Here is a 120,747-nt window from a genome sequence, read left to right on the forward strand (position 1 = left end):
CAGCAAGATGTATTTACTTAGTTAAGGGTAAGCGTGTGACTTCATTTGGCTGCATAGTGTGGTCAAATGTGTGTGGCTAAATGTTTGGCATTAATAAAAACGCAGATGATTTAAAAAATATTGACGGATGACATTTATATATTTAGTCTAAGAATTGCCGAAAATCATGCTTCACCTTTGTGGTAATATGGGAAAGTTTATGTGATTATATAGTGTTTAATTATCATTTAGTCACATGTTTAAAAATGTTCAGAAATTTATTCAGAAGAATTTGACTGCAAATCTAAAGGTATAAAATTCAGTTCCTTTTTATCTTAATATTAACAATACGTTAATTAATTTATGTTAAATTTATTATAGATCGGCTAACTATTTAATAATACTCGTTATTGTTGTTATGGTTATGAAAATAAGAAACAAATAACACAAAGTCAAGGATTTTGACGTAGTTTCGAAATGTCATATTATTTTTAATATATTTTTTTAAGTATTAATCGGAATATATCTAAAAATTTTCGTAGTGATTTCATAGAAGGAATGGTATAAGTAATACAAAAATATAAAAATTTCACGTGATGGATGCAATCGTCAAAAATGAATTCCAGCTCTATGCCAGTCTAGCAAAACCTCTTATTTTGAATTTGCCGTGCCCTAAAGGTCTGTATGGCTCATTTTTACTTATATCAATATTGTTTAAAAATTTTGAAAATTAATAAAGATTTATAATTAGGTATCATAATTCCTCGACATCTTGAAAAATATTTTAAACTTAAAGTATTGGAAACAGTAGATCTAAGAAAACTAATTGCAATTTTAATTTAAATATTTGTACTTATCTTTAATTGGAATTTAATTAGCGAAATGTAAATTACAATTTTGTCACTTTTCTAGTAATTAAGTATTCAACATTACTTGTTATACCGATTATTGTTAATTATATTATCTACAAATAGCAATTGACATATATTAGCTGTTTTAAAGATTTTTAACCATATTTGTTTCATGCAATAAACTTGATCTTGAAGATATGGTCGATCGTATTCTGTAGCCTTGTGCCTTGTGACACATTTCCTTAACAATGTATTTTTCTGTCGGCTTAAATAATTGGAAACAGCCGTTGTTTCTCTTACACGTTTTGGTTGTATTTGCGCTGCATATTCCTGTAGTTTCCGTTTTTCTTTAGCACCACAAGTTTCAGGACTATCTTGGAATTTTATTCTCCACTGCTCAATTATATAATAGACTCAATGAGTTACGCCAACAAACATTAGCAATTCTTCTTGTAAATATTTTGTTATTAAATAAAGAATAGTCTTGAAACCGAAACCTTGAAATCTCCATGATTCTCATGATATCTTGACTGACATTGATATTGTACTTATTAATGTTTCCCCCTAAAAGTCAGGTTCATTGTCAGTTTAAATAATGAAACGGATTCTCCTTCGTCTCATATCGAAATATAAGAAGTTACAGCAGTTGTACTTTTGAGCTCCATGGCTCAAACTCTTTTTGAGTAATTTACTTTGAGGTTAAATATGCCTAATTTTTTCATTCTTCACAAGTGCGTTCTGAAATTCATCTAGAGTTCTTGATATATTTGATGATTTGCTATTTATTATAATACTCTTTGTTAATGATATTTAACACAAATAACATGATACTTATTATCAGATATAATAGATATAGTAGTAAAAATTATAAAATTCAAAAATATAATATTGTCCTTTGTCCCTTTGTTTATATAGAATATGTTTTTGATTGTTCAAGTTAAATATATATATATATATATATATATATATATATATATATATATATATATATATATATATATATATATATATATATATATATATATATATATATATATATACTTATGCTATATACATATATAATGAACAATTCTTTATATAGTTAAATTTGAGACATATTAATTGCAAACTAAATTCCCATTAAGATATTTTAGGTCTACAAAGACCTTATACGGAATTTAATGCAAGTTATTATAATAGATTGTAACCCATTTCTGTAACATATTAGTTTGTTAGTATATTTTATAGGTAATAATATATAATAATAATAAAAATATTTTATATATAATGACGGTAAGTAAAATTTCACATCTGTATGTTTCTTTACATATCTTTATATTTATTATACTTATTTATTTATTACAACCTATTTTTAGTCTAATATGTACAGCCTACAGAGGAAATATTGTAAATTCAATTAAAACGGTATCTAGTTTATAAAAACTACAAGAAAAAGTTGATCTATGAAAAATTATAGTGACTAGATCCAACCGGCATTATCATTTTCCATCTACCATTTTCCCATTCTACCAGACACCATTGATTTTAAATCCACTCCATATCTTGCTCGTGTGTTAGTGATTTCGGTTTTCGAAATAGAACAAATGTAACTTATACATTTCTCTATTTCAATATCCTTGATTATTTAAGGCTTTGTTTCATCCTTTAATATATATTTTTTTAATTTAACTTTATATCATTTTATATTTTATAATTACATTATATACTTATGGTGGATTACGTTATATTGACAATTATCACTATAAATATTTTACTAGCCTTGTTGCAGTTTTCTGTCGTCCCTTGTCTTCAAAATTTTATTCTAGTAGGTAACCTATATTAACTTCATATCCACAGTTCATTCAATTTCTGTTTTATTCCTGTCTGTTTTCCTTTTTCTACCAATTCTAAATATATATCAAATGTAGATCTTGTTTGAGTAGTGGACCTATAGGAAACATTTTCATATCACTGCTCATATAATTAATGTTGCTAATATTATTTCAATCTTACAGTTATATCTGGTCTACACAAGTTTTTACATTTTAGAAATAAAAATATACTTTTACAGCATTTAAAAATTGTATTTTAAGGGTGGGAAGTGGTGACTTGTTGGATTTAGTGAGACTCTAACTGCCGATCTATTTGTAATTTAATCCAATCTGAAGCTCATAATATTTGGGCACGTGCATGTATTCAGATAGTTTTATCATTTTGAAAAGATATTTAATGAGAAAAATTGATACCATTTATAGTAATAAACATATTTTCTGTAATTTTCTAAAACTTTCTCCCTCCTTCTCCTATATTGTATGTATGTAGCCATACCGCATCCAAAGAACGTTGTTGGTCTGGTAGCAATCCATTTGTCTCAGTTTTCTCTGTTATATTAAACAGAGCATACGTTTGTCAGTTAGTAATGACAACTAGTTCAAATATATTTGATTTAGAACGTCATATATATAAGATTATATTTTCAATCTATCTAAGATTTCTTTTATTTATCAAAAAGTAAATTATATAAAACGCAGTTAAACATTTCATTTATATGTAACATATTGAGTAAAAATGTAGATATAGTTAATTTTTTAACATAATATCTTCAAAACTTAACTTATATTTTGTAAGTATTTCCCTCATTACAGATTTTGCTGATTCATTGCGTTGCCTATAATAATAACTAATGGTTTCTCCAGCTTTAGCAGCAGATTTGACATGATTTTGACGCTCAAACCAGAGCAAAAGCATGTCATGGTCAATTTCTTCACGGTAATTTCCCTTAGATTTGGACAAAAACAGTAGCTCTGCTCTAGGGATAAAACCAACTCATAAATCATTATGAGATAAAACTCATCAAGTTTTGTAGGCTTTAGATTCTCATTATCGTCTTGCCAAATTGAAATAAATCCTCCTTCATTTTATAATATGCCTTTAAAAATTGCATTTATTTAAAAGCAATATTTGGACCTTCCATTAGACCTCTTTGTGGGTTATCTTTACACCATTTAAATTTTATATTTATTTTACTGTTATTTTGCATGGGGTGTACAAATAATTATAAGTAGTAAAATTAGATAAAAGAATTTATCATTTATTTATCAGACACTTATCGAATATCATGATATAATCAATAAAATATTATAAATATTTTTTACGCCGCCTTATTTGTTTTATTTTAAACAGATAGGATTTTGGCAGCCGCTTGGGTAAAGAAATGCGCAGATGAAAATGTTGGTGCAGAACCACTACGATTAATGTATCTCAAGATGTTGTTATTTTGTCTTCAGCGAAGAAAACTGGTTGGTCTATTCGCTGATCATCCAGACAAGTATGAGGCTCTCGAAGAACTACCTCTCGGTTGTGATGTATGGCTAGACTTTCAAAGCTCGACAAATGTTACGTGTTACTTATTTTAGCTGAATCAATTGGCTAGGAATTTGATTGAACAAGAACTGGATGAGAAGCGAGATCGGGTTCTAGGAGAATTAGTGGGTGATACGGAAATAACACCGGCTTTTATCACGGACTGTTCACCCGACTTGACAGAGTATGTTGCCGCTCAGGATATTCCTAATTTTGGAGTCCATGCCTATTACGCCATATCTAGCCAACCTATTAACAAGTGGAACAGTTCTGATAAAGCTATACTACCAAAAGGTTGGATTATTTATATTTAAATATATCTTAAAGTCAGCTTAACTCAATTTCGTAATAGTTATTATTTTTTATTATGTTATTATGATAGTTTTAGTACTATAGTGTACTATATTGTTCCTCTGGTTAACGAAACATATTCTGAGGGTAAACACTAATTAACTCATTAATACCATAGCAGTTCATATTCCTTAAAAAAGATTTGCCAACATAAAAATATCTGAAATTTATAGTACAATTTTATACGTTTTATTTATCGTTATAATGTGATACAAACATGTGTTACTTTTAAACAAGATTGAGCAACATATTCCACTAGAAACGATGCTCTTATATTTTTAGTGGAATGCTGTGGCTTATTGAGCTATTACATTGGATTTGAAAACAGTTTGATATTAGGAAATCATAGGTCTTCATTACTATTTTACCATCATCATCTTCAATATATGGCTTGTAACAGGGAGATTGTCTAGTTTTCAGACAATACGCTCCTATTAGTGACGGTTTGAAGGAATTAGTGGACTCTGAACATTCTTCAACAAATCTATCAATCACTATTCACAATTGACCGCAATATTTCTGACATCGGATAGTATTCTATTTTCAGATCGCTATTTATAATCTTAATCCATGCGTTTATTCATCCAAAAGGTATAACCAACAATTGTTTTAGATTTTTTTACATCTAACGCTTCAATGTAGCAACGTTCAGCTATTTAAATGCTTATCACACACATTTCACAGATATCTTTCTCGAAGCAAAATTCTAATACGAATTTTTAATAAGTTGTTCGAATAATTTTTTTGATTGATATTTAATTGGCTTGATTTTATTTAATTAGACGTTTTAAAGACGCGTGTCTTAAAGAATACAGCTTTAATTACTAGTAGTTTTTTTGGTGAAATAAAAGAAATTTTGTTAAAGGATTTTCTATAGACTGCCAAAATAATAAACTCAGTTTGTTATTAGTGTTTTTTGAACTTTCTGGTTATATGAATTCATGAGTCCTGTACAAAGTCCTTATTAATACAAGCAAAATAAACAAGTCCTTGTGAATTAAAGTATCCATTGCAGCAATATTCACCTTCTCCACTAGATTAGACTGCCTTTTTATAAGAAAAAATAGGTCTCGAGAACATTATTAATTTAACGAATATGGTACTTCATGGACGAAATGTTTCACCTAAAGGTCAGAAGCGACTTCAGTCTATGTGTTATGTGTATGTTAATGCTCTAATTTGTCTAACATGAATATAACCATGACTAAATTGAAAATATTTTATGAAAATATATACATTTTAATTTGTTTTGAAGGAACAAGAAGTGCAATTGAAACTAGTATAAAACAAGGGGTGACTGGGGCTAGTGTATCAGAACCATCCTGCGTCTGTCCCGCAAAACGTACTAAAGCACCCGAGGGCGCTGAACCATCACCAGAAGGTGAAGCGGAAGAAGATCTGCCAGAGTGTAAGAAAAAGAAGGAGAAAAAACCAGAAAGAGAGAGAAAGAAACGCAGACCTAAAAAACTCGGGCAAAGTCCGCCCACTCACCCTATCGGTGAAGTTCACCATGTGGAAGAGGAAAGAATTACTCCTACATGGGGTACTAATCTGTTAGATGTTCATGAACCTACTGATATTGGTAACATTGATGAGCCTACTCCTTTAGAAAAGGACTTGGAAGAACAAGCATCCCAACTTGTTACTGAAGGTACAATTCATATTTATTAAACAATATATTTAAATATTTTATATCTTTTCATCAATTAAAAATTTAACATATTAATATTTTTAAATAATTTACATATTATGGAAGAAAATATAGAAATAAATATATAACATTAGGCATTGATGAATGGTTATATATTTAGTTATGTATTGATATTAGGATAGTAATAGCCACGACATCATAAAAAACCTGTTATAAAGGAAGTGGATGCAGTTTTTATTTGATTTGACGCGGGGAATGGTAGGTATGTTATTTTAGTTTTTTTTAATATATATATAATATATGTTACTAAAGTGGGATACAATCTATCATTGGATTATCCAATCCAGTATATTTTTAAAAAACGTTATAATGCACTCCAAATCTAGCTTTATCATATAAAGAATATAGTATGTATTAGTTCATTCAATATAACAGTGAACTCACGTCATCTAAATTGATGTTGTCTCAATGCTATAAAATAAGAAACTATAAAATAAGAAAATAATATAAACAAAAAAGTGTTTGTATTATAAATATATACAAATGTAATTTATTTAACATTATAGTATATTTAATTCATATATTATCGAAGAACTTAAATTACAACTAATTATGTTCATAACAGCTATAACAGGTCAATTGAAAAGTCCGTGGCCTGACACATAGATGGCGCTACTATAACTACATCCATACGTTTCCTAGTTAGCCCTAACCTTCAAAAGATGCGTGTATAAATTTGACAGCTGTCGGATCATTAGTTTGTGAATTATATCATTTTGAGTGAAGCAACTTATGTTATTGTGAAAAAATGTATAAAAAGGAATTTCGCGTGTTGATAAAATATATGTTTTTTTGAAGGGAAAAAATACAGTTGAAGCAAAAACTTGGCTTGATGCCGAGTTTTCGGACACTACCCCAGGAAAATCAACCATGAAGGATTGGTATGCTTAGTTTAGACGTGGTGAAATGAGCGGAACGCCCAAAAGAGCTCGTTACCGACAAAAACACAAAATGATTTTGAATGACCATAAATTGAACTTGAATGAAATAGCAGACAGTCTAAAGATACTAACTGAATGTGTAAATCATATTATTCACGAATATTTGGGTATGAGAAAGCTCTGTGCAAAGTGGGTGCCGTGTGAGCTCACTTTTGACCAAACACAACGACGAGTTGATGATTCGGAGCAGTGTTTGAAGATGATCAAGCGTAATAAGTCCAAGTTTTTGCGTCGATATGTGATAATTGATGAAACATGGCTCCATTATTTCACTCCGAAGTCCAGTGGACAGTCATCCGAGTGGACTGCATACGATGAACCCGCTCCAAATCGTAGGAAAACGTAACAGTCGGCTGGAAATGTTATGGCGTCTGTGTTTTGTGATGCGCATGGAATAATTTTCATTGGCTACCTTGAAAATAGAAGGACCATCAATAGGGACTATTACGTAGCGTTATTGGACCGTTTGAAGGACAAATTGGCCAAAAACGACCGCATTTGAAGAAAAAGAAAGTGCTGCTTCACCGAAACAATACACCGTGTCACAAGTCCATTTCCTGTTCTCAGATCTCAAAAGAATGCTAGCTGGGAAGAAATTTTCGTCGAATGAAGAGGTGATCGCCGAAAATGAGGCTTATTTTGAAGCAAAGGGCAAATCGTACTACAAAAATAGTATCGAAATGTTGGGGGGTCGCTATAATTAGTGTATCACCCTTGAAGGGAATTATGTTGAATAAAAAATTTAATTTTGCCAATAAATGTCTTTTACTATGGTAGGTCGGGGACGTTTGAATTGATCTGTTATAGCGTGTTTTTTATATAGTGGTATTCCTTGGAGTGGGATCCACCTAATTAATCATTGTATATCCAAGTAATGTATTTTACTTGCATTAAAAATTATATTTACCCTTTATGTTTAGTTTTTGTTTCCTTCGGTGTAGTGTTTCTTTACAAAGTCAGTTCGATTAGATTGAATATGCAGTGATAGGGATTACGGCGTAATACTGGCCATATTATTCAACTGTCTGATCTGTATGTATTTTTCTTTCAGGAAGAACCATGTATCTTTTTTCAGTCTTATTTCTAAAAAAGTAAATTACATAAAAATGCAATACAGACCGACTAGGTTGACGCAGTGGTAAAGGCGACAGGACGGTCCTCCTGCTGTTGCTATAGTCGCGTGTTCGAATTCTGCTAGGGAATGGATGTACTTTATGTTTGTGATTGTAATTTTAAATATTTTTATAGGCAGTGTATGGAACAGTTAAAAATCCAACGAGTATTAACCATCCCAGTCACGCCACTAATCAGGCTGGGTTAGACCTGAGGATGTTTTCTGGGATGGTTTCTAAGTTGGTCACTGGCCAGTCGATAGGCATAATGCTGAGGACCGTTGTTCGGAACCATTAAACTGTAGATCCAGTCCAGATAAACTCTCTTTGGTAAAATGGAGACTTTGAAATATCAAAAACGACCAAACAACCCTATTTTTGAGACTTTTTCTATACTATATACAGTTTATCCATTAACAGAAACATTTTGGTGACCTAAAGGCAACTCTCATTCATTCGTCCTATCCCCCTTACCAATGTACCAACGAAGCTGGATTTTGGTTTTTTTAATTCAATGAATAATAGGATTACCATAAGTTTTATTTATAGCATTCAATGAATACTAATATAAATATTAGTCTGTTCCCACATTTTCTTGAGGTCAATGTGGACTAGAATTGATCTTATTATGTAACTGAATGCCACTGCCTTTATATCTAGAAAGTACTATAGATTTACATCAAAGGTGGTCTATTACAGCTTCATTGAATACGTTTTATTGGCGAATTACGACTCTAAAGTCATCTCTTAGGAGAAATTTAAATTTTATTTTCACCAACCTTATATTGAAACTAGGAAATAGACTAAATCACTGTTATCACTTCAACGTAAATGCTAATATTTGCAATCTGGATGGAGTCTCTACTTATCTTTGTCGTGTTTGTTAGCTAGTTCTTTTGCGTTTTAAAAGGTTTCTTTTCGTACTTGCGTACTGAAGCACCATTATATCTTTAGTGATGGTCATGATGATGGTAGAATTAATTAGTAAATGACATATAAATAATAAAAGCTGTTATTAGAGTAGTAAATTCTATTTCAGACCAGGAACAAGATGTAGAAGAGGAAGAAGATGTAAGAACTAAAGCCGATGAAATGTCACATACCATTTGCGAATTTAGACAACAAAAAATGGACAAGGCCAAGAAACCATCTCGTTTACAAAAGTTAGGGGATCGAAGTGGGCTTAAGAAACCAAAGAGTATTAAAGCTCCGAAAATTGAGGTCAAGGGCATGAAGAAGGGTAAAGGGAAATCTAAGGGGGTCGGAAAGAGACCAGCAAATTTGCCGGAAGAGTTTGCCGGTTGGACGGATAAGGAGTTGGAGGACGCTGGTCTAACTTGGGCAGATTTGATGCCGGTTTCTGAAGATATCGATGAAGAATTACAGAGAATTGAAGACGAAGTTTACGCCCAACCAGAACAACACGAGGAAGCAAAATTTGTAAGTTTTCATTATTATTAATATTCGGTAAACATTGATATTATCCATTGAAATATATCTTGTTTTATATTAACCCTATATATTAATTTTAAAGGACTTCCGACATGATGACGTTACTGTTTATTACATCCGGTATATTTGTAACCAACTTCTAAATGTGTGTGAACTATTTTTTTTCAATGCGCTGAAAATGTCTGTTCAGACGTTGAACAAATCTAAACATGTGAATACTGGTTTCGACACAGTTCGTTCTCTTCGAAGACAAAGAGCATTCTGGTCTGCTGAAGAAATATGAAGATAAAAATTTGAGTATGACTCGATGAATCTCTGCATGATAACGCTCGACTACATATTGTCAAGCTAGTGAAAACAAACTTAGAAACTTTAAAATGGGAAGTGCCACCCTACTTGTCATATTCTCCAAACCTTGATCCTTCTGATTACTTGTGTCGACATATAAATCGTGATCTGTTTGATCAGTGAGTCAATTCGTAGATAGCCCCAAAAGATACATCGTTTTTTCGTGATGGAACCCGTAAATTGTCTGAAAGATGGGAAAAGTAGCGGCTATAGATAGACAATACGTTCAATAAAATATGTTATACAAGATTTTCACAGTTTACTCTTTATTTTATTATTTTTATTTTATATCTTATGTGTTATTACTCTTAGTCGTTCACAATATGTCTGGGCGATAAGTATTTATGTTTATATTATTTATGCTTGGGCGATAAGTTATGTTTATATATTTTACACAGTTTATATATATTACAGTTTATATTATTTACACATGGCATGTAGAAAATCAGTTCAATAAGTGTCTATATACGCCCATTAATTAGATCAGATGGTGTTGGACGTTTTAGTCTACTGACTTCACTAACACTTCGCATATTTAGCTCGTAATCAGTACATTGTTCACACAAACACGTTGAATTACACTCGTTATTGGTTTTAGAAGAATATCACGTTGTATCATTTTATTTTAAACATGGTATGGAGTATCGACAATGGCACGCAACACTATTTTAGAAGCATTGTATGATGGATATATTATACTTGCTAGCGGTTCCTCATAGTTGGATATTATATGACCGAATAGGCTTGGAGATAGGTTTATACAATAATATCTTATTATCTAATGATAACTTGGACTGGTACTTCATAAGTCAATACATTTGGTAGAGTTTAAGTCTAAGTTGTTTTCGTTTGGCGAGTATGTGCTTTTTCCAAGTGAGTCGTCGATCTAGATACATACCAAGATATTTTGCATCTTCTGCTTGCAGGAGTTAACAATTATTTATATAGACTGGTGGACGTTCTCTTCTACAGACCGTAAAAGGAAAACGATTTTGTTTTGTTATTTATTATATGCTTTTCAGCAACATTTCTATTTGATTTAGGTGTGTTTGTAGGTTAATTGACGCTATGGCTGGATCTTCTTAAGAGGCTAAGACTGCTGTGTCGTTTGCGAATGTTGCGACGGGGGTTATTTTTGTTGTATGTATATTGCGTGTATACAGAAAATACTGTACTGGACTCAGTACACTACCTTGCGGAACTCCTGAATATATTGCATGTAATTCGGTATGTTCACCGCCTTGTGTTACAATAAAATGACGATCTGTGAGGTAAGATTTTAGTAGCTCATAATCCGGATGACGGAGACGTTTTTTAAATTTAACCTGAAATCCCGTATGCCATATTTTATTAAAGGCCTGAGATAAGTCTAGAACTGCTGCTGTACAATATATTTTGGCATTTAAGTCCATATTTATTTTGTTAACAAGTCTACGGACTTATTCTATTGTTCCAAGGTTATTGCGAAACCCAAATTGGTGTTATGGAATGACTTTTCTTTTCTTTATTATACAAGTGAGTCCCTTTATGGACAGTTTCTCAAAAGCTTTTGTGATTATCCGATAGGAGGTGACATCTTCTGGTGCTTTCTCTGGTTTGAGAATCATTATTATTCGAGCTACTTTCCAGATGCTTGGAAAATACTTAATTCGTAATATTGCATTGAACGTGAAGTTTTTTCCAATAGACCTTTAAATTAAGAATAACCTCTTAAAACCACTTTACGAGCTTAATAAATCAATAATTTAGTTTATGGTGAGGCTATTTCATTATATTTCAATTGTCGGTTTTGATATCAACGATTTAAAGGTTGTTATTTTGATGTCACAAAGAAAGATCTGGATGATTAAAATAGTTCCAAGAAGTCTTATTGGCCTTAAATGCTCAAACTGTCAAGCAGCTTTCTGATAGCTTAGCGATGGGAAACATCCAATGAGTTGCGGAGGGTAAAGCTGCCACACGACTTGAATGAAATTCGGAAAAGTCGTATATTCTGATTAAAGATAAGGGAATCTAATACAATAATCTTTACTGCAAAAAATCGTGGGTTGTTTTAAGAAAGATATCCACGTGGAAACCGAAGAGAAATGTTCATGGTCATAATATTTTGTTATCCATATGGCAGTATTAACAAAGTGTAGCGTACTATTAGATTCTAAAACTGAATGAAACTGTTACTGAATTTCGTTTAATTTTTTATATCTATTATACTTGCCTTATCAAGATATAAATGTATATCAATGTACAATAGAGGATTGAGACAAAAGGGTCTTTATGCTTTCTGTGAAAAATCTAATATTAAACTAGATATTATTTTAAAGGTGGTTAAGCCTCACTAGAAATCGAATTTCTGAGTCTCGTTGAGGTGTCTTTGTCGTTAGCTAGAAGCTTTTCTATTCTTCATAATAACATATATTTAAGAACATGTATACATTTAAAAAATAAAATGTTTTTAGAGTGAAAGCTACGAGCCAATGGATTTCGAGGCAATGTTAAGAGAAGCAGAGGCCGAAATGGCAGCATACAAGACAACGTATGATGTAGGTGTTGATGAGGATCAAGAAGTTGTTGATTTATACGATGAACAATTTGAAGGTAATTTACCATAGAGTAACGGATAGAAAAATAAATAGGTGTCTCTGGGGATAAGTTCGCAAACGCTAATATCCAGATGGTAATGTCATCGCCATTGAAGTAATTACTTAGTTTAAATATGCGTTATAGATACCTGTAAAGAAAATATTCTGATGTGGATGCATTTGATTGGTCGCTAAACAGATTTTATCACGCAGGTTTACCAAGTGGCCACATTTTAATAATAAATAAAGTTAAAATAAAAAAAAACTATATTTCTTTCAAAGTAAATTAACCCCTTAAAAATTGATGCTACTTCAATAATCATCTTTTTAAGCGAAAATATAATTTAAAATTATTGAAATGTTGGCGTCACCCGGTTACTTAGGAAGGAATATGAATTATTGAAAACGTTAAAAGCACTGTTCATTATTTCTGTACTCATAAAATAGCCCCAAAATAAAATAATTAGAGAATAGCGATTCAAACAAGTAATAAATTCCTAAATTATTAAAGTAGCTAATAAAGTTAAATCTCACTTAATAGAGTAAAATTTTTATATTTAATACGTGATATTAGAAATTGGCGATGAATATAACATATCCCAAGCAGCTGAAGAATTGCGTATTGGTTCACCAGCGATAATATCCTCAATACCTGTAACAACACCTAACCGGTGTCCATCACCGAGAAGGCCAAGATCACCGGAACGCCTGTTTGCCGAAGAAGGAGATTTTGGTTTGCGGGCAAGGTTTTTATATTCAAATACTTTTCTTCGCAGTGTATTATTATTATTAAATATTTAGTGAATCACCACTGCGTCCGATGGAATTGCCTGTTCAGGATCAGCAAGTTTCCCACCCAGAAGATGCGTTTTCGGAACAAGATTTAGGCGATAGAGAACCAGCACTAGTTCACGTTTTTGAAGAAGCTAAGGCAGCTGTTGAAAACCTAGACGAATCCGATGAGTTTCTTGCGCTTGAACGACAGTTTCAGCAAGAAGAAGGATCGCCGCGTTCTCGGCCATCTCCGCCTCAATCTCCACCATCTCCAGGAATATCCGCAATAAGAGGTAGCGTATTGCATTTTAATTGAATTCCTAATTCTTGGTAACTGTTGGGAGGAATTTTTGTCTGTACGCTGTTAAAGATTAATTAACAATTGTGAACCCTTAACATTTTACAAGAGATGGCGCAATAAGCAATTGAGCATTCCGTTGTTTGCTTCAACAATCTATTGCCTTCACTTTATTTATTCAAAGATCACTTGTAACATTTCACTGGATAGCCATTTTTTTGTTTAGTGAACTATTTATCCTATATATTTTACTTTGTGAAGATTTAGGGCATGGAATTGACATACATAGAATGCGATCTTCTATGTATAAAGTTGTAGCCAAATTTGTTTTTAGATGGATTAATCGAAATGATTTGTAAATACATACATATGATAAAGTTAAACTTTTGATGATTTACTATTAAAACTACATTTATGAATCTTTCACATTGGGGTCTATAATCATCTGGTTGCTGTGCAATGCAAAGATTAAACCTTCCTGTTTGGAAGCTTGATTAGGGGTCATAAGAGGTTCCTGGAAGTTTCTCGTTGTTTACTTAAAAAACTAATTTTGAGCTAGAGCAGAGTCCTTTGGAAAGTAATTTTATTTAATCCTTCACATTCTGGAAAACAACATTCTTTTCATGTTTTGCAATTAAACAAATATGTACCTTGAATTCTACAAAAATAATGTCGTAACAACAAATTTCCTTAAAATTATACAAAAATAGAAAAAAATACAAATACAACAGAAGATGTCTCAAAAAAATTCAAATCGAAAGAAAGAAAATAAATCTGTCATCTTTTTACCTCCAGCGCTATAGTCTAAGTCACTACAGTGAGAACATGGTTACGGGTGTGTCCATTTAAGGCCCTTTCAATATTTCTATGTTTTGTGTTTTAGTAACATCCGCCAAATTATCTTTTATAATCTTTTTGTTAAACTTGTTACCAGCATTATTGATTTTGTGATTACCTGAAAACCTTTTAACACCGCTTAGTCCATGAACATAATTAATTAACATTTAGTGTTTCAAATTTTGACTTTCCATTAATAGGCGTATTTGTGGACTTTTAAGTTTGTGTCGCTAAATTTATTGAACTAAAGTGCATATAAAACATTCTTGATTGGTTTTAATCGACTAAATTAACGACGATTAAATCGACATTTATACGTAGGGGAGGTAAAATATCATCTTTAGAGTCAATCAAGGGCAAATATTTTATATTTGACTTACAATACAAATCTGTTTGTTTTAGTCAGTCTTAACAAATTAAATAGTTTCATATCAAGTCATTCATTTTCCGATGTTTTTGTTGACGTGAATGGGATAACTCCTGAATGTTGACCCTAATTAAATGTATATATATACATACATACATATATATATATATATATATATATATATATATATAATACATATATATATAATACATATATATATATATATTTTCAGTATATATACCTTTATACACATACACATTATACTTTATTTTCTTGGAAATTCTTCATATATCAGCCATGCTAATCTGTGATCATTAGATTCGTACCATAATATCGGTGTAAGTTGAATAGATTTTTTTTTAAATAACCAGGACTAGAAAGTATAATAAATTATTTAATCAACTTTCAAGATTATTTCACAGCAACAATAAAATCACCAGATAGCTGTAATTAATTTATAAAGCTCAGTAAATGATTGATTTTCTTTTTAGAAAGAGCTAGGCAACAAGAGATGCAGCTTAGATCTCCATCGCCAGGTAAAGTTTCATGAAATTTAGATTTTACTCGATGCACTTGTATATTTCATTTTTCTATTTTTGTATCTACTAGCGAGATCACCACCACAAGAACCATCATTTAGATCTCCTGTATCAGGTAAAATACGGTTTAATTGCAATTTCCCAATATTAACTATAGTATTTCTTTCAGGTGGCGCCCCTTGTTCCCGATCCGTCTCTCCCGGTAAAAATAATTATTTATTAAATAAAATATTGTTAAAAGGATGTTTAGTTTTTGAAGAAAGAAAATAATAAAAAATCTTTCTAAAATATCGATAATCGACTATTTAACATATATATGTTAATATTTTCGTTATTAGATTTTGACATTGTGAGGAATTTTCAAAATTTTATTAAGCCTATAAATTAATTTTGAAAGATTTTTATAATTTTAAGCTTTACTGTGAAAAATTGTTACAATGTATTTTATTCAAAGTATTGTCGATCGATAGCCACAATTTCTTCTTATCTTTCAATCAATTTACGGATTCCATCTCGAAAGGACGATGTATCATTTGAGGTTATCCACAAAGCGATTTTGCTATCTTCATTAGAAATGAAGCGTTGCTCAGACAGGTCACAACTCATATGTACGAACAAGTAGTAATTAGAAAGAGCAAGGCCTGCGGTAGAGGTCGGGTGGTGTGGCACTCCATATTTTAATGCTTCCGGATTTATTTTCGCCAGTTTTGCCATATCTGCTCGAGCATTATCATGCTGAAGAATCACATTGTAGTGTTTTGGCTCGTATTCCGCTCTTTTCTCGCGCAATGATCGGCTTCAAGTGTAGTCGATAGCGATCCCTATTGATGATTTCATCGTGTAATGGATAATCTTCGGTATCATAATCACCACTTTTAAATTAATGGAGCATGATTATCATAAGCTTTATACGATATTCGATGACATTCAGTCGCCATTTTCTTCAAATTAAAGAAAAAAGTTAAACCTTCAGCAAATGCGAGTTACTCGATATATATTCAGATATACACAACGCTCGCGTTAAACAACGCGAAAAATTTGTTTCTCATATTTTGAAGAAATAAAATACTGAAAAGTGAGTAATTCACCATCACGCTATACCAGGCACAACAGTGTTATTTTACATCATGACAACGTTCAGCGACATGTACCGAAACCGATGAAAGCATACTTGGAAATATTAAAATAGGAAGTGCTACTAACAGCCATATTTTCCAAACTTTGCTTCATCTGATTGCGATTCATTTCGACAGTACAATGAGCCATAGTCTTTCTGAGTATCTTCTACTTCTTATGAAGATACTAAAATAAGAGTTGATTTGTGGATAGAGACACATCGATCTTGCCAGATGAAATCCGTAAATAGCCTGAAAGATGGAAAAGTAGCGGATTTTAATAGAAAATACTTGAATAAAATACACTGTTAAAAATTAAAATGTATGTAACTAATTTATTTGCCGATAGTATTAGATAGATATTCAGCTATAAGCTTAACAATTAACTTCTGAAAATAAGATTTTTTTCACAACAGGATCAATTTTCATTAAGAAATAATAAGTTTTATTATTTGTCATTTGTAAACCTTCACTCAAATGCTTGGTCCCATTTCAATACTTGATTTCGAAAAGTCTTCTTCCTGAACATTATAGGTAGTGCAGTGATATAGAATAAGGAGCATCCAAAGGCATTGATGAGACTAAAATCTTGAATAAGATTTGTTGATCACTATCACATTCTACAGTGTTCAGTATGATTTTGGAAGTTTGGATAATTTGGATTTGGGCTTAAAGGTTTAAATTATTCTTTGGTCCATATACTAGAATAAAGCCCTCTTATTAGAGGATACCTTTAAGTTTGAAGCTTCTTTCAAGTTATTGAAAAATATCCTGACGTTTGAAATCCTCCATTTGTACATTCCTTATGTGTCTTCTAGCGGATCATAACACTCTTTCAGCAGAGGAGTTTTTTAAAAGAATTTTTCATGAATCAAACAAATATTGCGAATAGATTCTAATGTCCTTCCAACCAAATTCGACATAAATTTAACAAAAAATTTAGTCGTTTAAAATTAACTACAACTACAAAATCATAATATCAAAATATGTATACTGAGATATACTTTTTGCTTGCTTGTTTGTTTTATTTATATCCTTGTTGCCTTAATAGTATGATCCACTTCACCGTGTTTGATATAACATAATATTTAATATTATTTTCGAAGGACGACCATCGCAATTGGACGAATCTGAAGAGTTCTTGATATTAGAACGTCAATTTCAGCAAGAACAAGGATCACCTCATGTACGTCCACCCCCCGTTCAATACCCTCAATCTCCATGTATGGCTGCCTTAAGAGGTACTATATATTTTGTATTGAAATATATCATATACTCGAAGTTTTGCCAGAATTTTATCAGTCAAAGGTTAATTTACTCTGAAATATTCTACTAATATTAACACATTTAAAACAAAGCGAATTTTTTTATTTCTGAATATTACATTCAACACACATTTTCTGAAAGGCACTTGAGAGAAATAAAATTATTTATTAAAACTTATTTAGTTATTATTAAGTTATAATATACTTAAAACTAATCCAAACGTAGACAATATTTGATTATAAACCAAAATTTCGACATTGCACTTACTATAATTAAATGTGGTTAAATTAATTGAATTGTTGCCAAAATAAGTATGTCAACTTAAACTTTATTTTCCATATATTGCTATTCAGTGTTTGCCCTTTGTTCTTCATTCTTGTATTAATTAGTTATCGTTAAAATTTTATATATATCAATTGAGATATTATTGGAGATAAATATAGACCTTTTCTATAAGGAGGGATTGACGTGGTAATGTTAATCATTATAGTATATATTTCTCTCTGTATTTCCATACATGGAACAGAACCTACATACTCAAGATTCATACAGTGGCACCACTATTTTCAAAAAAAATTTACAATTTGGTACAGTTACAAAAATTTAATTAACAATCAGCGCTACAAAATGATGATAGCCGATTTGTCTTTGTCCAAAATGAATCATATTGATCAGGGCGTTATGCACTTTCAACAAGATTTAGCTAAGTGTCAAACTAGTGAAACCACGATTGAAATTGTACATTAATGATTTAATTGACACCGCTTTCTAGCGATTTGACACCGCTAGAAATTGAAAAAATTGACGCAATTGACCGACGTTCTTAAAATTTCACTACCCAGACCATATTTACAATTAAATCAAATATATGATACAACAATGTGATTGAATTAAACCTTGTAGATCTGCATCATCGTGAGAGGTTGCAACATGATAATCATATAATTCTATGACCAAAAAGTAAAAAGATATATTTCAACTAAAATGCAAATGGATCATTTAATATAATTTTATGTAAATTTGATATCCTCTTGGAAATTCCTTATATAATGCATTCATATTCTATGGATGGATTAAAGGTTGGGAATACCCCAAAACTGAATAAATAGTTTTAAAATCGCATATTTCTAGCAATACTTATTCAATAAAGATATAGTATATCTAGAACAACAGTATATAGAATATTTTGGATATAAAAGTAGCGTCCTTGGTTTCATCAGCCAAAAGTTAAATGCGCTTTTGGAAAGATATTGTTCATCATTATCATTATTAATGTCACGAAATAATTAATTAAACACTCTACTGTCAATATTTAGAGGGCGAAAAAATCGAAAACGACAATACGTCATGACAACGCTATATCATATATATTTTTAATAAAAAATTGATGGAGGTTGGGAACTTTTGACGTCCGGACCTTGTCCCGTCCCACTACTATTTATCTCGTCTTTGTAAATCTCTCTTAATAATGTAATATCTGTATGGCCCTTAGGCGCTTTAAATACTTCACTCAATTTTCGCCAAGAAATATCCAAAATTTTGTAATATGATCTTACTGGGAAAAAATAATAAATAGACATCGATCAAAAGGCACATTATCATTCCTATTGAATTTTAAATTTATATGATTGAATATAGTTAATTATAAAAAAGTAAAAATCACTGAAATAATTGACTACATTGGTTATGATATGTATATGTATAATTTTCCAGCAGTAGTAGCTGTGAATGTAGAACATCCTAGGGGTAGTCATACATTATACGAAGAAAATCAGGCAAATAGACCGATTGAGTAATAATATGAGAACTTTTAACAAAATGATACAGAACTAAAAAAGCCAACTGATCACTGAAAGTGATGATCGGAACTTATTTTTGATTTCATTTAGTTATACTCTCTATATGAATGTAATATATTTAAAAAAACACTAGTAAAACACAAATCTTACTAGTAAGTAAATAACACAGTTAATAACTATATATCATTGAAATCTTTTGCCCAATACCACTTATTGATTATTGTTTATGTTTTCAGACAGAGTTAGACAACAAGAGATGCAGCTTAGATCTCCTTCACCGGGTAAGACCTTTGTTTTGACATGCGAGTGTGGTCTATTAAATGATCTACTTTTACGGAAAATTATTGTTTTTAGCGAGACCAATACAACAAGGAATGCCATTTAGGCAGCCTTCACCAGGTATAAATATAAATACAAAGTTTTTGTTAATAGAATACTGTGATTTATGATATGTACTTTAATGTTACAACTGTAAAATTTTAATTAAGACATTTATCGCTGACTGCTTTGATAAGATTCAACTATTATTCTTTATTATTACAAGTATGATACCATATGTTATTATAACTATGTGTTATCTTTTATATTTCAGAATTATCGTTAAAGATTTACATTACAAGAGCACGTATATATATTTTTGCAGTTCTGGGTTGAAGTTAAAATATTGGTATTTATTGGAAACTTTTCTAGTTCTGTCTAATTCGAATAAATTTGCTACTGAAAGTCATCAATTTCGCTTGATAATTTGGTTGTGTCAACGTTTTGGAACGGCTGATTTCGATAAAGTTGAAAAATAAATATTTCTTCAATTAAAAAGTTTAATATTAGCAAAAATCAGTTTAAACTGAGGGAAAAAATCATGGGAAATTATGAGGAAAAACGGCGGTATAAAAATGAATCGAGAATATTTTTAACACAACAACGCTCAACCACTTAATAAAAATGTTAGATGTTTGCCTTTGATTACCACTACCATTTATAATTCATGGTCTATCAGGGCAGAACATTTGTTTGTTCATAGTTAATCGATTTATTACAGTTGAATGTTGTCAGAAAGATGAGAAGTTTATAAAAATAACCATAATCTCCAAAATCTTTAGATATGATTAAATATGTAACATTTATCTCGATTAGATAGATGACATATTCGTTTTTTCTTATATTATTAGCGGATTCATCAGTGAAATCGGTGCATTGGTGCATAGTCTAAAATGTTATATGTTTTGTAAATACGAAAGGTTGTTTCCCTTTCGAGTTCATTCAATTTACTGGAATTAATAAAATTATTGTATTTGAACTGTTCCGAAGATAAGCATTCTTCTAACTAAAATTGATCTAAATTTTGATAACAAGGATAATTCTTTAAAAATAAAGATGATAATAAACTTTTAACATTAAAACAATTTATTGAAACTTTTCGTATGCGTATATTTGCCATCTATAGACTACTCCCTTTATGTTATGATTCGGTTACTGGTCTGATATAACGTAAAATCATCCTTTATTATACTTCTCTAACAATGATAGCATATTGGCACTATAAATTCTGTTTAATTCTAAATTCATTTATTATTTTCGAAGGGCCGCCGTCGCAGTTGGACGAATCTGAAGAGTTCTTGATGTTAGAACGTCAATTTCAGCAAGAACAAGGATCACCTCATGTACGTCCACCCCCCGTTCAATCCCCTCAATCTCCATGTATGGCTGCCTTAAGAGGTAGTATATTTTTTGAAATGTATATTATAGCCCTTAATTTGCTCTAAGATACCTTGCTAATATTAATAATTGCTTACAATTAATTCGTTACTTATTTTTTTATTTAAACAAATTTTTTTAAGTTAATTTATCAATTAAAACTTATTTAGATATAATTAAATTATACTATATTTAAGACTAATGTATATAATTAATGAAAATGAAACACGTCTCCATTTATTATTAAAATTGTTAGTTCACCCCCCTAAGTTATATTATTTATATATATTTTTGCGATTTATTTTTTTCACTCTTGAATTAATAAGTTATCGTAATTCGATCTATATTGAGATGTTACTAGAGATAAATATAAAGTTTTCCAATAAGGACCGACCATCAGCCACATTTATGTTATTTTGTGGGAATTGTTGTTTATTATTTAGTCACCAATGCCAAATCGTCATAGCTAGTTACACAATTTTGGATATATACAGAAGAATTATATAAATGATATGTATGCGTTTCTTTCTAAGAGTACTATGCTACGAAATGCAAATTGAGTATTTAATTTTACAACTTTATTTGTGATACCCTTGGAAGTAATTCCCTATAGATATTATGCCCTACATATAGGTTTCTTTTCGATACAAGGTTGGGAAAAATTAGAACACCATAATAGATGGCTTTAAAATCGCATATCTATAGCAATACTTATTCAGTAAAGATATGAATAGAGCATAAAGAACATAAAACAACAGTACCCAGCCTTTATTCCGCATTTGGAAAGGGAATGAAAGGCATTATGAGTTTCTCTGAGTGACTAAGGAAGGCGATTTAAACTATATGACGAGACGGGACGATAACGCCGAAACAACAATCAACCACATATTTAGTATCTGAAAAATTGATAGAGATTGCCTGGAAACTCTTGATGCATCACCGTATGGTTTGGATCTTGCTATGTCCAAGTACTACTTATCCTTTTTCTGTCAATCTTCTTCTCTTAATTGTGAAATGTGGACTTAAAACGGATTGTAAAAATCACTGGATTCATTTTCTTGAACAGAAACCTGAATAATTACTTAGTGAAGGAATTATAGCCATATTACGAAAAATGATAAACATATGAACAGCAGAAAAAAATATATTTTCCATTACATATATATATATATATATATATATATATATATATATATATATATATATATATATATTTATATATATCGTAACGTATAAACATACATCTTATCAGTGATTAAATAACATATGATTATTTTATTTACTTTTTTATTTATTAACTGCTATATTATCTTTATAGATCGTGTTAGACAACAAGAGATGCAACTTAGGTCTCCCTCACCCGGTAAGGCGTTTTTTAATATTATATTTTAGTTTCCTTGCATTTTTGTTTTGATTGGTGAATGTGATCTACGAAATGAACTATTTTTGCGGTGCATATTTTTTCCGGTGAGACCAATCCAACAAGAAATTCCGATCTAAGTGGAATTTCTTCCTTCACCGGGTATAAATATAAATACATAGTTTTAGTTAATAGAATAGTTATACGGTGACTTTTGCGAATTTTAATTTCATGTATTTAATTCAATTTGCGTTAAATATGATTTGGTACAAGCATGAATTAAATTGGAGAATTTGTTATATCAATTCTTTCATCATCGGTAACTATTACCAAAACTCTACGTTACATTACTCAAATATAAAATCTTTTACAGTTTTGAAGGTCTCGATGTAAATACAATGAAGTATTATTTATAAGAAATTGTTCCAGTTCTGCGTAATTCGTATAAGTGTGCTACTGAAGGTCATCAAGTTCTGTTGATAATTTTCTATAAAAATTTATATACGTAGTCAAAGTCTTATAATTGCTAATTTAGATTTCGTAATGAAATATTTCTTCAATTAAAAAAAGTTTAAATTTTAGCAAAGAAAAGTTTAAACTGAGTGAACTAACAAGAGCAAATTGTTAGCTAAATCTTGAAGGACAAACGGCTATATGAAAACGAGATTTTACAACATACCAACGCTGAACAACTTGATAAAAATGATAGATATTAGCACCACTTGTTTTTATCACTGGTTCCATTTACACCAGTCTACCTGGTGTACCTGGGAAGAACATTTGTTTGTTCAGAGGTAATGGATTTATTACATTTGAAGCCAATTGATACCAGAAAAATGGCAGTGACTAGAGGTGGGAGAAATTATAGAGGTCCGACTCATCAGGGAAAGTATATCGCAGTTCAGTCGTGAACTAATTTTGAATTTTGAAACATTGACACATTGAAAAACATTCTTAACTCATGGATTTTTGGACTTTATAAATTCGGAAGTTGTAGAAGCATCACTTGTCATAGCCTACTGGAATTTGGGTAGCCATAAGGCACTATAAGGTCACCGAAGGCGAAATAAAACTGCTTTAAATACGTCTTGATGTGGTTTGTTAAAATGTGGGAACCCCAGAACTAAGCGATGCATTCAATAACCAGATTACCATGGACATTTGGATAAAATATTGCTGTTCAAAAAACGTGAATACTTTTTGGATTTTGGTGTCTTTTTCTTTAAACGAACGTAAGTGTCATTTGTGTAGTCGTTTTTGTTCTTCAAGTTTGGATACTAAGGATGAATCCTCATTCTGGTTAGCCTTTCATTGAAAGAGTCTGTTCCACATGACATAATAGTAGAAAAAATATTTAATGTTACATCTTTTAGTCTAATCTATTAAACAAAGTTTACATTTGTGAATCATTGCTGAAGCTAGACTGAATCATTTTAAAACATTGGTTATAAGAGATAAAAAGTGAATCAATGGCAATCGCGTGCGATAAAGATCGTGTGTTAAATTCGAAAAAGCTTCATAAGATGCGATAACATTTTTTTTTATTATGAACTGTTCTATTGAAAATGTTCTTGACTGAAAAGTTTTGATGCATATACCAGACCTACTGTTGGTGTAAAATTGGATTGAAAAGAAGTTCATAAGCATAGGTATTGTAAGATGTAATTAATAAAAAATATATAAAAATTTCGACCTGAAAAACATATACAACACAAACATAGAAAAAGTGAAATAACCTTCTTTCCAAATCTCTTTTAATAAAAATATCTAATTTCGGTTTAAAATTTGGATTTTAAATTATAGACTGTAGCATTTTTATAGTACGTGTTTACTAGTATTTATTTCGTATGCTTGTTTCTTATATTCAAATCCTAATGGCACAATGCTATCGCTCACTATATTAGTTTGCCATAAGATAACATTATTCCTTAATTTACTTCTTTAACATTTTTTAAAAAGATTTTAGCAATTAAAATTTTCTTATTAATTAATTACAACTTATTATTTTCGAAGGGCCACCATCGCAACTGGACGAATCTGAAGAGTTCTTGATGTTAGAACGTCAATTTCAACAAGAACACGGATCACCTCATGTACGTCCACCCTCCGTTCAATCTCCTCAATCTCCATGTATGGCTGGCTTAAGAGGTAGTATATTTTATATTAAAGTATATGATATGTCCGAAGTTTTTCTAGAATTTTATCATAAGTCAAAATTAACTAACAGAACAGTACTCTGATAATATTGATATTTATTTCTAATTAACTTAAAAAAGGACATTTTTCTGAAATGAGTTTATTTAAAAGATCTTATTAACATGTAATTAAATATTATAATACTTTATCAAAAATTAACAAATGCACAATGTTTAGCTGTAAATTAGAACATTTGATTTACTGTTACTGTATTTAATGATATGACATTTGTTGAATTTTTTGCTTATAGATTATGTCCGTGACGTAATTCGAATTGTAAACAAAATATTTTTTCAGTACGCGGAAATCGTCTGAATTTGTATCGTATGTATTTTTGAGGTCATTGAATACAGTGTGAAGTTTATGACAACCACGCTTTATCGATTTCAATAGGCGAACACTGGTTTCGATGTTTTAAAAGTAGTGAATTTGACACCGAAGACAAATTGTTCAAAGAGACAGGCAAATTTCAGGAAAGACGAGGATTTCAAGGATTACGAGGATTATTTCAAGGATGGTCTATGTAAAATTCAAGAAGAATATGCATAATTGTTGGATTTAACAAAAGAAATATCTATGGTCGCTTGAAATGAGATGATTTGTATATTTTGTGCCGCATCAACGTCAAAGCCGAATATATATGACTCCATTCTTATCCTCTGTATTTGGTGGGATCAGCTTGGTGTGGTATACTATAAGCTGCTGCATTAAATTTTGATGGAACAATTAACGAGAATCGCTACCAATTACAATTGATGAACATAACGATGCTCGACCACTATGTTATAGTTGTAAATATAAAGGTTTTCAAAAATAGTAGCTTGATTTTAGCAGCGTGTGCTGGTCTAATATTTTGTGCGTGTGTGTTCTTTGTTATTAAATCATCATAGCCAGTTACATTATGAAGCTGTAGATCCAAGTGATTATTACAAATTATGTGTTGTCTACAGATTTTTTTGATTCCCCCTTAGAGTTGTGCTATGTTGTAACACAAGTTTAAAAATTCTGGTGAGTTTTGTACCCAAGCAGCAGATGAGAACGATTTTTCACCTTATTTGATGCATTGAATTTAAAACTAATCCTGACACATGAATTTAGTGTGCCAGGATTAGTTCTAGTTTTTGATTATTTGCAAGGTAACAGAACAACAGTCGTTGTATCATTTGAAATATTTTTGTGCTGTGATGTAATTCAGAACAAGTGAACATGCATAGGTTGTGTTGTGTCGATTGAAAATATGTTAATTACGTCTGTGGATATTATACGCTTGGAAAACATGAAAAAATAGTGACAAATGCACTCAAAAATGTGTATTTGCATTAGAAATTTTGCTGTAGAAAGTACTAACAAGCTATGGGTAACCGAAATTGTTTTGTAACGTGTGGAGAACAAAGCTGTAGAAGTTGCCACTTGGTGAAAATTTATACTTTTCATTTTCTATGCCAACGTTATGGAGTGATCAGAACGTTAATTTAGATGGTTCCTTTTGTTCCAAGAATTTCGTCAGTATAAATGCAGGAAGTAGCACATTATAAATACACTGACGTATCAACAGTGTCAAAGCGAGTTCCGAACAGTGATCCATTGCCAGTTTGTACAAGTCAAGTACAAAGATGCTTTAAGAACTTCGTTACAAGTTGCGAACAATGAAAGCGAGTTTGTTATGGAAGAAAAGTAATTAATTTATTAAGGAATATTTGTCTGACCTGATATTCGAAAACTAATGGCAGACGCAAATTAAAAAAATGCAAATTGCTTGACGAAGCATCAGCATAGACATCATTCCAACAACATACAACTTTCTTGGTAACCACAAACAATCAGATTACTAGCATGTAATCGATAACTTGTTGCAAAATTACTACAAGATTGAAACTCGAATGTCTCTCAAAATACTGCTGATTTGGATTCAGCCTTTCAAAATATGTGTAAATTTTTAGTTTCACGAATATTCTTGGAGCAATTTTTTGGAGTTTAGGGGATATCTAGAAGTTCGACGAAGCAAACAGTGGGCTAATATGAGAATATTTGATGAAAAGTTATTATTGTGACCATAATTACGATTTCCTATTTTTTAATTTGATCATGGGGTTTGGGCAAATGTATTTTAATATTATTCAAAAACACAAGTTTTCTAGACATTACAAATAACGCAGATTTACTTTGGGTACCTTATTAATATTTTGATGATAATGTTGATGTGTTTTTTCTTTTTTTTAATTACCGAATTGTTTTTTGCAGATAGGGTTAGACAACAAGAGATGCAACTAAGATCTCCGGGTAAGACATATTTGGTTCAATTTATGATTTTCATGTATCATGTGATACTTTTTAATTGAATAGTTGTGCTTTAATTTTGATATGTTCATAGTTTATTGTTTTTAAATTTTAATTTTAATTCAGATTTTTATTATGGCTGACTTTTATCGGCTACTGTTATTATTATTATTCTGTTTTAGTATAATTACGAACTAATTAGGAATACTTTACGATATAGCTTATATGCTACCTTATATTAAACACTTCTGTATCAACATATCTATTTTTAATTTAATTTAATTTTTTTATAGAAGGGGTTGTACAATATGAGTCACCAGAAAGAACCCCCCAAAGTAAGATTTTGCTGATAGTTAGGATACATTAAAAGAAATATTTTTCAGGGGCCCCACCTGCTCGAAAGCCTTTCTCGAGAACTCCAGGTATATTATTGAAGTGTTATTATTTAAAATTTTGGCTTTAAATGTAAAGAAAATGAAGGAAATCTATGGCTTATTGTTTTGCTTCATTTTTGATAAATATATTTTTTCTAAAATCTTTTTTTTCTAATTCCTTTAAAGTCGTTTTTGATAGATAGGTTTTCTTTCTTATAGCTATCACTTTACAGTTTAATACAGGATTACCTTCTGAAAAACTTGAGCCGTTAGAAGTGTTATTTAACAATTAACAACAATTATATACTCTTGGCTCATTTCATGGACTTTTAGTTCCACTGGAGGAGCAAGTGTCAAAAATGAATCATATATTTTCCATAAAATATATTTTTACTGCTTAATTAATCTTATAAATATGAATTGAAATAATGAACAAAATTGGCCAAGGTGTTTAGACTTCTAAAATGTAGTTTGCCCATTATAACATATAGAACCCGACATGTTCCGTTTCGAGTTTGATTATGCCGTAAGAAGAGAAGATTTTATGGATTCACCGGCACCGTGTGGATACGAGAGTCCCCCACAGTTATCAGGCGATGATTTTTTCGATTTTTATGAGGAGTAAAGAATGGTAAATAGTGGTATGAACAACATCTGATCTCATTCTATATTTCAGATTTTATGATCGCCAAGAAGCAGCAGGGAGACCCGGCCATGTATCTCCTCAAAGATCTCCACAAGGTCTTCCTCAAGGATCTCCACCACAACAACCTCCACCAACAGGTAAACCAACAGCTATTTGATATTATTAAATTACTAATAAAACATTTTTCTTAAATGTCTGACATTATCTAAAACGAAAAAGTTTATGTCGTGTTTATGGACGAATCGTAGAATTAACCGGAGATTCTCAACCTCATCAATTTTGTATCCTAAATGTTTAAAAAATATAGAAATATACAATATGGTAAATTAACATTAAAAAACCTTAGGGTAAATTACTGGTTAAAACCCCAAACTTGGACACCATCCAATCCACATTGGTTTCAAGACTAGTTGGTAAAGCAAAAGATTATGTATATAGGATGTATTTCCATACTACTTGCTGATTTATTACATTTTGATGCGCCTTTTTTCTATCCAGCATTGTATATCACCATTTAAATGGATGGTTCTAAATGGGAAGATTTCGTCGGTGCCGCATACATTTTAAGACTATTGGAGGAGTACTTTTGGCTTGCTACTATTATTAGTATTTTTCCTGCAGAGTCTTTGGCAATTTACAAGGCCCTATCTGACCTAGATAGGTCATCAATAGGCGCATCAATACTTATAATACCGGACTCACTGAGGTCCTTGGATTACTCAATGGTTCATTCTGTGATAAGATTATCCAGAATGCTTTTCCTCAGTGATTGGTTTTATGTTTTTCAATAGAAGTTTACAAATAATTTGGACATTGTCGGAGATGCAGTAGTGACGCTGGTTGGTATGTCGCTGTTTCATGAGGTGGTATTACTGGTTTACGAATAGTATGTACTACAGCTACCTTCCACAATTGTGGTATAGATCGTAGTCTGAATGAAGCATTTATTAGCATAATGATCCTAATTAGTGCTTTTCTTGGAATTTTTTTTAATATTATACTAGTAATAAGGTCAAAATCAGGATTTGCGCTAATATAATTTGTATTTCTTTTTTAATTTTGATCAAAATGACCAACGGAATCTTATCTTTCCTGTTCAAATGATGCAGGGTAATGATTTAACGTCATCTACTGTACGGGGTTATCTAGAGGTGGTCTGAAAATTTAGCTTTCTCTTGATTATGTCTAGTCCAGATCCCAGCCTCATTCTTATTGGAGGCATTTGCATTATAGGCCATTTTAAGTTCCGGGTAGCTCTCCACAGTGAATATTCAGCACTAGCATTATTAGCAAAATTTATTAGTTTAATTTTATATCTCAGTTGGTATTTAAGATTATTCAGCTTAGTTTTATCTTGCTGAACCCTTGAATAATACCATTTCATTCTTGGTCTTCTTTTTTAATTAGTTATAGGATTTATTTAGAGTAGTTTTTACAATTTATTGTCCTGTGTCCTGGGGTATATTTCCTTTGAATGCTGAATATCGTTTATTAATTTCTCCACCTCAAATTACAGTTACAAGTTACAATTACAGTTGGTTTTATTAACTACACAGCAATTACTTGGCTTTAATATGGTGAACTTACTTAAAACCAGCAAAATCAGTGAATTGTCTGAAATTAGTTCTAAATTTTCATCTTAATCTGTAATTATTGATTATTTTATTTTAGCAGTTTCACCAAGGACCCCTTCACCAAGGACTCCTCCACCGATTGCAACGGACCAGGCTTTAAGTAAATACTTTTTCACCTAAATATTCTATTTTCGTTAACTAATAATAAATGGAATCAACATTAATTCAGAGTTTCAAAGAGCCGAGGTTGAGTTAAGAGCCTGGGAGCAAGAGATGATGCTACGACAAGGATCCCCAGAGGCAGCTGCAATAATCCAGGAGGCTCAGCAAGACTTAATGCATGAACAAATGGTGAGTACACAGAAGTCTGTTAGCAGTGATACCTTTATTTTTGTTTAAGCCTTTCCGTCCAAAACCCAAACAAACCCAAGACCGCAGACTTCCTCGGAAACCAGCTTTTTTAGATACTGGATCTCCACTACAAATACCTAATTATGAGCCAGAAAATTTTGATTGGAGTTTTCAGAAAGATGGTTTGTATTTGTCATAAGTTGAAAACTGAAAGAAAAATCGTTAAAAATTTGCATCGGTAATAAATTTGTGATATATTGAGCAATATGCTTTAAACTACTTTAAATATGGCATTCATAATTTACAGTTATAAGTTGCTCAATGACACATGCCAGGTGGACTTGTTCATTTATTTTTAAGTAACAGCCGATGATTTGTTTCAATTTTTTTTTCAAATTTTCAATTTCAATCACTTTTGTCGGATTGGTTTCGTATTGTTATTTTGCCCGGGGTATGAATGTAATCGTTTTCACCTGTTTAGATAATGTCAACACATTTTGCTGAAGTACGATTATATATCTTCATCATTTTTTTATAAAAAATTATACGAGCATCTTTTTATCTTTTGCAGGACCCAACGTAAACAAAATATTTTCTAAATTTTCGTGCAATATCTTATTGATTATAGCTTAAATTCTTTTTTATACAAAATAGATACCAACTAATATATTTAGCTTTAATATTATTGTAGTAATTTTATTGGACTTGTATTGAAGTATAGGATATTATATGTATACGTTGCATTAAAAATACAAGTATATTCTCCCTTCTTCAATTCTTCTCTCAATTAATGCGCAAGGCCGTTATTTACTTTAAGTAATTTATTTATGTTCGACTTTCTTATTATTACAAATACTTAAGTTACAAAATAAGAGGTATTTAATTTTGCGTGGTAAAATATTATAAAATGTATAGAATAATGAAGATTTATGGTACACACCTGACTGGCCTGGATAGACAACTGGTAAAAGTTTGAATAATAATTATTAAAATTGACGCACTATTTGTACTACGTGTATTAAATGGAGAAATTAGGCTTGCGAAAATTCTAAGTGAGAATCTACCGCTCCAAACTGACGATATCTACCACTACGATATGATGGAGTTTAACGTAGATTCTGCATTGTTACAAGTAGTACCGGGCACGGTTTGTCATGGTGCAGACTCAGCACTTTCTTGTAATCCTTGGTAAGAGTAATTTTCCTATATGTCGCTACTTACTTCTTTGGTTTTGAATACTGTGTTTGATGGCAAGCAGACTCTGTATCTATACTGGTAGACGACTCTTACTTAGTGTTCATAGCTAGAATATATTAATACTCTTCCTTTGGGCTCATCGTGGTAGTACGTAAGACTGGATAAAGTACATCTTTCTGTAAGCCGGCTGGTTAAATTCTCTAGAGTGACAATGATCGATCCAATAGTGGCGTTTTTGCCTTGTTAGAGAACATTGTCACAATAGAGAATCCTCCAGGGTTAAAATATCGATGTACTTGGTCCGTTTCTATGAGTCATGCACTTCAGGATGGTGCGTGAGTAAGAGAAGTATTAAATTAAGCCAAAGTATTGGGAACGATTTTGGAAAAGACATGGATCAAGTTCATCGAAAACGATCTGAAAAATAGGAGTCTGAAATTACCCGAGAGCCGAAAGATGCGGCTCTTCGCTAAATGTGGCGGGATTTAGTGAAGAATGTTCGAAGTCCTGTGGTACAAACATCAACGTATTACTTGAGAAGTAGACATTCTCTCTGAGGGCCGACTATGGATTGATGATAAGAGTGAAAGTCTGCATATTATTTTGGTCCTACACTTTCATCTTATCCATTATAAGTTTTCGCTGATAACAGCATATAATTTTCTTTAATTCTTTAATTTTAAAGCTTATCTAAATGGGCTGATAAATTAGACCCCTAGACTATCTACATGTACACAAAAAATGATACATTTTCAAACATATGAATAAACTTATTCAACAATGAAAAAGCAATGACATTTCATTAACTAAAATACTTTGTTTCGTCACCACAGCTTTATCAGGTCGATAGTGATGATCATATTAATATTAAATTCTCAATATATATCATTATGTAAATAAAACATGGTTCAGTTCTCTTGAACAAGTTTATTATAAAACGTCAGCCGTTAGAAAATGAATGTGGGCTGCTATCAAATTACCGATTAGTTAATAACCAACTTAGACCGTTATTGATGATCAGAAGACATTCAATCTTACCCGGCTTGGCTACTAGCGTGGTGGAGGTGGTTAAACTGGGATGGAATTTTACACTGTTGCCTAGAGATATATACAATTACAATCCTACTAAAAAAATAGATACTTAATAATCCATGCCATGCGAAATTCGATCCCGCACAGCAGTAGGAAGATTGCCTTGTTGCCTTATTCGCTGCAGCCACCAAGACGACTCAAATTGAATTTATATTTCACCTTATTTTCTTTTTCATGCTGCAAATCCATATATTGAAAAGTATAATTTTAATTTCCTGATTTATAATATTTTTTACTTGCTTATTTAATATAGATTCCGATGATTTTACTGTGTCGTTTACTGATTGGGATCAAGCTGCAGGAGCTGCTCCTCCCCCGGAAGATTACAGTCAAGACTTCTTTACACGATTAGGTGCACCAGAAATAACGGCTTATGATGCAATGTAGGTTTACATATCTGTAATGAATTGTTAATATATTTATAATTAAAATATGTGTTGCAGTCCTAGACAACCCTTCTATTTTCATGAAGGTTTAGATGTATCTGGGCCACCGTCACCACAACCTCAGGTACCTATTGCGGATCATGTGATTCCAGATTCTTTTAGAGATCCGTGTAGACCTGATTATAGGGGACAAATCAGAGCAGGCGAAAGGTACTGCTGGTTGTTTTTATATACAGTGGGTGGTCAAATTATTACAGACAATATTGAAATTTAATTTTTTAGTTTAATTGGGTTTCTGTAACAAATTATTAGTTGGGGGTCCCTTATTTTATTAATATAAAGTCTCCTTTTTACCAACCAGGGTTTACCTGAACCGAACCTACTGTTTAACGTGGGCTCCGAACCACGGCTCTCGGCATTAAGCCTACAGACTGGCGAGTAACTAACTTTTTTTTGACAGGATTTTACACTCTTGTTAAGGACAATCACAAATATTAAACAATCACAAACATAAATTCTTGACCATACCCCAGCAGGTTTCCAACCCTCGACTATCGCAGCAGTAGGTGGACCATCCTGTCGTCTTTACCACTACGCCATCCAATATTTTAATTATATCTATAATTTATTGGCATCATAAAAAATACAAAAAAATGCACAAAACAGTTTTATAATCAAAATAAAAAAAAAACTTTTAGTTTGGAGTTGTGATGCCATTCTCTGATGACAGTTTGAATTAACTGCTACTTGGTGGTAATCATTTTTTTTGCAATCCATCGTTTCGTGAGTTGTTTTCTGTGGGATTTATGTCTGGTGAATTCCCTAGCTCTTCCACATTGTGTAGGCGTCCCATGCCTTTGGCTGAGATAACACCACACCAGAACACTAACCGGATGTTTAACACTCTCTACAAGGCAATTGGTGTGGACTTCCTCACCTGGGCGTCCTCTTATAAAAGAACTTTTGTCAATCATAATTTGGAACGTTGATTCAACGGAAAAGCGTACCTGTAAATTAATCGAATTAATGTTAGCAAATCGTTTTAAACCAATTGCATTCTTCAAAAAAAACAATACTTACTCGACTCCAGTCTGCAACATTCATATTTCGATTTTGCCTAGCCAATTGGAGTTGTTTCTTTTCATGCTATGTGCTAGGCGTCGATGTTTGTAAGGCCGCCGTTCTACTAGATTTTCTTCAACCTTCGTATCGTCCTCTCATAAATCTTTACGCCCTCAGCGTTTATTATCTTAGTAAAATGACTCTCTTCGTACGATTTTTGGGGCAGATGCTTCTGATTTTTCGATCGATGCGGTGATTCTTTTTCTGTCACATTTGCCAATACGATTGACGACATATTTTGAAACTCCTGGTATTGTTGCTATCTCTCTCTAGGAATGTGTGGAGCATTTGTATTTCTCTACATTTTCTTGGAGACGTGTCTAAAGCGTTACCCATCCTGGGAAAATTTGAGGTAATCGCATCGAACCATTAATAAAATATAAATTTGTAGACAAAACATAGAAAAAGTATTATTATGGGGAGCATTACTTATCTTTTGAATATTTTATAGAAAAATAGAAAAAGTATGTTAAAAGTAATGTAATTATAGTAGACAATACAAAAACAATACTACAAAGCGCGTGTTTTAACGGACACATTGACAATGGCTGAATGAGTAGAAACGTCACACAACGTTAACGACGCCCGTATACTGTGTTGCCACTTCACAAAAAGAATAATGATGATACAAGTACCTATTTAAGATAAAGTAACCCTTTAAAAACAACATAATTTATTCAAACAAATGTAATAAACCATAAATTATATAAATACGAGTACTGTCCGTTATAATTTGGCCACCTACTATAATTAATGCTAAAAATATGAAAATAAATAATAATCATTTTTAGATATTTTAGAAGATGTAAATTTACTGTGTGATGAGGTGATCTCATTAGGGTTAAACAATTAGGTTTAAGATTATTATTATTTGATTACTTCGAAAATGCTTTTGATATTAAAGTTAAAGAAAATATACAAAATGGAGTATATACTTCAGATTATGTCCACTATTTCTTGTCACTATAGTTATGGTTTTCTGAGACATATGAATGGGTATTTCGATCTTAATTGTCATAAGGTGAAAGTGGTGACATTTTTGTATATAAAATGTCGATCTGTTAGTCCATATGCAGAGTATATGGATAACATGCAGTGACATAACATACCAGTGACAGAGAAGGTAAAGAAATCTCACTAAAGTTCAGTGGGTAAAGTTGAGTGACAGCTCCTAACTTGTTCGCACGTCACATATTTCAGCCGGATTTATAGGAAATGGTTATCGACCTTTCTTAGCTGTCTGAGACCTTCCTTGTAGAATAAAAATGGCTACTTTTAAGTAAATTTTAAGTAAAATTAGGCAGCTGTGATAAGATAGCGAAACACTGTTGCGTTTCTGAAAATATTTATGGATGCCCTGATTTAATGGACGATATACAGTCCATTCTAAATATAAAATCTACCCAATAACATGGCAATAACTATCACATGTGCATTATTTTATATAATGACACATCAGTAAAGAGATTACTTCAGTAAGAGATATCCTGTGCAAGCTTTAGTTTATAATTTACTTAATAAGAACTTTAATTAAATTATATGTTACTTTAAAAGCTATTCTATGTGCTTATTAATTAGGTCTGATAGTGGTATACATTTTACTTTACTTACTTCTTTGACATCGCGTATATTTAACTTTTGGCTTGCTGAGTTACATTGCAATTTTCGAACACAGTGGTTATGATTTTCAAGGGAATATCGCGTTGAATTATTTTTTTAGAGTTGTGACAGTGAAATGAAAACCGATCTGAAAATGTACATAAAATCATAAAAGTGTATTTGGACCGCTGGATAAATTCCAATATCACGACAGAAATGATCAAGGGCGATGGAGAATGTTGTTTCAACATGGCACGACATGGCGTTCAATTTTACTCTATACGCTATTTGGTTTATCTGATATTCTTTGATTATAGTGGTGTATCTGCTGAAATAGATACTGAGGCTTCTAGTAATCTTTATGATTGTTTTGAACTTTTTCAAGTGCGACGCTTAATAAAAATTCTACAAGTTTTTTTATGACATCATATTAGAAATGAAGCGACAACAAGAAGGCATAAAAGTGAATAAATTCATAGATTTGTAGTGAAATCGACCTTTTGGATGGAAAAGTGAATCTCCGAAAAAGACATGGATGCCTGTGTCCGAAACCGGAACAGTTGCAGCCGGCAGCCTACTGTGGTGATATTTAGTGAACAGTGGTCATCCTGTGACACCAACAGTAGCGTATTGGTTGAGAAATAGATACTCTCCTCGAGCATGGGCTATTGATTTATTTATAATAGTAATGATGATTACGATTATGAATAATAACGTACTAGTTATATCATTTTAGACTCTGTAGTATTGTGATATGTGCATTGAATTTTGAAACTTAATCTATTTAAAATGCAAGGTGCATTTAGTTTAGAATAAATACCTTACTTATTATTAATATATTTTATAGATAGAAATATATTCTTATTCAAATTTACTATTATTAGGAGCCATTTTAATTTAGAACGATACAACATTCAAAGAGGATTATCACCAGTTCAGGAAATTGATTATATGGAAGAATTTGAAGCTAAGTTTCACCCTCGTCAAAGAATTCAAGTGAGCCCGCGAGGTGATTCACCTTGGCGATATGAAAATATTTATGGAGATGCACCTGAATTGGACGGTAATATATGTATATTTTTATGTTTATTAGTAATTATTCGATACTCGACCTGTATATTCTCGTACAGAGTGTATATGTGGGATGTTTAAGCCTTGTATAATAATAATATGTCAATGTCTAAAATAAGAAACTCAGCTTAATTTTATTAGAAAATGTACTTGTGTACTAAGTACATAACGTTTTAATATTGATGTTTGTATGTATTTTGATTATTGTCACTTAAAGTGTTATATCAAAATATTTCCTATAACTTCCACAGCTCTTTCCATCCATATGGCGACATATTGACAACGTATGGTAAATAACGAGTGGTTGGACAGCGATTCAATCCAATTACAAATAAGAGGCAATCTGAAAGCACTATTTCTGGTCAGTTCGGTGGTTGTGGCAGAAGTTTCTATTTGAGCTGCAATTAGACAAAATTTCCTCAATTGGCGTCGGTAGATATCTGGTTTAGCAGTTTGTAATATAAAGACATTGAATATTTTTGAATGAATAGACATGAATATTTTGCTTCGGCGTCGATCTGTATGTCTCTCGTGAACTGTGACTCCTTGCACTTGGGCCAGTTGTAGTAGATCCACTTTTTATCACCAATCACAATACTCCACAAGAACTCCATTTAATTATTTGTTAAGCAGTGAAACCGCGATGTTGAAATGGCCAGTTCGGTCAGTTCGTCTACTTGAAAGTTTATTGAGAGTTTGAGGTGGGTTTTTATCTAATAGGTCATGTAATTTATTGTTTTCAAACTTGGTGGTCCTAAAGGCTGTTTTTTTGATTGATCACTTTTTCATTATTGAATCCAAAAGCGACGATTGTTATTAACTATATATATATATATATATATATATATATATATATATATATATATATATATATGTATATATATATATATATATATATATATATATATATATATATATATATATATATACTATAAATTTATAAAGGTGTTTGATTGATTTTTAAGCAGATTCTTTCAAACCAATCAAGCATCAGGAAAAAGTAATGAACGTCTAAATAGTAATTTTGGATGTTCTATGATAAGCGTTTATAATAACTCAACAATAATAAATGGAAAACTAGTTTTTATATATAAAAAAATGAAAACCCTTGAACTAAGAAATTAGGTTAGGTTTTCGACAGTTTGCTGATACGCATTTCAGCAAATATACAAAACCTTACATCATAATTACATAATTATTAAGACACTACTTCTAGTTATAAGCTTTCTATCTCAAGTAAGCAAAACATACACGGTATTTTTTGCCTCTATATTTAGTATTTTTTAATTAGTTTTTGGTAAAAATGAATATACAGTGTGTCTGGTGAGAATGGTGAGTATTCGAAGTAATAGAGGAAAACATTTTGTAGCTGTAGTGTTTCAGTATTTCAGTTTTTTTAAATATTTTTTATAAATACCATCCACATATTTTTTCTCCACTGTCACACATTTTGTCAAAAGTGCAAACAAATGTGAAGTGGTTAGTTTTGAGCTATGAAAAAATCTATAATGTCTATCGTTTGGTTATTGCGGCGCGATATTTACCGTTTTACTTATTTACGTTTTAAATAAATGCTGATTTTGCCTCTAACCATTCCGTTCTTTAGGTACGCTACTTTGGAAAAGTTTCCAATATCAAACCAATCTAATAATTTTCTTTTAAAGCCTTATTACTGCGAGCCAAATTTTCTTCACTCACCATTCTTCAATTAGTTGCAATTAGTTCGTTGAATGCAGAAACCGTTTCACTGTTTTTTTTAAACTATTTTAACACAATTTTAAAATGCTTCATTTACAAATGCAAGTTTGATACCAATCCAAATCCATCCAAATCTTACAGGATTAAATAATTATATGAACTTTCCCAATGAACTCTCATACTAGGTGTACAGTACATTAAAATGAATCGCAATAAAATTATGGTTTTAGTGTATTTCCCATCCACTCCACTCAACTTATTTATTCCTTATTCTTATTTCCTCATCAAGCGATTTTTAATTGTAATGGGTTTCAACAATGTAACGGCCCAGCAAACAGGAAAACTGCTAGCGAGACGTTTTTGGTCTTATCATATGATCTTATTACTCATTTTATGAATAAAGTTATTTATATCCCTTTAGCGGTATTAATTTTCAAGAAGAACATATCTGAGGTGGCTAAGTTTCCTAAAGAATCTGGTTTGGTAGTAATGAAGGCTCTGTAAATTGTAGAACCCGGGACTGATATGTTTTGGAATTTGTCTTTGTTGTGAATTGTTTGTTTAAATTTTAAGAATTATGGTGAGTTAGGAATTGGTTGTTGAAACCATGTAGAAGATTTTAGTGAATACTTTCAAAATATTTTTGAAGTTATTAGCTATGGTAGGAGATAAATCCATACCAGAGCAAGACGTTTGTTCATTAAATGCTTGTTAGAAAGATAGTATTTTATGAGAGAGACAATACTACTTGGTGTTTTTTGTTCTGTTAAACAAACTAACAATATATATATATATATATATATATATATATATATATATATATATATATATATATATTTAAAAGTTCGTATAGTCCGGGTAGTAATGAATCTCAATAAATTAAGAATTTTATAATTAAACTCGTTAGTTGAAGCGGTCTCTCACTAGTTATTTTTAATTATTTTAGTTTAATAAAATGAATCATTTATATTAAAATAAGGTAAAGATAAAGTAAGGATATTAATATGGGTAAATATATTAATATGACCACATCTACAATGCAAATGAACAATATTTTAGAAACCTTGCCTGTGGACTACCGCTTGGAATCGCCACTTAGACCACCTGAAACTCCAGTAAAGTACCAGCGGCCTTTCCGAAGACCCAAGTTTTATTCTAGCCCTGAAGTTACACCTCCACCATCGCCATTTTTTGAGAGCCGTGGTGACGGTTTAGACGCAATGAGTCCCCCTCTGTATGATTTTCCTCCCGATGAAATAGTAAGGATAGTCAGGCATATTCAGGTGTAATTTGTAAATAAAATATATTATTTTTCAGACTCCCGAAGAAGCTGGTTTCGCACCTCAAGCTCCTTGTCAAAGCCTTATGACTCAAGTTAGTATTATTTTTTAGTATCTCGATAAGTATTATATGACTTCGTATCATGTTTAAATTTGGTGAATTGAAAAGTCCCCGGCCTACCAGAGTAAAACACATTTTTTTGGCAAAATTAGCTTATATTATTCAACATAATTTCCTTCAAGGGTGATACACATTATAGTGACCCTCCAACTTCTCGATGCCATTTTTGTAGTACGATTTATCCTTTGTTTAAAATAAGCCTCAGTTTCGGTGATCATCTCTTCATTCGACGGAAATTTCTTCCCAACGAACATTCTATGAGATCGAAGAACAGAAAATAGTCGCTGGGGGCCAGATCTGGAGAATACGGTGGATTGATGGATCTTTGCCATCATTTTCATTGACTTGTGACACGGTACATTGTCTTGGTGAAGCAGCACTTTCTTTTTCTTAAAATGCGGCCGCTTTTCGGTGATTTCGTCCTTCAAACGGTTCAATAACGCTATGCAATAGTGGCTGTTGATGGTCCTTCTTTTTTAAGGTAGTCAATGAAAATTATTCCACGCACATCTCATAATACAGACGCCATAATCTTGCCAGCCGCCTGTTGCGTTTTCCCACGCTTTGGAGAGGGTTCATCATATGCAGTCGACTCGGATGACCGTCGACTAGACTTCGGAGTGAAATTATGATGCCATGTTTCATCCATTAACACATAGCGACGAAAAAACTCAGACCTTTCTCATATCCAAATATTCGTGAATGATATGATTTACAGCTTTAGTTGATATTTGTAGAGTGTCTGCTATTTCACCCAATTTCAATTTGCGGTCATTCTAAATAATTCTGTGGATTTTTTGAATATTTTTGTCAGTAACAACCTCTTTTGGGCGTCCATTACGTCCACCCTCTTCAGTGCTTATTTCACCACGTCTAAACTTAGCATACCAATCCTTGATGGTTGATTTTCCTGAGGCAGTGTCCGAAAACTCGGCATCAAGCCAAGTATTTGTTTCAATTATATTTTTGCCTTCAAAAAGCAATATTTTATCAACACGTGAAACTCGAAAACATTTTTATCCATTTTTTTCACAATAACAAAAGTTGCTTCACTCAGAATGCTATAATTCATAAACTAATAATCCGACAGCTGTCAAGTTTATTCACGCATCTTTTGAGAGTTAGGGCTAACTAAAAAACATAAGAATTTAAATCCAGTAGCGCCATCTATAAGTCAGACCGGGGACTTTTCATTTGACCTGTTATTAAACATTGAGACGTAGGCGCTACAATGCGTTGAAATGTCTGAATTTTACCGAGTGAATCGCATCTGTGGGAAGTTTTAATTTTTTACTTGAATTTCAATAAAATGGCGACCGAAGGTTGAATGAAGACCGAATGCTCTGCCATGCTTATATCAACCATGCTACATCGATTTCAACACGGTAACACTGGTTTTGATGTTTTAAAAATGGTAATTTTGATATCTAAGATAAAGAGCTTTCTAATTTTTGAAGATGAGAATTTGAAGGCATTACTAGATGATGATCCATATAAAATAAGAGAAGAATATACATAATTGTTGGGGGTAATACCATAGACCATTTGAAATCGCTTCAATTGCGCATAAATCGCGAAACAGAAATTATCCAAAAGCTTGGATATTTTGTGCCGTATGAATTGACGCCAGATACATTGAAAGGCATTTGGTTATGTATAAAATGTTACTTCAACGGAAAAATCGTGAAGATTTTTGCATCATTTTGAATACTAACAAAAACCAACAATGTTATTCTTCAACATAACAACACTCGGCCAAATTGAACGTTGCCAAACCTGTAAAAACGTGCTAAGAAATATTATAATGGGAAATACTATCCCATCCGCCCTATTCTCCAGATGGTTATTTCTGATACTACTTTGTATGATGTCTACCTTCCCGACATATGAGTCGTGACCTGCCTTAATAGCGTTTCACCTCTTATGAAGTTAGCTAAAAATGAATCGATTCGTGAATAGCCTCAAAAGATGCACCGTTGTTTCGAAATGGAATACGTAAATTATGTATAGACGTAAGGTTGTTAGTATTAGTTGGAAGTTTCTGCGGTTATTTGTAATTTTTAATTGTATAAATGTAAAATGTCACAACACCAAAACCAGTCCGCGAGTTATAAAATCAAATTCGGTAGTGAATTTTACATCAATTTTAACGAGGATAATATATTTGAAAGGCATGAATTTCAATTAGTTAGTGTTCTTAGTATCTACTTGGTATCCCATGAAACGTGCATTTATTACTTTCAATTTTTTCATGATTTGGGTCTTGTTCAAAGAGAAAGAACGCAGCAAGAGCTCTAACTTAGCTAAGTTAGCAAAGACTTTCGCTAAGTGAAAGACATTGAAAAAGTTTTGCGCAAAAAAACAAGAAAGCACATAAGTATTTTCCAGATCACAACCTAGGTTAATAGATAACTAAGATCACCGATTACAAGGCAACAAAAAATGTATTTTTATTGTGGAAAATTATGAATTCTAAATATAAATATTCTTGGGCAGATCCGGGGCAATTCATTACATCAAAATAAAAGATTCACTTGAAAAAGATTCTGTGTATATAGGGTGTTGTATTTGGAAACTAACAATGCGGTGATGAATATGGTGAAACCAGCCAATATATTAAGAAAAGAACTTGATCAGCAAAGGCTATTTACTTAATAAGCAAGGAAGGCGAGCTATAGGATCTGGATGGCAACGTTTGGCTTTACGCTGTTAGATAATAATTAACTAATAAAAATGGTTGATGTTGTGGGCGGTTGGCGATTTTAGTGTCTTGAAATCTGTAAGTTCCTTTCCTATCTTACCTTAGATACGATACAATATAATATGCAGACAGCTCGATTAAGTTCGTTGTGTATTTTTTACATAAGATACATTTTGAAGAAATATTTATACCAATATACCTCTTTTGGGTTTTTTATTATTTAATTATTATATTGTTACTAGTCGTTTCCGATTAACCTACAATTTGTCTTTATGATAACTTAAATCTAGGTATATAACTAGGAGGGCCCATAGCGGTATGTCTTTGAATCCAATGAGATGTTATCAGTGTCAGAGATTTGGACATGTGTCTATTAACTGTATGTACGTACCTACATGTTCCTCCTGTGGGAAAAATGCGCATTGTGAATATGATTGTTCCCACCGCCTCATTGTGTAAATTGTGGACATGAGCATTCTTCAAGATATAAGGGATGCCCTGTTTATAAAGAAGAATTTTTGATACAAAGAATTGAGGTACAGGAAAAAATCTCATATTTTATGGCCAGACATTTTGCTAAGTAGCAACAAGGAAAAACACAGATGAACTTGCTGCCGATGGCAATGTTGTCAAAAAGACTTATGTTACCATAGTCACCCAATGTGATATGGACAAAAATGGCAATACATTGGCAACATATCAAGGAGCCCCTCCTCCATCACACCGAAGATCTTCCCCGGCCCGTGTTGCCTCGGGTGGGGAGGATCAATCTCTTTCCCATCCTACTATCATTCCCCACTCCCATTCGTCCCAATCTTCATCCCAACGGAGAAGGGATACCCATTCGAAGCAACCAGAGAAGGGTAAAGAAACACAGACTGTCTCCGAAAACAGTCGGAATCCCATGCTTTGATCCTCGCGTGGCACCCCGCCACCAAGCAAGAAAAACGCACACCACAAAAAAGATCACTCAAAATTAAGTACAAAAAAAACATAGTAAACATAGATCCTATAGCGATATGGACATAGAAACATTATAACGACGTCCATCATGTCCATTATTATTCAGTAGAATATTAACGGATTAAAAAGGAAGCAGGAAGAGCTTCGACTAATCTTGGGCCTATACAAGCCATCGATAATCTTTCTCCAAGAGGCCAACTTATCTCCTACTGATTCTATTCAGGTGCGTACCTATAAAATGATAAGAAGAGACAGAAACAATTGTGCACGTCCTTCTGTAGGTGTTGCAATCTTAATCCATAACGACATATATTTAGAAGAACTGAATATAGTAACGGAACTAGAAACGATGGCAATCCGAACACATCTAGCAGGAAGAAATATAATACTATGTAACCTATATTTATCTCCATCAGCGAATGTCGACATAACGAACTTTGATGATATTATAACTCAATTACCAAGTCCCAAAATTATAATGGGAGGCCTCAATGCACATTCACCTGAGTGGAGATCGTCATATGACAATCAAAGAGGTCGATGGCTGATGGTCGATGGAAATTGACAAAAATAATATACACATAATGAATGATCAGTCACCCACATTTGTATCGGCCTCTTCAGGCACTTTATCATATCTGGATCTGGGATTATGCTCTCCAACACTGGTGGGGTTGGCTAGATGGACTACCATCGCTGATCTGCACGATAGCGATCATTTCCCTGCTTTGATAAAATTTACAGATTTAATAAAAACCTCACCTACAACAACAAGGCTGAGCATTAGAGGTATAAACTGGGATACATTTCGATCACAAATGAAAATCGAAAAAATTTCCGAGGACGTGGACACTAGTGTGGAGTAATTTACAACCTCTATCATAAAAGCGGCCAAGAAGTCCACTCCCGCCATTACTACGGGAACAAATAGATTATCAGTACCATGGTGGATCAAGAACTACGCCAGAGTTATAAAGGACAGAAGAAAGGCTCTCAACCGGTTTAAAGTAAACCCGACGACTGAATATTTTGTAAGTTATAAAAAAACAAAAGCAATTGCCCGAAAAATCATAAGGCAATCGAAAATCAATTCCTGGAGAGAATTTACTAGCAGCCTCACTCCACAAACTGCATCCCATGAGCTGTGGAGGAAAGTAAGAATACTGCAGGGTATCCCACCGCCTAAAATCCCAGCGATGATAGACGGATATAATCGAATTGCGGACCCCTACGAGATATCGGACTTGTTTGCAACACACTACGACACCATACTAAACACATACGGGGGAGGGGATGAGAGCGGCGGATCTGAAGAGATTGGAGGCGCACAATACAGGAGCTTGATAAAGCTTGAAACAAGGGCAGGGATACGTCTTGCGGGCCGGACGTAATTAATTTCCATCTGTTAAAGAATCTTGCACATTCTCAATTAATTCACCTGATTGAAATATACAATGACATTTGAAGTCAGGGACAACTGCCTCTAAAATGGAAACAATCGCTTTTGATACCTATACATAAGCCGGGTAAACCGAGACATTCATTTAAGAGCTATATACCTATGGCCCTAATTAGCCATTTGTGGAAAACATTAGAGCGTATGGTCTGCAGTAGACTCATATATCTAATTAAAAATCAGAAATTACTGAATGACCGTAAATTGGGATTCCTAGGAGGATACTCCACACTTGACCATCTGGTCGGATTCCAGGAGGATCTATGTGAAGCATTCAATGCGGGACAACATGTGTTGTGTGTGTGGGGGAAAAAACTAAACTGGATCCCTCACATAAATTATATAAAGGGAAAATGCTTAACAGATATTCGATTAATGAAGACTCTCTCCAATCACTATTGGGGTGCTCATAGAATACTGAGTAACATATACAAGACATTAATTAGAAGTCAACTGGATTACGAAAGTCAATGCTACATCACTGCAGCTCCCTCCAATGGTAGGATCCATGAAGATACTAAACAAAGAATATATTAGCTCCTCCATAGTAGAACAGCTCTTCGCACATACACTTGAAGGAGAATTACCCAAATCATTCTGCCGTTTATACCGATGGTTCTAAACGGGGAGATTTTTTGGTGCCGTATACACTTTCGGGACTGTTGGAGCAGCACTTTTGGCTCCCTACAATTACTAGCACTTTTTTCCGCTTGGCTTTTGGGCATTTATAAGGCCCTATCTGCCCTGGATCGACTGTCGGTGCGCGCATCAATACTTCTGGTATCAGACTCAATGATTGCTTTAGACAGTCTGATTTCAGTAAAGATAGTCCACCTCTAGTTATAGCTATCAGAGAGCTACATACAATACTGGTGAGGAGGGGAGTAAGAATAAATTATCTATGGGTTCCCTCTCATAGGGTAATTCCCGGTAATGAAAGAGGCGACTATCTGGCAAGCAGAAAGGAAGGTTCAGTCAAACTGAGTCTTCTATTCAGCAAAGAAGCCGCTAAAACACATAAAAAGTATGTACAAAAATTGAAATGGAATTTCTCCTAATGGAAAATAACAAGTTGTGGGAAATCAAGGGGGTTTTTCATCAATCTCCTAATATTAACAATCTCAATAGGTTTTAATTGAGCATCCTTGCTCGCCTGCGAATATGGCATAGCAGACTAACGCATGAGCATCTGTTAAAAGGAAGAGACCCCCCACAATGTGACGAATGCCAAACACAACAGAGTGTCCGGCACATCCTTCTGGAGTGTGAAAAGTTTGAGGTAAAATAGCCCAAGGGGCTGACGGGCTTTTAAAATAATAAAATAATAAATAAATAAATACACAAGATCAGATGGTTTGATTCTTTTGAGTCTGTGTCCTCTGGTGGTATCCAAAAGTTGCAATACTTCAATATTCTCGTGAGAATGGAATCTTTCCACATGCGCTCTGACGATTTTCTTCATTTTTGACTGACTGTGGGTATCTGAAGGTCTCGATGTAGGTAGTCAGTGCTGTAGTATTTGGGTGCTCCCACAATACTTCTCAGGACTTTGTTCTGAAAAAATTGTATTTTGTTTACTTTACTCTTTGCAGAACATCTCCATAACTGAACTCCGTATGTTCATATAGGTTTCAGTATTTGATTATATAATAGCAATTTATTATATAATGATAATTGTGATTTTATTCCCATTAACCAATGCATTTATTTCAATTCCAGTTTCTTTACTTTACTTTCCTTTACTTCTTTATATGTTCCTTCCAGCGAAGTTTTGCATTAACATTCATTCCAAGATATTTAGTGTTTTTGCTATATGGAATGATATTATTATTTAATGTTATTTCTGCTTGTACAGTCTGATTGTAGGTGAAGAGCATACAGCATGCACAGATTTACTTTTATTAATTTTTATTTTCCAAGCTTGTGTCCAATTATTTATATAGTCACTTTCCTGTTGTAATTTTGGTGTGGCTTCTTCACTATTTTCTTTGACAGCTATAATCGCAGTATTACCAGCAAATGTAGCCTTCGTAATATTCTTCATTTGTGGTATATCGTAAGTGTAGGGTAGCTAAAGCATTGGCCCCAGTACACTCCCTTGTGGTACAGCTGCTTTAGCTTCTTTTATTGTAGAGTAAGCTTCTTCTTGTTTAAGTCTAATCATTCTGGTTGTAATGTACGATTTTAGTAGTTCGGTGTGGTTCGGTAAATTTTCTGTAGTTGCAGGGGCATGAACAAGGCCTTCCTGCCGAACCTTTTCGAAGGCTTGTGCTCCATCTAAGAATATAACTGAGCATACTTTTTTACTTTCGTAGGCTTTTTCAATAACGTCTATTACTGGCAGCAGTGATATAGATCTATACTGTTTTATTTCGTTTAGTGACTTTCCATGTTTTGGGATTATTATAATTTCCGCCATCTTTCAAATGCCTGGGACATGTTTTAATCTACATGCTGTATTAATCGAGTTGGTGATTTTTGTAATTCGATTTCTTGGTATTTTTTCTAGTAATTCTCCTATTATTAAATAATAGCTTGGTCATGTCCTAGGATTAATGTCAGTTTTAATAACTTTAACTCTTTCGGCGTGACTCATTCAGTCATCGAATTTTCAGCTTCTATGTCCATCAAAATATATTCAATAATAGTTTCGTTTGGTTTGAAAGTTTTTTCTAGATATTCAGCAACAGCTTCTGCTTTTTGGTGATTATCTAATATATAACTCATTTACCTAAATAGCAACGTTAGTTAAACATTTGGCCAATTTATTCAGTTAATCATGTTTCCCACATAAAAGAATAAAGAGAATAAAGTGTAAATATTTCAAAAATAATATTTTGTAAAAAAGCACCTTTCCCACAGACTTCGACTTCCAAAAAGAAATAAAGAACTCACTAAAAGATAAAAAATAATCAAATTTAGATTTTTAACACAATAAAAACGTTAAAAAATATGTACATAATAATCGTTGTAGTAGCTGAATGAAAATAAACAAAATCCTTATTTAACCTATCTACTACACATCATATATTAAAATTATTTTATTTATTTAAATTTTTTTTCAATTTTTTTCTTTTCTTAATTTGATAAGAATTAATTATGAATATAAATACAGAATATGAATAGAAATAGTGTTGTGTTTTAATATGCCACTGGAATAGAATAATTACGTCCATAAAATGAAAGATATGAATAAGGTTCCATGTTATTTAAATAATCGGTCAAAGGAGCGCATAGCGGGTGCTACTCTGACAGTGTGAAGGTTGTTGTTACTAGTCATTATACCCGTCTATTTCCTGTAGTTCTAGTGTTAATAAAGTATTTTTAACTTTGCGAGCTTTCTTCATTTAAAATTGGGAATAAAAATACACCCAACAAAGATTACATTACATTACAAAATCATTAAAATAGAAAAGCGTACGATTACCGATGTTACTGATTTTCATGCACTGTGTACAGTGACTCTTACTTTACATTATTCTCTTTTCCCGGCATATTTATTTCTCAATTTTATTTGAAATCGAAGTCGGTGTTTGCTAAGGAGTTTTTGTCTCTTCATTATTTTTCAATATAGTAGTGGAGGAAATTACGCAAAGCGTTTAAAACAAACATGGGTATTAAAAAAGATATAATATTAAAAATATTTAGCCGAAATGATATTCACTGATGATAGTGACTTTCGATGATAAATATTTTTTAATACATTTTTTAATAAAAACATTTTTGAAAAAATAACTCTAATATATCGACAACTGGCTGATCGCTTGCTTTGCTATTGCAAATATTAACAGAAATCCGTTAGAGCAAGTTGAAATACTTTAACCTGTGTTTTTTATTTTAATTTTTCTCTTTCTCTAGATTTATAATTTTTATCTTTATTTTTTCGTGAATTTATGGTTTATAGTGAAGTGGTAGTATAGCGCTTATACTAATAAATATCGGTAACGGTATACATTCAAATAATTTTTGGTTAATACATTATAATGAAAAGTTATAGTATTGAATAATACACCCAAAACTATTTTCAAATTAATATTCGACTATTCCGTGATTTTCAAAAATTACTTTTCAAATCTTACTTTTGAAACAAGTTTATCATCATTAAACAATTTTAGAAAATATACTAATATAGTTTTATAAATTATTATTCAATAAAGTTGGCTATTATCATTTTACAGACTCCAACTCCAAGACGTGGACCTGTGTCACCACAACTGTCACCTCATTGGACACCAGAAGGAGTTCCTGGTCCGTCACGAAGGTATATACAATATTTTATCACCATGTAATGTGATAATAATTAAGTATGACAACTCTATTAGATTTAATAGATTTAATACCATTAGACCGAATTTTTCAAACATTAACCAAAAATTTATAGATAATATGTTCTCTTTCCTAAATTGGAGAACATCTTCAGTAGCTCTTGAGTGGAACAGTTATTAGAGCCATTTTGCATACACTTAGCAATGCCAATGATTGACGAACTGACGTCACTTCTTCTACTAAACGATAGATATTTAATTACTACTAATTATTTCTCTAACTTCTTAAGTGTGAATACTTCATACGATACTCTCTGGCTTCACCGTAAACATGACATGTATAAAACTATATTCTGGGAGAGTATTATATCTCCAAGAACCTTATGCCATCAACAAATTTACAAACGGTTCCAAAATATATTCATAAACTCTGGAACGTCTTTCCCAGGCATTAACTAACATTAGGTAAAGGGTCGGTAAAATCGGTACGATATGCACTAAATATTGATTTACAAAACGTGACTAAAAATGGTCCACTAACTGTAACACCATCTGTTCGTGTAGTGGAAAACTGTGGAACTAAATGTTGGATTACTTCATCATTCAAATATCTGTGGCGATATATCAGTGCATTCTCTATTAAGGCCTTTAAATCCAAATTGAACATTGTGGGGGTATAAACATTTTAGCTTGAACATATTGATCAAAAAGCCTTCAAAACCTGGATATTGTTTTGAAAGAGCGGGGGGGGGGCCTTTGTAGAGATATTTTGTATTCGGAGACAAATCACTAACATTTCTAAAAGTAGTGAAATAAATATGAATTTTCTCTGTCTGACTTCTAGCTCTTCCGTCCTCCGTTTTCCGTAAAATATTATTCTTCACCGTAGGCTTTCTGAAAAATACCAAGTTTACCGGAAAGTCATTATGTTGTTTTATTCTAGTGATATTATTTGTAAAACCATACATGTTACATTTTGTGAAAGTAACACAGTCATAGATTTATACCTCTTTGAAAACGCATTATTTTTTTCATTAAACCAAAAGAAAAAAGCCGCCGAAAATCGTCTTGGCTTGTAGAAATTTACAGTGAACATACTCCAACCTTAAAAACTTGCGAGGCCTTGTTTTCGAGAATTAAAGAGTAGTGATATCGACACGCAAGAAAAAAACGTTCTGGTAGTCCGAAGTTTGAAGATGCGAAACTGTAAGAGTTATTGAAATAAAGATGCAACGCAAACACGAAAACTATTGGCAGAAGCCGTAAGTGTCACCCAAGAAATAATTGGAGACTGATTACGAGTAATGGGGAAAATCCAAAAGACCGGAAGGTGGAAGATGGTTGCCACATTAATTGAATGGCAGGCAAATGGAAAATGGTGGATTTATTTTGATAACAAATTTTTATTTCGACTCCAAGGCCAAATCATTTTGGGCGCAAGACAATGATCTGTGTTTGATGAGATCACAGTGGCTAGGTATATTAAGAACTTTTGAAACAGTTAATAGTTTTCGGATCAATTTGAACTATGCATTGATTTAAAAACGTCCAGAATGGACCTGAAAATATGGTAAACTGATTTTACAGCACGATAACGCTACCAAACCTGGTCCCGTCTATCAATTTTTCGCAGTTCGCATGTATAGAATCAAATGACTAATATTATATTTTGAATAAATACATTTTTTCAATTTCTTCAAAATTATATCGTCTTTTTCTGAAAGAAAAAGATCTTCTGGTATACCTGGAAAGTGACATTAATACGACAATCTTTGGGGTAAAAGCATATCTAAGCTTCAATTTTACATACCGTTTCATTTCCGTGAATCTGTCACATATTTATCGGCAACATTTGGAGAATCTAACTGGTATAAGATGTGAGAAAATTACTTCATACTGTTTCAATTTTTACCTCGATAATTTTTGTTTCAATTCCCAAGTCAAGTGTTTAGATTGCCAGTGATTGCGAGAATTTTTTGACATTATACATGCCTTAAATATATATATATATATATATATATATATATATATATATATATATATATATATATATATATATATATATATATATATATATATATATATATATTACGTTAACAAACATATTACTGTATGTTGGACATTCCCCTATATCAGAAACCTATATATCACTACTAGTAGGTATACATTTCGGATAGCGATATCAGTTAGCGAAAATGTAAAAAAAATGTGTGAACAACCTAACCTATGTTTTAAATTCGATAGTTGTAACATTTTTCTACATAAAATAACAGTCTTTAATTTAGTGTTATTCAATTATTTAGTATATGCAGACTCTAAACATGTCATGCTTAAAATTATATTTTTTACATTCAGCCTGCTGACGAAACCTATACCAATATTTTTAAAACCTTACAGTGATGCCGCCGCGTCATGTCACCAAACTCTTTCAATGCTTCTCAGTTCTTTTGCGTGAAATAAGAGTTACATGTGGCGTGTTGTGATTAGCACTGAAAACTAGATCAACTACGACAACTACAAACACAAAAAATCATGGTTTCGCCTTGAAAAGCCATAAAAACTTGCTGTGTATGTTGTGGGATTATTTATATTATTACGCTTAAACCAAATGAAATTCATCTGCAGATGTTTGCTAACGTCAACCGAACAAATTGAATAACGTATATGTTGCAAAACTTATATTAAATATCAATAGCGTGTAAAAGAAGTAAGTCTAGCAGGACAAGGTTTGGCCATACCTTGCAAGAGTTGTGAAGGATATATTGTCACGTACTCACCAGATGTGACGTCTTTGGATTTCTACATATTCCAATCGATACCGTTGACTTGGCTAGTATACTGTCTCAAAGTTCTGAAGTAGAGCGAAAATGGTTAGATAAATGAACCGCTGCTAAATCAATATCTTTCTTGATACGGTATGTGGTATGCTATTTAAAGCGAAACAATTATCAAAGTGCATACAAAAACAAATTAGCTAAAAAGATAATACCTTACGTACTTACTATACCTTATGCCTTCTATCGTAAATCCTTTAATCACCTAAGTATAAGTAATTTTGGATTTTTTCAGTTTAAAGAGTAAATAATAAAATCAAGTTTATTTTAATAATTTATAAAAATAATTTTCAGACACACAGGGTTAACACCTCCTCAGTATGATTCAGATTATAGTCCACCACCTTCACCGCCAAGGACTCCGCAATTTCCTAAAGCGAAGAAGATTAAGAAGAAAGGCAAATACTCAGATGACGTATATTGAGAATTTTATTTACATTTCTTTGACTGACGCTTTATTTTTCACTACCAGATGTCTCCAGGCGATTTCGAAAGAATACCTAAATTTAAATTAGATTGGGAAATGGATATTAATACGTTTTTGGGTAGCGACATTGAAGGAGGCATAGAAATAGAGGGTATGCCTAATCATATTCTCGGCCAGTAACTAATTTATATCGATCATTCAGACGACTTCCTAGTCGACCTCACTCCACCTGGTCAACGTTCGGAAACCGATGACAGTATACTTTTAACCCCACCTTGTGCCTTCGAATATAGATCACCAGGAGAGTTACCGACAGAAGGAGAATTAGAACAATGGTCAAGATCCGATATGCCGGGTAATGTATATTTATTATTATATTTTAAAAATGTAAGGTAATATTGAGGGAACGCTTCCTCAATTATTAGGTTATCTAAAAGTACGTCAAAACGAAACGCGGAATTTTTGGGAAAACAAATGGCGAGAGCCCGGGACATATACGGCGTGTTTTTGTGTAAGTGTCTGTCGCAGTATTTGTACAAATGTCGCAAACTGATAAATTCGATGGTCGGTTCGGTAAAACAGTGAGCTCACGTCATTTAAATTTTGACGCAATATTGCCGTATCAACTTAACAGCAGGTTTATCTTTGTACGTTTACTTCTTATTTCGCTCGTTACAGTGTTTCCTTGCCGCGTCATTTTGATATCATCATATTTCTCTTTAGATTATTTTATCACTACATATGCAAATTTGTCTTGGTTAAATTAAAACTATTCACTGTTTTGCTATATTTCATAAATTTACTCTCGAACAGAACCAATATTAAGGTGATCTTCATCGTCACCTGTTTTGGCAGTAGATGCTTCCTTTTCGATGAATTCAACATTATATTGCTTTTCATTTTTTGGTAGATTTTAACCACATTTCTTATAGCAACATGAATTCCAGCTGCAATGCGCTAAAAATATTTACAATAAAATCACAGCAACACAAATATTTAGCCGCGATTGTAAGTTTATGTCAACAAGCCAAGCGCCGAAGCAACGTTTACCGGTTTATAGCTTCTAATTATTACCAATAATATTTTGAAGAATTTTGCAGACATTTGACAATTATGTGAATTTTATAGGATGACTCGGTCTCATGTTCGGACGTATCAGACAGGATTGCGTCTCTTTTTAAGTATAATAATATAAGAATATCTGATTTTAAAACGTCGATATTTTTGCTGCAAGTAGTACATTCGATTTCGTGATTATGTGAGTGCACTGTTATTTTGAATAGACTATAGGTTTATATATTTTAGGTTTGTTATCGAAAATCTAATAATATATCACATTGGCTGAAATCTCCCGGGCCCATCACACATAAATTGCGCTAGTTTTATTGCATTCGCTACTTTTTCAGCTAGTACGAACCTTCAAAAGAAAACTGTTAATATTTAATGATATTTTACTCATAAGTTCGTGAGTTATTGTGCTAAGAGTGACAGTACTCTTGTATTTTCCAAAACAATTAGAAACAATTTCGTATTTTAATTTTACAATGGTACATGATGGAAAAAAATGCCGTTCACCAGAAAATCTAGAAAACATAAATTCACAAAAATCTTTTGAATGATTGAAAAGTGAAGTTGCGTGAGTTAGATAATATCGTAAAGATATCAAAAGAAGGTGTTGGTTTTATATTACATGAGCATTTAACTATGAGAAAGCTCTGTTCAAAGTGGATGCTGCGGTTGGCCACTATTGACCAAAAACAAGAACGTATTGATGATTCTGAGCAGTGTTTGGCCATGTTTATTCGTAAGAAAATGGACACCTATATTTTGCACCTATATGGTACCTTTTCAGCCCATATATTATTTGTGAAAAATTTGAGAGTAAGAGCATTGTTCAGAGTAAGAGCAGTTCTGTAAATCAACAGAATAAACACTGAGTAAACTAGCTGTCAATAATATAAATATCGTTAGAAATGAAATGAGATTTTCAGCGGTAACAGTGAAGCATCACTTGCATTAACGGTAAAAAGCGCTATGTATATCTCGGGTTATAATCCTACAATTATTTTTCATATATCATGAAAAAGTTTAGATTTGTTTTGTCAACAACTCATATGAAAATAAATATAACAATTTTAGTGGAAATTGTTTTATGTTGTTACACTGTGGGTCCAAATATAACACAATCCATTTTAGGTACCACTAAAATTTCAATTAAATATTTTCTAAATGCTCTCAATTACAAAATAATACAAAATACAAAATTTATCTAAATACTTCTTACAGCTTCTGTTTTTAACTAGATAATGTTATGATTAATTAATTATATATGTTATGACCGTATATTTTCAATTTTTTTTCAAATCTGAATATTCCTCATCATATCTTATTCTAAAATGACGACTACAAATGTAGTATTTGAGAATCTGGTGAACTTGTGTACTTCATCAAGGACCTGAGCCATCTCTAATGAATAAATTTTTTGTTTTAAAGTTTTCTCTGTTGTATCCGCAATACTGTGTGACCCCATAGCATTTTTGATATTAAAATTTTTTAAAATTACATTAACCATTTTCTTTGAATTTTATTTTTTGTAGCTCTATCTTCATATCATTTAGATTAGGTAAGTAATTACAACTGTGGGGTTGGGAAGTATTTTTAAAATAATCTCTTTGGAAAACTTTTAAAATTAATCCATTTAATTTTAATAGCCCCGTAAAATTAATAATCGGTCAGTCTAGCACCAGTCTGATTATTTAGAACATAGTGTTATTATTAATCAAGCCAAATAACGGTTCTCTTCTGTACGTGGTTGTTATCTGATATTGCGCAGTCTTATAGTTAAATTATTTTTAAGTATTGCCCCTAATATACAGACTATTGCTCGTCCACCATTTTGTCCCATGATCTTCTAAATTATTTTGATTAAAATTTCTAAATTTTATTATATTTGGAATGGCTTTCGAAGAATCCAAATCCCAATAGTTCACAGATGAGTTACTGAGCTTTTGCAATCCATCTTGGTCGGTTTTATATTTTATATTTGTAAGTTGATTCCTGTTAATTGAATGTAGTGCAATCAAATATAAATCAATATAATTAAACATTTATATTTTAGTTGAAATCTATGTTATTTCAACGTAAGTAAGGGGCGATTTCTTTACCTGTCAGCCCAGACTACACTGCTCATGATATCCTAATTTAACGTAAACGAGGCTCTTATATTAAAAATAGATCACTTGTTATATTACGCCCCCAGTTATTAAACCCACTACATTTATGTATTATAGTAATTAGCTTTGAAACAGTGATTTTTCCGTATTAATACAATTGTTTTACACCAGATGTTTACGACTTCCCGGATTACCCTGCAAGGACGCCTCCTCGTCAAGCACCTTTAATGCGTACGCCGCCCAGTGTACCATCGGGATCTCCAAGAACACCACCTTTTCCTCCACCATCTTTACAAGGCCCACCTTGTGCTGGTGCTCCCGCCGCTGCAGCTCCATGTGTGTTTCATAAGCATTGCTGATAATTGACAAATATAATTGTAATATATAATTTAGATGCTGGAAAGAAACCAGCTGCGAAGAGATCCAAAACGAAATTGCGGGAGAATCGTTCACAACAATTACGAATGAAAAAAATACGGGAACCTGTAAGTAGTAGGAATAGTGAAACATTTATATTAGTAACTATATTTTGCGTACGGGTCCATATAGGTTCATTATGGTATTCATATGGTACTATTACTATGTTTATTGCCATTTACCATTAGTTCAATACTATTCTCTTAACAATACAGTACTAGTATCACTGAATCATCTGTCATTGTGATCATAAGGTTTACTACTTATATGATTACATTCTTAATTTCAATTTTTTTTCAAAAATTCCCAAAGGAACTGGATATAATTACAATAAGGACTAATGGTAGGTTTTTTTTATCTCGCTCGTAGTCTTATATTTCCAGTAATTAGTAATTTATAGTCTATCCAAAGTTGGTGTGTTTCATTTTTTGTTTCTTTTGATACTACTTGTGTACACCGTTCTTTATGAAATTAATCACTGAAATCTTCCTAATGCATTTGCCATATCTGCAGACAGTATTATTTCTCTCCTCGCACATTTAACCAAATCTTCATGTATATTCTGAACGCAATTACACAAATATCTAATGGACATAAACTTTTCACACTCTCAAAATACGATTTCCTACAATTATCGTATATTAATTATATTCACACTTTAGTTGTTTCTTTCTCATCACCCTGTCTTAGAAATAATCAGCATTTAATTATAATCCCATATTCAGAAAGTTTCACCCAACTCAACTAAGTTGTTTAATTCCAATCTATGGAGAGTTTGTTCACGATTCCATAATTTCTCAATTTTTTCTTTAATATGTCTGATCGAAGTCATCCATATCGAAGGTGCTATTAACTTTTCATGTTTCCAGCATGAAACACAATTTATCTGCAATGAATTATTGATTAATGTTATGTTTAATAAAACCTAATCAATTGCTATTCCAACCTTTACCTTTTTCCATCCACTTTAGTTGTCTTAAAATTATTAGAGTTTTATTATTTTGCTTCGATACTTTTCAGACTAACAGTTTTCTTTGAAATAATTGTATTAAATTATGGCATCTGGCATATTTTATTTTCATTTGAGAGCATATTTACCTTTTTACATGTAACGTAATTATTGCTCGTCGCCTTTGGACTTGGAGGAATATATAAACTCTGCTCCAGAAATAAAACCGCTCTTATTTCGAGGGCGAAGAAAATTATATTTGGAACAGATTATTAAAAAGTGTTATAACTAACCCATCATAATGAAATTATATTCTAGCTTTTTCCTTTTTCCATCAACTGCCTAGAGTAGCCCAAATACTCCATGTCTCGTCTAGTACGCAAATTGAAATAACAAATCTTCCTTAATTTTATTCTATGCTTTAAAAAATATTTTGCTTGTTATTAAACCTCGTTGTGGGTTTTCTTTAAACCATTTAAACTGTATAAAAACTGTATTAACGGGAGACTTACATCCCTCAACGAGCTGTATATCGCTAAGTTTTATGATTTTATCTTTAAGTTATGGCTTATGGAAAAAGGTTTTTTTATTTTTCATAAATTTTTTCTCAAATATCAAGATGATCTTGATTAGTCACTCGCTTCGTATGTGGGCACTTTCTTTTCTGGGAATACAACATTATATTGTTTTAAATTTTTTGGAAGAATTTAACCATAGTTCTTATATTAACCTTAAGTGCAATTGCATCACGCTAAAATATTTACGATAAATTTGTAGCAACCTAATATTTAACAGTATCAATAATTCCTCTACAACGCATTTTATTGGCTTAGCGTTATTTGGTTCCTGCTCGATGCAATTGATTAAAAACGCTGGTTTATAACCTCCAATTATTGTCACTAATGTTTCGAATAATTTTGTAGACATTTGAGAACATGTAACTGTTCCGACTTATCAGTCAGCATTCCGTTTTTTTAACTAGGAGATTTTCACTACTAAAATGAGAAGGAAAATCCTCCTCGAGCCTTAAACGAATTTTACGTTTTTACAATTTGCATCTGGCAGTATATTGGACGTTATTTATGACATGTAATGACTGTTTTATTGGAAGAACTATAGCAGGCTATCTAAAGTTCGCGGAGAATCAAATTTTGCGACTAGCAATTTATTATTTTTCGACACATCCTTTATTTAGAAGCATTTGAAAATTTTAGCAACGAAGAGAATTAGGTGCAGTGATATATTTTAAAAAGCTCCTTTTATTATATTTTACTAACTAGTGTTTATCTGGATTGGGCGTACTACTTAATGCAGCTTAAGAACCGCGGTTTTCGGCATTAAGCCCACCAACTGGCGACTGACTTGGAGATTATCTAAGAGGAGACTGTCATGATTATTCATGTGGAATATTGCATTTTTATTTTATGGCAAGCACAATTATATTATAAATATAAGTCTACAATCATGCTCCAGTAGGATTTGAAATCTCGACTACTGCACAGGGTGGTCATCTTGACCGCTGTGTGTGTGAAAGTGCCATGAAAAATAATATCGAAACGGTAAATATGTCATGTGTTTACACAGACATAAAATTTTTTCAAAATTACAGGATTTATTAAACAGAGAATATAGTTCGTTATTGTTATAGCCTGTATTTCATAGTGCTATAAATGTATAGAACAATAATCTTTTGAAAGACTTAGTTTGCTAGAAAATATGTTTATTGTTATGATAACTCATCTGACTGACATCTGGTTCCCTTAATATATTAAGCCGATGGCAATTGAAGAAGAATATTTCGAAGAACTTTGAATACGATGATGGAATTGTTTGAAGGAATATGTTGACATTTTTGTAAATCTTCTATTTCATTTTAATTCCTGAGAATTTATTAAAAACCTTTACTAATGATTATGGGGATTACCAATATTAGGCGGAATTTTTGTGTTTGGTCTATTTTGAAATTTCTTGATTGTTTACTTAATTTAAATATTTTCTAAAAAGTCGTTATTATTGTTATCGAATTGGATGCAATCGGTAATTTTATTAAGCGTGTGTTCATTTGACAAGCACTTAATTTGCGCTTTCCTTAGTTAAGTTGTAGTGTGAACGCTAGTGTGACGCGTAGTCGTCAGCTTTGCATTTACCCGAGATGGGCGAGAACACACAAATGCATCCAGAATGAGGTTTTAACACATAAAAAGTTCGTGTTCATCTGAACGGCAATCTGGTTGGCATTCATATTGACATCAATATGATATGTTAATCGAATTTTTACTGTGAGTATCGTTCAGAACCAATGGTATTCAGAATGCCTTATATCTTGTAAGTACTTTTGAATCATGGAAACGTGTGGTTGAACCTTGCCATTCCACAGGATTAATTTGAATAATATGTAATGATTTCTTTGCTTGTTGTTCAGTTTGTTTATTAGACTAGTTTGTCAGTACATATGGAGTAATAGTTTCATTTCGTTTTAGTAGCTTGTAATACACTACATCTTGCTATTCTACCATATGCATAGAAAGAAAAAAAATCATGAATGCAAAATCTATAAATTTGAGATTATGGTATTATATCCACTTTTCATTGCCAGTATCAATCTGTCACCGAGAGCTCTTCTTTATTGCTTGGAAATCAATAAAACTGCAATGTTGAAATAGTTTGGAATAGCATTTTGAAATAATTCAGGCGGTAGCTATTTTCGCTCCTTCTAGATCTTTCCCATTGCAGGTTCTAATTCAGTTTATTCATGAACTGCTAAGCTATTTGAAAATTCATTTTTGAGTTTTATCTCAGCTTTTTGAATATGACTAAACAGCAGCACCGTAAAAAAAATTTTGATGAAATTGTTTGACGGCACTAGATTTTTAGTCGTAATTTTTGTCTCTCGCTGAAGAAGTTTCTAGAACTTATCACACGTGACGTTCATATAAAATTATATTTATATAAATTATCTTCAATATACAATTACTGATTTATTATTTTAACCGGATTGGTTGACGCAGTTGTCAAGGCGACAGGACAAGGATGGGAAGGTCTTCCTGCTGTTACAATAATCGCCGATTCGAATCTTGCTAAGGCATGGATGTAAAGTTATATTTGTGGTTGTTTAAAATAGGCTACATAACTCTAACAAAAATACTGATTTATAATAATAATATACTATAGACATATTATTAAAAACATATTTATTTTAAGTTAATAACTTTTTAATAGATAACTGAAGTTATTTATTAAGAGTGTGATTAATAAGATTTTAGCAGAAATAAAAATACAACATTTTAAAAGTTGCCACGTTACCTAAAATACTGATCAGAATCGCTGGGAAACATTGACGTCACACTCTGTTTCCTAACCATTATATCCACATTCAAATGGTTTGAACTTTTGAGCGCACTTCGATTTTATTTGGGTTATTTATATTATATTTCACAGTAAAAAAGTGGTTTTGTGTAAACTACGGAAATAAAAGATAATTGTAAAATTGAATTGGAATTTATCAGAGCAAATAATTTAAATTTGACCACAATCGATCTAACTGTCTAGCCGTAACTGAAATTATAATTTTAAAGAGAATACTAGAACTCTTGCATAATAAAATCTAATGAGCATTCCAGATATAGTAGCATTGATATGCGGAGGAATATTGAAGAACCTTATGTAAAAGTACTATCAGTGCTTAATATATCTCTGCTTAGTTTCTTTACTTTATGAAACTATTGTTCGAAATGCTTAAGCTTCTCTTTATACACAGCACACATACCAGGCTGTAAAATCTAGACAAAGTTACGTTATTCAATCAAATATTTGTCATAACCGATCGAACTATTTGATGTACAAGAAACTTGATATTTAAAATTGGCTTCTCGTAATTTGAAAGTAATTGATATATGTTGAAGTCTTGGATTTACTTGACATAGATATTTTTCTTTGTATTTTAAGAATATATGGTCATTCAGCAATGAATATTTTTGTATTTTCTTCTGTTTAGTTGGCATTCGAATCTTACGGAAATATATACTGATTTCATGAACACTTGTACGACCAAACCACATTAGTCACATTATATTAAACATAATTCTCTATATTATTTTATAACTGAAAAAACAACAACATCATTAGAGACTCATATACACAATAAATAAAAACAAACAAAACTAACCTCCAATGTTGTTATGCTCGATATTACGTTAGTTACATTTTAGACTTAATTAAATATAATTAAAATAGTAAAAACTTACATTAGAATTAATTATCTTATTACTTTGAATAAATAATTGATCAACTCAACAATACCGGCTGGTTGCCGCCTTGTAAGATTTAATCATATTTTTCTGCCTTAAAATGGAAATACATTGCTTTTTTGGAGTTTTTGCCGATTACATTAGGAGTTCTCACATCAGTTCTAATTTTAATATAAAATTATTAAAATAATGCATAAATAAGACCGTATAACCGTCCAGTGTGACTTAAATAACTACGTTAAGCGCTTATATGGAGAGTTTTATCGCACATTTAAAATATCATTATTTGAAACGTAAATATTTCTTTTAAATCCATAAATACGTAGAATTGTTATAAGGTCGTTTTTCAGAAATAGTCATCTAGCCTATTATGATTGTCCAAAAGCTGAAAGCAAATAGTGTAAAATCCGACAAGGAAAATGGTCCCAGTCATGGCAGTAACCAGGCTGGTAAGACCGAATGTCTACTAGAATGATATACTAGCCTGTTAGTAGGCTTATTGCTGATAAGTTTGGTTAGGAGCACACGTTAAATAAGCAGTGGGTCCATACAAGATAAACCCTAGCTTAAAGGAGACTAACCTATAACCAAAATTTTAGTTTTTTCCATTATATGTGCCATAAAAGGTTTATTTATGACCCTAAAATTGAAAAATATTATTTTTTCCTGGTCGTATGTATACTTTCTCGAATTGCCGCCAAATCTATAAACTAGTGGAATATACTAATAGTATATAATATCGCCCAATCGCTAATTTTATCTTTGTTCGTTTAATATTTACAGTTTTGTTTCCGAATTTCCTTAAAAATATTTCTTGGTTGGGATTTAAGTTTGGTATATCTGTCATCAGTTTTCCTATTATTTTTATATTGCCACATTATTGTGTTTCTTATTTTTGGTGCAAATGTTTCTATAATGCATATTAAATATTTGTTCTTTCCGTTTGTGATCAATTTTGAAATGACTTGTTATTTACTTGGTTCGTAGCCTAAGTTATCACCAGTAAGTCGTAAAATGCAAGAGAGGAGAGAAAAGCAGTTAAAAGAAGCCGCAGAAAATAAGAAACGAACGGAGGCTAGAAAACAACAACAACTATTACAGCAACAACAACAAAGAGCACAACCTTGTGGCGAAGGCGGGGCACCATGTGGTGCCGGTGCAAGTGCAGGTGGCCCATCTAAACCTAGGACTGCACCCTGGAGACCTGGAGGTGCAGCAGCATCTGGAACAGTTCCTAGACTTGGAACTATTCCAAGACCAGGTGGTATACCAAGACCTGGAGGTACACCAAGACCTGGAAGTATACCCAGAGCTGGCGGTATACCAAGACCTGGAGGTATACCTAAACCTGGTGGTATACCAAGACCTGGAGGTACACCAAGACCTGGAGGTATACCAAGACCTGGAGGTATACCCAGACCTGGAGGTATACCAAGACCTGGAGGTATACCAAGACCTGGGGGTATACCAAGACCTGGAGGTAAACCAAGGACGGCAAGAAGGAAACCATGTGGTAAGATTGTTTATGTTATATATATGTTTGTTATAAAGGGTATTTCTATGAAAATTAATTTGTAAGAAAACAGTAAATCTAGGTGCAATAATTGATAATTAAAAAAGTGTTAACATACGTCTCTTATCAGTCCATATCAGTTCAGTGATAAATATACGAATAAAGAGTGTTTGATAAGTGGCCTTTACCTGCTTTAATCTGATAATGATTAATTATTTACTATAGATCAAGGAAGAGAACTGTAAGTGGTTAATAGAATCTAAGCTGAAAACTGGCTCTGTGCAAGGAAACTCAACATATACGAATATTTACATTTGAAAATGTTTGCAGGTTTACCACCTGGTCCGCTTAGAGTATATTTATATTCAAACATAATCTGTTAAACATTCCTCGAATAACTAAATTTGCTGAATGTTGGAAGCTGATTCATTTAGTTGTAGAATGAGTTTCATGAGATCGTAATATCGAACAATATGATAAACAGAAGAATATGTAAGCATTGCTCTAAGCCGATACGTTCATTTGATACTTTTTGGAAAATGTTATTTTTATTATTGGCTTCTATTTTTCACGAAAAATATCATTGTTTATCGTTGTCTTGTTTAAAGGTTGCCTCATGGGGTGTGCATTTATATTGATGAGCGATATTTACTGATAAAAATGAGAAGTGTCAATATAAACAACTGTTAAATAACCTAATCCGATATATTAAATGATGATGTTGCTTCGTCAACTCTACTTACACGTTTTGTGTCAACGATTTAAGAGTAGTGATTTTGATATCAGTGACAAAGAACGATCTGGATGACAATCTTAAAAGTTAAATGGATGAAATTTGAAATTAAAATTCAACATTTAACGGATGAAAATCCAGTTGAAACTTTTGAAAAACTTTCAGATAGTTTAGTGGTGGAACAATAAATTTTTCTAGAAACCGTTCTAGTTAGGTCCGTTTGAATATTATGCTTCTATTGCTTGACGTGCAGAAAGAGGATCTACTACGATATCTGGATCTACAACTACAATTCCAAATTCAAAAGAATCAATTAGTCTAGAAGAGCTATCCTCATTGACACCGAAACGGAGTGGTGATAAAGTCTTGTGCAATATGATATGGATTCCGGCTGGGTGTGGTGCATTATGAGCTGCTAAAACTGTATGAAATAGTTACTGCAGATTATTACTAAAATTGTTCAGCAAGTAACAGACGCAAAGTCATATTTTTACGACAACACTCGGTTACACGTTGCAAGGGTTGTGATGGATACGATATTGCTGCTCGTGTTGGAACTTCTGTCGAACACAGCATACCTACCCGACATAGTGTCTTCTACTTACCACTTAGTTCAGATAGATATAGAAGAAGTGCGAAATTGGATCTACAATTCAATCACTGCCAAACCAACATTCTTCTTTCGAAAGGGTATTATGATGTCAGAAATATAGAAAAAAAATCGTAGAAAACGATAGAACATGTTGTTATTTGCAACAAGTTTTCTCGCTACCTACTTTTTGAAAGTGAGAAATCAGAAACAGGCAATCAATTTAAAGATTCTGTGCTTAAATTATATTTTATATATTATATTTTGTAGCAGTTTCATAATCTTTTTTATGTTCTTGTTTGAGGTTTCTTACTTGGGACTATTTCTTATTTGCCATATATTCACATACGTTTTTCTTTTTTTCAACCCCAAAACTGAATTATTATTTTCCACCATAATATATATCGAGTACTGATGCTGTCATATTTTCTACATGTCATACGCAATATTGTTAATTTAATTTAAGTTGAATTGAATTTAAGTCTAAAGTTGATAAAGTGTTTTGTTTTTAATGTATATGCCAGCGATTTTTACTTATAGGACCACCGGCTAAAAGACACGATCTTTTCTATCCTCCTGACAGAGCACCTGGCGACTGGGATTCACCTCCCAAAATTAGAGATATTCGTAAACACAAGATACCTGAAGACTTCCAACCGTATTGCTTTGGTAAACTCCGCAATATTATTATGCTCATTGATTTTGATTTTAGGCCTACACGTTTTGGTGTCTATATACCTGAACGTCAAGAATCCATCAGAATTCCAAGAAGATCGCGTACAGCATTAACTCAAATGGAAAGAATTCAAGAAGACGAAGGTAATTATTTGTTAAATTGGTAAACATTTACAAAATGAATAATTAATGTATTATATTATTTTTTGTTGAAGAAGTCTTAATTTATAGAATATCATATATTTTTATTTTAATGTCTAGATGCGTCTGTTAATTAGTTTCTCATCATCTGAATATTTGTAGAGTATTTTGAATCTTCATGCTACCCGGGCCTGTGTGCGAATCGCACAGACAGTGATTGAAATACTTCTTTTTATTCACTTTCATGCACTAATAATTTCGTATTTTCTTTCTTTTGTTATCAATTTTACGCCCGAAACCATATTCATGTGTGTACCGTGTTCCCAATGATTGTGATCCCTAATGAGTCAACAAGCATAAGATCCCATATGAGTTGGTTAATTTTCGTTTTCTCCATTTTATGAATTGTAGTCATTTACTGCAATTTGTCCCATAAATAAATATTATTCCAGTAATTCACTCTCCTACATTACTGTTTTAGAATAAAATCCTCTAATTTAGCGTTAGAGATCACTACTAGGTTTACTTATTACGTATTATCGATAATACTGATTTTGTTTGATAATACAAAAACGGATAGCAACAATGAACTTTACAATTATGCCTAATGTAGTAATCCGGTTCAATAATGATTTATTTAACATAAGTATTACGTATTTAACGTAATATGTGTCTTATAAGTATTTCACTCAATCATAATATTGAATATCGTACTTATGAAGACAAAACAAAATCGACCCATAAGTGTTGTTCCATCTATTGGAGCATGTATCTAGTTTTAGCAAAAATGTTAATGAAGGAATTTTCAAGAGAAAAGGTCTTAAAATTGCAGATGTTACTAATCTTATGTCTTATAAGTATTTCACGCAGTTATAATATTGAATACCAAACTTATGAAGATAAACAAAATCGACACATAAGTGTTGTCCCATCTATCGGTGCATGCATTTAGCGGTTTTAGCAAAAATGATAATTTTTCAAGAGAAAAGGTCTTAAAATTGCAGACGTTACTAATCTTAATAAAATATTTTTAACAGAAAAGTAGAACGGACTTGTTCTTGATCATTTGGTAGTAGTTAAATAATATTGTAAATAGATAAATATGTTTCATTTCTTTATTTATTCGGATTCGGAAAGTTCGGAAGTCGATTAAATTTTTTTGTTAAAGATATATTATTTTTCTTTTTTTAGTGTTAGATATTTACACAATAAATTACGTGGTTATTTTATTAAGTATTAAAATCGATAGCCCAAATAAAAGTGCATACGGAAAATTAGGAATAAAGAAAGAATGATTGAAATAAAGAACGCTTCAGGCTCCGGGGTCCGCTACCTAGTCTATACGATTTGCCAACCAAACTAGAACAAAAAAAGTTGCTGCCCCCATTGGGAATAGAATCCACGACCTCCGCGTGTTAGCTTAACTTTCTAACAATTACACCATTTACAACAATTGGCGGAAATTTTGCTACGACTTCTGATACGATATGGAGAGTGCTTAGAGCAAACTGAATGGCTTTTACACTAAACTAGTTGAAATTTTTTGTCACATCAGTTCAGCAATAACATTATATACAAATATCTGATTATTTTAGTAAAAAGATATATGAAAACTTTGCACGTGCCTTCGAAATTTGTGGTTTTACCTCGATTTTCCTCTCTTCGACCCTTCAGATCCCAGCTTGGTTTCAATAGGACCACCTCGGAAGGCACTCTTTCGAATAAAAAATTTTGAAAATCGGCCCATAATTGAGGGAGAAATCGGCGAAAATACATTAAAAAATATATATACTGCAGAACATAGAACCTCCTACTTTTTAGAAGTCGGTTCAAAAGATCAAATGAAATAGTAACACTTCAATAATAAATTACTATTATCATATATTTTGACGTTCGAATATACATTTAATCCAATTACTTGTAGCCATCTAAAAGCAAAATATTGAACCACTGCCAAAAAAGCATATTTACCTCAAAGTAAGAAGTGTTATGTATTTGAGCCAGTATTTTCGTTACAAAAAAGCTAGGTGTGTTGGACCACATCTAACATTACCTTGCAAATTCTATGTGTTACGGAGAAGTTCACCCACTCTCAGAAACTATTCCTACTCTACCAGAAACTGTTTCAATAACATTATGTTTCGATCAAACAAAGCAACACAACAGGTAATAGTTATGCCTATGCACTATCTATATAGTAAATGCAAATATTAACAAAGTACAGCAAGTTAAACTAAATTACATGCAGTAATTAATATGCTACCATCGTTATTAGAATAATTGTTAAATATGAAGAAATAATGAGGTGAAGTTAGCATTGAGGAAGCTAAAACTACAAGAAGGAAAAGTTCCGTTAATAGAATAACCATCATACCCAAATATTTTTATCAACTAAAAATATTTTTTTAGACCTTGATGTAGATATTTGTCTAGTTAAGTTTAAGTTAAAAAATGTAAGGTTATAAAGCTAGGTGTAAATCTACAGTAATATAAGAGAAATGTCCAACATTGCGAAGAATTTAAGTATGAAATGTGCAAGATCCAATGAAAATTTCTGCGGATCGAGAGCTATCACTACAAAAGCTCGCATGAATACACATAATAAATAAACCAATACATCATACAATAAATAAACAATCTGTAAGTTTATGTCAGGCTAGTGGTAAACCAACATCATTACGGTGGCAACATTAGATTTAATTAATTAATTCGTACTGAAAAACATACCATTCAATTACAGAAGGAAAACAGTTATGATCTATCTTCAGATCATTCTTATATTATATTGAAAATAAGCGGGCAATGATAAATATATCCTATTTACCATCACTAACAAGCAAATTAATAGATCGAAATGGATTCAGTATAGATGTAAAAGAACATATTAAAATGTGTGTTTCGTTGAAAACAATTGAACAAATATGATGCAATATGATATATCGCAATATGAAAGCAATATTTTTTGTGGTCATTTTGTTGAAGACAAACTGAGAAATATTCCAAAACTAAAAAGCAAAGCACCAGGGATAAACTGCCCAAGAGAAATTAGAGAGCTCGTAGTAACAAAGCGTAAATCAAGAAAATATGTCGACAAAGCAGAGTACCAATACATACATTTATATTGCGGAAAATTGACCAATATAGCAAAATTTGTAGACTTACAAAAATGGAGGGTGGGAAAAATATTGCGAGAAGATGGAATTATTTGCTGGTTACTTAACAAATACCTATCAATCTCATCGTATTGAAGGAAATTTAATATTTAATGGATACAATAAAACTTATTTTGTTCCATAAATCATATAATTCGTCCGACAATAAAACACTATATCTACCAATATAATTGGTATCAATCATATGCAAATTGTTCGAGATATTATCCTTAAAACACCACTAATCAGTTTTTTGAAATATAAAAAAACTTATCTCGGCATGCTGATTTGGCTTTAGAAATAAATACTCGACAATTGTTCAAGTACAGGACAATTAATCAACAGGAAATCTGTTTCCCTAGAGTTCTAGGCATAGGACAGATTCTCAGATGCTCTATTTCTAATCATCACTGATCATGAGATATAGCGAAGAAACGCATCCCTGCGGGTGTACACTAAAGTAATGTTCTTGGGGAAATATTGTACTTGATGTATAGCAGTTGTCAATAACATTCCCGAGTGAAACAGAAAATGTCGAATAAAATTGATTGCAATTTAATTCAATGAAGGCTACATAACATATGTGGATTTAATATATGCAAAAATAGATTAAATGCTAGTGATAATTGGTTTTAACATAATTCAGTATGCTAACTCAGCAACATACATGGGCATGACACTGGATGTGGAACGGGCATGTTAAGAAGGAACGACGGGAGTACGTATAAAATTGACAAAAATGTGTTGGTTGTTCGAATATTAATCTGGATTATCACAATAATCATAACAAATTGTATTATATAAGCAAATTTTGAAGCCAGTGTAGACCTACGGTGAGCAATTAAGGTGCTCTACAGATGAATTTAGTAATAATTTGATTCAAATATATCAAAATAAAGTTTTTCGGAATATTAAATTGCTTATAAAGTTGTTTATTACTTATGAAATTAAAATCACAAATCACGATATGAAGAATAAAGTTAACAATATTTGATAGTAGACCGGCAGTTGACATGAATTGTAAAATAATGTATTTCCCTTCAATTAAGGGATTTTTTCATTCAAAATGACAACTTAAAATGGTAATAGTTCATTTAATAAGTATAGAAATTCCATTTTATATCTTGTTATTGTTATAGTTTGGAACCGAGAAAAATTTGTTGTGATGTTTGTGATTTTTAACAATCTTATTTTGTTTGTCTCTATATGATAATTACTTGATGGTTGCTGCTTCACCGTAAGGATAGCAGAAAAAATGCATGCGCCTGTCGCCAGTAATTTAGGTTTTTAACATCGATAAGCCCACTAAAAACGGTTAAAAATTACATATATGTTTACAAATCAGACTAGTTCCAAAACTCCACATATCATCTATCACATAATTGGACACTGATTCGATTCGTCGTTAATATTTTTATAGAGTTCATGGTATCATCGAATGTATAACGAGTTGCTAATGAACATTTATGACAACTTCCATATCGTTAATATGTCTAGTCATAGTTTTGCCAAGTTAATGCATGATTATGCAGTGGAAGATACGTGAAACGCGTCTGAAAATATTCTTCAAAAACCTGGTAAAATTTGATGATAGAGATGATAGATATAGAATTTCTAAAGTATTTACGGATTTTCTTTTTCTTTTATGTCTCGAAAGTTTTTCTCGAGACTTTTGTTTAGTTTTATGTTGGGATATATTTCGTATACACAATTAAGCTGTATTTCTTAGTCGTTAGTTAATTATGTTAATAACGTATTGTTTTAATATGTTGCTGTTACTTGTACTACTTGTACTATACAACTATAATATATAGTTTTGTTAATTATTTTATCACTCAATTTTTATTTAATATCTAGTTTCAGCGTTAGCGAGCCCATGTCAAGAATCCGTGGAAGAAGAACCCGAGGACTACGAAACTATTTTAAAAGAACTTGGCTTAAGTGAAGAAGAAGTATCAAGTGCTTTTGATCCAACCTTTTTGCAGCAAATAGAGCATGAGGAGCCAGAAGAGGCGGTACCTGATGAAGGAATAGCAGCACTTGAAGGAATGATATCAGATATGGATACGTATTTGGCAAATCAAGAAGCTCTAGTATGGAAATATAACAGTACTGTAGGTATAGTAGTACTGTGATCTATAATTGTACTTTTAGATGCGACAATATGAAGAAGAATTGGGATTAACTCCAACTAAACCATATAAACCGCCAACTCCTTGTAGTAGTGCATCGAAAAAGTATGTGAATCTATTCATCGTAACGTTAGTATAACTAATTTTCTATTGAACAGAAAGACACCCGCGAAAAAAACATTATCTAAGAAACAAGAGAAAATGTTGAAAGAACTGGAGGAAATTGAACAAAGATTGGATACTATCGACGTAAGGCATAATTTTTTTAATGACAATTAAGCTGAACCTGTTGATTCTTATTTTTAGGAGCCCAAATCCGAAGCACAACTTGAATATGAAAGAATTGGTAGGTAGTACATATTTAGTTTAGAAATATATATATCTTAGTTACTGTTTTATTTTAAAATTAAGAAGAGGGAATATACTGAATTGATGGTACAAACGACACTGACGATAATAAAAATATAGTCGTTTTCATTCCATAATTCTCAACGTTACCTTAAACACATTAATATGCCAAATGCCTCCGACTACTTTCTATAGAACTGAATATTGAAAGTACCATTCTAAATCGACAAATATGGATTCATAATAGTTTTGCTTATTTAGTAATTATTTTTATTGTTTATTTTTTTATGAGTGGTAATACTGGATTTTTGCTTTAATACCTCCAAACGATTCCAATAATTGTGAAGTAAAATTAACTTATAATATGTTCCGCATCACTAGAATAAAGCTTTTTCGATATACATCTGTCATTTTTTCATAGCCGAATTTGTTAATTGATGCCTAAATATATATTGTACTGCATACTATTTGTAAAATGCATTTGTCAAGAGACTGATTTCTTTATTTTTTTAAATTCGAATTTTTAAAGTATAACTTTATTTCTTTTTATTATCTTAATCTTACTTGTTTCCTTTACGATTTATTTTATGAAATATTAATGTTCAGAACAAGAATTAATAAGAAGAGAACAAGAGGAACGTGAATATTTCGAACGATTAATGAGAGGTGAAATTGTCGAAGAGCCAACTTATGAGGTAGTATTAAGTTAAAGTACCTAATTCCGTATCGCAATATTATATTTTTATTGACATATTTAGACTGATGAAGAGCTAGGTGTTCATGCATTAGAGACATCTATACCAGGATATGAATCACAGCCCGAAGGACCATCACCACAACAAGAATATTATCCGGAATCGCCTGGTGTACAAGAGCAGGTAAATTTCTCTTGAGAACTCATTATCAGTATATTTTTATTGATATTTTAATTTAAATTTATTATTGTGTAAATATCTTCTTGCCTGCTAATTGTATGAGATATTTATTCATATTTATAGTTTTCTTCATATAATAGATAGATAATTAAAATGTTTTAAAAATTTTATTATAAATAGGCGATTGTGTATGATTTCCAATTTAACGTTTATTGGTTTTGAGACGTAAGTACCAGCGTTATCGTTGTTGTCTTTCTGATTATTCAGACTAATTATTGCAATGCTCAATTCAAACATGTTGTTTACTGAAAGCGAGCGAATTTTCTTTATTAATCATTTTTATTTCCTTTTTTCCACCGATCGTTTCAATTTTTTTAAAAGTCCCAAATTACATAATTTATGAGTTGTTTTGGGGAGACATTTTTTCAGTCCGAATATTTAGAACACCATTATAAATGAATGTGAAAAGTCCCAATCGATTACCCGTCTGCAAAAAAAATATTTAAGGTAAAATTTCTCAAATGTATATATATTTTCTTTGCATTTTGCAACCATACGGTAATTGTATATTAAAAATTTCCTATATTTTTTTCGTATGAATCACTGTTTTCAAGATATAATAATTCAAAATCGCCACTTGTGAGGTAAAGTACTTGACGGATTTGATCTATTGTAATCCTGTTTAATTCAGGATACTAGAATATTGTAAAATTATAAAAGCTGTGTGAATTATAATGTATTGGGCTAAATTATTCGTCTGTTTCATAATCGTGAATCACTTCTGCTTTCTCTTGTTCTTGTTTTTCGTAAAAAATGTTTTTCAATAAATCACCTCAACTGAATTGATGGCGATTCAATATTTGATCACAACTAGCCTTAACTAGCCTTGGCACATGCTAATAAAGAAAACAATTAAATTTTTTGCAGTAGCCTACTTATATTAACAGGTCAATTGAAAAGTCCCCGGCCTATCATAGTAAAACATATTTTTTTGGCAAAATTTTTTTTTTTATTCAACATATTTCGCTAAGGATGATACACTGATTATAGCGACCCTCCAACTTTTGGATACCATTTTTGTAGTACGATTTGTTCTTTGCTTCAAAATAGGCCTCAGTTTCGGCGATCACCTCTTCAATTTATTCCCAGCGAGCATTCTTTTGAGATCTGAGAACAGGAAATAGTCGCTGGGGACAGATCTGTAGAGGATGGACGATGGATGAGGAAGCAATTCGAAGCCCAATTTATGATTCAATTTTGCCATCGTTTTCATTCACTTGTGACACGGTGCATTGTCTTGGCCAAACAGCACTCCTCAAAGGCGGCGGTTTTTCGGCGATTCTGTCCTTTAAACGGCCTAATAAGGCTACGTAATAGTCGTTGTTGACGGTCCTTCCTTTTTCAAGGTAATCGATGAAAATTATTCCATGCGCATCCCAAAATACAGACGCCATAACCTTGCCAGCCGACTGTTGCGTTTTCCCACGCTTTGAAGCGGGTTCACCGTGTGCAATCCACTTGGATGACTGTCGACTGGACTTCAGAGTGAAACGATGGAGCCATATTTCATCCGTTGTCACATATCGACGCAAAAACTCGGGTTTATTATGCTTGGTCATCTTTAAACACTGCTCCGAATCATCAACTCGTCGTTGTTTTTGATAAAAGTGAGCTCGCGTGGCACCCACTTTGAACAGAGCTTTCTCATACCCAAATATTCGTGAATGATATGATGTACACATTCAGTTGATATCTTTAGAGTGTCTGCTATTTCATTCAATTTCAATTTACGGTCAGTCAAAATCATTTTGTGGATTTTTCAGATGTTTTCGTAGGTAGAAACCTCTTTTGAGCGTCCACTGCGCTCACCGCCTTCGGTGTTCATTTCACCACGTCTAAACTTAACATACCAATCCTTGATGGTTGATTTTCCTGGGACAGTGTCCGGAAACTCGACATCAAGCCAGGTTTTTGCTTCAACTGTATTTTCCCTTGAAAAAGCAATATTCTATCAACACGCGAAATTCCTTTTTATCTACTTTTTTCACAATAACAAAAGCTACTTCACTCAAATTGCTATAATTCATTAACTAATGCCTGACAGCTGTCAAATTTATACATGCATCTTTTGAGCGTTAGGGCTCACTAAAAAACATGGATTTAATTCTAGTAGCGCTATCTATGTGTTAGGCCAGGGACTTTTCATTTGACCTGTTAGATATACTGACTTTTTATTCATTGTCTGGCTGTAGATTTGCGTATGAACTAACAGAGATTTCGGGTATTCCGAAAATTCATAACTTCATGCTAAGGTAGTTGCTGGTGAACTTTAAATCAACTTTAATTTTCGGCTAAGTTCATCATAAACCAAATAACCTGTTCGCTTCACATCTCTTTCATAGATGTATCTTGCAAGTATTATCCGACAATAGCAATAGCCAGTTTTTGTATAGCTACCAGGTATTTTGTTAGGCCTGATGAAGATTATGGATCAGACTGAACTATATTTCGAACAAAGAATGTCGTCATTTCGAAATAACTATTATATTTTTGAATGTTGACCAAGAGGTGCTTAGGGCCCCACTTTTCCACTGGGACCAAGTGTGGAGAATTTATATATTTATTTACAAACGATTGTCATTTCCCCAATTGTAACTGATTTGATGGGAGTATAATCTGTTTTCGGATCGTATTGGAATGCCTCTTTTTTCTATATGACAGAAGCATTGCCTCTGCGTCGTTCATTGCGTATTTCATTGCGTCGTGTTCGCTATTGTTTTTGGTGTGCATGAACTCGTTGCATTCTGATCCTATCCACTTCATTTCCAGTCACTCTCTTATGCAATTATGACATACCAATAGATCTATTATCATTTTTCAGTCTCTCGATTCTTATCAGTGTGGTTATCATGATAGGTAACTTGTTGTACATTTGGTTGACTTTGACGACATAAGTATACTCTAGTATGCATTCAAGTTTTCTCATATCATTACTAATTATAAATGGAAAGAAAATCTTAGGCACCTGAGATTTTAATAATAAAAGTAAATATCTGGCTAAATAATATAAGTGTGAAATATATTTACCAACTAAATATGTTTGCTTTACTATAAACAGTCACTACAGTCACTACATATTTCAACTTTCTTGGTTAATGTTTTCTGGACCAAAATTATAATAATATTCGAAATTATCGATAACAAATTCACATCATATTTGACGTTTATGTCATTATTTTTCACTTGATTTTCACGTATCGAGGTACCCATCAACAAATACGTACATTTGCATGTTGTGGTAAAGTTTTAAATGGTCAGTGGCGGGAAGGTATCTTTAAAGTTTCATATCGTTAAAGAATATTTCATTATATATACTAATCGCCATTTGATTACAGTAGTATTCAATATTAGCCACGAAATACATTCGCCTATGCATCCATAAATATTTGACAACCAAATAAAATTGCTAGCCTTATATATATAGCCAGCTAGCCACATATATATATATATATATATATATATATATATATATATATATATATATATATATATATATAACGTTTAGTCTTCCAATGAAAACGATGTCTCGTTTAATTTCCACACATACACTGGATACACAACACTTTTAATACTATTCAATTCAAATCAAATAATAGTGAATTAAAGAAACTGAAACAAATCGCAGAATCAAACAAAGGCATTATAGAAATGAGCTAGTCAAATGCTTTTTGAGTGCAATTTAAGCGAACCAATCAAAAAATAGCTCATTGGTGTGACCACGTAAAACACTTTGTTGGTTTACCCTATTTAAGTTAAACCTCTAATAATACTCTATGGTTACTTTGTATGGGAAAACAAAATGTTTGTTCCTTTACTACTTTTCTCGTAATTATTCCATATTTTGTTACCACATGAACCTTGCCTGGTCTTCCACAAATATTTCAAAACCAAATTAGCCTTAGATTAGATAGTAATGAACAGCAATTAAAATATATAAAGATATCTATTGTAAATATAAAGCACGTGTTTCCACAACTGAGATACATTCGCGGCTATTATTAATTAATTCCGATTAAACCCAATAGTAAAGCGATTTTCATACGAAATTTTAATATTTTTTTAAGGTATGTCCTGTTGCTTATTCTCTGGAAGATTCGGAAGAACGAGAACTGCGGGAATTTGAAGAGATGGAACGGCTGATGATGAGCGAACAAGAGGAGGTATTTTTTAAAATTTATATATTTACAGTAAATATAAAGCGCGTGTCTTCATTACGGAGGAAAATTCGAGGCTGCTAATATTTCATTTATTGACACCATCTTTACTGAAACCTTACGAATTAATTGGAGTATTTAATAACAAAGTGATTTTAAATATTTTTAGGTATACCCTGTTGCTTATTCTCTGGAAGATTCGGAAGAACGAGAATTGCGGGAATTTGAAGAGATGGAACGGCTGATGATGAGCGAACAAGAAGAGGTTTTTTTTAATATTTATATATCTACAGTAAATATAAAGCACGTGTCTTCATTACGGAGGAAAATTCGACGCTGCTAATATTTCATTTATTGACACCATCTTTACTGAAACCTTACGAATTAATTGGAATACTTAATAGCAAAGCGATTTTAAATATTTTTAGGTATACCCTGTTGCTTATTCTCCTGAAGATGAGGAAGAACGAGAATTGCGGGAATTTGAAGAGATGGAACGGCAGATGATGAGCGAACAAGAGGAGGTATTTATTTATTACTTGTAATGTACATTATGTAGTCACAATATTCATTAGGCCCCTTGCGCCAGACGTTCCCCTGAACCACCTTTTGATGATACAGCCTTGAGAAGAAAATTGTTAGAGTAAGTTTTTTTCCATTGATTCTGCGATTTAATTTAAAGTTGTTGATTTATTTGACTAGCTTTTGATTTTGGAAATATTAATATTTTCGAATACCTAAGTAGAAAGCATCCGAAACTTTAAAAATTATTACAATTTTCCAATATATTAAATTCTCTATCTCTATTTAATATCTATATTGATTCATCCTTACGTTCCAATAATGATTTAAATGTACTCGTTATTAAATTATTGTTAACAAAATAGGAATATTCAATTCTGTAACTTTATTCAATATGTTTCATATTAGCGTTTCGATAAAAAATACGCTTTCCTCGCTAAAATGCCTTTCTTGGTGTTATGGGTCTGTGAAAGTTCAAGTGGTTCACATTTAAATGGTTTGAAGCTATATTAAGTTTTCTATTTGGATTTTATTTGGCTAATTGTATTAGTGGCTAAATCATAAAAACCAGGTTAAGCAGATGCTGCTAAAATAATATGTCTGTGACAGGCTGACACTAGTATACAATCCTATACTAAACACATAGTACTACCAATAAAATAGCAAATGCACATCATCAAAATTTATGACATCACAACGTCCCAATGTTGCCTCATAAGATTTATGTTTTGATTTATTTTGACCCTTACATCATAAAATACTATTGTAAATAAAAATGAGACAAAAATAACGTTATAAAATATAATTTATTTTAACGTTATAGTATATCTAATGCATATATTATTGAAGGGCTTGAACTACAGTTAATTAAACAGGCATGTTGCAGGTTGGAGTTGTTTTGTTATAATTTAGAATCTCCATTTTACCAACTAGAGCTTACAAAATTAGGAGGGCCGTCATGTCGCCTTTGCCACTGACTAACCAATCGTATTATATTAACATTAAACTCTTTTTCACGCCACCTTTGAGATAGAATTCTAATTAACAGTTGTATATATAACAATATTTTTAAAATAGTAATGTATTTTACTTTTATGGGAGATCATATATACTTTATTGAATTTAATTCTGGTTTCCTTCCTTCCTGTCTTTTCTAATCAATTCATGTTGGTATCACTGTATTTGTCTTTAGTTCCTTCTGTTGCCATATTTGTTATTTTTGTTATCATTTTTATTCATAAAATTAGATTGTTTAGATATTACTTAGATTTAGATATAATCATTGTATGCTCTCTAATACATTTATCATATCTATATAACAGGTAGTATTAGTTTTCTCTTCATTCTAACCTAATACTCATGTATATTCTGGACAATTACGCACAAATCTATGCACAATACTGTTCTCTACAGTTATTCTATCTAATTGTATACTATTATCTTATTATTCTTTCCCGGTAATTGTCAGCATAGGGTAGTATCGCATAGAGCATAGTCCAGTTCTGACTAACTGTTCAAGTTAATTAAATTCTTAATTTATAATCTATCGAACACTTCTTAACGATTTCGCCCTTTATTAATTCTTCTTTTATTTATCTGATGACTTTTATCCAAACCGAAGGTGTTAAAGTATATAAAAAAAGTAAATTACATTAAACACAAACCGAGCGACAAAGCTCTAAAACTCAGCTCCAGGAATCACGGTAGCTGTTCCCTCGAGTTGTTTCCAACATGAATGAATAAGCCTGCAATTAATTATTAAAATGCTACGGCTAACAAATGTTATTCTATCTTTTATCTTATTTCATTATCATAATTGTCTTTCCACTTCTTGTTAATGTTTTGCAACATATAACAACAATGTTGACCAGTACCAACTTAAACTGAATTTTATAGACTGATTCGGTTGCATCGCATCGGACAGCATATTCTATTTTTTTAATTAGAATAATGTTGACTACTAAAATGAGAATGAAAAATCCACTCCAGGTCTAAAACGAATACAACATTTTCACAAATTGAATTTGGCAATACATTTGACGTCATCAATGATATGTACCTTGGCTGTTTTTTCTTGAAAGGACTATATAGAAAATACTTATTTAATACATAAAATATGTAGTGCATATAATATTTTGAATTGAAGTTCCTCAAAAATTTAAATTTCAAAACATATATACTGGTCTCATAGTTTTCAAAGTGAATATTCCAGTGCAGTATGAGATAACATCTTCATAAAATACATATGAGCTACTAAAGTAAGATTGTTCATAAAAAATCTAATTGAAAAAAGAGAAAAAGAGAAAAGAAAGCATAGATAAATGTTTTGATGGCCAAATACAAAAGTGCAAGTGCAATAACGGGGTAAGTTTATATAAGATATTTACAATTGTGAGGAGTAACAGATAATTATGTTAAAAATATCATAAGTATTACAATTACAATTAATTCCTAATCGACATTGTGAGATTTTTTATTGAGTATTTGGTATATACGAGTTTACAGTAAGTGAAATAATATCCAAGCTCATATAAAATAATTGGTAAAATAGAAGGATGGGTCTATTGTTTTATAGCTTCTAGGATTGTATGAATGCTCTTGCAGTTAAGTCAATTTGTGCTGCTGTTTCAGCCATGGATATCACTCTCTTCATTTGACTATTTGGTCTAGCACTATTTAATGTTCCTTTAGATTTGAAAATAGTGATAACTCGTTTATCTATACCCTACCTTCTTTTACTTATAATGTATACAGCAGGACAGTGTAAGAAACTTAATTAAAGTTTGTACAATCCAATTCAAGGATCTGAATACTGGTCAAGTTATACGAAGTATAGAAGTCAAGTATTGAATGAAAAACTTTTCTTATCAAACAAGTTTATAAATAAATATATTTTCTTGGCGTGAACTTGGTCCTGATATAGCGTATTAAGTGTCTGGTCTGATATAGGATGAGTTGGTCTGACAGGTGCCATAGTACCAAAACTATAAGCAACATCATAATGCTATATTATTATTATTGTTTACTGTTTGTAACATTAATACATTTTGTTGAAGATTAATTCTACATAGTATACTGACAGACCCATATATAATGGAAGAGTGATGTGTAATCAAGTTTATCAATAATTTTAAGTTTTGTTTAAATACGCGTACAGTGATATCATGGTGATGCATTGATATTGAAACGAAAATTAAAATAATGTAGTAGTTTAGTAATTTATTCGAAACGACGTTGAACAACTGGACCCACTGATTATGATTTTGCAAAAACGTCCCCAAAATTGCAACAATTTTTCTCTTTTCTCCATTTGCTCGATGTGGTTGTATAGATAGCATGTGTTATTATCTGCTCCTGATCACCCATAAACTAGATTTGCAAATATTTTGGATCGTCATCGAACATTGAAAACAATAAGCCAATTTGATGATACCTTCATCCTGAATCTTGACGTTGATTCAAAATTATGACTATCCTTATTCTGAATGATTTTTGTTGCTCCAAATAATGTCTTTTGCGAGCAGAAATTAAATCTACGATTTTTACTCAGAAGCAATTTAGATTGAGATATGACTCTAGCTAATAATGTTTGGTTCTGGTGGCATACTGAATAATGGAAGTAAAACTTTTCCTAATGCGTTGCAAACATTCACCTTTGCACTTACATGACAGTATTTGAATTGTTTTTATAATTCCAACGTCCACTTGTGGATGTGACGACTAGTCTATTTCGGCGTCATATAGGAATGTACTCACGTTGTCTCAATCTATTAGCACGAATACGTTCATTTGGTTGTTCGCAAATTTCATTTTCACGTGTATTTCAACCTGGTTTTTAAATTTCCATTTTGCATTTTATTTTTCAATTCCTAGTTATATTTAATTGAGAGTAACGGATTATTTTATAAGTTCAAGATCTATCGGTCGACCAAGATTTCCTGTTTTTCCTCTAAGGCGTGGTATTTTGTTTCAATAAAAAACAAATACATATAAGTAACCTTTAAGATATAATTAGCAGCGATGTAGACCAAAATATATAACTGAACATATCGGGAATAAAACTGGCAATGAAAATATTCTAAAATATTACTATATATTAACAATGTTATATTATGTTATATGTACTACTATAAATTAACACACACATATGCTGTATCCCGTAAAATGGTTAAGTTAGCAGGTACCTATCAAGCTGGACGAAAATATTGACCACTCGAACACAGCATGTTTTACTTTTAATATTATATATAATATATAATGTATAATCTATATATAGCAACTGCCGTTTCGATTGTCTAACTTACCGGATCCATTACCAGATTGTAACTATAAATACATAAAATTTCATCAAAATCGATGTAACCATTTTCGGAGGACATATCTATATATAATTACATATATATTCGGACAGAAGAAGATATTTATTATTTCTTGCTGGATATAGGCAAATAACCTAGAAATTATGTTTAGTAAAGATATATACTTTTTTCAGACAACAGATAGCTATTCAAGGCCCGCCGCGCGGTGGGTTGCAATACCCTGCTGGAGGAATAACCTATTCGCCTCCAAGACCAAGAGAAGTATTTGGTTCACTTCCTATGAGAAAATCGTTAGTATAATCAAGTTTGTAACATTCCGTTAACTAACTCTTCTTTTATTATTTGTAATACAAAGGCCAGGAAGATTACCTATCACACCGCTTCCCCGTGTTGTTCCTCCTTCTCCAAGGGCTCCATCGCCTCGAGCACCTTCTCCCAGAGCTGCATCTCCCCATATGTTGTCCCCTAGGACTGCTGCCCCTTGTTCCCCTGAAGCTAGATCACCCCGTGCTGCTACCCCACGAGCTGCTGCCCCTAGTGGTGGCTCGCCTCGTGCTGTCACCCCACCAACTGCTGCTCTTAGTAGTAGATCGCCTCGTGCTACCACCCCACAAGCTACTGCTCCTTGTAGTGTACTGTCCCCTATTCCTACCACGCAAGATCAACTACGACCATTCTCACCTACGGTTGGAGGAACACCAACTATGTTTGATAGGCCGTTGGGAATGTTCGAACAATTGGAAGATATAACACCACCGTTTGAGGATATTTTGGAGACGGAAGCTCCATGCCGTCGTTCTCCTAGACCGCTAAGACAAGCGAGTCCTCCAAGACAGGCAACTCCACCAAGAGTTTCAAGTCGATCCCCAAGAGCCCCAAGTGTTCCCCCCAGAGCCCCAAGACCTCGACCTTCCAGTCCTGTTAGACATGACCCTGGTATATTACGATTTAACGGCATTACTAGTCTACCTTTATAGATATTAATTATAAATGTTTCTTAAATATGGCTACTATTACTATAGTACCAAGTACAATAATTTAAACCTTTATTATTCTATTTTTTGGCGCAAGTCAAGATGATTATCTTAAGTTAATGCTATATTATAGGAATACCAACTGGAGGAATACCAACTATGTTTGATATGCCGCTGGAAATGTTCGAACAATTGGAAGATATGACACCTCCGTTTGAGGACATTTTGGAGGCTCCATGTAGCCGAACTCCTAGCCCGCTAAGACAACCAAGTCCTCCAAGGCAGGCAAGTCCACCAAGAGCTTCAAGTCCGCCCCCAAGACATCCAAGTCCACAACCAAGAGTCCCCAGTCCTTCGCCAAGAGCACCGTGTTCCCCACCAAGAGTTCCAAGTCCTCCACCAAGAGCTCGACCTTCCAGTCCTGTATTGTCACCTAAAAGTTTACGAAAAGAAATAAAATCGTCTGCTAGACATGAATTTGACCCCGGTATATTACGATACAACAATATTACCAGGTTGCCTCTAAAAATTTTGGTTATTAATGTTTCTTTAGTATAGCTGCTATTACTAGAGTAGCAAGTACAAGAATTTAACCCTACTGCGATGTCGTCGGTTTATTATTCTATTTTTTTTTTTGGTATATGTCAATATATTCATTTTATATTAATGCCATTCTTTTAGAGAAAATATTCAATATGTCCGTATTTTGTTAGACTTTTTATTATATAGGGTGTTTACTCGAAAAGTTCAAATTACAAATTTGGATCCTACGGTAGTGGTTAATGGTAGTTAGGGTGGGTTTGAGGAAAACCTGCACTTATAAATTGTTTCAATTGATTAAAAAGTGCTTTCAACGACACCTCTGCGCAAATATTCAGCATTTCGAAGCTTTCCTAAGCTGATACTTTGGCATTGCCTTTTCAAAAAACAATTAGTTAAAGGCTTAAACGAGACTCATTATGATTTAAGAAGTGTTGCTGAAATTACTTTTGTTTTATTTATAAATATTTGTAATCTGAACTTTCCGCTTGGATATTACCAATATTTGTATTTATTATATTAATACATTTATTTAGTTATTTATTAACACATTGTTTTTGATACAGCTCGAAGACGTGATATGCAGAGGGAAGACAGAAGAGCGTTCAGAGCACCATCGTTATCATTACACAATATACCTGAAGGTCGACCATACGGCGAATCTAGCGTATTTATACAAGAATCTCGCTCACTTAACATATTTTCAAATATCCGATAATTATTTTTGTTTAGGGTGCTGGTTTAACAGATCCGGCATCCCAGAGATTAGCCGAAAAACAAAGGAAGAAGCGTCTCGAAAGGGTAGCGGCTGATATTGAATTCTACAAGACTGATAGAGGAAAGTAAGTATGCGATCAAACTGATGATGAAACAAACCTGATTAGTGTTTTTCAGATATGTGAGAGAACTGGAAAGGAAATACAATATACCTAGAGAAATAACTCCTCCATGTAGTCCATGCGGAGAGGAAGATGAATTAGAACCGAGTATATTGGACGACTCAATTCCGAAGGGTATGATGATCATTGATTTGATTTTTTATTGATATTTGCATTAGCAATTTGATACTTTTATATACGTGTCCAACATAATAACGCGTATTAAGGAAGCACCAAGTAGTTTTGATCTTATAAAACTCCAAAATTATTAATAATGTCATTTCATTGACCTGATGATCAAACTTGCGGCTATCATATAAATACATCTAGCAGTACTACTGGGAATATTTTATATATTATAAATTATTAGATAATAAATATCTAGAGAAACATCTGAGAAAAATTATTGTATAAGTAATTATTGTATGAGCTCTTTTATATGATTTTAGTGATTTGTTTAATAATTTGGCTTAAAGAAAGAAAGTATGACATAACTAAAAATCATCGACTGTTTTAGCGAGTTAGCAGAGTTAGGATGCTTTAGAAATAACAAGTATTATTGAGAGAAAAATTCTAATACCTTCACAATTCAATAGGTGCATAGAATAATAGATGTAATTGAAAACCCCTATGAAAGTAAAAAGTGCGTTCAGCTATATTCTTATATAATAAATCAAGAGAAATGCAAGGAGATGTGAGGTCAGGCTCCATTCTCATGTCAATATTGAAGTAATACAACTCTGGAATAACATCAGAACAGGACAGGGTAGATTAAAAATAATCAAACCCTTTGAACTTATGTAGTGTAGGGTAGTGAAATGCATTTAATAAAAAACTGTTGTGTTAATAGATAAACATTATTACACCAGAAAATAAGATAGGGTTGATGGGAACTCCTAGATATATACCTAGATTTAAGTTTATGTAAAGACAAATTGTAGGTTAGTCGACAACGACTAGTAACATTGTAATAAATAAATTTTAAAAAAATCAACTACTTAAGAAAGCTTAATAATATAGTATCAGTTCTACAATAACAGTCCTGGAGGCCTTTTAAATTAGTTTAATAATACATGGAGGGCATGTATTTCCTCGTATATATTTTTGCAACATTAATTTTATATATTTATATAAAAAGAGAGTAGACTTGAATGATGATGGGAGGATTTGCTGCAATCTCTATTAATTATAAGAATATTTTAACAGCATACGTATTCGCTAAATATAATGGATCGATTTTATTTTATAAACTTGAATAATAACTAATAGTGAATACTTGCGAAAGTTTTTTAAAATTTTTCCAAGGTGACCAGCTCGAACCAAGTGGTCTTTTGTCGGTTCGGGTTCAGGATAGTAAGGTTTTGCTGGTGACGGAGACCCTGGGTTACGACTGGGATTGTCGTATTAGGTTTAACTACCGGGGTTTATGAACGGGTAGGGATTTGATCAGATTGTTTTCGTGACCTAAGATGCCTACGGATAACCTTACACTGCCTGATTCTAGGTGGGTATTCGTGTTCCTCATAAACCATGGGACATTGAGTAACGCGCAAACTTTTTTGGACTGGAACACTTGGAGTAATGCAAGTTGTCTGTAGGAGATGTAATTGTAAAGCGCTTTGTAGAGGCAGACTGGGCGGACCAGCATTCTGTAGAGAGTTGCGTTCTGGGGGATTGGGAGTTTGCTTTTTCTGCAGAATAGTGGATATTGTAGCATGCACACGCTATTCCATTTACAAATAGTGTGCTGAATTTAGGCTGACCATTGGAGCCTGCGATCGAATTGAAGACCGAGGCATGATACCTTCTGGAGCTAAGGGAACGTTTTCAATTTGGAGGCGGTATGCGCGGCACTCTTGCGGTGGAACAGATTAGCCTGAGTTTTGCTCGGGTTAATCTGCAAAAATTTGATATTAAATTTATGTTTTATAGAAATATTTATTTTTATATTATATTTATATTTTTATTGAAGTTTATTTAATTTTTTTTATTAAATTAAATTGCATTTTATTTAAATTTCAATGGTCAATGAAACGTGGCTTTAAAGAACTAATCAAGTATCTTCAAAGCACAATATTTTCCTTGTAGGTGCCTTTAATGAAGATTTAAATGACCAATTAAATTACTTGGATAGCTGATTAAAACCTGATCTAGATATTCAACATAGCGATAGGTTTCGTCAGAGACCCCTATTGAGTTTCCTTTTTATTACTCTACGATGATACTATAGTATTACAATTTATTTGAAATTGTAAAAATTGGGGAATTGAAATATTCAAATTAATTTTATATTTGTATTTGTATAGGACTTCCGCCACCACTTTGGCCACATTCTGCTGCACTTGGGTCTCCCTACAGGCGAGCATTTCCCATGTACAAGAAATATGAGTTACATTTGGAACCCACGCAATTTGAGAGAATTGGACCAGAAGGTGTGCCACCCCTTCACCCGGACTTGCAAGAGTTAGCCAATTGGGAGGAACCGTTTGAAGTGGGAGATGTGACACCTTTATCTGCTCAAAGCTTCAATGAAGAAGGTACATTATTTTATACATCTTGCTCTTTCAGATAATTTATTGATACCATTATGTATCTTCTTTTTTCTTTTTTTTTTAAATATATAAAACAAAGTCGGGTTTGTTTGCACACTTATAAATCAAGAAAGGAAGGACAAATTTTCATTGTTTTTGATTTGTGGGATTCATTGGAAAATTGATGAAAAAACTAAAATAAAAGAAAAATACATTTTCCCATACAGAATGTTCTGTGACAAAATGACAACTGTCAAATCGATTGGTCTCACTTTTAAATTGTTTTGTGTGTGTATTGTTATCAATTATTACTAATAATGTTGCGAGCAAGAAGTTGCAACCTTTCCAAACGCAGCCGTAATGCAATTAGGCTACAGAACATGGCATTAAATTGAACATTGTTCGTACGAGATCCGAAATCACGGTACCAGTTGCTCTTTCTGAAATAGCGACCACGTTAGAAGAATGAGCCGTACGGTATTCAATGTTAAAATTGTCACTAAATCTTCAAACTACTGGAAAATCAACATGAAACTTTGCTCTTTCTGAACACTCTGCAATGGTTAATATTTTAGTAGCCTCAAAAATTATTAACTGGGACGAATGCACAACGGCACACAAACGCGTATTGGAAGTTCTTAATCGAACCTTTAAATATCTGCGCAAACCTTTAAATATCTGCGCAATGACTCGATAATGTTTGGTGGCCCAATGATTTTACTACCTGACGATTTCCGGCAAACATTGTCAGTCATCCCTACATCGACTGCTGCCGATGAAATAAACGCTAACCTCAAATCATAAAATCTATGGCGCTATGTGAAGATACCTTAAATAACAGCAAACATGAGAGTTGCATTGTTAAACGACCCTTATTCTGCATATATCTCCAAGCATTTGCTAAACTATCTGTAATGGTTGAATTCCTGTGGAGGAATCAAGCAGATTGATTTCATTTCCTCAGAATTTTTACAATTTTGTTCCATAGGAAGAAGAGTTTATCAGCAAAGTACTTTCGAACAGCATTGCAAACCAGGCAAATAACAAAGGTTAAGTGAGCGAGCTATTTTGGCGTCTAAGACTAAACATATGGAGGAAATTATATAACTTAGAGTCAAGTCGTTGGTACTCTGTATTCTATCAGATTTATTGACTGTGTAACAAATGGAGATGAAGCCACTAATTATCCAACATAATTTTAAAACTCCTTGGATATGCTTGGTTTTCGCCATGACGATTAACAAATCACAATGGCATTTTTTGACTGTTTGTGGTCTCAACTTAGAAAATTCATGTTTTTCTCATGATCAGTTGCACGTGTAATGTTTACATGTCGGCAAACCATCTGCTCAATTTGTTCTTGAGTCTGATAAAAAAAAAACAGAAATTTCGTATACCACAAGGTACTTCAATGAAGAGAATTTAACCGATTGATGCAGTTGATTTTTGTACACTTATATTTTTTTGTGTTAACTTTATTTATATATTCATTGTATTACTTCCATGAAGTTATAACTTTAGTTTAGTTAATAAGTAACACGACATTCATTGACTGTTAGGTTGCACGAGTCAGTTCGCCGAGTCAGCTAGTATAATATACTAAATTGGTTCTGAATTATCTGTTGCAGACTTAATGTATACTCCGGAACCTTTCCACCCGACAACTCCCCCATCTGTTGGGGCTGGTCCTTGTGGTACATACAGTCCTCAATTCTCTCCACCGTTGGGTCTTTTAGAGTCACCAGATTTTCGCCTATACGATCCACAAGACATTCAGTTCTTTGATGAAGGACTAAGTGAGACTCTTACATCCCGCTATAGACAATATATTTTATTATTTTATTATTTTAGGTGAACAATCAGAGGTTAGAGACTTTTTGGACTTGTCACCTCCATACACTAGTGAAGATGCAAGGTTCGATTTCTTTATAGAGACTAAGTTGGCAAAAGGGCGAGAGGGAATTAAGGTATGTCTGATGAATAATTGACGGGACTTGGCCCCATTTATATACTTTTTAGCCACGACCTCTCTTTAGTGGAGGATATGGTGAAAAACCTAAGAAATATTTCCCTAGGTGGTACTCCAAGGGTCCTCCTAGTCTCAGAGTAATTTCTGAAGAAGGAGATAACGTAAGTACCCTAAATTATTTATGTATATTAACGTATTTTGGTTGCTTTAAAGACATACTCTCACTGATAAATGTTGAATAAGCAATCATTAATATGCAATACGAAATATTATTTTAGTTAATTTAAAATCTATTGTTAGTATTTAAAATTAATCAAGGAGTCAATAAAATACCCTTCTTTATTTTCGCTTTTCGACCATTTTGTACTTTAAAATTTTATTATTGTGCAAATAATTGCGTAGCATGTTTTGTTTTTTTTTCTTTGAAAGAATGGATGAGTATCTTCTATTTTGAGTACTCAGGTTGGCCGAACTACGTAAAATCTATTTAACAAAACAGTGAACTCAGGTCGTCATGATTTATAACGTTAAATCGCGGAAATCTTACTGCATCACCTTTAACTTTTTGTTTACTTTATCTTTAACATATAACAAAATTCTAACATAAACTAAATAATTCTAATGTAAATGTTAATGGAACAAGTAATGGTATGAAATATAATTTATTTTAAAATTTTAGTACATCTAATCTATGTTTTAGAGGGATCTAAATTACAGTTTATACAGATATAATAGTTTAATTAGATTTTGTTTTATTGTATTTATATTGAACTCTTCTCCATACTATCTAATCTCCAATTTACCGAACAATTGTATATCTTGAAAATGTATTTCGCTCTCATTAAATGATATTTACCTTTTTGATTATTTTAAATATAATAACCGCATTCTCCCTAATACATTTATCATATCTGCAAAACAGTTGGTATTAATTCTCTCTACATACATTCTAACTAGGGAAGTATTAACTGAAAATAATCGGAAAAGTCACTAGTCGTAAAACAATCGAACTAGTCAATAGTCAAAAAGTAATCGGCTGAAAATAGTAATGACTATTTCAGTCAAACACACGCTTCGACTATTTTTATATTAGATAACAAACGAAGATGTACGAATTCCTTCCCGTATTAATTTTGAAAGAGGAAGGACAAAGATAATTGCATGATTCCCTGTGCTTTATAGATTAGTTCATTTTAAATAATTTTAAATTGGTAAGTGCCAGTGTGAAAAGCGGAATGGAATGATGATTCCAAGTATGTTTCATCGTATTTTAATATTTGGAAAGTAAGAATAACATAATATAATAAATTAATTGGTTTATTTATACTTAATTCCAACGTTTGCTTCGAATGTTTTTTTTAATTTTGCGTTTTGCAATCAAGTGACACGTGTATGTACGTATTGTTCCTCCAATTTTCTTTCGGATAGAAAAGGAAAGATATAATTGCTGGATTCTATTATGTTCAGAAGAACAATTTCATTTTTTTGTAAAATAATTTTTTTATATCATATATTTTGATTTGTGAAGAGGAATGGAGTAATCACCCCTAATAATTTGTATAGTTTTTTCTCAATCAATCTTTATCAAGCCATTTTGGTTGGCGCAATGGCCAAGGCCACAAGACTGTCGACATGAGTGCAGAATACGAAAAAGTAAATGAATCCAGCCACGCCAGTAATCCGCCTGTGTAAGAGCGCATATCTTTTGGGATGATCTTCATGTTGGTCACTCGACAGTTGGTAGGCTGAGTGCTCAGGGCCATGGCACAAACCTAAACAGTAGGTAAAAAGGAGACTCTAAAATATAAGAATAAAGTTTTATCAGGTTTAACTCAAGGCAATTTCGTCTTCTGTATATCGGATGGCATTCCTCCAAACGAAAGGTGTTGGCAATGCTTCTTTCCATATATCTAGAATGTCCTACTATACTAATTTCTTCCCATACCCCACATCAATTTCGGTGGATTGAACATACTATAGAGATGAAGACGTTATGCTCAGGCATTAGTCGGTTCTCATGCTCAGGTATTTTTCAGGGAAGTACATAAAGTGCCACTAAATATTTCATATTTATCAAGCAACAATATGGAATAGTTCACTCTTTAACGTGATATCTTGGGCATTCAAGGCAATCCTTAATTGCAGCCTTTATCGATCTACTTGGTGGGACCTTCTTCACCAGGGTGCTGCGGTATATTGTTGTTTTTTTGCGCAACAATGCACCTTTCCATTTATTCAAATGACGTCGGTAGATATCTGCAGTAACTTCGTCTGCGTTTTAATAGCCTGTACTGCACTATACTTGGTTGATCCTACAATATAAAGAGCAACATTTTGTAGATATTAGTATTTCGCTTCAGTGTCGATGTGCATGGCTCACCGGGAGTAATTCATGATTTAAGATAAATAAATATAATGAAACCTTCTGAATGAATGAGTTTTCTGTAAACAATAAAGACAAATTAAAAATGAAGGGACTGATTCCATGAGGCTTGTTATTTCTGTCATCATTATACATATATAATGGTTGATAAAAGTACTCGGAAACTTTTGATGTATGACTCCCGTCGTGCACAGAATACTATGTTTCTGGGTTTGAACTTTGTTTTTTAAAATATGTGTGGTTGTGATCAAAAACGAATTTGTTAGCCGCCAAATATGGTTGTCTCATAAAAAAGAAGTCATTTTTTGAATAGCCTAATTCATCAAGCAAAGGGTAGAAGTGAACCAGTTCAAATATATTAGAATGCAGGTTTGTTTTTTGTCTCGAGTCATAAAGGGAATAAAGTTTCAGGCAAGATAAATTTTGCACAAAGAGCGTTACCATTCATGTTGACTTTCATCACATTGGTGACTAATAATATGACAAAAGTTTTTCAGTTTTTGTTTACGGATTATAAAGAAAATATATGAAATGTGTGTCTCTGCGGTAATAAATATAATAAAACAACGGCTGTTTTAACTGTTAACATCCAATATAAATATAATTTTCCTTTATCTTAATGCATGACATATCACTGACCGATTAATAGATAATAAACTTAAGGCACTGATATTTTTACCCAGCGACTAACTCCTCCATGCCGCTCTCAATCTACTTCGAGACTACAAGTTCCGCCTTCCGGAAGACCACAATCGCGGACTCCATCACCAGGACGCCCTTCTTCCAGAACTCCATCAAGGATCCCAATAAGAAGCCCATTACCTCGTACACCTTCACCAAGAGTACCAATACCAGCTCGCAGCCCAGAACCGGTATGCACGCCCTGTTCACCGGATCAGGCGGACTTTGATCTTCTTGAACGAAAATTTGCGAAAAAAGAAGCCCGACGAAAATCTAGGGTATGTTTGGATGGTTGTCTAGTTTTAAGCTATTATGTACTCACGTTAGAATGCTGCATTTGTTCTAGATGGCACCGGCTGAGGCTCAACATAGAGAACGAACCAGGAGGATGAAGATACAAGAAATGGAAGAAGAAGCGGACAGAAGGCGAATGCTTTCGCCCGGTCAGAGGGAGTTCGAAGATATGGAGAGACAGATAGAACAAGAAAGCAGGCCCAAGAAGAAACGTGGCCGGCAACAGAAAGACCGAGACTATCGTGAGATTCAACGTCGCGCGATGATAGACGAAATGGCGGAGGATGCGGAAAGACAAAGACTAGAACGAGCGGTAACTACGATATCTATATAAATGTAAATTAAAAATTATTTTGTTTTAAGCACTCCACATTTCCAAAGTAATGTGCGTTTATATAAAATTGTAAACTCCGAAAGTTCTTTCTCGTTTATAAAATATTGACTGATATTCATTTGCGTAGTGAAACTTGCTCAACTATAGCGACTGCTACTACTCTTTAGGTCGTCAGAGATATGGCCGCATATGATTCTATGGTTAGCAATACTCGACGTTTGGTACCATAAGGTTCCGGGGTATAAAAGACCAGCACGACTACTAGACGGGAGAATATATCTTCCAACTAAGTTCTGAAATTTTCAGGGCAATTCTCCCATCGACGATTTATTTTTTCGTAAATCAACAAATCCAAAACTCTGTTGACATATAAGACATATATAGGAACACTATACAAAAATTGAATCAACTAAATTGAGATCTCCTTATGGAAAATAACAAGTTGTGGGAAATCAAGGGGATGTAAAATCTCCTAATATTAACAATCTCAACAAATTCCAATTGAGCATTCTTGCTCAGCTGCAAACAGGGCATAGCAGACTAACGCATGATATGTTAAAGGCATTTGAATATGCTTTTCAGCTCTTTAACGGCCGCTGGATTGATACACCATTTGTAATTCTTCTCTATTGTAATTTGTAAAGTATATTATTTTTGAAGGTCATTGTCATTTTTGTATACTTTATTTAGAAATAATTGTAACTCGACCCTAAATAGCCCAAGAGGATGATGGGCTTTTAAAATAATAAATAAATAAATAACAAATCCAAAACTCTGTTGACATACGGGTTCTCGATGAACTGGATTCCGATCATCACGATTTTTCGACGCTGGGTGATATCCGAATAAAAAAAATCCGTTTTCCAAATCAACTCAGGAAACTGACTAGAATATTTTAAAAGAAACTTTGTTGTGAATTTTAAAACATACAAACAAACTTAAACAATATGGGCTCCAAGCAAAACGATAATACAGCTATTATACCACTCGTTTGGCCACATAAATTCATCACCCAATGAAAAAAAGCTTTGTGCGGTCTTTAGAGACCTAACAGCCTTTGACAAAGATTGTCATGAAAGTTTTATCTATAAAGCCTTAAAAGTAGGTATATAGCTAAAGACCTGATAATTTTATTGCAGTTTTTTGTTAGAGGATCGATCCTTTTCCAAAATTATTCATAATTTAGTCAAAACTGATGTCCTTTAGGTCCTCACTAACGTCCGCATTATTTACTTCATTTATGACGGTGATCCTGTTATAGCATCAATTAACCTACAAACCTAAATCAAATACAAATGTGGCTGAAAAGATAGCACATAAAAGATAACGAAATAAAATCCAGTCATATAAATTTGACGCTTCGTAGAAGATCACATCCACCAATCCACTCCCACAAGATGAGGATGATAATATATACGATCTAGTATGCACCTAGATCGACGCTTAACTTGGAAGAACCACATACTGGTCAAACGGAAACAACTTGGACATAAATTCTATCAAATTTATTGGCTTATCGGGCGCAAATCCAAATTATCATTAAATAACAAGATATTATTGCATAAATCTATATTCAGGCATATTTGGTCATATGGAATCCAACTATGGAGAACCACTAGGAAGTCTATTATATCCATCATACAACTGATCGAAAATAAAGCATTGCATGCCATTGTCGATGCTCCATACTATATTTAAAATAATTCATCCCAATGTACTTGCTAATCAGCTAAAAATGTGAAGTGACAGTTGAGACTAAAACGTTTAATACCTCCGATCTGATTGTTGGACATATATAAACTTTAGCATAACACTAATTAATTAAAACAGTATTTTATATAGATCACTTAATGAAGTGATTTTCTACATGCCGTGTATAAATAATATAAACAAAACAAATACTTATTGCCCTATGGGCATATTGTGGAACTACTAAGAGTAATAAAAATAAACTTCGGAGATGTATGAAGAAGAAGGTGAAAACGGCACAATACGCGATCAACACTGCCTTCTTCGCTAGTGCACGTTCAGTGGGTACCCCTAAGAGAAAATTAAAAATATAAATATATGCCGCGGCCAAGTGATTAAAATTCAGGTTGAAAATCGACCCATGGAAAACCAAATCCCTCATCTTCCACCGCCATAGAGACGTTTGCGCTAAATCAGTTGAGAGCGGAAAAAGTCCATGGAGACAAAAAGCCACCCACCAGATTAATAAGGCAATTAATAAAGGATATAGAGTCGCCTCGGTCCTTTATCTACTCATCTGCAAAAACAGCAAAATATCATATATCATCAAGGTTGGCTCTACATGGATCAAACACCTGGTTTGTAACAGTAGTGCAAAACAGTAGATTCTAAGGAAATCTCTAGGGAGCCCCATGATATGTCAGAAATGCCCAAATACATCGGAAAACTGGCATACCCACGGTTCAGGAATTCATCAAATCCCTTTTCCTCCATATCTTAGACTCCTCAAATTATCAAAACTCCTACGTCAAATGCGTGCCAGAGGCATTAGTGTCTAAGTCACCTTTCGACAATGTCCCCTAAAAGCCGTGCCAATTGCCAATTTATCAGCTGATAATTCAGGATCTAAAGAAAAACTATCTATCTCTTTTGCATTTCATTCCTTTCCAGTATCACTTTCGTATAACCTAGACCTAACTTTATATCCTTCTGTCGACCACGTATAATATTTAACAATTTAAATAAAGAAGTTTAGATCAATAAGTGTTCTTTGTTTCCATACAAATTCCTTCTACGAAATAGTAGTTAATAATGTATAAAATTGTAGCTAAGTTTTGTGCGGTGTAGCTAATTACAGAAGGAGACTAAAAAGTAGAATTGTAATTAAATATTTTTATTACAGCAGGATTTTAATAAAATATTTTATTTAAATACTGGTCAAAATTTGCATAAAACATTTTCAAAATACATCCAAAAATACGAGCTAGTCGGTCTACTGATAAAAACAAGCTAATTATACATTGTTATTGCTTTAAATATTATAAATTATACAATAATTTGTCGAAAAGGAATACATTTGCTGAATGTAAGAACACATATTTAACTTTTTATTTTGTGATCCTTTTCAATTTTTATATATATAATTGCACGTTATCCATGTTATATGTAATGATTCAAAATTGTCCATTTTTGCCCTTTGTAATGTTATTTATTTTTTTTACCCATCAGATCATACAACATCTAATTAATAGTTGTCATCAATATCTATTATATCTTATTACTTTGCTTTTCTCAGGACGTTGTACATAATTATTTGCTTTAAGGCCTTCTTCCTCACATAATCTCTGAATGTACATTTTTGGATTCAGTTGATTTTATACATTATTTTTCCAATAAATAAAAATGTCTAGAGATAGCTTCATCCACAAACGAATTTAAAAAGTTGCCTAGTACCATTAACTAACATTTGGATAAAGTAAAATATATGTAATCAGACCCATAAAAAGGTATGTAAAAACTTTTGGTTGCAATATTACAACATATACACTTAGTTCTTAATCTTTATGTTGTTATATTATATATTCTCTCTTATCTGTATGAAGTTGAAAGCACAGATTCGTCGGCTTCGAAACTATCTACAGAAAAATACACAGTGTTATAATTTGATTTATAAATCTGCAAATTTACTTCCTTTGAATATATGAAAATATTATGTTTGTTCTTCTAATTCTATTGAAGATTCTAATGTGGGTTGAGCGACTCCTCATTCCAACATTTAACTTGTAGCCATATTTTATTTTTCCATAGGTTGAGAGAAATAATTTATGAATACACACATGTTTTGTATTTATATTTAATTATCGACATAAATCTTAATCAGATTTATTATTAAAACTACAATAAGGAATTGCATCTTGGTTAAACAATCCTTCACATTTGGGTCCATATTTATATGGCCTGAAATGAAAAGAATAAATAACGTTGAAGTTTATTATTATTTACTTTTAAAAACTGTTTCTAGGGAGGGGCAGAATCCTTTGCAAAATAATTAATATTATTTGAACCCTCATATATTGAAAACAGAACCAATATTATGTTTTTGTATTTAAATAAATAATATTTACTTAAATTAAATTCAATTTCCTAATAATTATACATAAAAATAGAAGAAAATAAACATAACTTAACTTATAACTTATAACTAAAAAAATGTCTCTTCTGATAATTATTATAAACTTTTATAACTTTTAAGATATTTAATATCATCTTTAATAGTTAACATTTAATATGAAAGTATATGTAGAGATAGAATTTGGTTGTATCAACTTTTATCATGCCTCGAAACAAATAATTATTTTTAAAGATATGTTACAATTTTGAGTGTTCAAACCTCCCAATACTGTTCTTTTGAAAACGTATTATATTTGATGTTATTTCCTTTTTTTTTCGATATTCTGATATGGACTACATCTGCGAATTTCACTGTTGATATATCATTATCATCACTATCATCATTATCATCATTATCATCATTATCATCATTATCATCATTATCATCATTATCATCATTATCATCATTATCATCATTATCATCATTATCATCATTATCATCATTATCATCATTATCATCATTATCATCATTATCATCATTATCATCATTATCATCATTATCATCATTATCATCATTATCATCATTATCATCATTATCATCATTATCATCATTATCATCATTATCATCATTATCATCATTATCATCATTATCATCATTATCATCATTATCATCATTATCATCATTATCATCATTATCATCATTATCATCATTATCATCATTATCATCATTATCATCATTATCATCATTATCATCATTATCATCATTATCATCATTATCATCATTATCATCATTATCATCATTATCATCATTATCATCATTATCATCATTATCATCATTATCATCATTATCATCATTATCATCATTATCATCATTATCATCATTATCATCATTATCATCATTATCATCATTATCATCATTATCATCATTATCATCATTATCATCATTATCATCATTATCATCATTATCATCATTATCATCATTATCATCATTATCATCATTATCATCATTATCATCATTATCATCATTATCATCATTATCATCATTATCATCATTATCATCATTATCATCATTATCATCATTATCATCATTATCATCATTATCATCATTATCATCATTATCATCATCCTTATCATCCTCAACATCATCATCATTATCATCATTGTCATCATTGTCATCATTGTCATCATTGTCATCATTGTCATCATTGTCATTATTGTCATCATTATCATCATTATCATCATTATCATCATTATCATCATTATCATCATCCTCATCATCATCATCATTATTCAAGCAGGTGATTCCACCCAAAAAGTCGATTTCGCCACAAAAGTTTGTGAGGAACAATTTCATCTGCCATTAGACAGACACAACCAAATCATTGTAACTTGCTTTCCTAAACTGTGTTCTGATTATCGCACCTTAAACGAATTGCTTCATTTCTAATATGATATCGGAAATAAATATCTAGAATTTACCTTAAGAATCGCATTTGGTCTCTTTTCTTTGCACCGTGTTAGTAGTAATAGATACCACTTTTTCTTCTAAATTATTGGTTCAATATACTTGAAGTTGACCTAATGATTTACAGTAGCAGGGTCTGTTATCAAAACTTGAAATTTTATTCATTAGTTTTTAAGCCATATGGTTCTGTGCTGCAAGGTATAGCATGAAGAATGTTAGAACTTCTGCATCCGAATCAGTGAATATAACACTATCATCAGCTAACGTTAGATCGGTCAAGGAGCTCGTAGCATGTTGAGCGCCACGTCACTTTTTAAATACTTTTAATATAATTGCCGCCACTACTATGTTGCACATAATAGTGGCCAAAGCAGATGGCGAATGCCGACTCTGATTTCATATGGATTTAAGAATGTGTTGGCTTAAGTCGTCATAAGACAACTTAAGGAGTTCAATAACTTTTAGGGTAACACATTTTATCAGTTTTAGTAATTTATAGAATTGGTTATTGTACGAATAAATTCCCAACAATGAATATAGTTTATTTGCATAATAGCCATTTTCCTTTTGGTTTCATGCCTTTTATCTGAATAATATTTAATATTTTAGAATATTGACTCGCTATACATTGTTGTAGCTTCTTCACAAGTGACGGTTAAAAATGGTAATGTACTGATTATACTACTCACGACACTGAAATTTAATTAAAAATAAAATGATTTTAGGGGCTTAGAATAAAGTATTTTACATTCATTTATTATTATTAGAATATATTTTTTACATTTTTTGTAGCCATAATAATTTGAAACTTAATGTCTTTCAATCTTATCGTTTGTTTTGAAGGCTGCTAGGCGATCCTGTAGAGCTAGAACTCCCGAACGGCATAGGCCTGCTGGTCAACCTGTCCAAAGAAGATCACCTGATATATTATCTCCAACTGGATCTCCACTTAGGCGTACTCCTCCAACTCCTTCTCCATACCGTTCGCCGTCGCCACCCCCAGAAGAGTTTGGAGCAGATATAGAAACAATATTAAATACAGCTGGTAATTGGATCAACATTGTCATATCATATTTGTTCATTTTTTATCCTGGAAGATATTTAAAATGTACGTGTTTTTGTTTCTAGTTGTCTGTACGTTAATTATTCTAATGTACGCATACTTATAGTGTCTAGATTAACAGCTAATAGATATTGGGATTTTTAATAAAAGACGGGTCGACGTTGAATGACTAAAATATCACCTTTCGTACTATTGGATTAATTAATATATTAATATAATTGTTATATATTCATCTATGTGAGCCTGTAAATTAATTTTAAAGGAATATTTTTAATTTGAAGCTCTATTGTGGAAAATGCATTTACTTCAAATCATTTTTTGTTGTTATGTTATTATGTTTTGTGTTTATTGATAGCCGCTACTTTTCACATCTGTCAAGCAACGTACGGATTCCATCTCGAAGGAACGATCCATCTTGCTCTGTTCAGCCAGGTTACGATTCTTATGTCGCAACAAGTGGTAATACGGTCTGCAGAATACGGCGGGTGGGTTAGACCTTCCCATTTTAATGTCTCCAAGTAGGTTTTCGCCGGATTTGTAACAGGTGGTCGAGCGTTGTTATGCCGATAAATATTATCTTTTGATGCCCTTGTATTTCGGGTGTTTTTCGTACAGTGCTAAGATCGAACGCATCAATCCCTCAATCCCTGTCTTTGTCTTCAGCCTGTGTCAGAATAACCACTTTTCAAACATTCCAGCCAGTATTCACATGTTCAAATCGATGGAGAATGATTACAACTAAGCTTCACATAGCATTCGATGACCTTTATCTGCAATTTTTTTAAGTTAAAGTAAAAAACAAAACTTCGTGTAAAATCGATTTACTCAGTACAAGATCAAATATGTATCCTGTTAGTGACAAATAACTTCAACAGAAAGTTAGTTATATAACTACCTGAAGCATCATGTGTAGAAATCCTTTATAATCAATTTATTCGACTGTACATCTAAGGACGCCAACCAATTTGAAGTTGGTGAGCTGAAAAATGACAAAAAGTTTGTTTGAATGAATTTTGGGCCAGCGCCTTGTCGTTTCTCATTTTTAGGACGATGTTGGAGAGGTTACGAAATAATATGGACGTAGAGAATATGTGGTTTTCTTACAACAACGCAGTAAACGGTAGGCATAGCTAAACTGGCTACATTTAGTCTCATTAGAATTTCTCTTTTAGAATTTTCAGAGCGTATAATAGGCAAGATGACTTTGCATATGTCTCTTTAGTTCCAAAAATAGTTTCACTTTGCTAATCTCACCATATGCATAGCATGATTTTATGAAAATGAACATACTGTTTGGGTGGCAATATAAATTGCTCCTCTGGACTAACCCATGATTTTTTGTTTTTGAGATTGTCGTAGAAGGTCCAATATTTATTATTAGTCGCAATACACTATAGTAAACTTTATTCCCTTTATAGCTACAAATGAATGAGACTACGATGTTGAAAAGGTTCGATATGATATTTTCAGTTAATTCGTGTGATAAGATCGAGTGTTACATCCTGTTTGTGGGTCCTTTCCATCTCATGTAAACATCTGGTTAGAGAATCAGTTGATTTATCAGCTGATAAGCTGTTTGAAAGTTAATTGAGAATTCAATTATTGTATTGTAAATTGTGGTCATTACCACACTTTTTAAATTGTTGGATTCAAATATGACAATAGGGGTATGATGGAGTAGCGCCACCATAAGTAAATAATAATAATTTTATTATAGCTATAATGGACGAGACACTGGAACCTTATTACAGTCCACCACCTTCACCAGAAGCTCCGTCCATTCCGGCAGCAAGCGCACCATGTACTCCGCAGGGCACGCCACCTCGAACACCACCAGGTAATTTATATCATTTACATTATCGAATAAAAATAAAATATAATTTCAAATGCTGCTGAAGCTCCAACACTTCCTCGATTTGATTTTGCTGATCCCGATCAGTTTTTCGGAGCTGAAGTTGGAGACTTTGGCGAATTATATCAAGCACATGAAGTGGGAAGTGTTTTCGATGCGAGTCCGCTTCGTTTTGAGTCACCTGAACCCCTGCCAGGTAAAGACCGTTTTTCTGAAATTCCTACAAAGTTAACCGGAACCGTTATTGAGTAGAAGTTCCTGCTGGGCTTGAATCTCCGTACGTCGTTCCTAGGTTTCATTTTCCTGAAGTAGAACAAATGTATTTGGAGAGCGAGTTTCCAGAAATGCCTGATGGTAAATTAATGAAGAGAAATAGGGTTCTTTTAGTACAAATATTATTTTCAGATGCTGGTATGTTGCTGGATGCTGAAGTAGCACCGGAGCTGTCGCCGCTGAGAGGACATCAAGCCTTGCTTGAGTATAATATAGCCTTATTAGTATAGCAATTAGTTCAATAAGTTCGTAGACATATATCCGTCATGAGTATGAGCAAGAACTCGATGCTAATTTATTGATTTGTTCTTCATAAAATCATAATCAAAATATTACTTCGATCATTTCCAGTAGTTGTTAGGATATTAGAAGTTGATGACACAATGGTAAATATGTTAGGTGAATATTCTTCATTGGAAGCGAGATCCAGATTTAGTCTAGATTTATTGGATGAAGACCCAAGCCAAACTCAAAAATAATTGGCCGAAGCATTAAATATGGCCTAAGAAACGATTAGCGACTGATTGCGAGCAATGGAGAACATCCGAAAGATAGGATGATGGCTGCCACATCCATTGAATGACATTATTAAATGACAGATAAATGGAAAATCGAAAAAACGGCTGTGAAATATTACTTCAAAGGTATGATCGAAAGTCATGTCTGCATCGGGTGATGAAAAGTGGATTTATTTTGAAAATTCTTTCGAATCACCTGGCGAAGCCGGCTGATCGACGACAAGGCCAAATCGTTTTGATTGCAAGACAATTTCTGCGTTTGGTGGGACTAAAGTGGATCAATTTGGACCACGCATTGATGGAAGACGTCTAGAATGGACCCCAAGAAACGATTATTTTACAGCACGCGCAGTCTCATAAAGCAAAACCTGGTGTTTTCAACATCTGTAAAATTAGTGAAGTAGTGTATGAGTTGTTCCATACAAGTCAATCTCATATGTGAAATTACGCTGTAATGACACTGTGTAACATACAAGCTCTTTTTAGAACTAAATGTTGTATATATATACAACATTGTTTGATTTCTGTTCTGCGAACTTATTGTACAGTCCAATATTTTTTTGTTAGTCCTATCTTTAAAATTAATGTTTTGCTTTAAATATCATTACTTTCGAACTACTGCTTGTCGTGGTCTTAGACCCGCGTATATTGGCGTTTGATTAACTACAGCTTGTGGAATAATCAGCAGGCGCATCCGATTTTACACTCCTGTCTCTTATTAATAATGCAATCAAACATTAATGTCTAAAGAAGGATTATAGTTTACGATGTTCTTCTGAGCGCACTAGCACTCAACAGTATTGCTAATGATATCTGTTAATTGGAACTGAGATAACAAAATAATTTACAAATATTTCGTTCAAAAGTTCAGTGATATTATGCTTCAATTTTCATTGTAATACGCTCTGCAAACGTGTTGGAAAATGTTAATTACGGTTTTAAATTATTATGAAACACTTCAGTTAAAATAATTGAAATAATTATTACCAAAGTGTAATATAAGAGCGCATTATTTGTTACTTTACTGAAAAACAAAAACATATAAAATGGTCTTTCTCAAGCTACATTTACAGAATATATTCGTTGTAGCTTGATGAAGCGTAGGAAAACTATTTCTATTTCTGGAAAATCATGGCAAAAAGATTTGAATTTGAAATGTTACCAATACTAGTAAATTATACGTAGATTTCCAGAATATCTTAGTTATTAGAATTATTCGTATATTTGAATAGTATAATATATATTCTTGAATTCACAATGTAACTTAAATTTTTTCTTGAAACTCGTGTCCAAATTAAACCAATTTTATTGTTATAATGTTCATATTCTATAATATAATGCGGAAAATATGAAAAACCATTTATGAACTTATTTAAAACACAATAATCTATATATATTTACAATTACTCAATATTATGTAGTTTAATACCAAAGCAGTGGCGAATTATAAATGGTCTCAGCCAAATACAATAGAAATTCCTCTGTCAATTCAGTCAATACATATACATTAAGTGCGTGTGTAGAATTTGCACAAAACAATCATGACTATATTATTTTTCATGTTGTCCTTGATTCATTATGATTGACACAAAATTAACTTCTCTTAAAGTGGGATAGGAGAAACTGAGATTGTGACCTATATAACATTAAACAATATATCAATGCTTCAAGAATTTTAAACTCACTTTATGCTTTGTACCTGTGGTATTCAGTCGGTTTGCTTGCCGAATATTATATAAACTAGTGATTGCCCTATGTGAAAACATATTAAAATATTTGCAAACTATCTCAAGAACTAACACTCACTAACATTTTCTAAATGGTATTTAATTACTTTCAATACTGTAACAAATTCAGAGCATCAAATATTATCAGGTATACATCAACAACTAAATACTAATAATACAATAGTAATAATAATTAAAAACAGAGAATAAATGAATAAAACAATTTTGAAATTGACATTTGACTTTAGCATGTATATCAAAACAATAACGAATACAAGTAAGTAATACAAACTTCTAAAATAAAAAAAATAAATAATCAAAATAATGCATGCAACGTTCAAAGAATAAAATGTCATATAGTTACATATACGCATATTTTATTGCATTCATCATTAAACATCTTAATATATACAAATGATTTAAAATATTTACAAACGTAGTGTTAATAATTCATAATTTGTCCTATTTGTCCTATGTGTTCCATTGATGCAAATTGTGTAGTTACTTTTTATTCCTTTAGTTCATTTTAACTCCTGCATATTTTCATTTCTTTATTTATGTATTCATATAGTCCTAACCTTTTATACATATTACTCACCTAAATTATATATTACAAAAACAATAAATACACAAGGATGGTTAAAATAATATTTTTGTTACCAAAATTTTTGAGTAAAATTGCATTGGTCTTTGCTTATTTATTTCACTCCTCGATCTCACCCTTGCAATAATCTTCATTTTGTCTTCTATGGCTTCCTTTTATCTATTGCTTTCCACTTTGCCTTGTGTCCCACGTGGGAACTAACAACTCACCAACAAATGAGAAATTAGAATTCTGTCGAATATTCATTTTAAATATTGATGTAAAAATCACTTTATTTGTTATTTGGAATATTCGGTTAGTATTTTGTTAAGAAATGCATTTAATAATTAAACCTGAAATTAATCAGAAGTCAGTACTACTAAAATTTACACAATAATCTTAAAAACTTTGGAATTGCCACTAGTAGATTAACATGCTATATCTCTAGAGCCATGTCAGTTAATAATAATCTTTAAGCAAGAACTTTTTTTCTTATTCTTCACCAGAAATTTTTTTTAGAAATAAATTTTCACATATATCTGGTTTTTCTTTCACAGCTGTATATACATTCTGTTTAAACGGGCACATTAATTTGTTTTCTATGCAAAAAGCGTCAAATATAATTTTAAGTGTCCGTATTATTCTTAATCGCTTTTTATCCAAACTTGCCATAACTTTTTAATAATTCCAACAATACGAGAGTAACCTAAAGTAAGACAAAATTTTATATAACATTGTCTAAAATTACATAATATCGTTCTGTAATGTTTTAACCTCTCACTTTGTTTCCAAATATCGTTTGAAATGTAAAAAGCAAACACTTACTTAATTTTAACGAACATTATTCTCTATTTTATTTTGTAAATTAAAAAAGTTAATCCTGGCCAGACTCGATCTTAGAGTCTTATTGTCGGAAAGCTAAAAGTTTAACCCACACGACTACCGACACAATTAATTTGTGTACTTTATCGCATATATCCCTCAGCTATTGATGATTGCTCGATTTAGACGTATTTTGTTTTATTGGAACATATTTATTTGTAGGGCACATTACATAGAAATATTAGCTCTAAAAATTCTTCCTTGATATAAGCTTTAATCTTGCGGTTTTCTTCAATAAGAGAGGCAACATTTTCGCTAATGCGATTAATATATAGAACTTTATGAGTGAACAAATCTAATTTTTCCTAATGATCACTGCTTAAATTATTAATTCTATATCAACCATTGGAATTTTAGCAGCTAGTCTGGCTGCAATCTGATCCAGCCGAACAATAACAATTTTTTATAACACTTCCTTGAAGCTTTGAATGCCTATAATCCTTTGATACACTCTTATGAGTTCCCTATCGATTACACTCAAAAGCAGTGATGTTTATGAGTTCTCATGGTCAACTATGCTTAACATTTAATGAATTTCGTATGGAATTCAACCCAATGTCCACATATGTCACTTCAGATTAAATCTGCTATAAAACCCATTGTGATTATATCCACAAATCGATGGTTTATTCATTATTGTCTACATTACTATTTATAATCAGTATTTGTATAGTACAAGAACAAATAAACTATAAGTTACAAAATCCTTAACCTTACAAAACATCTCTTACCAGTGTACTCTAGGTACTAATGTGTTAAAACGCAAACAGTCCGTTGTAGCCGCTTTTTGGACAATTTGGTTTAATGTGATGTAAACCTCCACATACATAGCACCTTCTTGTCGCTACTTTTAATCTTGTTTCTTCTATGTCCTCCTCATTGTTTGCTTTTAATTTTATATCTTTAACCAATATATCAACGAAGTTTAATTGTACATTTTCCACTGTTTTCAATGTTGGTACTATTGTGTCGCATTTACTTGATAATGATGAGGAGTAAGTGGCAAAGTTGATCACTTTGTTTCAGATATACTCTCTTTTAAGTCTTGAACAATAGTATACTTAATATAATAATTTTATAAGAACTGATTTTCTAGCTTATCGTTCATATTTGTTTCCAAATTAATTAATTTTCTCCATAAAGAAAGCTTTCTGAATGACTTGGGTCGCACAAGTGCTCTTCTCAACGCTTCAAATTTAGCAACTGCACTTGTGCAATATTTAGTTATATTCGTTTCATATAGAACGCTTGTCCGATAGTCCCTGCACGGTTATCGATTGTGTCTTAGAATCCTAGTTGTTCCATTTTAATATTTCGGTTGCACCCGTTTGTCCTTTTAAGATGGCATCACTGCAGTTTTCAAGTTTTACAACTGTTTCTATTCTGAACTCCCAGTTGCTAAAATTATTGGCTTAAAAATGTATACTCTATACTGATACTAACATATTCCGCCATTCTATTTTCGTTTTCCTGTTTTTTTTTATTTGTTTGTATATGATTATATATACGATACCACTGAGTCCAGTTGTAATTAGCTTTGGTTAATTCTGTATTTTAGCGTCACTTTATCCTTCCTAGATTGGGAGAACTGAACCCATAACCTGTTACGAATGATTTGTATTTCGGGCGTCAGAACAACTTAGGTAACGATATTAAAACTAAAGCCTTATTTTTAACTCATATAAAGACAACCGCGGAAGCTTTTTTCTAACTTAACATTTTTCTTTCTAGTCTCTACTAGGCTGGAATTTTTCACTGATATTAATGGTTAATATATATTATTCTAAAATAATACACTTTTACACTTATATTGCTTTTGTAGCTTTTATCTTATTCGTGTTATATTGTTACATAACTTAATGATATAGTGGTAATTGACACGCGTGCGTTGTGACGAGTTTAAAAAGGTTTTATGAGCAGAATAGGTGAAAACAACCGTTTACTATTTAAACTAAAAATTTTAATACAAATTATATTGCACATAATAATTCACATTGCACTTTAATGTTTCACAACTTTTATTAAAATACAATTAAGTCATGCTTGATAACAAATATGAGTTATCTTTGTCTAGTTGTGTATATTAATACTTTATGATTATTATAACGCGAATGACGTAACATAATACCGATAAAGGTGAGTGATGCCGATAGAGTTTTTAGGTATTTAATTCAGTAGTATGTGCTAATTGTTGTTTACATGAATATAACAACCTAAATATAATATGAATGTTACTGGTGATATTATCATTCTATGGGATCAACTTGTATATTAGTACTAACGCGATAACGTGATAAGAAATATTAAAAATTGGGATCAGAAATAAGAAATTGCTTAAGGCTTCGGTTATATTTTGTTTATGTGTTCATATAAACACCCTAAAATATATATGTCTACCAAAAAAATAAATGGAGTAACGAGGATATCTGTATTACATATTATTAGATTTTAAATCCTTAAATGCTATGATTTTTAAAAATTTCTAAGTGCCCTATATGATGAAAAATGTGAATAACGAAAAGTTTGCTTAAAAGCATTTTATTGGTTCTTTAACTACTCAAATCCAAATAAACAGTGAATAGATAAAATAATATTGACAACATATAATATAGTACATCTTGTTGCATGTTGACAACACCGTTGTCTTTTAGTGCATGCAGTCTTGTATACGCTATTTTGTATGATGGCTGGAACAAGCGATCAGTGAAATGTGTGAATTCTCAGGATTCAAATGAGGGCAAATCATTGATGCTTGGTTAGCGGAAGCGTCTGCGTTGAAAAAAACTGAATTGTTTAACGTTTCACGAGCGAACATATCCATAGTGAAATCAACACACAAAACATGTTGAAACATCAGCGACAAAGAGGAATAGTGGATCATTGAAATCATTGTTTAAGTTATTTCCTACAAACGCCGAGTTTATGTATGGAGGAAACTAAAATAAGTCCGAACTGTTTCTTAGAATCAAGCACGGGAATGTTCGGTTCTGATTTGGGCTGTAATATCGCTGTATTCTGGTCCTCTCATTCATATCACTGGTCAGATTACCATTGGATGAATATCCTCTATGATGAAGTACCATATTGATGTCATAAAAAGCTATATTACGGTATGATAATGCGCCATACATACACCCAAAATGATTCAGTCTTGGTTTGAGTAGCACTACAATATATCAAGCATCTTTCTTGGTAAGCACAATTGCCTGACCTTAACATATTTGAGCCGCAATGGGGAGTTTTAGGGCAGAGAACGAGGAGTAGATTTTCATCTCTAGTATCACTGAACAATGATGTGTTAGTATAAGAGTGGGATAATATTCAGCTGGGATTTAAGCATAATATTAAAAACAATACATTCACGCATATTAGGTACATCAAATTAATATTAAAATGCTATCAAAATTACCTATTTAAAATACTATAAATAACAGCTCTTTGAAAATGTTTTACCCAATATATAATGTTCATGATAATTTTTTTTAATAAAAACTAAGATTTGTATAAAATAGTTAAAATTAAACCAATTGGAAGAGAATATATTATCTCAAGTAAGATGGAACCTATTAGAGGACGGTAATAACTTATTATACGTTAGACTATTGTAGTATTAGGCAGAGCTACTTTTTTACTTTCGCAATTCTAAAATATAGTAGTTCCAAATGTTCTATTTTTAATAATTAGACACATACTGTCATTTGGTGTCAATGCACTCTACTTCAATTTGCTTCAATTGCAGGTTTCTAACGTCAGTGTATGATATATGCTTTTTGCTCTCAATAATTGAACCTCCTTTAAGCTGTTCTATATCACTATCAATCACAGCGTTTAAATCGTTGAAAGCATAAGCAGTAAATCAGATAAGTGGTGCAGAATCGCTATATGAATGCAAACGTATTTGATTGGACTCGATAGTAGATCTCTTCAAATTTAACAACAAAATTAAAGAATATCGAGTATCCATATATTTTTGTAATATATGTAATATATGTAATAGTATTATTTTGAGCATTCTATAATTAGTGGTTGTATACACTGCAATTTCTTGGTACTAATTAGAAAATATTATATTATGTACAGTCTTACGCGTATTTTTCTTTCCATTTAAAAAGGAAAAAAAAACCTGGCGAAGAATTAAAAGTTTAATTATACAGAATTTTAAACTACAAATAATCGATGGATATAACGATTGGTAACAACAACCTTCACACTGTCAAATTGGCACCAATTGTGCGCTCCTTTGACCTTTTAATCAAATATTCTGTATTAACGAAGAATGTATATTTTCTGTTCGAAAGTGGAATGGTCTGTTGTTACGACTGTTAAGATTCTGCGTGAAGATTATATGTAGATTGGTGTTTAATAATGTTAGATTATATGAATTAGTAGGCTGGCTTAACTGTTCTTCTAGCCACCCGATTAATAGATATTTCTGAGGGGGGAATGATCTATCGAATGATGAGTTTCTTGCGTCAGTAGATACCCAAAAGTTCCCTGAGATTATAATCTTTCCCACGGGTTTTCAAAGTATCGATTTATTTACACCATAGAATGTCTTTCAAGGCCCAAATGTTAACGTATTCCACCTTACCCTTGATGCTTTCAAATATGCCTGATTTCTCACATAATTTCTTACGCTTTCAGATGACCGATATCTTAGAAATTAGAGTATCTAAATATTTTGAAAAGACGCATATAGTCGTAAATGAGTATAACATAAATAAACTTGACGTTAATATACACACAAATACATTAGACGCCTAAATAATTTCTGCATGCAGAAATGTCAAAAACATCGAATTAATTAGTTAGGTTATGTCGTTTACATTGATATTTCTCATTTTCGATAATTGATATTGTTGACCATAAAACAAACACAGAATGATTAATCTGAATTTATAATAGCAGTGCGTTGACGCGCAGCTTTTACGCAAATATAGTGTTTTGCTAAATCCTTCAAAATTCTCTTAATAAGCAATAATTATTTTTCCGAAAATTTATTTAAAAAAGGTAATATTAAAATTAATAATGAATTTTAGTTATATTGCAAATATGGAACGAGAACAAGAAATTATAACAGACCAACAAATAAAGTCGGCTAATAGAAGGACAATGCTTTATGGCCAGGCCTTGGAAGAACTTATTAGAATGTATGCTCCGGAGCCGGATTCTCCAGGCCCGGGCCCAGATTTTTTGGCTGAGGTGTACACTCATAGTGTTCCTAGATCGTTTGTTCAAGGAGAGAGGCCATATATGCGCTCTGGGTAAAAATCGATGCAGAAATTCCACAAATAATTAAAATGTGTTTTATATAGATTACCAAGAAGATCTGGTCCGCCTTGTTTAGGTGCTTTACAAGAAGAAGCCAGGGTAAGGTTTGGTGCTAGTCCTCGAAAACCAGTAAGGGGCAGACCAGCTCCAAGGTAAGTGTTGGTGATTAAGTAAATATAGCTAATTAAATGAATGAACGATTCATTTTAATTACAGGATATCCGAGTTTAGTCAAAATTAATCAAAAATAATATGGATATCATAAAATAATATATAAAAGCATTGTTATTGGCTTGTTTTAATGTAATTTAACTGTAATATTTCTTTATGACTCAAATTAATATTTGATATATACGTAATTCATAAGGGACTGCGAAATTCACAGCAGTCTGTGAAAAATTAATTTAGCAGCGAGTCCCCGGCATACCATAGTAAAACACATTTTTTGGCAAAATTATTTTAACATAATTACCTTCAAGGATGATACACTGATTAGCAGCCCTCTAACTTTTCGATACCATTTTTGTAGTACGATTTGTCCTTTGCTTCAAAATTGGCCTGAGTTTCGGCGATCACCACTTCAGTCGACGAACGTTTCTTCCCAACGAGAGATGAGGAAGCAATTCGCAGCCCAATCCATGGATTTTTGCCATCGTTTTCACTGACATGTAACACGGTGCATTGTCTTGGTGAAACAGCACTTTCTTTTTCTTCAAATGCGGCCGTTTTTCGGCGATTTCGTCCTTCGAACGCTTCAAATCCAATAACGCTATGTAATAGTCGCTGTTGATTGTCCTTCCTTTTTCAAGGTAGTCAATGAAAATTATTCCATGCGCATCCCAAAATACAGGCGTCATAACCTTGACAGCCGACTGTTGTGTTTACCCACGCTTTCGAGCAGGTTCATCTTGTGCAGTCGACTCGGATGACTGTCGATTGGACTTCGGAGTGAAATGATGGAGCCATGTTTCATCCATTGTCACATGTCGACGTAAAAACTCGGGTTTATTAGGCTTGATCATTTTCAAACACTGCTCTGAATCATCAAATCGTCGTTGTTTTTGGCCAAAAGTAAGCTCGCGCGTCACCCACTTAGCACAGAGCTTTCTCATACTCAAATATTCGTGAATGATATGATGTGAATGATATGATGCTATTTCATTCAATTTCAATTTACAGTCATTCAAAATCATATTGTGGATTTTTTACATGTTTTCGTCGGTAACAACCGCTTTTGGGCCCCCACTGCGTTCACCGTCTTCGGCGCTCATTGCACCACGTCTAAATTTAGCATACCAACCCTTGATGGTTGATTTTCCTGGGGCAGTGTCCGGAAACTTGGCATCGAGCCAAGTTACTGCTTCAACTGTATTTTTTCCTTTCAATAAGCAATATTTTATCAAGACGCGAAATTCCTTTTTATCCATTTTTTTTCACAATAACAAAAGTTGCTTCACTTATAATGCTATAATTCACAAACTAATAATCCGATAGCTGTCAAATTTATACACGCATCTTTTGGATATAATTCTAGTAGTGCCTTCTATATGTCAGGCCAGGGATTTTTCAATTGATCGGTTATGAATATATGTTATCCATTTAAGGGAATGCTTCAATGGAAGTAACAAAACTGTGTTATAATTTTATTACAGTATTTTAAAAAGAAATTGACACAAAATTGATAAGAAAATATTATTGAATGGCGTTAATAATTATATTTGGAATATTTATAAGCTTCTAATTTGAGCAAATTTACTTTACTTTTTGAAGTTACATTGTACTAAATAATAGAGCAACTTAAATAACGTGGTCTGTAATAATATAACGTATTACTTTAGTAATCATATATGAGATATTTTAATACCGTTTTCTGTGCTATTAGGCCACGTCCTAAACCGAAACCTAAAGCGCCCCCTGTTACTCCACCAACGTCAAGAAGTTCCTCAGCTCAAAGAGTAGCTGAAGCACGTAAACATTATCAGCAAATGGCCAAACAAGCGCCACAAGGTAGAAGGTCTTGTAACGCGGTTAGTATTCTCCTAAAAATGGATAATAGATAAGTGATTGAAATAACTCGTGATAGAAATGTAATATGCGATTGCCGTCATCTTAGTGATTTTAGGGTTAAGTTATCATTTTTATTTATATTTTTTTTACTCTTTGTGATTCCACAATCTGCCTTATATATATGCCGTATATTTTTTCTAACGTTTATTGCTGCTATTTCTATATTAATTCAGTTTGTAACGGAAAGTTTAGAGAAATGTTTCGGTCTAAGTTTTCTCTAAATGAGAACCAGTTAGTTCTATTATTGCACAGAGAAGGGGGTTTATATTTGATTGCAATTTTTGAAAAAAGTGTTACTATTATTGGTGAATGATCAGAAGACAGGTCAAAACATGATTCTGCATGACACTTTTTTGTACCAATATTTTTTGTAATACAGAAATCTATAGTATCTGGCTTTTTATTTCTGTCTGAAGGCCAATATGTTGGTTCACCAGTAGAGATATGTTGTAAATTATCTGTCTTTATTGCGTTTAGTACCTCTCTACCTTTTGAGGTTATTATTCTTGAACACCATATTAAATGTTTTGCATTGTAATCTCATCCGGCTATAAATCTACTACCTAGCGTATTGAAGAATTCGTGAAAGTGTTCTGCCTTGTTGTTATGTTAGGGTGGGCAATAATTTTTATTTATATAAGAGCTTTAAATATAACTGTAATTTCAGATCGTGTTTTGAAGGATAAGTTCGGGATCAATTTCTCAAATCCTGGAATTTTTGGGATGAACAAAAATAATTGAAAGTGTTAAAACGAAACGTGCTTTATATTACTTGTCGTGTTGTCATCGACCTTGAATATTTGGTATGAACAAACATATTTAAAAATGTTTCATAAAAGGAAACGTACCTTATTTAACTTGTCATGTTCAGCGATCTTGATTGTCAGTAGATTCTGTTCAATTTGCAGAACTGATGAAGAACCCCCCTTGAAACGAAAAGTTATTTCGGTAGTTAACTATTTTGTAAAACTTATCCTTTTTTCAATTGTTGGGAAATTATATACAAAAACTATGTGTTGATAAGAACTTTGCACACTGCCAGTGTACACTCTAGGTAGCTTTTGGAAATATATTTTTCGAATGAGAACTCTATCGAGATTTGTAAAAAATATTAGAAGCTCTGTATACAATACTAACATATTGGTTGAGAAATTGGTATTCTCTCTGAGCGCAACGTATGTAGAGACCAACTTCTAATAAAATATATATGAATATAATTATAAATATAAAATTAGTTTCTAATAAAATATATTGGAGTTTAAACCTTTCGCATGGACAAATCATTGACAGTCGAAGCTTATATTCATATCGAAAATTGCTTAGCTGATTGAGATTTTCCAAATTTGGCACCTTATTATATACCTATAGAGTAAAAGATCTCGTTTTCTGAAAAAAAAAATATTTTGTCATCAAAAAATCTACCTACTCCAGCAACCCAAGAAATCATTCTGAAAATCGACGAGTTATAATACGAATTTTAGCAATGTTCGCTGATGTTACAGATTTAGCTCTACCTAGGTTCTACTTGTTCAAGACTTAGTATAATAATAAACGTATTTAAGTTTAATTATATTGAATAATAAAATGTATTTGTGCAGATTACCCATCATAACATAATTTTCATAGAGAATGATAAATCATATTAAACAATCATATTAATTGTTTTTTAATTACCAACTGTACTGTAATAATCAACTGTACTCATCATATTTAGTATCTCTTTGCAGTTTTGCAAGTTTTTCTTGTTCATTGATAATTAAAAAATAAATATAAAGCTTAAATGACTTTGATAAATATTTTTTTGTAGGAAATAATGATTCTGGCGCAGTAAATGTGTTACAAAACCGGAAAAGTATGAGAGAGTTGGAATATTAATCAAGAGTATTCTCTTGATGGAATTTATATTGGTGTATCATTATTTTATTTTAAAAAATGATGTATTGTTTTATTTAAGTATTAGTTTTGATTTAAAACTTGGAAGGTTCAAATGTTACCGAATAGAAATTTTGATTACAGTGAAAATTGTAATAAAAATTAAGCTTGCACTAAAAGGCTTAATCATAAAATATATTTTAAAGGCTGTGCCACAAGCAGCACAACGAGGACGTACACTTCCACCAGCATCCCGGGCACCAGAACCTTCAGAATCGCGTCTGTCTGTAGCGAGAAAGGCACCAGATCAAGCTCAACGTGAAGCTATGGCTCGCATTAGGGCAAGGAAGCAACAACTTGCTAGAGGACCGGCTCCTAAAGGAACAACTTGTCCAGGGAGCAGAAGTTCTGTACCACAAGCAGCGGGTCCATCAACAGCTGTAGCTCCATTACCTGCCCAATTGAAGCCTTTTACAGGATTTATACCACAACAAGTAAGCAGAGGCCGATAGATTATTGATTTAAAAAAATAACATTGTAATTATTTATAGGCTCTGAAGAACATGCCGCAACATTTGCAGGAATCTATAGCGAAACGAGGTTGCTCATGTACATTAACTTAATATTTTAATAAGCATCTTGTTAATTGGATATATAATTATAGCTGTAGGTTCGTGTAACAGACAGGAACCTGCAAGAAAGGTGGTGAGGAGGACTAGTTCTAGACAGAGAATGGTGACAAGATAAAAGCAAATGGTACAAGAGTGTACCTGTTTAATATCAGATTGTGTGATTATGTTAAAGTAAATAAATGAAGATCTCAATGTAAGATTATTATTTAATTTTTCGATTGGCAATCAATTGTTGGAGGTTGGCAATACTATAATACCTATGGCAATACAAAAATTATAATAATCTGAATATCGTTTTTCATTGAGTACTATTGTTCAGTTTTAAATTACTTAAATAATATATATATATATATATATATATATATATATATGTTTACATTAGCATTGTGCTTTACTTCTGCGCTAACACCACACCAGCTCCAAAGGCTTAGCAGTATTTAGTCGAGAAGCCCGACTGCCTTAACATTGACTATTAGGTTCACTTGTTAATTATGTTTACTGACATTTGTATTTTCGTTACTGCTTATTCGCGGGTTTTACCTCAAAAATAACTGTTATAGCATGCTGCAACTCAGGAAATTCGCCAGTGTGAATCAGGGTACGCTACTCCGCGGCACTTCCGCTTTTATTTCTTTCAATTCTAAATATATGGGACCACATATCAGACAATAGATGAACCAGGCAAACCACCACACGAAAGGACCACGTATAGATTTATAACACTTCTACTAGTAATCGATAAATTCATTGGAAAAATCATTCTAAAACAAAACAATAACAGCAATAATACGCTGATGGTACTACTGTTCTGTCAGTGGATTTTGACCCAAAATCTTTTTTATTGAAACTTCAATGTTATCGAAACAAAACAGAGAAAGGGTTTAACCAGTGGCGAATAAAGGCAGAGCAAAACAAGTACACCCATGTTACTTACGCATCGATAAAAGAAACGTGTCCGTTGCAAAGTGCTTGAGCGTCTACGTGGATCACAGATTCGGAAGCACATCCAGACTGAGCGTCAGTTTCAGAGCAAATAAGTTGACAGAAATTACCGTGTATTAATTAACATGTTACCACTTCTACTTAAGCTAGTATACAAAGCCGTGATCAAGTTAATCAGGATATACGACACTGCACTAAGGAAATCAGTAATCAACAGCAATATTGAAAAATTAAGAAGATTCTAGAGCAAAGTATTAAGAACTGTGTTTAATATTGTCTAAATCATTATATTGATATTTACATGAAATCTAGATCTCAATATGAGAACAGTGAGGTAGGAAATAAGCCAGGATATCTTAAATATTAGATAATTCAACAAAATATAAATGAGTTGACAGTGGCACTGAATTAGTAACTTCAAGCTGAATTAGTAGTTAGTAGTAGAACACGCTTTAGTATATGTGACAATTAAGGATGTGCAGGTGGTGTTTGTAAATAAATCTATATGCAAGTTTAATGGATAATTCGAGCAACTGATGATTATTAATTATTGATATTGATCAAAACCCATGGAATACCAATCCAAAAAAAATTAAGCCAACGCCAATTATACCCGTCAAACTGTTGTACTCCCATTTTTATCGCTAGAGGCTCGTCTTCCTCATTCTTGTGTCTTCTGGAGATATGCAACTAAAGTTTTACTTCTGTCCAGCCTGGTTACTGGCACGACTGGGATGTTTATTCCTAAGATTTTCTACTGTTGATTGTATTTGCAATTACAATAACAAACACAAGTACATCTAGGTCCCAGCAGGATTCGAACCCGCGACTTCGCAACAGTAGGAGAACCATCCTTGAAAAATCATTGAAATAATAATATATTATAAACATTTTTAAATCTATCAATGCATATTGTTAGAGAGTTTTTTTTTATAGAACCAATGACTATTGTTGGTCACGTATTGGAAATTTATTTTTTTGGCATAGGTTACCTTTTCTTGAGATGTCTTGATCACCACCACGTACCCCGAATCTTAGTTACTTCAGAGGCAGATATTCCTATAATTCATAATTTTCATATAATTCACTTAATTGTAATAAGTAAAGTGTTTCATTTATTCGCAAGAAAGTCTAGCTGAAATTAACAGCTGTTAGAGCAAGATGAATAAATTGACTAAATAAAATAGTTTAAATAAAACAACCTCAAAGATAGTTACACTAAGAAACTACCGAGGAAATTCTCCAATTTCGAAGGAAAACAAATTAATTAGCGCATATGTAGGTTGCGCTCTAACATAAATTATTCAAGCGAATTAAGGCATTCAAGCTCTAAACAGTTTATGGAACTTATTGATCAGCATATATCATCCTAGAAGTGCAACTGAGAGAGCAATGTTACCGCAAAATCTCGAAGGAAGCGGATTAATAGATATCGGTAGGCTACTTTATCAATAGGTAATGAACATAAGGAATTATTTCAGCATAAAATCCGAAACATCACTGCTACACAGGAAATGTGCCAAGTCGATAGAAAATCATTACAGGTTTATTTCGAAAAAAAAACTTTCAAAGAAATGGAAACATTTATTTATTCGAGCTATTGGCTATTTTACTCTATAGGTTTTTTTCCACCTTTCAGGCAATTTATGGATGCCATCCCAAAGAAACTGTTTGTTAAGCAAAATCATTAATCGAGCCATATTCTACCTTGCGAAATTGGCGAAATGCCGCTACAAACGCGTGTCCTATTGATACGAAAAAATGATAGATGAACCGGCCAAGCTCTGTAGAGTACGGCGGGTGTGATAATATATCCCGTTCAAGTGCCTTCAAAGCTTCCTTGACCGCGCCCATTCTGGGCGCTTTCCGGTCAATCCGAGATTTTAAATTGATCATTTGTTATCGGTGACGATCACTATTAACTATTTCTCAAAATTACAATAGTTCGTAATACGCCACATCACTCTTATCCCGCCAAATACAGAGCCTCGTCTTGCGACCAAAACGCTTTGACTTTGAAATCGATCCGTTGGCTTCGCCAGGTGATAAGCCCATTTTTTTTCACTTAGGGATTTCAAAATTAATTCACTTTTCATCCCCCGTCACTATTCGACGGAGAAATGACTTCCATACCTTTAAAACAGTATTTCATACATGATTTTTCGATTTCCCATTTGCCGTCATTCAATTGACGTTGCTCCCATCTTCCCATCTTTTGGATATTCCCCATTGCTTGTAATCGGTCGCTAATCATTTTTGGGCCATATTTAACTGGGTTCTGGGTTTTCCTCCAATAACCCTTGCAGTTTTGCACGTCGAAATCACGACTTTTGAATTTTCGAAACCAAGCCTAACATGTTTTTAAGGTCACAGTATGCTCATCATAAGCTACTATCCGAAAAAGATGACTTTCAGCAGTTTTTTCCATTAGATTAAATAATAGTTATGCGTGCTGTAAATACACGTTTTCAGGAACTTGAATTTGATATTTTCAACGACACATGCAAATAGGGATGTCAAAGCTGTGAAACAATGCAACCTTACAGAGGGTTGCCAGATGTTTGGATCTACCGGATATAAAGAGTAACATGATTCGGTTGTTAAAATAGTCCTCCAAGATATCGCTGATAAGTTGGAACTACGCCGCTATATATCAATACGAGTCTGTTCTAGAAAAACGCGTTTAAATTTTTTTTCTAGAGCAGCGGGTAGTCCATAATAGAGACCATAATAAGAAAAATATGTAATACTGTTGGCTATTAGCATAACAACAACTTACTCACAAATTATATTGAAAATCTATCTAAATACCGTGATGTAGAAGTCCAATTAAGATAGCAGTGACCAATAAAGGACATCGGAACTGTATCAATCATTTTCTCAACAACAAATGCAGAAAGCAGTTTTGTTGGCGGCAGCTCGAATAATCCGAACGTTCTTATTTCTTATAAAATTATCGATCAGTCGTTTCCCCGTTTTCTAGAAAGTAAAAAGCAAAATATTTTGACCTTTAATAGTAGTAAATAGTGAACATAGTAGTTTTTAATTGTTTTTTTTTCCTTCTCTATTCTGCGCTATGGCAATCAGTCTCGGAACAAAAAGCCACTGTGGTATCTAACTTATAAATTGTTTGTTGTATTTTTTTTTTAAATGAAAGAGCTTCAATTTGTAGATGCACCTCCCATCCTTCTACGTGAATCTGTTGCTGAGACTGATGACGACGCATCTCTGGAGCCTCGCGTACTGTTTTGGTCCTAGTCCACTCAGCGCCAATGCCAGACACTCTTCACTTCGTACATATAGACTGTCCAAAATAGCAGTAAACTCACGTTATCTGAATTTATGACTTCGAAATACTGTGGCATTAAACTTTAACATTTTACGCATTTTCGTTTATTTTAGCTTTCATATATAACAACATTCTAATATAAATAAAATAGTGAAACAAAAATGTAATAAAATACAATTTATTATAACTTATGGTACATCTAATGCATATATTATCGAAGGATTTAAACTACAGTTAATTAAACCGTCATAATAGTTTGTAGGTTAGAGTGATTTTATTACGTTTACAATGAACACTTTTATAAAATACCTGTGGTATCCTCTGCCTATTAAATAATTGTACAACTAAGTTATGTATTCTATTTCCATTAGATAACATATTTACCATTTTATGTTTAGTTCTTGTTTCCTTCGTTTCTGTATTTTCTTGTTAAATCATTCTGATATCACTGTACTTATCCTTAGTTTTTTTTCTTACTACCTGGACATATTTGTCCTGATAAAACTAGATTTAACATTGCATTCTCCGTAATGCGTTTGCCATATCTGCAAAGCGGTTAGTATTAGCCCTCTCCTCGTACATTTTAGCCAAATGCTCATATATATTCTGAACAATTACACACATATCTAGATACATAAGTCTTTCATATTCTAAAATATTATCTTTTACAGTTATCCTATATTATTTATATACTCACCTTTAATTGTTTCCACTATCATCGACTTGACTTAGTATTGTCAGTAATGAAGCATAATCCCACATACACAGTTTCATTCACTCACTGTCACATAATAACTAACTTTTCAAGTAAATAACTAAGCTGTTAATTTCCAGTCTAACATTAGTTCACAAAATGACCATTTGTCACTTTCTTCTTCTGTCTGTCTGATGGAGTCCATCTCCAAACGGAAAGGCGTTATTGTAGACAATCCTTTGCACAAATCTATGTTCTTGCTTGTATATATTTCTCGCTCTGCATCTTTGTTGTGGTTATCCTTTGCTATATCTCGCAATAATTCGAAAAACGAAGACATTGTCGTTTTTGGTCATATTGTTCAGATATCTGAATTTCCGTGTATCTTTTTTCAGGACTGTTAGTAAAAAAGTAAATTACATAAAACACAATTCAATATTCCATTTATATTTATCAAGTAACAAATTGGAATAGTTTACTTTTTAGCATGGTATATTCAAAGTTTAATTTTATTTGTCTTTACGTTTCTTATTAGCGGCATATCGAGGGTGGTTCCATTTTGAAATATCTATTTCTGTACATGAACTGAAATAACAACTCTCTCTTGATTTTGTCATATGCTTTTAAAATTTGCTTTCTTTTAAAATCGATGTCAGGAAGTTGCATTAATCCTTTTCGTGGGTTATTTTTGTACTATTTAAATACTATTTTTCCTAACATTGTTAACTAAGTAATAACAATATCACTCAAAGAGCTGCATATCCCTGAGTTTTCTATGGATGCTATCCATACTCAATTATTTCTGAAATAAGTATATTAATTTATAAATAAAAATAAAAAAGTACTCACCGTTTTTATATAATTCATAAATTTAATCTTGAATAGAACTAACATCAATATATGTAGACACTTTCTTTTTAGTGAATGCAAACTTATATTGTTTTTGTTTTTTGAAATATTTTAGTGATTATTAATGATTATTATGATTATGATTATTAAGAAGATTTGGAATTCATCAAAACAAGCAAAGCATCAAAACCGCATTTGCCAGTTTATAACCTCTTATTATCATTACGATTTTGAACAGCCAAACGGCTTTTTCACACTGATTCGGTTATATGTTCCAACGTATCAGACTTAATTCTCTCTTTAACTGGAATAAAACGACAAGAAAAATATTGTCTGGTATTAAAACTAATTTACAAATTGAAATAGGCAATACATTATACACCTTGATGAAGCGAGTCCACTGCTACTTTGGGTAGACTATACAAGTATTACTACTTACGACTATGTGCTGCTTCAGAGTAATCTGTTAACCAAAATTGTCTTTTCCTTTAACCTGATACGATAAATACGAAAATTTTAAGGGTAGTAGCACTAAATTTTTCACAACATATCTTTTACAAATACGTATTTACAAACCATGGTTCAATTAAAAATATATTATAATATCGTAATTTCCATCAAGCGCTACACAATCATTCCAGCACCGCTCTAACATTTTAATGCACACTTTTGTAGACCGATCTTTTGCCCCAAAATTGGCCTCAATTTACCGAAAACCTCTTCATTCAGGCGAACTTTCTTATCCGTGAGAATTTCTTTAGGTCTGCGAACAGTCAGTAATCGCTGAGAGTTAAATCTGGCGAATATGATTGATATGGGAGCAATTCGAAGTTCAATTAGAATGTAGTTTTGAAATTATTTTGCTTCACTTATAACACTGTGCGTTGTCTTGATGAAACAAATTATTTTTCTTTACCATATGCAATTTCGACCCACATCCCAAAATACCGAGGACATAAACTTCAACGATGATTGTTGTGCACTCGGGCGCTTAGGTTTAGGTTCACCAGTTGTTGTTCACTCAAATAAATATAGTTTGATGAACTGATGGATCCATTTTTCATCCATTTTTATATATCGATGCAAAAATTCCGGTTTGTTACATGTAAACATGGCCAAACAATGCTCACAATTATCAGCACGTTTTTGCTTTTGGTCAACAGTGAGCAAACGGGGCACTCACTTTGAATAGAGCTTTTTCATAGTCAAATGCTTATACAATATAAAACCAACACGTTATTTTGATACTTTTGCGATGTTAGATAACTCACGCAACTTCCGTTCGTCCACTGCGTTCTACATCATCGGTGTCTCTACCACTACGTTTGAAATTAACAAACCAACGTTTTATTATTGTTTCTGATGGAGCGGAGCCCTTATAATACTTTTCAAATCAGTGCTTGGCTACAACGGATTTTTTTCCTATCAAGATGCAGTGTAAAATTAAAACACAAAATTGTTTTTGATCTATCACTTTTGCTACAATAACTCACAAACTTTTGAGTAGAATATCGTAAAATTTTAACAGCTTTCTTTTGAAGGTTATTATTAATTGAAAAAGCGATGAATGCAATAAGACTAGTGTCATCTATGTGTTACTTTATTTATTTATTTGGTAATACGGGCTATTCGGTATTAAAGCCATTTTTAAATCGTCTCATCAAAAATATCTTTATCTTGGGCACTAACAGAAACTAATGCTCAATAAGACTATTCAATAGATGTGATCACTAGGTTACCATGCCAGCCAAAAACAACA

The 120,747-nt window shown here is 32.4% G+C and overlaps 1 protein-coding gene across 1 annotated transcript; it reads left to right on the forward strand.

The window, feature by feature from the left end:
* The first annotated feature begins 444 nt into the window (after positions 1-444).
* LOC143205367 (uncharacterized) lies at positions 445-113,411 on the forward strand. The gene is made up of 70 exons (XM_076418619.1): positions 445-657; positions 3,993-4,174; positions 4,226-4,466; positions 5,779-6,174; positions 9,327-9,727; positions 12,544-12,682; positions 13,241-13,412; positions 13,468-13,733; positions 15,434-15,478; positions 15,552-15,683; positions 17,703-17,837; positions 19,898-19,942; positions 21,243-21,377; positions 22,675-22,719; positions 24,730-24,864; positions 27,154-27,192; positions 27,483-27,524; positions 27,573-27,611; positions 28,055-28,184; positions 28,240-28,346; positions 29,881-29,943; positions 30,013-30,134; positions 30,184-30,316; positions 32,677-32,806; positions 32,867-33,019; positions 36,415-36,593; positions 39,359-39,558; positions 39,617-39,673; positions 48,999-49,081; positions 52,214-52,334; positions 52,392-52,497; positions 52,549-52,701; positions 55,691-55,855; positions 55,913-56,004; positions 62,120-62,645; positions 64,508-64,625; positions 64,680-64,786; positions 69,793-70,028; positions 70,090-70,172; positions 70,226-70,316; positions 70,374-70,413; positions 71,022-71,110; positions 71,174-71,293; positions 75,415-75,510; positions 75,674-75,769; positions 75,933-76,028; positions 76,080-76,147; positions 80,519-80,635; positions 80,701-81,281; positions 81,453-81,806; positions 82,426-82,526; positions 82,592-82,701; positions 82,754-82,872; positions 85,044-85,274; positions 86,897-87,064; positions 87,120-87,235; positions 87,288-87,398; positions 90,304-90,579; positions 90,648-90,908; positions 97,318-97,519; positions 99,255-99,374; positions 99,436-99,585; positions 99,642-99,743; positions 99,795-99,867; positions 108,412-108,636; positions 108,688-108,795; positions 110,526-110,670; positions 112,789-113,076; positions 113,134-113,191; positions 113,247-113,411. Exons 1-70 carry the CDS (start codon positions 576-578, stop codon positions 113,327-113,329), a joined length of 10,530 nt encoding a protein of 3,509 aa, XP_076274734.1. The 5' UTR covers positions 445-575; the 3' UTR covers positions 113,330-113,411.
* Positions 113,412-120,747: the final 7,336 nt, after the last annotated feature.

The sequence above is a fragment of the Rhynchophorus ferrugineus genome, unplaced genomic scaffold, assembly GCF_030347505.1.
Source record: "Rhynchophorus ferrugineus isolate W39M unplaced genomic scaffold, kcgeb_rfMv2 rfM1, whole genome shotgun sequence".
NCBI lineage: Eukaryota > Metazoa > Arthropoda > Insecta > Coleoptera > Curculionidae > Rhynchophorus > Rhynchophorus ferrugineus.

Coding starts and splice junctions, on each gene's coding strand:
- LOC143205367 (XM_076418619.1), top strand. CDS start 576: ATGGATGCAATCGTCAAAAATGAATTCCAGCTCTATGCCAGTCTAGCA. Junction 15,684..17,702: donor TTCCCGATCCGTCTCTCCCG/GTAAAAATAATT, acceptor TTATTTTCGAAG/GACGACCATCGCAATTGGAC. Junction 29,944..30,012: donor TGCAACGGACCAGGCTTTAA/GTAAATACTTTT, acceptor ACATTAATTCAG/AGTTTCAAAGAGCCGAGGTT.